Source organism: Aulonocara stuartgranti (assembly GCF_965226115.1).
Source record: "Aulonocara stuartgranti genome assembly, chromosome: 5".
NCBI classification, from domain to species: Eukaryota; Metazoa; Chordata; class Actinopteri; order Cichliformes; family Cichlidae; genus Aulonocara; species Aulonocara stuartgranti.
The window spans coordinates 18645796-18771077 of NC_138943.1; the positions used below are offsets into that span (position 1 = coordinate 18645796).

At 40.1% G+C, this 125282-nt stretch overlaps 7 protein-coding genes and 2 long non-coding RNA genes across 17 annotated transcripts in view; 5 read left to right on the top strand and 4 right to left on the bottom strand.

Annotated features, from left to right (window-relative positions):
- Positions 1-8499, top strand: part of frs3 (fibroblast growth factor receptor substrate 3) — a 16687-nt gene extending 8188 nt beyond the window's left edge. For all 3 annotated transcript variants that reach the window (XM_082533003.1, XM_082533001.1, XM_082533002.1), the window contains exons 4-7: positions 13-199; positions 1306-1467; positions 2859-2980; positions 3063-8499. In XM_082533003.1, the coding sequence (XP_082389129.1) occupies positions 13-199; positions 1306-1467; positions 2859-2980; positions 3063-4367 (1776 nt within the window). In that variant the 3' untranslated portion in view covers positions 4368-8499. The remainder of the gene's footprint in view (positions 1-12; positions 200-1305; positions 1468-2858; positions 2981-3062) is intronic.
- Positions 8500-24310: 15811 nt separating this feature from the next.
- LOC309707124 (sodium- and chloride-dependent GABA transporter 2-like) lies at positions 24311-49929 on the top strand. Of its 3 annotated transcripts, none has more exons than XM_082534256.1 (15): positions 24311-24538; positions 25730-25923; positions 26075-26209; positions 36166-36306; positions 36506-36593; positions 38409-38541; positions 39338-39472; positions 39627-39730; positions 40125-40249; positions 40776-40888; positions 40984-41121; positions 41302-41404; positions 44634-44734; positions 45605-45775; positions 46757-49929. In XM_082534256.1, exons 2-15 carry the CDS (start codon positions 25731-25733, stop codon positions 46904-46906), a joined length of 1830 nt encoding a protein of 609 aa, XP_082390382.1. In that variant the 5' UTR covers positions 24311-24538; position 25730; the 3' UTR covers positions 46907-49929. The 3 variants fall into 3 exon arrangements, with proteins under 3 accessions (XP_082390382.1, XP_082390380.1, XP_082390381.1); XM_082534254.1 differs by lacking the exon at positions 24311-24538 and adding an exon at positions 25056-25353; XM_082534255.1 differs by lacking the exon at positions 24311-24538 and adding an exon at positions 25361-25623.
- Positions 47918-59477, bottom strand: LOC309707130. 3 transcript variants are annotated; one of them, XR_014276921.1, is made up of 4 exons: positions 55284-59477; positions 55007-55062; positions 50207-50485; positions 47918-49639 (listed from the first exon to the last, which is right to left on the bottom strand). It is a non-coding gene; the product is annotated as an uncharacterized lncRNA (long non-coding RNA). The 3 variants fall into 3 exon arrangements; XR_014276922.1 differs by lacking the exons at positions 55007-55062; positions 55284-59477 and adding an exon at positions 51609-51830; XR_014276923.1 differs by lacking the exons at positions 47918-49639; positions 50207-50485 and adding an exon at positions 52768-54490.
- LOC309707127 (sodium- and chloride-dependent GABA transporter 2-like) lies at positions 52194-71004 on the top strand. Of its 2 annotated transcripts, none has more exons than XM_082534260.1 (14): positions 52194-52230; positions 59484-59618; positions 59704-59844; positions 60066-60153; positions 62134-62266; positions 63246-63380; positions 63458-63561; positions 64238-64362; positions 65969-66081; positions 66193-66330; positions 67531-67633; positions 68687-68787; positions 68927-69097; positions 69183-71004. In XM_082534260.1, the coding sequence occupies exons 2-14, from the start codon at positions 59585-59587 to the stop codon at positions 69273-69275; spliced, it is 1479 nt and encodes a 492-aa protein (XP_082390386.1). In that variant the 5' UTR covers positions 52194-52230; positions 59484-59584; the 3' UTR covers positions 69276-71004. The 2 variants fall into 2 exon arrangements, with proteins under 2 accessions (XP_082390386.1, XP_082390385.1); XM_082534259.1 differs by lacking the exon at positions 52194-52230 and adding an exon at positions 52260-52759.
- Positions 71005-71415: 411 nt separating this feature from the next.
- ppil1 (peptidylprolyl isomerase (cyclophilin)-like 1) lies at positions 71416-74430 on the bottom strand. Its single transcript, XM_082534261.1, has 4 exons — positions 74209-74430; positions 73836-73990; positions 72007-72075; positions 71416-71686 (listed from the first exon to the last, which is right to left on the bottom strand). Exons 1-4 carry the CDS (start codon positions 74262-74264, stop codon positions 71466-71468), a joined length of 501 nt encoding a protein of 166 aa, XP_082390387.1. The 5' UTR covers positions 74265-74430; the 3' UTR covers positions 71416-71465.
- Positions 74431-74905: 475 nt separating this feature from the next.
- LOC309707131 lies at positions 74906-89665 on the bottom strand. Its single transcript, XR_014276924.1, has 3 exons — positions 89495-89665; positions 84944-84997; positions 74906-74921 (listed from the first exon to the last, which is right to left on the bottom strand). It is a non-coding gene; the product is annotated as an uncharacterized lncRNA (long non-coding RNA).
- LOC309707125 (sodium- and chloride-dependent GABA transporter 2-like) lies at positions 83851-97513 on the top strand. Its single transcript, XM_082534257.1, has 14 exons — positions 83851-84430; positions 89447-89581; positions 89665-89805; positions 90009-90096; positions 91943-92075; positions 93618-93752; positions 93847-93950; positions 94460-94584; positions 94801-94913; positions 94999-95136; positions 95351-95453; positions 95741-95841; positions 95935-96105; positions 96447-97513. Exons 1-14 carry the CDS (start codon positions 84256-84258, stop codon positions 96540-96542), a joined length of 1758 nt encoding a protein of 585 aa, XP_082390383.1. The 5' UTR covers positions 83851-84255; the 3' UTR covers positions 96543-97513.
- On the bottom strand, positions 87297-89476 carry LOC309707129 (uncharacterized protein). Its single transcript, XM_082534262.1, has 2 exons — positions 89441-89476; positions 87297-88228 (listed from the first exon to the last, which is right to left on the bottom strand). Exons 1-2 carry the CDS (start codon positions 89457-89459, stop codon positions 87885-87887), a joined length of 363 nt encoding a protein of 120 aa, XP_082390388.1. The 5' UTR covers positions 89460-89476; the 3' UTR covers positions 87297-87884.
- A 16858-nt stretch (positions 97514-114371) lies between the features above and the next one.
- On the top strand, positions 114372-121631 carry eno1b (enolase 1b, (alpha)). Of its 2 annotated transcripts, none has more exons than XM_082532445.1 (12): positions 114372-114474; positions 116060-116154; positions 116332-116427; positions 116977-117035; positions 117141-117210; positions 118075-118208; positions 118334-118556; positions 118706-118903; positions 119342-119543; positions 120120-120228; positions 120539-120597; positions 121378-121631. In XM_082532445.1, exons 2-12 carry the CDS (start codon positions 116070-116072, stop codon positions 121445-121447), a joined length of 1305 nt encoding a protein of 434 aa, XP_082388571.1. In that variant the 5' UTR covers positions 114372-114474; positions 116060-116069; the 3' UTR covers positions 121448-121631. The 2 variants fall into 2 exon arrangements, with proteins under 2 accessions (XP_082388571.1, XP_082388570.1); XM_082532444.1 differs by lacking the exon at positions 114372-114474 and adding an exon at positions 115806-115930.
- The last annotated feature ends 3651 nt before the right edge of the window (positions 121632-125282 follow it).

Consider the following 125282-nt stretch of genomic DNA (forward strand, 5'->3'; position numbering starts at 1 on the left):
CGCCTCTGCTAGGTCACAAATGTAGACGATGAGGGCAACGAGCTGGGCTCTGGGATCATGGAGCTCACCCAAACTGAGCTCATTCTTCACACACGTAAGAGGGACGCCATCCGGTGGCCATATCTCTGCCTGCGTCGCTACGGCTATGACTCCAACCTGTTTTCTTTTGAGAGCGGCCGCCGCTGTCAGACCGGGCAGGGTGAGTAACATTTTCTCTGATTTTCTGCTTTGGTTACACGCCTGTAGAGTCGCTGTGGGAGTTGTTGTTGTTGTTTTGTACGTCTTTTTGTACTAACCTAGGTTGTCCTTGTAGTATCTTTAGGTGTGGGCCACTTTGGGTAATTTGAAAGGATTCAAATGTAAGTCATGCAATCTGCTCCAATTCATTGAACACTCATCAAAGGATGACTTGGTGTGTGTGTGTGTGTGTGTGTGTGTGTGTGTGTGTGTGTGTGTGTGTGTGTGGGGGGGTGTTTGTGAAATTAAATACAACTCTTATTTTAAAGGCAGTCAGAGGTGAGCTTGCGTGCTTACATTTGTGGAGAGCAGATTACTGTGTTCAAGAATTAGTTTGAAGAAAATCTGGAGCTTCAGGTGAAAAACAAAGCAGGGAGTTTTGACTTTTTCTCCTCAGCTCTGGACAAGAGCTGTGATGATCTGCGACACAGGAACTCAAATGGGACATAAACTGTTAACCGACGGCTATCCGTCGATGTCCACCCGACAGGAAAAAAATGTCAGTCTTTTGAAGCAAGTGATAGATGAAGTGACCGAAATTAATCCAGAAGTGAAACTGGTATTTTTGCATTGCACCACAAATCATGTGGTGTCATGTAAGTCGGTGCTAAATATTAACTGTAGTTGATGTAACTAAAATAATTAACTTGGTCGGACTTTGGCTTCACTGCTGGTCGAGCACTTCAAGTCCCTGCTGGATTTTTTTTATTCTCCTCTCAAAGAGGAGAAGTTTACCCACATGATGAAACATGCTCAGAAGATGTTGGCTCTCTTTGGATCTACCTTCATATGTGAACAAACATTCTCAGTGAGGAAGTTAAACAAATCCATATACAGAACCTCTCTGTGGCCATTTCCACCTGAGGCACTGAACCTGACTTTAATGCAGTTGTTCAAGTCCCAAAACAAACCAGACTTCTCTCTCAGTGATCGAGAAAAAAGGAACCGACCACCTCTGTAATATGGCCGATGTCTCTTTCAAGTAAGAAGAGACCTTTGTACGTCCTAAACGTGTTGTCATTGTGCTCTGGGTTTTTTTTTTTTTTTTTTTTTTTTTTTTTTAAATAGGAATCTTTGCATTCAAGTGTTCTCGGGCAGAAGAGATCTTTAATCTGCTCCAGGAGCTGATGCAGTGCAACAGCATCAACGTGGTGGAAGAGTCGATGATGATGAGTCGGAGCGGTCACACACCAGAGATGGACATGTCTCGCACACCACAGACACCCAACAGTGAGTCACACAACACCAAACGCGCACACAAACAAAAGGATGCACTTTGAGACTAATTGCAGATGTTAGATGCAGTAATCCGTCGCTAAATTTAGCAGAACTTCTACAAAAAAGGCTTTGCAACTTTATTTTGGAGTGTTTTTCTTAAGCTGATGAGCTATTTTCCCACACACTTTCTCAGAGTGATGAGTCTATCACCATCTTTACTTCTGAATGACTCAGCCTCTTTAGGAAACTCTTTTTATACCAAGTCATGCTACCGAGCTGTTGCCAGTTAACCTATTAAACGGTTTCTTTGAGTCTTTGGTTGCCACTGTTTAAACAGTTCCTGGCATCAAAATGAGATGAAACGGCTGCCTGATAAGTTAAATGCCTAATCAGTGTGTGAGAAATGGAGGTTTCCATGTCACATTCTTCTAAATGACATATTAGACCTTTTCATTCTTGAAATGCTTAATCTTGAACTCATAATTGAAGAAAAGTTGTCAGTTTCTGGAGGAAAAACAAATGAGCCTCTTTTCCCCATTAGGAGTTTTATGAGACGCCTTTCAGGTTATGAAGTTTGCCCCAGTTTTGTCATATTTGTTTACAGTCTCTGCTACTTTAGTGAGAGGCAGGTAGCCTGTCCAGGGCCTAATAGCAAAGTGGAACGCTTACTGAGGAGCCTTTAGGTTAAAGAGCCCAAGATTTCCATTCAAAATCAGTGAACACCAAAACAGAGCCAGAAGAGAGTCAGTGTTGAGCAGTCATGTTGCTCATTAACGGTTGCATGTGTTAAAGAAGACAACAGTTTGGCAACAGGTTCACTATTTGAAGGTAAAATAGTTTCTACTGCCCCCAAGTGGCGACAACATCAATTGCTTCAGGTTTAACCAACAAATGCGTAGTGACATCTCATCTCATTTCACACTTTGAAGCGTAACACAGCCAGAAAGACTTGCTTTCATTATTACATTTACATTACTGTATTAGGAAAAGACACTACCATGTCAGCTAACTGAACCTCTGTAAATGCACTTCAAGCATTCCTTCAAGCACTTCAAATGGTCCTAAAAATGGATATCACTGTTATCCTCTTTGGCTGGAGGATAAAACAAAAAAAAACAAAACATGAAAAATCAAAACATTGTCATATTTTATTTTTGATTGTGAAAGTGCTGCTGGTCTTAAAAGGTTTGCTTTGGTGAAGTTCCTTCTTCTTTGGTGATATGTTATTCTTGTTGATATAATCCCTTTTTAATGTTGTGGGTTTTTTTTGTTTTTTGTTTGTTTGTTTTTTTATGTATCCACTGATTTACTGCAAAAAGGATTTTAAATAACACTTTAACATTTAATACTTTACGTGACAGCCTCACTTGATTTATTTATTTATTTTTCTTTACCTGTACCAGCTCCAGCATTTCCTATCCAGGCTTTTCCCAATGGATACCCTGGTTATCCAATCAGAGGAGATTCCTCTCAACCATCGATTGCTGATGATCATGGACATAGCCTCATGGGTTTGGAAGACCAGGTGAGACCTCTGAGTGCGCTTTTAACTGGACTTTAGCTGTGCTGTTTCGCCAATGTAACAAAGTCTTTATTTTCTCTTACAGACCCACACCTATGTAAATACTGTGAGCATGGAGGGGGATCTTTCCATGCGTCATTGTGTGCACTCTCTACCTGAGGTACGGCCTAGCACTTTTCCTGAAACAACACGGGGAGCCATGCCTGTAGGGGGCCAAGGAAATCCGCAGTCCAACCTGCGGTGCTGTCCCCTCGAGGAGCATAAAGATCCTCAGGTGTTCCTACAGACGTCCTCGCAGGAGGTCAAATTCATGCTGGGTCCCACTCCAGCGCAACGGCATCTGCTGGAGAGAGAGAGGGAGAGGCACGGGCACAATCCTCACAACCTTCAGCCAGTAGAGGGCGCAGCAAGCTCAGAGACGGAAGGAGACGAGCCCTCTATGCACCTGTGCAACTCTCACTCCTACCACCATTTCCATCATCACATGCACCGGCACCTGGGCCATGAGCACCAGGAGGGCTGCCAGAGTGGCGAGCTCACGTACGAGAATATCAACGGCCTGCGAAGTGGCCGTAAGCAGCGTCTGAGTCCCAGCAGCGTGTCGCAATCCGTAGGTTCAAGCAGCAGTAGCAGCACCGGGGACAGTCATTCTCACTCCCTCTTACACGGTCACGGGCCGACATCGCTACCCCCGCAGGGGTACTCCTGTGAGAGGGGCATGGGTGGAGCTCATCGTCGGACAGCTCTGCTTAACTACGAGAACTTACCCTCTCTGCCGCCGGTGTGGGAGTACAGCGCTCTCCAGCGGGATGATGAGCAGGAAGAGGAAGACGATGACCAGGATGATGAGGAATATGAAGAAGAAGAGGAAGATTTTGATGAGTACGAATTCTCAGAAGGCCCCGGGACACCCAATGGTTACCATCAAGACGGCCGGGGCATACACAGAGACGCCCTGCAGAACTATGTCAACACAGAGCAGGTTCAGCCTCCCCGGCTTCGACACGCCTGCCCCCCGCATCCACGGCCGTGTCACCCAGACAGAGGGGGGCGAATATTTAGCTTTGATTTCCGCAGACGATCGAGGTCAGGGGTTGGAGGTTGTGAGCACAGCCACATGCCTCCTTCGCGGCAGCTGAATTACATCCAGGTGGACCTGGAAGGAGAGCCTCCCTGCCAAGCCCTCAGCAGCGGGGGTGCCCAGACCCAGCCACAGCACCAGCGCCTACCACCCAAAAAATGTGGTCCGCAGGCACCCCGGCGCAGCGAATGCTACGCAGTCATTGACCTAAAGAAGACCGCTGCCATGTCCAACCTGCAGAAAGCTCTGCCCAGGGATGATGGGACTTCCAGAAAGACTCGCCACAACAGCACAGACCTGCCTCTGTAAATGGTGTTCGAACTGAGAAGGAGCAATGAAGACAGATGAAGGCTTATCCTCATCTTAGCACACTGGACCCTTCACTGTCATCCATCCATTCAACTGTCGGGCTGATCAGTACAGTACAGGTACCTAATTAGAAACTTACTGAAACCTAACTGTGCATATACAAGCAAAAGAGAAATCTCTGAGGAGAATTTGCCATTTTATTTTGTGTTGTCAGATATTTGGTGTAAAGCTCTCTGGAGAAATCTGCATTTTTTTTGTTGCAGATAATTGCTGGATATTTGAATATTATTATATCTAACCATAAAGTCACATATGTGTATGTAAAATATATGTATATTTGACTTTTGGCTTAGTTTGGTCGAGAGTTTAGCAGAGAGTTATACGTAGAAGCAGTCGTTGCCATAATGTTTTAGTGCAAATCTTTTAAAACCATCCACACTCATAAATGTTGTTGCTCCTATCATATAGTTTGCCAAACACTTTGAGTGTCAGAGTTATGAACCTCATCTCCGAAATTATGTTGTTAGCATGAAGGATGGTAATGGTTCCTCCCAGATACTGGTCAATGTTCATACCTCATCAAAAGCACTTAAATCTAATGTTGTGGCTAGTAGAAGAGACCATTATTTGTTACTATATGCCTATAGAGCATTTTGCACACAATCCTATGGAATTGTATTTCATCTTTTTTTTTTTTTTTTTTTTCCCTTTTTTAAGGAGTTATTTAGTTCAGTCCTAGCTTAAAAAAATGATGGCTTAAACAAATCGAAGAGAATGTGATATTTGAAGAAATATACTAAACTAAATGATGGTGAAAGTAGCACACATGCATTAAATGAGCTTTAGCTCCCTCCTGTCAACATGCAGCAATTGAAAAAGTAGCATATCAACTTTGATCACACCTCCTGCTTATCATCTCAAACCTGCAGGAGGTTCACGCTTGTCACGTTGCACTTTTGACCCTGGGCCGCTGAAACGCTCTTTGTCACCACTCCCGCGCCACTGGAGCCACAGGTTGTGTCCTTTTACCAAAAACAGGGGTTCAAATATTTCCCGGAGATAATAATGTAGATAGTTTATTTAAATGTTCTTGAAAGAGATGCTGATAACCTCAAATCGTGGCATTAAGCTATAACCTCACACAAAATGTTGTCAGTTATCAGGTACGGATGTTCTGTTTGAAAAGGGTTGTCGCAAAATCATCCACTGAAGATTTTTGTGAGAGAAATTGTCAACCAATTAACAGATATTTATTTATTTATTTATTTATTTATTTCACTTTAATTTATTCTCTCTCTCTCTTTTTTTGTTTTGTTTTGTTTTCCACGTGACGACCAGCGTTTTGTAGTCCAGTTGGTAATATGGAGACCAAAGTTTCACCTCAGATTACCACTGGACACTGATGTATTACTGTTATAACTGTGCTTAATTATATTTTAAACAAAAGAAAGACTGTATTTATATTTTAAGTGCCAAAACTTAATTCCAAACTGTACGATGAATAAAATCAAATGTGCCATTTGGGTTGGTAGAAATCTATAGGACAGAAAGGCATAAGAGGAGAACAGTCAGAAGACAAAAAGGAAAAAAGAAAATCCTGCTTTTTAAGGATAACACAAGCTAAAATAATAAAATCTGCACATTCCACCTCATCCACATCGACAGCCATTTCGAAGGGGCATATAAGAATGGTAATCTTGTGGTCTGATAATCACTGTTAGGGTGGTTTTTATGCTGCTACTTGTACATACTGACAGTAGCCCATGTAAGCTACATGAAAAAAAATGTGATGTCAGATCCTTATCATATCGTTGATAGAAGTAGCATTGTTGTGTTCTCCTGAGATTTTTTGTTTTGTTTTGTTTTCTCAGAGCTGTAGAAATGTCACGTACCATTTAATTGAATGTTTTATTTGACCAATATTTCATGTAATCGAGATTGTTTTCTGATTAACTAACTGTCTGGTATGGGGAGAGTTAATGGAAGCACACAGATCTCTTTCTTTGTTCTGCTTTTTTTTTTTTTTTTTTTTTTTTTTAAATGAGCGTTCACATCAGGGTGATGTTTTCAGCCTATAAAGGAAGGCCAGATGTTCTATGTTTACACATGTGCGGGCCTTCAGATGCAGATGTATTGTGGCATTAAGCTGAAGTTGGTCTTTTTTTTTTTTTTTTTTTTTTTTTTTTTCCACGCATTTTTCTAAGCATTTCCATTAAATGAGACAAATGTATTTTTTTAACATCTGTGCATGAATTGAAGTATTCAAGCTGAGTGGAAACAACCTTTTAAAATGTGTTAAGAATAAACAGAGCCCAACCAATTTATTGTTGTGCAGATGTTATCGGACGATATTAGCTGTTTGCTGATATATTAGTGTTAGGGTTTATAATTTTCAATAAATAAAAATTAAAAAGGTAGAGAAGAGACAAAAAAAAACACCCTTCAACCATGCTGTTGATGTTGCATGGTTTGTCCAACAGAGGGCACTCAACAGCAACAAAACAACCAGCTGATCCAAACAGAGTTGGCCAGAGTGTAAAGTCATAAATAAATAACAAGAAAAAAAAATGCTGGGTAATTCTTTTTGTTTAATGTGCCTGAAAGAGAGAAAACAAAATAAATGTTTATATTGCAGTATTGGATATTAGTATCTTAAAAATTTGTAAGGACTCTTATGTGCTTACGTGAAGCTGAAACCTAAAACCTAAATTCTTCTGTTCCCTGAAACTATATATTATCATATTTCAATTCCCACTTCAGATATTTTCCTCAAATAGAAAAACAAAACAGAAATAAAAACTTGTGTGAACCATTATAGATGTAAAATTTTGAATTATTGCTCAAATATTGTTGTACTACTGTTACTTTCAAGATAAAGTAGTAAATGTTCAGATTTTCTAAAATTTGATAATATGTAACCAGCAAGTTTTTTTGTTTTTTTATAAAAATATTTTTGCCCTAATTACTTATTTAAAATCTTCAGATAATTAGTTAAAAGATGGCTACCAATATAAAAAAAATCTGCTACTAATGTTTTATTTTAAGTGATCAAAAGGATTTTACAACAACAAATGTTATCTATCATTTTTTTTAACAATCCATTTAAAACTACAAACATTAAACCTGAAACTGTGAAACTCTCAAATGATTGACAAAGCAGTTAATCAGCTTTCATTGTAGTAAAATAAGTGTAACTTAGCTTCCTAACTTTACATAAAAGTTGCTTGTTGTTTTTGATTTTGTTCTTTGACAAAAAAACACGTTAACTCTCCTATTTATAAAGGGGGGGGAAAAAAAAAAGACCAACTTGTAGCTGCCGTTTTTGCTAGATTTGTGAGGACATTGTTGTGATACATCAGAGGGATGTTTACATTTTTTGCAATAATATGTAATTCATTGTTTTGCCAATCCAAATTGGACCAATATTTGAAGATTATTGAAATGTATAGTCTAAAGAAGTGTGGTCTTAATGTATTTAATCATGTTTGTCTATGAATCTTATTATTTGAGATACAATGTTCATTTGTCAGCCTCAGTAGAGTGAATTTAACTTTAAAAAGAAAAATGTTTTCTTGACTGTCAGTTAGCTCAACATGAACAGTGCCATATATTATGTTACCATTGCCAATACTTCAGAGTTTATTGCATTACATTTTTCAAAGCTGTGGTGATGTATCATAAACGACTCCGTAAGTCAATCATTCATTTTCTCAGAATAATGTTACGTGTGGTTTTATAGGTGTTATAAAATTCTGCACCATTACCGTGATTGCCACTGTTTATTGATTAATAATCAATGACGTTTAAGTAATTGTTTTTCAAATCATTCAGCTTCAAAATACTCGCTGCTGAGGTCAAACGAACTCGGGGGCCATAAGATAACGGCACCCACCTCATTACTCACTGTGATTGGCCTGGTGCCGATGCTATCTCAAGCATTTACTTTTCATAAACTTTAGTATTTATGCCTAAGGCATGATTCACACAGGTGTCTATGAGGTTGTCAGTGTGGTGTGGTTGTTTCTGCTTGTGCAATCTGCAGGGCAAGTGGCAACGAGTCCTCCCATTAGGTTCCCCAAAACAGCATTTATTTGAAGGGGTTGTTTTAAAATAAAAGTCAAAATAAAAATAATATATATTCTTTGTGTTTACTGTGAAAGCGTAATTGCATACCTTATCCATTAAAAAATAAAAAAATAAAATCTTGTTGTGCCTTGCATTTTCAAGCTGAAGAAATATCTTTACTGCCATTGATTGTAGCATCCTGATGGAGAAAAGAAAGTCAGCACCTCTTGAAGGTTTGGAGACAGAAAGCAAAATAGCCTTTTAGTCTTTTGTGTTGTACTTTGTAGTCAATCCTGATGGTCAATCACTGTATTTTTTTTTTCCCTCTTTATTTTTCTTAAATGAAGTTTGTTAAAAGAGAAGTTTGGCATTTTCGGAAAAATGAATATTTGCTTTCTTACTAAGAGTTAGATTGATGCCACAGACACTTATGTGATGTGAAAGATGTAGACATAGGTTTGTGAAGCCCTGGTTTGAAGCCTCAATTTTAGCATGTCATCTGCTGCCATGATGGGTTTTTTTATTTGGCACATTTTGAACAGAGGGTGACATGCTAATTTATCAGCTAACGCTGGCAATCTTGGGTAACTTGGAGAGCACATTGGTGTTAAGTAACATAACACTAAAATACTAAAAGAAAATTAAAAAAAAATAGAATTTCATTTTGTTTTTGTTTTTTTTAAATACTATTTTACTGTTTAATTATTTGAAAAAGCATAGGGGAAGGCTAGTAGACAGCTAATGCTAGCAGCCACTTGTGTTGGTAGGCTAACTACCTTTTAAAATGCTGTTATAAAAATATTCATAACTCACCACTTTAGAGTTGTTATGAAGTGATAAATTGATTCATTTTTATTTTATTTTAGTTTACACGGTTTAAAAATGCTTATTTATCCTGAATGACTTGCCAGTTCAGCAGCTTTATATGTGTTAAAATGATAAGGTTTATCATGCTCCCACCTAGCTTAGCTCAACTTGACTTAGAGACTGAAAAGCATCCTATCTTTATTTGCAGGCGCTCTGCTTGTCAAAGTCCTGCTCAGCTGATTTTGTGTTTTTAAAGCCAAATGAATATAAAAATGGACGTTCAGGAGCAAAGAGGAGTACTGTCAGTGAAGTTAAGCTATCTAGAATGACTACTGTACATAAGAAGCATACTGTGGTAGTATTATGAATCGTTTCTGTCTGACAAAATGTTTAAGTTTGAAACACGTGGATAAAATGTCTATTTTTAATCTTTTCTGAAGGTGTCATTATAGTTGAAGAAAAGAGACATACGCTTGATTAATTTCTGAGACTTCTCGGAGAAATCCAGTTTGCCAGCTCAAGTTTGGGTATTAAAATGTGAATTCACATTATTAACAGCATTGTTAAATTTTTTTATTTTATTTTAATTTGATTATTTTATTTGTTAAGCACTGTAGTTAAAATAGAAATTGCCGAGGCTCAGAGGTGTTGCTTGGCAGATTCCACTACCTTTGGACTTAAACAGGGCAGCTGCTTCAAGTAGCTGACAATCTTCACGCTGAACTAGCAGTCTGCAAGTGGCAGCTTTATATTTACTGTAAAGACATGAGATTGGTGGTGTTCTCATCCAACTCTTGAAGGCAGATAAAGCATTTTTCCTAAAAATGTGGGACCATTCTTTTAAGTTGTTGAAATTGAATCTGAATATTTCAGAGTTTTTATTTGAGCCAACTTGAGACGCACAGTGATTTGTAAAAGTCTGAGCAGTGAAAAAGCCAAACTCAGTATGACTGGAAAGGTGTGAATCATGACTAGTGTGTTGTGCAGCATGCATCGTCGATTATAAGTAAAGATTATTGTCTTTGTCATCTAACCGTCAGGTGACTGATTTCCCATCAGCTGCAGCTTCTGTAGGTATAGCTGAATGAGGAAATAAAACATCATTTTTGTTGTTTGTTTGTTTTTTTAATTTTTTTTTTTTTTTTGGGGGGGGGGGGTTGTATATGAATCATGTGTTGGGTTTAAAGAATACAGTGGGAACAGAAAGGCCAGCAGTTATACATCACATCGTCTTCATCAGTGCTTTCCATGAATATTCATAAAAATGGCATATTGTAACACCTCAACTTCTCGTTCATGCTACAAGATCTTTGTCAAAAATATAGAAAAGCATCAGAAAACTGTAATATCATTATTGTTATTATTATTATTGTGTATTTTTATTTTTATTTTAAATCTGGTTTGTTTTCGTCCGGGTGTAATTGCCACCGGGGGTGATGTACATGTACGGGTCTGAGCTGTACATTTTTTTTTGTGACTGATTTGTGTATTTACATACAGTTTGGGCTAACTTTGTGACTATTATATGAATTTATGAATTGAATGAGTGCCAAATATGCTTGAGCATGACAAAATCTGGGACCTGCAAGGAGCTGCAGGCACTCTGACTCATCAGAGTGATGCCTGAGTGACTCACTGCTGTTGTAGACTCTCCTTGAGTTTTGAATGCACAGCTGAAGGTTTAATCATGCTTAATATTTTTTATGAAAATGAGGGGGGGGACTTCTTTATGTTTTGGTCTCAGTTTGAAAAACTTTCTTCAGATATTTGTTGTACGTTTCTGTGTCCAATCATGGCTTATTAATGAGTATGCAGTGATGGTCTTATCATGCTGCCATTAGAGGTTATTATAAAAAGCTTCATTTGTTGAGATGTCAAAAAAGTCATTTTGGGTCATTTTCATTCTTAAATCATTCCACACAGAGACGCGTTGTATGTTATCTAAACTCCTCTTCATCCCAAAAATAAGGTGAGCCTGACATCTGGTGAATTTTACCCTGAATTTTATCAAATATAGAGTGTGGATTTGTCCAAAATGTAAAAGTAAATGTAATTCTAATAATAAAATGAAGCTATGGAAAAAAACAAACAAACAAAAAAAACTCCGCTGTGCACTAAATGGTGTCTGTTTTTTCTTCATGTCGACATATCAGTAGCAAAGCTTTTTCCCCTCCAGGATCATGTGCCTCGTTGTTCTTACATTATGGCATTTACTGAATTTTTTTTTTTTTTTTACAATCAGAGTTTAAGAATTAAAGAAAAGTGGGGAAGATGTGATTAACGTCATAAGAAACCTGATAACTTTAAGAAGAGAAAAGCTTTGTTCCACAAGCATGTGAAACTGTCCTTATGAAATGCCTGTAATACAATACCCAAAGCGCTGCATTGAAGATCATTCATCCTTAGGCACGGAAGCTAAGAGGTGAGCTGACAGGAATGCCTTTAGTCAACGGAGATGAGTGATGTTAAATGTATGAAGGCCATCTCAAGCAGAACGAGTAGCTCAATGTCCTGCACAAGAGGATTTATTTACTCTTCAAATTGTGGATTAACCAACAATGAAATAGTGATTTTTATTCCAGATTTATTTTTGCAGCTCAATATTAACATCTTTTAAGCACTTCTCTCTCTGTGCTGGTAATTATATGTACAGAGAACGTGGTTCATGTGAGCATTCGATTTACACCAAAATGTAAATATATTCTTTAAAGCCTTGTGTTCATATAATTGTCTGGTTATTCTATCAGAAAGTAACAAAGCACCACTTTACTGGGAGGCTCGGTGGCTTTAGCTAAAGTGATTAATAAGAGAACATCAGTAGATGTACAATGGCCTTTCACTGTGTCTTGAAACTCATGCTGCTGCTTGTTGCTTGGGTGTCTGATTTCTATGTGAGCATAGAACCTGAAATACCAGAAATGTAATTGGCTGTCTGTGATTTCACTAGAAACACTTGAGCTCATCATTGAACAACAGCCAGAGGGATTGTTTCACATGCATTCAAACCTGCAAGCAGCAACTGTGCATTTAAAGGTCGAAGACACAAAGTTTGGTGGATTTATACAGGAGTTACTGCATACCAGCCATACACACACTCATTTTTAGCAGCAGGGGAATTTCACACCTCACAGTGTGCACCTGTCTTCCATTGTATGAAAATAGCAGTCACAATCCCCCACTCAAATCCTAAATGCAGTGCTCTGGTGACTATTTATTATTTGTCATAGTAAATGAGCCCTGCACTAGTTGGATTAAAACAACACTTTTTTTTCCCCCCTGGTGGTCCTCCTTGGGTCCTCGTACTCTGGGCCCTCTGGATGTCTGGGACCTGGATCTCCTCCATACCTGCTTCATGTCCTAGGGGACGGGGCTATGGCTCCCCACACTCACTAGCAGATCATTACATGGAGAAACCTTTTGAATACAAGTGTGCTGATCCACACAGGTGTTCACAGACACAAACTACAGCTTTCTTGGCTGCTGCCTCAAAGCACATTGTGCCCTGTCGATCTTGCGTGCTGCACAGTAACATGTAATATTTAGTATCTACTTTTATCTCTCCTGTTAGCTAGTTTATTGTGAAGGTGTTATATTTATAATGTTGCTCTTTTTTTGTTTGTTTTTCTTTTTTTTCTTCCCCTCTTTCTCACCATCTCTTCCCCCCTCTATTTTTTTCTCTTCCTCTTTCTTTCATTCTTTCTCCCTGTCCTATCCCCCAGTCATGTCTGTCCCGTCTGTAACAACCGAAAATCAAATCAAATAAATACATAATTATAATAAAGGTCAATCAAATGGACCAATATGGCAAGGCCATGATAATCCAGTTGGTAAAGTAAATCCGCTTGGCATCTTTCTTGGCCTTCAGACAACAATTCTGATGGCTAAACTGTCCTGTTTGGACAGGCAAAAAACAAACAAACCAAAAACACTTTCAGCCTTCATCTTCACGTGCATCTCAGCATGCAACTAGTTAGCCCACTGTTGCAGTAGATTCATAGGTATCCATCACTCCTGTGGTAGCTTTTGCTATGACTTGCTCCTTCTGTTCCTGTCAGTTGTGCCAGAAAAAAATGGAACAAATTAACTGACTGTTGAATGACACAGAAAGATAAGCAAAATGTGCTTAAACTGAACTTAATTTTATAGACTGTCTTTAAGCATGTCATCAACTACAGCAATGTAAAGGGCAAATTGTAAATGATCTGTTGACAGACTAACTATAAGTAGCTGAAAACTGCACCAATTACAGCACTGTTACTGGTATATCAGTTGCAAGAAACTTATGGTTATGTAGACCATAAATGGACATTGCATTCTCAGTAAAAGCAATAATGTGAACATAAACCTGTATCCAGTATATTAAAAATGTGACACATTTGTGCTGTAAATACAGCTGCATTCCTCATTTAACATTTATAATCCCCAACTTCCCCATATCTGGAGTAAATGATTTACTATGAAGAAAGTTAAACATATATAAGAAGTGTAGATGACTCTTTTGATGTAAAATAACTAACCTGTGTTTATGAGATAAGAGCTGCTTCCTTCTTGTTTAAAGCCTTAGGGCTTAAAAAGGGTTACCATTTCCTATAGAAATAATACAGTCATCAAAAACATTTCATTCAGTCCTTTCATTCAGTTGCTTGAAGAACCACTGTTAGCAGCAATAACTTGAAGTAATTTTCTGTATGACTTCATCAGTCTTTCATATCATTGGGGAGGAATTTTGGCTAGTTGTTTTTAGAGCATAGCTGCAGTTCATTGAGACTGGAGGCCATGCATTTATTCACAGCTCACGTAAAGGCCTACTGATATCTGGACTACAGCAGCACATCCCTCCACCACCGTGCTTGACTGCTGGTTTGTCTGTGCTAATATGTTTGGTTTTCACTTAACACGGTGCTGTGCATTATGGCTATAATTGTTATGTCTTTTTCTAATGTGATGGACTGTACTAAGTTGTAGTTCTTGTTTCAGCTACTTCTGTGATGTTTGCATGGTCTGACCCCTTAGTAAAATTTGCTTGGAACATCTGTCCCAGGGAAGACTGGCAGCTCTCTCACATGTTTCCCTGTTGTTTTCACTGTAGAATGATGGACTTCACATTTTTGGAAATGGCCTTATACGTCTAACCAGATTGGTGGGCAGCAGCAATTGTTTCTCTAAGATTATTGTTGATGTCTTTCCTCCTTGGGATTGTGTTAACACACACCTGAATCCTCCAGGCCAACAAACTGCCAGAGCTTCTGCTTTTATAAAGGCGCTCACTCTTGATGATGATCAGTTAATCAACTGGATTTGATTAGCAGCACCTGGCTGCTTATTACACTTGTAATTCCTATGGAAGCATTAAGGATGCACTTAGTTTTTCACAGGACTACATAGTCTTGTGAAAACTTTCTTGTTCACATAACTGTGTAAAGTCTAGTGACACCCTTTTCATTGCGTGTATGCATTTTGAGGTTAATGAAGAGTGATGCTGCACACATTATCCTTGTTCGCCTTTACACCTGTACCTGAGGAGTCATGTTAAAGTTAAGTAGTCGGTCTTTTTCATGTGTGTAATTTGCTCTTTCGCTCTCTGTCAGCGTGAATGATTAAGGCTGATCTGCTCACAATTTCTTTTTGGCTTAAAGAAAAATAAAGCCAAGGATGTTTTCTCTTTTCTGCGTTTGATGTGTTGTTGTGAACCGAGATAAGAAACGACGTGGAATCATTACCAAACCTCTGCTGTACAATTAAATAACTAAATAAAATTAGGAACACTCAAAAGTAACTAACTAAAAGCATGGACAACTTCAAAAGTGAGAACTAAGTGGAATGACCTTAGTGCTGCGTTCGATACTGTTGACCATAATATCCTATTAGAGCGATTAGAACTTGCTGCAGGTATTACAGGTACTGCGCTGCAGTGGTTTGTATCATATCTATCTAATAGACTCCAATTTGTACATGTAAATGGAGAGTCCTCTTCACACACTAAGGTCAGTTATGGAGTTCCACAGGGTTCAGTGCTAGGACCAATTCTGTTTACATTATACATGCTTCCCTTAGGCAGCATCATTAGAAGACATAGCATACATTTTCACTGCTATGCAGATGACACACAGCTCTATCTATCCATAAAACCAGATAACACACACCAATTAGTTAAACTGCAGGAATGTCTTAAAGACATAAAGACCTGGATGGCCGCTAACTTTCTGATTCTTAATTCAGATAAAACTGAGGTTATTGTACTCGGCCCTGAAAAGCTTAGAAATATGGTATCTAAGCAGATTCTTACTCTGGATGGCATTACCTTGGCCTCCAGTAACGCTGTGAGGAACCTTGGAGTCATTTTTGACCAGGATATGTTCTTCAACGCACATATTAAACAAATATGTAAGACTGCTTTCTTCCATTTGCGCAACATCTCTAAAATTAGAAATATCCTGTCTCAGAGTGACGCTGAAAAACTAGTTCATGCATTCATTACTTCCAGGCTGGACTACTGTAATTCATTATTATCAGGATGTCCAAAAAACTCACTGAAAAGTCTTCAGCTAATCCAAAATTCTGCAGCTGACAGGGACTAGAAAGAGAGAGCAGATTTCTCCTGTTTTGGCTTCCCTTCATTGGCTCCCTGTTAAGTCCAGAATTGAATTCAAAATCCTGCTCCTCACATACAAGGTCTTAAATAATCAGGCCCCATCTTATCTTAATGGCCTTATACTACCATATCACCCCATTCACTCTCGCACTGCAGGCCTGCTGGCCTACTTGTTGTTCCTAGAGTATTTAAAAGTAGAATGGGAGGGAGAGTCTTCAGTTTTCAGGCCCCTCTTCTGTGGAACCAGCTTCCAGTTTGGATTCGGGAGACAGACACTATCTCTACTCTTAAGATTAGGCTTAAAACTTTTCCTTTCTGCTAAAGCATATAGTTAGGGCTGGACCAGGTGACCCTGAATCCTCCCTTAGTTATGCTGCAATAGGCATAGGCTGCCGGGGGATTCCCATGATGCATTGAGTTTTTCCTTTCCAGTCACCTTTCTCACTCACTATGTGTTAATAGACCTCTCTGCATTGAATCATATCCGTTATTAACCTCTGTCTCTCTTCCACAGCATGTCTTTCATCCTGTCTTCCTTCTCTCACCCCAACCGGTCGCAGCGGATGGCCGCCCCTCCCTGAGCCTGGTTTCTGCCGGAGGGTTCTTCCTGTTAAAAGGGAGTTTTTCCTTCCCACTGTCGCCAAAGTGCTTGCTCATAGGGGGTCATATGATTGTTGGGGTTTTCTCTGTACCTATTATTGTGCGATCTACTGTACAATATAAAGCGCCTTGAGGCGACTTTTGTTGTGATTTGGCGCTATAGAAATAAAATTGAATTGAATTGAATTGAATTGAATGTATGGATGCATTACATGTGAACCTGTATTTATGGCTGTAGATTTCCATGGCAGTAAGTTGAGCTGATCATCTAGTGGCAGATGCTTACTAGTAACATAACCTGTGTGTACTGTTGCTAGCTAGGTTTGTGCTGCTAGTTGACAGGTCAGAGTTCCTAGAAACACTTTTTCTGCCCTTCGCTTCATGCACTCTAATATGTTTTCATTTTAAAACAGGTAACATGCATTCAGCTCTGTCTGTACTCTGCCATTCTGGGAACTCTCTTTAAGGTGGGACTCAGACATTCACATTTTCTTTCCAAATGAGAGTTTTGCAAATTAGGCATAATATGAGCTAGTGCCAGTCTAACCTTCAATTTAGCCACTGGTCAATCCAACAGTCCACATCGATTTGTTATCATATTGGGTAACCAGAGGGTAACACAAGCTTACAGTTTATCTCGCGATGGCCTCCATATATTTTCCGACAGTGGAACGATTCTAACTGAAAGGCTGTAAGACAAAAATGTGAGACCAAGGGTGTAGATTTGGTTTTGGCATTGGTGGGGACGGATGATTCAACCTTTGAACCCTGCCCTGTTTCTTTTTTTTCCTTTTGTCTTTGTTTCTTGATAAAAAAAAAAAAAAGGAGAAATATACTTGCCCTCATATGCAGTTCTACATGCTTTTAAACCATTTAAAATCACAATTCATAGTTTTACATTTGAATTATATAATGTTAAATTATTATTAAACAAATGACTGACTAAGTATTTTAGGCTTTAGTTTACTTCAGCCATATTCCATATAAATCAGGTATCATACAAACATAAAAATAGCTTCAAATACATTCATGACAATAAAAGAATATGACTTTAACCCTCTACAGCATAGCGTTGCCCTGAGGCAACAAACCACATTTTCATGCCTTACATGGCCCTTCAAAAAAAAAAAAACTTTTTTTTTTCAAATAATGCTACCAGACACATCTCTTTCCAATAAAATGATGAGTTGAAGGTGGTGTGACTTTCATTTTGGTGGGGGAGGACCCCTTTCTGCAAGCTGCACTACATGAGGGACATCTCCATTAGGAGGCAAGAAAAATATCACTACTTTACATGTTTATAGTGAAATAAATGTATATTAAAAAATACTTGTATGTGCATGAATATGTTAAGAAGCATATTTGATTGTTTGTTCTACTTTTGTAAATTTATTTAGACAGTAAAACTGTTAATTTTCATTCGTTGCCTCAAGGCAACACTGCGCAGTTAGCCCAAAAATTTTCAGGCATTACCGGGAGTGCAGAATTATTAGGCAAGTTGTATTTTTGAGGAATAATTTTATTATTGAACAACAACCATGTTCTCAATGAACCCAAAAAACTCATTAATATCAAAGCTGAATGTTTTTGGAAGTAGTTTTTAGTTAGTTTTTAGTTTTAGCTATTTTAGGGGGATATCTGTGTGTGCAGGTGACTATTACTGTGCATAATTATTAGGCAACTTAACAAAAAACAAATATATACCCATTTCAATTATTTATTTTTACCAGTGAAACCAATATAACATCTCCACATTCACAAATATACATTTCTGACATTCAAAAACAAAACAAAAACAAATCAGCGACCAATATAGCCACCTTTCTTTGCAAGGACACTCAAAAGCCTGCCATCCATGGATTCTGTCAGTGTTTTGATCTGTTCACCATCAACATTGCGTGCAGCAGCAACCACAGCCTCCCAGACACTGTTCAGAGAGGTGTACTGTTTTCCCTCCTTGTAAAGCTCACATTTGATGATGGACCACAGGTTCTCAATGGGGTTCAGATCAGGTGAACAAGGAGGCCATGTCATTAGTTTTTCTTCTTTTATACCCTTTCTTGCCAGCCACGCTGTGGAGTACTTGGATGCGTGTGATGGAGCATTGTCCTGCATGAAAATCATGTTTTTCTTGAAGGATGCATACTTCTTCCTGTACCACTGCTTGAAGAAGGTGTCTTCCAGGAACTGGCAGTAGGACTGGGAGTTGAGCTTGACTCCATCCTCAACCCGAAAAGGCCCCACAAGCTCATCTTTGATGATACCAGCCCAAACCAGTACTCCACCTCCACCTTGCTGGCGTCTGAGTCGGACTGGAGCTCTCTGCCCTTTACCAATCCAGCCACGGGCCCATCCATCTGGCACATCAAGACTCACTCTCATTTCATCAGTCCATAAAACCTTAGAAAAATCAGTCTTGAGATATTTCTTGGCCCAGTCTTGACGTTTCAGCTTGTGTGTCTTGTTCAGTGGTGGTCGTCTTTCAGCCTTTCTTACCTTGGCCATGTCTCTGAGTATTGCACACCTTGTGCTTTTGGGCACTCCAGTGAGGTTGCAGCTCTGAAATATGGCCAAACTGGTGGCAAGTGGCATCTTGGCAGCTGCACGCTTGACTTTTCTCAGTTCATGGGCAGTTATTTTGCGCCTTGGTTTTTCCACACGCTTCTTGCGATGCTGTTGACTATTTTGAATGAAACGCTTGATTGTTCGATGATCACGCTTCAGAAGCTTTGCAATTGTGAGACTGCTGCATCCCTCTGCAAGATATCTCACTATTTTTGACTTTTCTGAGCCTGTCAAGTCCTTCTTTTGACCCATTTTGCCAAAGGAAAGGAAGTTGCCTAATAATTATGCACACCTGATATAGGGTGTTGATGTCATTAGACCACACCCCTTCTCATTACAGAGATGCACATCGCCTAATATGCTTAATTGGTAGTAGGCTTTCGAGCCTATACAGCTTGGAGTAAGACAACATGCATGAAGAGGATGATGTGGACAAAATACTCATTTGCCTAATAATTCTGCACTCCCTGTATAATGCATTTGCATATGAGTGTAGAGATGTGTTTGTGTGCATTTATATGATCATAGTCAATGTTTTATACTTTACAATCTACTCATAATTACAGGACATGGATGTAAATACCTTTTATGGAAGGAAACCAAGGGAATGTGCACTTTCTGTCCTCAGAAATGAGGACAGTGAGCTTTCAGGGAGTGACATTGAAGTAGAGGAGTGGATCCCTGAATGAGGTTTGGGGGGATACTTAGGAGCTCAGGGGTCAGTTGGTAAAGTAACTGTGTCTGTGTGTGTGTTAGTGCCCACATAGCAAGCAGGTCTGGCCAGGATCTGGTATCAAGTCGGCACTGCTGGCCGACTTCTGGCATGATAAGACGTATGTCATCAGGCCTGGCATAGATGGCACTGTCTATGTGATGGCATGCCATATCTGGCTTGATTGTGGCTTGGTTTATGTGGCCCAGGCCTACAGAAAAGAGGTCTGGCATCAAGCTGGCACTTCTGACTGACTGGTGTTTTGGCAGAGTGTATGCCAACCAGATGTGTGCCAGGTCTGGCAATGACGCCACTGTTTATGCGATGGCATAGTAGTAGTAGTATTTATTTATTGTCATTGTCAAGAACAATGAAATTGCGTTTGGGGCTTCCATACAACCCAAAAAAAGAAGAAAATAATAAATACCCCTTAAAACCCAAGTGTACATATTTAACCCAGTGTGACTCCAATGCAATAAGACAATCCTTAGCAATAATGTTCGTAGAAATTCAGACAAAGACCTGAGAAACATGACAAAATACAACAATGCAACCCATTCAATATTATTGTACTGTGAGATATGATATCAGATATGATAGTTATCTATTTAAGAAAGAGGGGGGGGGGGGGGGCAGGAGGGGGAAGAGAATAAAGATATGATGCACCAATGCAGACCAGTTCATTGCTATTAAGAAGTTGGATATGGTTATTGTCCGTGAGAGGGGGGCAGAGAGTTCAGGAGCCTCACAGCCTGTGGATACAGGCTGTTGGCCAGTCTGGATGTTCTGGCCTGTATAGACCTGTACCTTCTCCCTGAGGGCAGCAGATGGAAAAGGTGGCGCGCAGGGTGATGTTGGTCCCGCAGGATACTGTGCACCCTCCTCAGACAGCGAGTGGGGAAGATATTACTGATCTCTGGCAGACTTGTTCCAATAATTCTGCCAGCTTCTTTCACCACCCGCTGGAGTGCTTGCTGATCGGCCTTGGTGCAGTTGGGGAACCACACTAGAAATCCATACGTCAGAACGCTGCTGATGGCACAGTTGTAGAAGTTCAACATCAGAGATCTGGGAATGTGTGCGCTCCGCAGTCTCCTCAGGTAGTAGAGGCGCTGTTGGGCCTTCCGTGCAACTGAGGTGATATGGTTGCCCCAGGACAGGTCCTCGGTCACAGTTACCCCCAAGAATTTAAAACTGCTCACCCTCTCCACCGCCTCACTGCCAATGAAGAGAGGCAGATGGTTGTTATGACCCCTCTTCCGGAAATCTACAAGGATCTCCTTGGTCTTTTTGGTGTTTAAGACCAAGTTATTGTCGTGGCACCATGACTCTAGTTGTTGCACCTCTGTCCTATAGTTTGTCTCATCATTGTTGGATATAAGTCCGAGCATGCTGAGCATGTCCGAGATATGGCATGCTATATCTCAGGTGGCAGAGCAGGTTACAAACTGATAGGAAGGTTAGTGGTTCGATCCTGGCTCCTCCAGTCTGCATGTCAAGAGTGTGAATGTGTATGAATGTAGTTAGGAAGCACTCTGTTAAGCAAAAGTGGGTGAATGTGGCATGTTGTATAGAGCAGTTTGAGCAATCTGGGAGAGTAGAAAAGCGCTATATAAAAATCAGTCCATTCACTGTCTGAACAGAGTTTCGGCATGTTACTTTTGCACTGTTTTGCATGTTCTGCCACATGTTGTTATTGCATGGCTTGATTAAGGTACACATTAGGCTGACATCTGGGGCCAGAGCTGAAACCGTTCTGGGCCAGCACAGGGCCAGCAGTGTGTCTACAACTGGCCCGTGACTGCGCATCACCTACAGATGGCCCACATACTGCAATGAATGACGGCCCTTTGGTGGCCCAGATCAGGTTTGCCAGAGGTAATCCACACATGGGCCAGCACAGGACCACCAGTGTGTCTGAAACTGGCCTTGTGCTGGCCCATGTGTAGGCCACCTCTGGCAAACTAGGTCTGGGCCACCAAAGGGCCGTCATTCTTTGCGTGCACAATGTGTGTGTGTGTGTGTGTGTGTGTGTGTGTGTGTGTGTGTGTGTGTGTGTGTGTGCATGCGCGTGCATGGGGTTAGGGTCAAATGTTGGATGTATTTTGGTGTTTTATTGTTCTTTTTTTTTTTGGTGTTTTATTGTTCTGTGAAATGTTTGCATTGTTTATTTGTTGTTTATTTATTTGTTCATCCTTGTTGTACTAATACAACTTATTATAGCATAACTTGGCATTTTACTACCCTTGTCGCACAGTGTTGCCTTGAAGCAACAAACCAATATCTGTTTGGGGGGGGCAGGGTGTCAAATTTTATGATTGATATATTATTAGGGACCCTAAAGCTCCCCCAAAATAGGGAGAAATATTTTTTTCCCAAAAAATTAACAACATTAGTTCAGTTATAGTACACCAACATCTCTAACATATTAGCACTAAGGGAACACTGAATGACCTGGTGGTTTTTGTCCATAAAACTACTCATCTAAGATTACCACAAAATATCTCTCAGCAAAATTATGCAACATTTTAGTCACTATTGCCCCGATCAAATCAGTGAGCTGGGATTTTTAATTCTAAACATGAACTACTGTTACAGCAACAGACATGGACTACATGTCCATGGGGCGATCATGGCTCAAGAGTTGGGAGTTTGCCTTGTAATCGGAAGGTTGCCGGTTCGAACCCCGGCTTGGACAGTCTCGGTCGTGTGTCCTTGGGCAAGACACTTCACCCGTTGCCTACTGGTGGTGGTCAGAGGGCCCGGTGGCGCCAGTGTCCGGCAGCCTCGCCTCTGTCAGTGCGCCCCAGGGTGGCTGTGGCTACAACCCAGTGTGTGAATGTGTGTGTGAATGGGTGGATGACTGGATATGTCAAGCGCTTTGGGGTCCTTAGGGACTAGAAAAGCGCTATATAAATAAAGGCCATTTACCATTTACCAGGCCATGTCCCACACAACAACTCAACGTCCTCTATGTGAAGGAGCCAAACACATGCCTTCTCCTCTCGTTAACTGAGATAAACTGCTGGCATATTTGTTTTACATCTATACTGTCCAATGTCTCCTGGTGGACATGGCATACAGCAGCATTGTTTAATCTCATTTGAGTCATTGTTGACCTTACCCATCTTTTTAGTCTTCTGAGAGCACTGAAGCTTCTTTCAGCCTCAGTACATGCGTTTTATCCTCAGATTACAATTATTATTCTATGCTTGATGTGCCTCACCTTTGGCCCTGGCTCTTCCCCTCTGACTGCACTAGGACATATTGCTACCTGATAAAATAACACATTGATTTGTGCCATATAAAAAGTGAGACATGTCAATTCAGATTCTTTGTCAAATATACACTAATGAATCAATTTACATCAGCAGCCTAACAGTTGTCATGATAATAAATACTAGTTAATCTATAGCACCAAATCATCAGTCAGTCACCTGTGACCTCGCCTCTTCACCTCTGTCTGAGCTACAACATGGCAGAGCTGCCTCTGTCAGCTGATGAATAACAGTGAGACATTCCACATACATGCAGTCACACATGTGCTTCAAATACAGTAATGAACCATCAAGTCATCATCCAATTTCACCTGTGATCTTGTATCACCATTACTCTCTATCACCTGACAAATAGGACATACATCAGTAATGTTTGTAGGGTGAGTGCATTTTTAAAACAATTTGTGCAAACTGCACTCCAAGGTGGAATATTTGCACAATCATGACTACCTCATGATATTTTGTCTCAAAAATTAACCCTATGAATATGTCAGTGCCATTAGGATGAAATTATTGTGCCACCAACATTTTAATGTTAGACATATAATTTTAACAGCCTCTGTAAACTAATATCCGGGCTTGCTCGAGGCTGCCGTTTTCTCTGACAGTTTCAATCAAAATTAGAAATGCTACTCTGGGAGACTGAGAGAACTAATAGTGCTGCCTGTTGTGCAGTTAGTTTCCGAAATACTTTTTTATATCCAGGTTCTTCCTTTGTGCTGCCGTCCTCCTCTCCTCCTTGCAGGTCCTGGCAGCGCAGGCTTGCAGCTGCTAAAACTAAACAGAGCTCCCTGAAAGGCACAGCCAATCACATTGGCCATATCTATCACATGACGTAGGACTCCAGTAGAGAACGTAATTTAACTCTTTCTGCACCGCTGGGTGAATGAGACGTCGACAGATGTTTGTTTTTTTTTTCTTTTTATCGGGTTTGTTTTTCTTTACTCGAAGAAATCAAATTATTGGTGGGGACAATTCAATATTCGCTGGATATTGGTGGGGACATGTCCCTTCCGTCCATGCCAAATCTACGCCCTTGTGTGAGACTGACTGTTCAGTAATGTGCACATCATTTAAAGCAACCTTTGTTACAACTTGATTTACAATATTGCCATTTAAAGATGAAATAACAACACAGTTATTAATATGTACAGAAGTCTGAATAAGAGTATTTTTATTACATTTACTAACATATTTTTAATATAAATGAAATGCAGCACTTATAATGATAATGGATTGGATTTATATAGCGCTTTTCAAGGCACCCAAAGCGCTTTACAATGCCATTATTCATTCACTCTCACATTCACACACTGGTGGAGGCAGCTACAGTTGTAGCCACAGCTGCCCTGGGGCAGACTGACAGAAGCGAGGCTGCCATATCGCGCCATCGGCCCCTCTGGCCAACACCAGTAGGTGGTAGGGTAAAGTGTCTTGCACAAGGACACAACGACCAGGACAGAGAGCCCGGGGATCGAACCGGCGACCTTCCGGTTACAGATACGATACCAAAGTTGATGATTACAGCAACTAGAAGACGGAAGTAAATAGTGTAAAAAACAAATATTTATCAGTAGCAATATCAGCAATGTCAGTCTGCCCCAGGGCAGCTGTGGCTACAACTGTAGCTGCCTCCACCAGTGTGTGAATGTGAGAGTGAATGAATAGTGGAATTGTAAAAGCGCTTTGAGGGTTTCGAAAAGCGCTATATAAATGCAATCCATTATTATTATCAATATCAATGTAGTAAATTATTCACAGAAAACATATTCAGCGATCAGAGCTCAGAGAAATACATTCAGAAAGGAAATTTAAGCAGCTGCACGTGTACAGATGTGAAGCAGAACTTGCATCTAATTATAGACACCACGCAATAACACGAGGTGCACGCTATACGTTCAGTCATTCCCACCGCATGGCTGTTTGCATGCAGAAATGTTTATATTGCTTTCATGTGATGTATGAACCACTGCTACAAATCCTCCAGCTGGCAGCTCAGTGAGGTCTCTTTACAGCACATGACATTAACAGAGACGGCTTAGCTGCTTTGCTTTAGTTATTAGCCAAAGTGCTAATCTTATACACTCGAGGTCTTCCTGTCTGAGTGGAAAAATACAGCAGGGAAGTGGCATTAAATCGGATCTTTGTCACAGCCAAACCTCTTTTTTTTCTAATGCGTAACGTGCAGAGCAATAATTGGGTCAGAGGAGTTAAAGCAAACCACGGTTACTTTGTTTCTCACTTTGGCTCTGTTCATGACATGTTTGCTGTGTAGAGCTCTCGCAGTGTAAGCGGCTGAGAGGAATACTGATCAGTTTTCTGGGGCTGGAAAGGGGCTCTTGGGGGCGGGAGTTTGATGATGGAGAGGTAGGTGTTCACCGCGTTTTTCTTTTGCGCTTTACGCTTTAACGCCAAAAAATGCGGCAGCACTCTGTCGCCAGTTCAATTCCCGATTATCCTACGAGCTTAAGTTCAACGAATGAATAAATTAAGCTTATAAGCAATGCCAAATAATCAGCTGAGAAGTTCTGAATGTGTGCAATAAAACCCCCAGAGCTCTCTGTCAGTGTGAATGAGAGCTTTAAAGGTTTGACAGCAGTTGTCCTATAAGTGTGGAGGAAGTGGAATGACATTGGTGTGAGGGTTTTCTTATTGTTTTTAAAAAACAAAACAAAAAAAAAAACAAGAAAAACAAACAAACGAACAAAACCAATACAACTTAATTTGCTACTGATTTTCTCAGCATGCCGAGGGAATTTCTTAAAGGAAGCAGCCTGGACGTGCCCGGACAAGAAAAAGGTCTCATGAAGAAGACTCAGTTGCTCGACCGCGGCCAGTGGGCGAGCAAGTTGGAGTTTTTACTGGCTGTAGCAGGAACATTGGTTGGCCTGGGAAACCTTTGGAGGTTTCCCTACTTGTGCTACAAAAATGGGGGAGGTATGCAGATCAAACATATATCCCCTCTGCTTTTCTGTCATTCTCTCAAAATTGTTGATATGTGAACATGAAGGGTAATGCTTGAAGAGATTTGCCCCAAGCGAAATCTTGTGGCATATTTCTGTAATGATCCTCGTGTTTCTACTCTCAGGTGCATTTCTTATTCCCTACGTCCTGTTTCTGCTTGCTTGTGGCATCCCAATGTTCCTCCTGGAAACAGCTATGGGACAGTTCACATCTCAGGGATGTATTACCTGCTGGAGGCACTTCTGCCCCTTGTTTGAAGGTCAGTGTATAAAAAAAGCTGAAATATGTAAGTGAGAGTTGATACTGTGTGAAAACATGCCCTCTTTACCAACAGTTGAATTGTCCTTTAGTTTCACATAAAAAAAAATGCACATTACTTTTTGGGAATTGCATGTTAAATAAATTTCCGTGAAAAACAATAACTCAAATAATAGGTTTTATTTTTTGGAGTGATGTATGGTTATGTATGAAACCATGAAGTAAGCGCAAAAAAGTTTTTTAGCTTTACTTAACTTTGTTCAGAGCACAAGTGTGAGTAATGTGTTGTATCTTACAGTGTCGAGACTGTCGTGCTGTCTCATCTACTGCACTGGTTCGTGTGTTCTTTGACAGATCTGACATATCTGACTGACACAGAACATTTCCCTGAGAAAAAAAACATCAAGGTCGAGATTATACGTTCTTCAGAGAATTGCAAAATAACTTGTTGACTTAAGAAAAAAGAAATCAGTTATGTTCACTGCCAAAAAGAAAAGCTTCTCATGTCTAGGGAAGGGTATTGATAAGATTTTCATGATTCCGATTCCATTTTCGATTCTGTTTGACGATTCGATTCTTTATCAATTCTCTTATCGATTCTTTTTTTTAAAAAAAAGGAGAACACTAAGGTCGATTAGCTTAGAACTTTGTTTTATATCTTCTCTTTGAACAAGATAGAAATTTAGGAGTAACATGGCCTTACAAACCCAGCAGTGAGATCTTAAGAGATCCACAGCCTACGGCTCTTCAATGGGGTGTCACAGGGTCCCCAGGAAAAAAAATTGTAAATGTAAAATAATAAAATAAATATTCTTCTGTAGCAATAACAAAGTATAACATAAATTATTCTGCAGCAATTACACAAGAATATCCAGTAATGTCCCTGCCTACAATTAAACACATTCACTTACCAAAAATCGAGGGCATCTGCTTTGGCAAATGGGTGCAAGCCTTTTACCACAAACTTAGTCACTGCTCGGTGACATTCGTCTATCCTGGCCTGAAAGGAAACGCTAACGGTAGACTGCAGCGAGAACTGCCAGCATCTGAGCCAGACTCTGTCTGTCTCTCTCATCATGGTCACCTAAATGCACAGTAATGGCAGGTTTTGTAATAAGGCAGATCGCGCTAACATAATATGCACTGTTGTTGATTATTTACCTGCCGCATTAACGGGAGAGGACGTGCTGCTGGGTTGAGATTCACGAGTCCGGAGTGGAATTAAAAACACGACATTCATTTAAGCTTATCGCGTGTTTTTTGCATATTCGTAGTGTTTCCTCCCTTAAATGAAATATCTACTTTGCAAGTATTGCAAGTTGCCCCGTTGTCATCCGTTCTTGTAAAGTATAACCAAACTTTTGAGTGTTTGAGCCTCTTAGGTACCATGTTTCGATACCCATCCCTACTCATGTCTGTCCCCAGCACATACAGTGCAAAAGTATTCGGCCCCCTTGAACTTTCCCACATTTTGTCACATTACAGCCACAAACATGAATCAATTTTATTGCAATTCCACGTGAAAGACCAATACAAAGTGGTGTACACGTGAGAAGTGGAATGAAAATCATGCATGATTCCAAACATTTTTTACAAATAAATAACTGCAAAGTGGGGTGTGTGTAATTATTCAGCCCCCTTTGGTCTGAGTGCAGTTAGTTGCCCATAGACATTGCCTGATGAGTGCTAATGACTAAATAGAGTGCACCTGTGTGTAATCTAATGTCAGTACAAATACAGCTGCTCTGTGACGGCCTCACAGGTTGTCTAAGAGAATATTGGGAGCAACGACACCATGAAGTCCAAAGAACACACCAGACAGGTCAGGGATAAAGTTATTGAGAAATTTAAAGCAGGCTTAGGCTACAAAAAGATTTCCCAAGCCTTGAACATCCCACGGAGCACTGTTCAAGCGATCATTCAGAAATGGGAGGAGTATGGAACAACTGTAAACCTACCGAGACAAGGCTGTCCACCTAGGAAGAAAACCCCTTGGAGTCTGCAAAAGACTTGAGACTGGGGCGGAGGTTCACCTTCCAGCAGGATGACGACACTAAACATAAAGCCAGGGCAACAATGGAAGGATTTAAAACAAAACATATCCATGTGTTAGAATGGCCCAGTCAAAGTCCAGATCTAAATCCAATCGAGAATCTGTGGCAAGATCTGAAAACTGCTGTTCACAAACGCTGTCCATCTAATCTGACTGAGCTGGAGCTGTTTTGCAAAGAAGAATGGGCAAAGATTTCAGTCTCTAGATGTGCAACGCTGGTAGAGACAAACCCTAAAAGACTGGCAGCTGTAATTGCAGCAAAAGGTGGTTCTACAAAGTATTGACTCAAGGAGCTGAATAATTACGCACACCCCACTTTTCAGTTATTTATTTGAAAAAAATGTTTGGAATCAAGCATGATTTTCGTTCCACTTCTCACGTGTACACCACTTTGTATTTGTCTTTCACGTGGACTTCCAATAAAACTGATTCATGTTTGTGGCTGTAATGTGACAAAATGTGGGAAAGTTCAAGGGGGCCGAATACTTTTGCACTGTATGTGCTGGGGACAGACATGAGTAGGGATGGGTATCGAAACATGGTACCTAAGAGGCTCAAACACTCAAAAGTTTGGTTATACTTTACAAGAACGGATGACAACGGGGCAACTTGCAATACTTGCAAAGTAGATATTTCATTTAAGGGAGGAAACACTACGAATATGCAAAAAACACGCGATAAGCTTAAATGAATGTCGTGTTTTTAATTCCACTCCGGACTCGTGAATCTCAACCCAGCAGCACGTCCTCTCCCGTTAATGCGGCAGGTAAATAATCAACAACAGTGCATATTATGTTAGCGCGATCTGCCTTATTACAAAACCTGCCATTACTGTGCATTTAGGTGACCATGATGAGAGAGACAGACAGAGTCTGGCTCAGATGCTGGCAGTTCTCGCTGCAGTCTACCGGTAGCGTTTCCTTTCAGGCCAGGATAGACGAATGTCACCGAGCAGTGACTAAGTTTGTGGTAAAAGGCTTGCACCCATTTGCCAAAGCAGAAAAGAAAACTGCCTGTGACTCCTGAAAACCTGATGGATGTTGTGTACAAGTCCACGTGATCCACATGACACATTTTGCAACTCAGAGGAGAGGTGCAGACTTTGGGGCGGAGCCAGGCATTGCTTCCGTCTTTTTAACCACTCTTATAGATTTCTTAACCTTTTATTTGCTGTAACTCCTGCTGGTTGGATACGGTTTAAAGATTAGTCATTACAAGGCATGTTTGTGGAGGATTGGCTCTTCCCATAGTTTTAGCACTGTTTTGACATTGCCCTTACTGAGGTTGTAGTGGAAAACCACCTAGATTCATTGTGACGATAGCATCTACAGTAGATGGTCAATAGTACATAGGGGTGGGTTTTTATAATCGATTCATCGATTAAAATCGATTCTGGCTTGGATAACGTAAAATCGATTCATTAAAATCCTGAATCGATTTTTTAATATAAATTTATTTTGTCCGAAATGCCAGAATCTCTGGTGACATCTCACAAAATTTCAAGAACCACCAAACAGTAAATGAGAGCAGGTACAGGGATTCTGCACATAGACTTAAACACACAGCGCGACCCGCGGATCAGAATCAGTTAGATGTCGCCTTTCTCACAGTCGGGGCTGAAAGCCGACAGCTCGCTGATCCGGGTCCGCGCTTTGTGTTCACGCCCTTTATGCGCTGATTCTAAAGCTGTTAGTTTGATCTCTCTCCAAACAATATTGACCGAATCAGCAGCAAAAGAAGATCCAAACGCTTCACATAAACATCGTCATGAATTCACTCTTTTACTGTTTTGCTTCCATTGCGATGCGCAGCTCTCTCTCTCTCCCTCTCTCCCTCCCCCTCTCTCCCCCCCTCTCTCGAACAGTTTCGCTTTCTTCATTATTCGCTTGCTTGTTATGCACAAGTCTACTGTTGTTTACAGCGCTGTCGGCCGCTGTTTTTTCCCCTTTTACATTCTTCCGAAAAGAAAACCTCATTTCTGCTGTTCAATACTGAACAAATTGAAACTTTTTAAAATTATTCAAAATGCAAAATGCTTAGCCATGTCTCTAATAAAACCGCTGTAACGTCAGAGGTAATGTTGATTAATTAATGGTTTTCTTTCGTTTTTGATGTACTGCAGAATATTTTTATAAAATCCCAGGCCAGGAAAATCACCTACATGTTTTTCTGTGTTTTATCTTCAGCTACTTTGACACAAAGGCATCTGCTGTGATGCTCACACCTTGGATAAAGTCTTGAGAGTGTCAGCTTCCTTTTTATAGATACAAAAATATGTAAATGTCCTGATCTGAATTATATCTCTGACTGTCAAAATTTCCCAGATTTAAATCGAATCGAATCGAATTAAATCGAATCGTGGATCGAATCGATTCGGGACCTTGTGAATCGGAATTGAATCGATTCTAGAAATCAGTGACGATACCCAGCCCTAAAGTACACATTAGGACATAAATATATATAACAAGATATGTGAACATGGGAAAGTGTTTGATTTTTGCTTGTTGTTATATTACTGTCATGATTGTTTGTGCATGCTTTACATCATGACATGTATCCATATACAGTATGCTTTATATATTTAAAATATCTTTTTGTTTTCCTCTTTTATCCCGCTGTAAAGCACTCTGAATTACCTTGTGTCTGACTAGTGCCATACAAATCAAGTTGACTTGATTTATGAAGCCGACTCACACCCCTTCCATTCATAAATATGGCAGAGATGTTGAAACACTTTTTTTTTTTTAAAAAGGAAGTCAGTTCTACCACGCAGAGGTGTCAATATTCCCTGAAGGGCAAGTTTAACCCTAGCGTAAAATTCTCACAGACGTGAGAAAGTCTCTCACGCCTGGATTTGGGGATCCTCTGCCATTCCTCCTTGCAGATCCTCTCCAGTTCTGTCAGGTTGGATGGTAAATGTTGGTGAACAGCCATTTTTAGGTCTCCAGAGATGCTCAATTGGATTCAAGTCAGGGCTCTGGCTGGGCCATTCAAGAATAGTCACAGAGTTGTTGTGAAGCCACTCCTTCGTTATTTTAGCTGTGTGCTTAGAGTCATTGACTGGTTACAAGGTAAACCTTGGGCCCAGTCTGAGGTCCTGAGCACTCGGGAGAAGGTTTTTGTCCAGGATATTCCTGTACTTGGCAGCATTCATCTTTCCCTCGATTGCAACCAGTCGTCCTGTCCCTGCAGCTTTTTTTTTTTTTTTTTTAGCAAACTCCATGGTGGCTTTCATGTGTCTTGCACTGAGGAGAGGCTTCCAGCGGGCCACTCTGCTATACAGCCCCGACTGGTGGAGGGCTGCAGTGATGGTTGACTTTTTACAACTTTCTCCCATCTCCCAACTGCATCTCTGGAACTCAGCCACAGTGATCTTTGGGTTCTTTTTACCTCTCTCACCAAGGCTCTTGTCCCCCGATAGCTCAGTTTGGCCGGACGGCCAGTTCTATGAAGGGTTCTGGTCATTCCAAACATCTTCTGTTTAGAACTGATGAAGCTTCTCGGATGAGAGGTGAAACGTCTTCATGCAACTTAAAGAAGTCCAGACGCTTTTCTTTGCAAGCTCCTTTGACTACGATGACCTGGATGACTGAGAACCTTCACAGACATCTTCTGTTTAAAGATTATGGAGGCCCCTATAGTCTTAGGAACCTTAAATGCAGCAGAATTTTTTTTGTAACCTTAGGTAGCTCTGTGCCACAATTCTGTCTCTAAGCTCTTCAGGCAGTTCCTTTGACCTCATGATTCTCATTTGCTCTAATATGCATTATGAGCTTTAAGGTCTTATATAGACAGGTGTGTGGCTTTCCTAAGTTCAATCAGTATAATCAATCAAATGAAGGTGTAGAACCATCTCAAGGACGATCAGACAAAATGGAAACACCTGAGTTAAATGAATAAGTATCACAGCAAAGGGTCTGAATACTTTGGACCATGTGATATTTCAGTTTTTCTTTTTTAATAAATCTGCAAAAATGTCAACAACTCTGTGTTTTTCTGTCAGTATGGGGTTCTGTGTGTACATTATTGAGGAAAAAATTAACTTAAATTATTTTAGCACATGGCTGCAATAAAACAAAGAGTGAAGAACTTAAGTGGGCCTGAATACTCTCCGTACCCACTGTACATCTGTAATGGCCTTAAAAAACAAGAATTGGGTAAACAAGTTTGAATTTATTCAGAATTTTCTGTAATCTACACAGGGTTATAAGTATGCATGCAGACACAAATATATTTCTACACTATCATTTAAATACTTCCATAAGTAGGGCTAAAGGCAAGGCATATTAGAGTAACTTCTTGTTATGTAAAAGTGTGAAAGCGCATTAAGTTAATTGCATTGGATGCCAAAATGTCAAAGCAAAAATGTCTGCTGCTGTATTTTAAGAAAACATATAAATTTTTAGTCAAAACAGTGAAATTTGTTTTATATGACAAAATAATATATAGTCCAAAATAAGTATTTGGCTTGCTATTTTCCGCCAGCAAAGTTTGCAGTTGCCAATTTGGAAGTGTGTCATGTGATTCAAGTCAAAGCCCTGGGACATTTTTCTTTGTATCTCTGGTATATGGAATATGTTTGTGGAAACAAATGACACCTGATCTTTCAGCTGAGCTTCTCTGCACTTACACTTGCTTTCAACTGACATATTCTAATATAATTTATATTTAAGTCACTTAATCTTATAAGCAGTGAACCCGTGATGGAAGCTAGGGGATAATGAACTATTGCTAATTGCTAATAAGAGACTGCAAGAAGCATTCCTTTAATCTGAAGTTCATAGAGATGTCCCCAGTAGAGTGCCGTGAAGTATAGTTTATTGCTTTAACAACTGGCATGTTCCACGAGGATTCATGTGAATTTGTTAGAGGAGAATATTTCATTATTTCATTAATATATTTCAATATATTAGCTTCTTATCCCCGAACAGCCACCAAACATCTGCTTTACCAACAGTATGGTTTAAAAACCAGTGCACTTCACATGCATCAGTGTCAGTAACCCAAGTTCCAGCTTCCATTAGCCCTTGTGAAGCAGGTGTAGTTTCCGGGATATGGTTCTACATCACGAGGGACCTGCAGGAAACAGATAGTGGTGAGTGTGACAATTAGTATCATAAGTGATTGAAGAGTTTTGGAACGGCAGTAAAACATCTCAGAACTGATGGACTATTATTACTGTCCAGTTTAAAAGGCACCCTCCTAAGCAATTGGAGACTTTAGACTGTGGGGCTGTCCAAAACATTCAGTCTAGCCATACATTTTTGTCTGATCATCATGTGGCCATTGTAGCCTTACTGCTTGGAGGTCCTGCACTAACCTCCATCTTTGTGATAGGGATGCTTTCTTTACAGGAAACAGGTGTATTTCCAGTTTAACCTGGTAACATATGCTTTCAAAGAGGGAGAGTACTGTACGCCTGGGTGTCTCTTTTCTTCAGCCCAATCCCTTGTTTCCTCAAATCTTGTTACAAAGGCTTCTAAATCCTGCCACCTCTCAGTTTTCCTTTTCGCTAATGACACGTTAGGAGCTTCAAATCCTCTGTACTGGCCTTTTTCTTCAGGGCCTAATTTACAGGCCACCACTATGCTCCCTTCCAATATAAAGCTGTGAGGAATAAAGGGGCACTTTGGGTTTGAAGAAGTTTCTGCTCATAAGCTGCATCTGAGCCCGGGTCGTCTTTGTAAGACATGGTGCAGTGTATGCCTATTGTGTTTTGGATGTCTGTGTAAGGTCCTGCTCTGCGTCGTGTCATGTCATGCAACTGTGGTGTCACACTGCTGGGGCCACTTGGTACTATGTCCAAACTATACCAGTACCTGGGTGTTTTTGGTGAGAAATGTACAAATGTATCTGTACCATTTTTGTTCATCCTGTCCACCTTGGTCCCATTAACCCAGGTAATACGGAGTTCACCTGAGCAACTGGTCCGTGGTCCGGTGGATTTTGTTGTCACTGTGAGATTTTCCCCTTTGTCTCAACTGGAGACACTGGTCAGTCACACACAAACCATTTTAAATAGCTAGTCTTTTTTCCAATTTATTTTTATTTTATGGTTATTTATTATTATTATTATTAACATGCACAAGCCCTCAAGTGCCTGACTCCTAGTAATAGGCCTACTTTATTTTCCACTTGAGGTTCCGTGTTAGTGGCCCAGACCGCTTGCTCCCAATTCAAGTTGCTCCTCTGGTTCATGGATCTTGTCACACTTCTAGTTGCCTCTGCTCCCGGCCTCTATGTCCTCAAACGGTGTTTTTAACAACACTGGGGGGGGGGGAGATCTTTGATTGTAAGGAATCCCAGACACCCCTGTGCTTGGTCTCGGTCGCGTTCCCGAGGCGAGTGGGGTAGATGGATCTGACTCGAAGGACCAAACTGTCAGAATAAAACTAAACAAAAATAAGGAAAAGTCAAGAACTGGAGCGTTTGTTCTTGCAAGGGACCAAAAGCATCGCTTTTGCATCGCACAAGGTTTCATGCAAGGGGTCGAAGGGGGAAGTCCCCAGTGAGCTTTTTATTAAACTTTGTTAATCCGACCCTCCTTTGCCTTAAGACTGTCACACAATAACATTTTTCCTTCTACAGGCTTCTCACGAGGACAGTTATGAGTGTGTGTACTGTAATGAGCAGATAACTTTTTTTAAAAAAAACTGGGCATACATCCAATCACTAAGCGCACTGAGTTTATCCTTCAGTATCATACAGCTCATACTAATTAGAAAACACTGCATAGGATATTTTTTCCAAAATGGAGCCTCAATTTATATGAACAAATTGGAGTCTATTAGACAGATATGATTCAAACCACTGCAGCGCAGTGCCTTTAATACCCACAGCATTCTCTAATCACAGTAATAAAATGTTATGGTTAACAGTATCAAATGCTGCACTGAGGTCAATGACAAGCACTGAGATGAGTCCACTGTCAGAGGCAATAAGAAGATCATTTGAAACCTTCACTAAGGCTGTTTCTGTGCTGTGATGGGCTCTGAAACCTGACTGAAACTCTTCAGATAAACCATTCCTCTGCAGATGATCTGTTAGCTGTTTGACAACTACTCTTTCAAGGATTTTTGAGATAAAAAGAAAGTTGGAAATAGGCCTTACCTAGGATGACTACTGCCAGCTTGAAGGCATGTGGTACATAGCTGGTAAATAGATTTAGGCTCATCATATTTAAGATTGAAACATTGACACACATTAATGGCAGGAGGAATGGGGTCTAAAAGACACGTCGATGGTTTGGAGGAAGTAATTACTGAAGTTAACTCGGAAAGATCAATTGAAGAAAAAGACTCCATCAATGGCACTGAAGGTAGCTGTAGATAACGTTACATATGTGAGATGATTATGAGTCGTTTTTTTCCTAACGGTTAAAATTTAATTTGTGAAGAAGTTCATGAAGTCATTACTAGTGAACGTTAAAGGAATGGTTGGCTTAACAGTGCTCTGACTTTTTGTCAGCCTGGCTACAGCGCTGAAGAGAAACATAAGGTGGTTTCTATTTCCTTCAATCCGTGATAATAGTAAGATGTCCTAGTTTTCTGAAGGGCTCTTTTTTTTTTTTTTTTACATGCAGTGGGCATTCAGTCAGACCTTCTCTTGGTTGGTTCTAACACATTTTTTAAACAACAATGCATTGTGTAGTGAATTAGCTTTCCCAGACTGTCACCACCTCTCTGTCCCTCTTACTTTGGACTGATGTTAGCACCATTATTTTCAAAATAATTTCCAACAGCTACTTTCCAGATAGTTCTGTGAAACTCTCTTGCAGGGCAGGTTTAAAAAAACAAACAAAAGTACATTAAATGTTTTGGATGCCATTGAAATTTACTCCATATGCTGCAGTATAATTTAATTGCCTTTTTATAATATATACTGACTCCACTTTATCTTCTCAGGTATTGGATATGCAACCCAGGTAGTGATTGCATATGCTGCTGTTTCATACATTGTGATCCAGGCATGGGCTTTCTTCTACCTCTTTTCATCCTTCAGTGCTGAGATTCCATGGGCTAGCTGCAGGAATTCCTGGAATACAGGTAGCTATTCAAAGCGAAGGAAGATTTCACTGTGGTCATTCTTTATTTCAGAGTTATTGACATGGTGATCTAGATGATTTGGGGAATCTCACATGACAGTGAGGTCATTTTGTGCTTGACAAATGTGTAGTCTCTAATATCTCTTTTATCAAACATAGATTAATCTTTGTTGACATGGCTCTGCTTTTTTCTTTGTCAGAGTCTTGTTTTGAATTTGATAAAGCAAATGCGTCATCCAACTGGACAGCAGCTGCAAACGCAACAACACCAGCAACAGAATTCTGGGAGTAAGTGTAAATGACATGTGTCTGACCTCGGTAGATGGATTTACCTCTGGAGCTTTTGCCGAACACTGAAGCCATCAGTCCCTAAATTTCAACAACATATATTTGAGTTATTGGAAAGCAGCATTTCCATACTGGTTAACCAATAGCTGCTCATTATTTCTCAATAGTTATCAGAGTAAGCAATCTGTATACACATGGTAACCACACTACATAATCAGTCCAAATACAATTTCCTGATTGTTAATCTGGAACATCCATCTTTTTAGCTCTCATTGTCTTTAGATGTGTTCTTGTAATCTGGTACAGATGTAAGATCCTTTTTGGGATGGATGCTGATAATTGGCGATAATACCATCAAGTCATTTTTGTGTTGGATTATTCAGATACTGATTAGGTCACATCGTGTTTAGTCATAACACGCGGCTGTACACAGCTGTACGCTCATCTGGCCCAGTCTCGATTCTCAGTGTTGATAAAAATTATGAACTTGCCAAATATCAAATTATGTAACTGCTTGAAATATCACTTTGTACCACATACAGCATACCACCTTTGTGCTATTGGATGATTTTAATCATGATACTGTTGGTCACGATTATGGAAGGAGTGGTCCTATTGATATAGTCAATATTAAGAAGGTATGATTGGTACCTTCTTATCACCATGTATGTCATAAATGTACTGACATCAGTAATGTGATCAGTGGCATGCTGATACTTTTGTGGCCAAGATTACTACTAATCATATACTCACAACAGTCCTGAACTTAAACACTTGGCGCTGAATGAGTTTAAGTTGCCCCTGATATGACTGGTTACAGCCAACTAGTGACTTCACACATTAAAATGCAGCAAATCTCTATGTATCAGTTTGTTCACAAACTCCTCTTACATGGTCATAAGTTATGCAACCAAACTTGGCTGCTAAAAGTTCTTATCTATTTTACATATTATGATTCATCATGTTGCCTAGTAACCACCAAACAACACAATGCAAAATGAGTCATTTACAGTGATTATAACACCTTATCATTTTAACTCCATGACAGTAACATGTCATTTACTGAATATAATAAAAGTATAATCATTTCTGATTCCTTTTCATCTGTGGTGTTTACTGTATAAGTATTACACTGTATCATTTGATACATTAATTGATTAAATCAAGGTTCCAGTATTTGGGATTTTACAGTATTGTGCAAATGTCTTGAGCCACCCCTCATTGTTTATATTTTTCCAAGTTGCCAGATTTTATTGTAGTTTATTTTATTTTATTTTTTTTATTTTTTAAGTGCTCAATAGTTTTGAAAGTGAAAGTCTGAAAGTCTTTCGAAGTGTTTCTTTGTTGCTTCTTTGTTGCTGTGTTACTAACTACTAAACACTGTCATCAATCATTTAGGTGTAGAAAAAGCACCTAACTCTGAAATGATATCTTTAGGCACTTTGTGACTAGCAGCCTGTCACAAAAATACACTTTTGTTGGAATTAGACAAGTGGATAAAAGAAGACGTATCAGAACTAAAAGACTATCTGTAGAATTGCATTCTAAATAAATACCTTGAACATATTTTAGGTAATGAGATTTGAATCCACTGAATTTGTTGAAATTATGTGCATTTTATATCTATATAGATAAATAAGGGAGGTTAGTGTCTGGCTGATGGGCAACTACATAACTGACTTTCTGGTTTATTGTAAATAAATATTGTAACATTTGCATTGTGTCAACTCTGTTATCACTTATAGTAGTTGTGAAAAAAGTTCTTTTGCGCCCAAATGGCTTTTGTTTTAACAAATAATATGGGTTTCTTTTCAGGAGAAGAGTACTGGGTATATCTCAAGGGATTGAGGAGATTGGTAGCCTGAGGTGGGATTTGGCCTTGTGTCTCTTACTGGCATGGATCATTTGTTACTTCTGTGTTTGGAAAGGAGTGAAGTCCACTGGAAAGGTAGAGAAACATCTTTAAAATATGATTTATTAGTCTACATTTAGAAAATAAGTTCTGTAAACACAGTTTATACATCTACTATCACATCTGCGGTACCTTTTGAAGTAATATTGCAAGAATACATTTGTGAACCCTTGGAAAATACCAGGATTGTTTTAATTGGTCACTGAAAAGAAAATTATCAGAGTCACATCCAAGGTCTGGTTGCTGAAAGTTTAATCGTCTCATATAAATTTGTTGGTGGGAACATATACTTCAATCAAAAGAACCTTCATAGGACCTTAGAAGGACAATACAGAAATACATACAAGCTGGAGTTTATCAGGATGTAACAAGGCAAAAGTTCAGGACTGTTGGTACTCTCCCTGGGAGTGGCTTCCTGTGTAGATTACACTACTGCAGTAGTGTAATCTACACATCTCTTTTAGAATTGCACATGTGCAATTCTAAAAGAGATGAGTAAGAACCTAAGGTAACAGCAACCCCCTCTTAAGTTTCAAAGATCACATGGTTCCAGTATTGCTTAATGTTCTGTGAACAGCTCAAACTAAATCTGAACTCTTTGGGAGGAGGCACAGGGATGTATTTGGAGGAAGAGGAGTTACACCTAAATGCAGACAGCAGTCATGTCTCATTTTGCAAGCAAAAAAAGAGAGACAATACTATGGCACAAATGAGGAATGTATTGTCTGAAATATGTTTAGATGGAAAATGTTTTCTTACACCAAAGAACATCAAACTTTACACTGTCCCTGTGATATCTGCTTTGAACCATGCATTTCCTTCTTGTTGACAGGTAGTTTACTTTACGGCCACTTTTCCCTACGTGATGTTGGTGGTTCTGTTAGCTCGTGGACTCACTTTACCAGGAGCCATAAACGGCTTAGCTTTTTACCTGTATCCTGACCCCACAAGGTTGGTGGACCCTCAAGTAAGTAATAAGATCAAAACAATGTGTCAATACCAAGAAAAGCTGCAAGCTTGCACGCTACCCACGGAAGCCTAAATACTAAAATACCTACATTTTACACAATGAATATCATCATTTAGTGATGAGTAAACTAATATCTGTGTGTTGGCATCAGGTTTGGATGGACGCGGGTGCACAAGTCCTTTTCTCCTTTGGGATTTGTCAGGGGAGTTTGACGGCTCTGGGCAGTTACAATAAGTATAACAATGATTGTTACAAGTGAGTACGCTCCCCCGCCCATGTTCTTAAATTAAAAAAAATATGCTCAAAAATTCTAGTAATCTTATTGTTATGACAAGATAAAACTGCACTAAACAGATGTTTTCAACGTTATTTAATCCCTGGCCACTTAGTTTTAAAATAGCCAGCAGGGAGCACCAAAGTGATACTTTCATAAAACTGCACAGGCTTTCTTAATAACATGCAGACTGTAAATAAAAAAAGTTTACATAATGCTCAAATCCTGTACAACTTTTTTCTTCTCACTTAATATCTTGGGCAGCAAGGTACTTTTTTTTTCATATTTCAACATTTTAAACAGCTGCTTTTGCTTTAAGTGTGTTTCTTGTTTTGCTCTTTGTTGAATGCTGTGTGTTTTCTTCTGTCTCCACAGAGACACATTTGTTCTGTGTTTGGTTAACGGAGGATCCAGTTTTGTTGCAGGGTTTGCAATCTTTTCTGTTCTGGGATTTATGTCCTACGAACAAGGACTGCCAATATCAGAAGTGGCAGCTTCTGGTAGGGCAGTCATTACACAACTTCTGTTATATTTAATGAAGTCATTACACTGTCAGTGGGTTTTATTAATCCACTTTAAAATACCCCCCCCCCCCCCCCCAAAAAAAAAAACAAAAACCAACCAATCAACCAAACAAAAAAAAAACCCCAACCAAAATCAAGGCAAAACAAAGCAATGCTAAATGGAAAAGCTGGGCCTGTGTTTTTACTTGGCATGGAAATGGCTTTAATTTAATTTTGGAGACAAAATTCCTGTATTAGCTTCTCTTAGCTAAGCACGGCTAATACAGTAATTCCCCGCCTTTAATCCTGAACAATCCTCCTGACCTTAAACTCCTTCCAATGAAATAAATGAATGCTATCAGGTCATTATGCCTAACAGTAGGATGTTGCAAGAATTTGTGAGTCCAGATTTAAAACATTTAGAGTGCTGTAACTAAAATATAAATTGGGAGAAGGCTGCAGTAAGCAGTTTTATCCAAAAATATTTAAGTTGCCATCAATGACTGAAAATATTTCTGAACAGGACCTGGCTTGGCATTTATTGCCTATCCGCGCGCGGTAGCCATGATGCCTTTACCTCAATTATGGGCTATATGTTTCTTCATCATGGTCATCTTGTTGGGGGCAGATACACAGGTTTGCTTTAAGCCAATAGAAATCCTGTTTATTTTTCACCACTGTACATGTTTGGTTCTTAGTAAATGTGTTTGATTTGTCTGCGTCTCTTGCAGTTTGTGAGTTTGGAGTGTTTGATGACCTCAGTGACGGATATGTTCCCCAATGTGTTTCGAAGAGCTTATCGTCGAGAATTGCTGCTGCTCTGCCTCTGCTCTGTTTGCTTTTTTCTCGGCCTCCTCCTCGTCACCGAGGTGAGAGCTCTGATTAACTTTCCCACAAGTCTTTACACTACCCTCAGTAGGGTGTAAAAATGGACCAGTGCTCATTACTCTTAACTTACTTCTTTCTAGGCAAAACTGAATTTGTATGCATGCATTTGTTGTCTTTATCTTTGATTAGCTATACCAATTAACCTCTCTGTCTTCCTGCAGGGCGGCTTGTATTTCCTTCAACTCTTTGATCATTATGTGTGTAGTGGAAACAATCTTCTCCTTCTTTCTGTGTGTCAGTCGATAGCGATTGGATGGATATATGGTGAGTCATTAAAATCCGAGAGTCAAATCCTTGCATGTTTGCACAGATCTGGCTAAGAAAGCTGATTCAAATCCTGCTAATCCCACATTAATTGAAAATACACTTAAGACTGCTTTTATTGAGTCGCTTATTACTAAAAGGCCAAAATTTAGGCTTACTATATAGGCGTTCATTCCAGCTATTCTGAATCTTGCTCAGCTGGGGTCACAAGAATAAGCCGTGTCTTGTGGGTACTGGCTCAGCACCACTTTACCAGCAGCTTCACTTTTTAAACACTTTCTATTGAGGTGGAGTTTTCCCTTCAGGCCCAGTCCAACAGCACAATTATGTGAAGTTAGTGTTAAAAAAAAGCTCTCAAATTAGTTAGAGGTTAAAATTATGACCACTAACTACTGCATTCTTCCAGAGGCTCATCTAATATTTCCTATATCTCCCTCTTGCTAACTAAGGAATTCGTTAAATCAGTGGTTCTCAAATTGTGAAACAGAGTGACAGGTGGGGTTCTCACCTTTTGTTTATGTACTCATGTTGAAATGTTGTTGTTGATGCTTTGCTCTTTTCATTTTTAGCTTTTTTAGCAAATGTTTGGACATTTGCCTTGTGAAAAAAACTGCTTGTATTTACTGCCACTGGCTGAAACATAACCTGAAGGCATAATGGATCCATCCTACTGCTTAACAGCTGACATGTGTTGTGGCTAGAAAGTTCTGCTTTAACTTCATGTACCCATAGGACTTTCTCCGTTTAGCCTAATTTAGATATACAAACTTGCAAACCTCTGATGCTGAATTTAGTGTCGATTATGCATAAAAGTCTTGTGGTTTGGCAGGTGTTGCTAGAGGTTAGGTTTTCTTTCACACATCAACTTCCTTTTAACTACCATTTGTTAATAGTGTTGCAAACTAAAGATACCTGGAAATCCGTCCTATAGCTTTTTCCTACTTTCCTTGCATCATTTGTCTTAATATTAAAAATACTAAGGAGCTACTTAGATGAGCCAGTGGCTGCTGATTGATTGGCTGATGTGGAACTTGTAACCTTGGTAATCATCTGAGAGATCAAGCTAAGCTTGCCTAAACCTTTGCATGGTTTGGTTAGCTCTAAAATTGTACAAGATGTGTACAGTGTGCCCGTTATTTACTAGAAGCAATGGCCTGAAACATTTCTATTCATGTGATGGAAGAAACTGATGCTTAAAGATAATGTGCGGGATAGTGCTGAGGTTATTTAGACTGGAGAAGATGTGGTCATATTTTGTATGTTCAAAAAAATTAATATGCAGACCTTCATTTTACTGTTTTTCTTTGTGCTTTAACTAAATGTGTCATTTTCAAATGCATTTAGTGTTCCTTATGTGTGTACTTTGTGGCACCAAATCAGCTGAAAGTAGTGATTCTTTGAATGTGAATGAACGCAAACGATCTAAAGAACACTAAACATTCAACTATAACAACACATCTGCAATGCATGAACAAAGCTTTATGGACCGCCTCACAGTGTTTCCTGGTTAGGATGAGAAAAACATTTGGTGTGTGAAGCGGTGATGTCAGCTGATATCTTCATTCATATCTAAGTGTAAATATTGTTATTAAACTCTTTGTGAGACGGTGATGCTCAACTAGGACCGAACCACTGGCACCACGGTGTCAATAATCATAATGTGTCAGATAAATTGGCAAATACTGATTGCACGACTGTTAAAAATCAATTGTCATCTACTGACATCGTACAGCTATCTTATTTAGGAACAGTGATGGGAATAACGGCGTTACAAGTAACGGCGTTTCTAATGGCATTACTTTTTTCAGTAACGAGTAATCTAACTAACGGTAATCACGGTCACTGTCTTGCACAACACCTGGAGCTAAGGAGGCAAAACAATCGCATGAGTGCTGCTGTTTGACTGAGGAAGAATAAAGTAGTCGTGGTAAGCCAATCACATGACCACTTCAACATGACAAAGCAACAAGGTGATATATACCAGTTTTTAAATTGTGTTGATAGGCCACGTAAAACCAGAGTCATGATAAACAATATATAGGCGGCGTTTTTTCCTCAATAGTTTTGTCACGTTTACTGTCTAAGGACAGCGCTAGCAAGCACTCTCTGCTTATGAGCAAAACAAACAAACAAACAAACAAACAAACAAACAAACAAACAGGGGAAGTTTTAGGAGTGATGGTGAGAGAGAGAGAGAGAGAGAGAGAGAGAGAGAGACAGCAGAAAAAGAGAGAGAGCGAGTTTTGAGACGTGAGAGATTTGTGAATTTAGCGTGTTTGGAGTGTGTAGTTAATGTGTTGTCTTGTGTAGTTAGTGTGTAGTGTTGTGGATAGTTTTGTGTCGTGTGTCAGAACAATGAGGCGACTGCTGTCTCCAGGTAGAAAAAGGAGTGAAACACCTGCTGCTGTCAGGCCTGCAGGTATCAGGCTGTGATGTTCTCCTTTATAGTGGACAGAAATTATTGTTTTGGAGTGGCACAAATAATTTGTGTGGCATCTTATTGAATGCAGAACAGCTGATTGTTCTGTAAATAGTTTGAAATGGTTATTTAAAAAATCAAGGTAAAAGGTAAATGGATGCAAATAACTTTGTTTGCAAAACTTGTGCATAGGATTTTAAAATTGACAATTTATATTTGCATTTAAAGTTATGAAATATGATTCATTAAACATGTTTGTGGTTGTTACAGTACAAATATAACTTTTCTACTCTGATTTTATGTTGTTTGTCTGATTTTAGATCAATTGTGTTAATACAGTATGTCAAAATGAAAAGATGACTGTAAATTCAGACAGGTGAGGTTGTGCTGAAAAGAATGAGACCAAACAAGGCAAAGTAAATCGTTTTTAAAGGTGAAATGTGGAGGGAAAATCAAAAGTAGTTAAAAATGGCCAATTATACCCTGGACCCCAGAGGGTTAAACATTTTTTTTAAAGTAACACAATAGTTACTTTCAAGTAATTAATTACTTTTAGAATATTGTAACTCAGTTACTAACTCAGTTAGTTTTTTTGAAGAAGTAGCTAGTAACTATAATTAATTACTCTTTTAAAGTAACTTGTCCAACACTGTTTAGGAATGACTTTCACTGTTTTGGTTGACTTTGTAGAAAGCATTTTATGATTCTATTCATTAATAACTCTTATGATTTTATTATTATTTTATCAGTCCTGGTAAAATTTATAGTGATAATTCTAACCTTGTTATTAACTTCTCATGTTTTGCTCAGGTGCTGATCGTCTTTATGACAACATTGAAGACATGATAGGTTATCGTCCCTGGCCTCTAATGAAGCATTGTTGGCTTTACGTTACCCCTGCTGTGTGTCTAGTGAGTGAAACAGAGTTCCTAAGAACACAAGTAGTCTAATTTATTCATGAAAACTTGTGGACTCTTTTTGTGATAAAGCACCAAACAACAATTGAAAGCTAAAACTTCCTCTTCTAGTTCAGGAAATAGTTTGAGGTGAGGAATGAACAAGATGCAAGTGAATAAAGAAGAGAAAAAAGTGTCCATAACCTTCCAGTGTCATTGTGGCATATGACTCTGTGATAAACTGTGCAGGGTGCACCCTGCTGGTGATACACTAAAACTAGTATGAGACAGTTATACGAATATGGTGGCGAGAGATAGGAAAAGTGGGGGGAAAAAAGAGAAAATCTACTATAGTTTATTTCATTATTAATTATTGTGTGTGTTTGTTTTCATTTATTTCAGGATTATTTTTTAGAGACAGTTCACAAAAACAGTCATCTCAAGATGTATTTTATTGCATAATGCAAGGACCCTACATTATCACACTATGAACAGCCAGCAAGGCAAAGCAGAAACTAAAGGACTTGTAGACAAATGTCAATGAGCATCGTGCCAGATAAATAAGTCAGCAGGGAAAACAGGGGTTTGGAGGGAAAGTGACACCAGCATCTGCAAGCAAGATGTTTCTTGACCAAAAATCAAATTCTTTAATAACTTATTTTAGATTTGCTGACAATGAAGGAACAATGAATCCACAGAAAATATTCCCAGATGAAGAGAACACAAATCAAAAGTATCCATATACATTTAGAGTAACTGTAGATAACCTATACTTAGCAACCTATACTCATTGTACTTTCCCTGGTGATGATAAAGATTTTTCTAAAACTGAATTTCTTTTAAAATTTCAAAACTTCATTGTTGTGTTGTTTGTGTTTCTTTCAGGGTACTTTTGTCTTTTCAATTGTGAAATATAAGCCTCTCAAGTTCAACAAAACCTACGTCTATCCGACCTGGGCGTACGCTTTGGGCTGGTTTCTTGGACTGTTCTGTGTTCTTCTAGTTCCTCTGTGGATCATCTTTAAAGTTACTACAATGAAAGGGACAATTTGGCAGGTATGCACTCAGTAAAGAAAACAGGAGCACCACCGAAACACCATTAAGCTCCCAGGTGATCTTGTTACTAATTCAGTTCAGTTTAGTGTTAAATGTTTTTCCACCATGACAAGTGCAGTCAGGCTAAGGTAGTGTGGCGGATGGATCAAAACAGTGTCCATGCTTGGATTCAGCAGTGCTGTGTGCATGTCTCCTCTTGTTACTGGTGCCGAACAAAATATTTTAAAAATCTAAAACTATATGAGCTTTTTAATCTGCCAACACATCAGAATGTTCTTTTCTTTAACTAACAGCCCAACACATTCAAGAGCATTAAACCTTACAATTCTGTAGTTTAAAGTAAAAGCTTTTCACATCAGTGTCCTTAAAGTTGCAGCCTCTCTGACACAAGTTATTAACACAGACAGTTCAGCAACTCATCTTAGGCCAAAAACATTAGCAAAGCTGGGCACCAGACAACAAAATACTTCCTGATGGATTACCTTAAACTTTAATATGCTTTTGCTGCCAGAAAAGCCAAAAGGCCGTCATTAGATTGGACTGGCTGAAAGGTCACTGAGTTAAAAAAAAAATGCTCCAGTGTCGTTCAGATAAGATATCCATCTGGAAACATGTAAGAATAATGAAAAATCAGGGGCTCAGTAAAGTTATCCCCTACATCCTGTGTGGGGGCATTAATATCTGTACTAAATCCCATCACAATCCATCTAATAGTTATTAAAACATTTCCATTAGAAGTCCTGAGTTCATTCTGGTGTTAGAGGAACAGTCAGCAGATCAAGTAGAAGACTCCCGGCCATCATCCTGTCTGTTAAACTGTAAACTTGTTCATTTTCAAAATTCGTAGAACAAACAAATTAGCAGTAATCTAATCAATAGTGAGGGACACTGGGGAAGCTGTAATAGGTGTTTGGTCATTTCTGCACATTTTGAAAAGTTATGATTTATTGCAAATGGACTGAACTGATCGTCTTTCCACAGAACCTCAGGCAGCTGTGCATCCCGCAGAGCCTGACGCACAGAAAAGCAAAGCAGCCCGAGCAGTGCCCTTTAAACCCAGACATTACTCTTACTCCTGTTGCCAACGAATACAAGGGAAGAGGTGGAGCTGAGATGGAGATGCAAGTCTGAAAACCATAACATTTTTATAAATTTTTCAGATGTAATGTTTTTATTTTATTTTAAACTCAAGGTTTTGTAAAGGAAATACTGATAAGATCATTAATTCCGAAGACTTCTAGCAGAGTTCAGAGGCAGGTCGAGTTTTGAGAGACCGTGTAGACTAGTGACTAGCGAGGTAACTTTATTCCCCGCTACATTTTTTGTCTTGCTAGCAGCAATCAGTTTCAAATCATTCCAGTGTTTGGTTGGCTCTTATTTAGCACCACAATCCTCAAACAAAAGCACTTGAGCCTTGTAGTTGACTTTCACATTAGATTGCCACAAACACTGCCACAATTTCTGCTGATTGATAGAATTCATAACGGTAACTGTGTTGAAATGTACTTTTAATAATGTGGCAATAATATTGATAAGCCTATTAATGTAGGCAGCTGGAAAAAGTTTTTCTAAATTTTCTCCTGCATCTATGCTGAATCTGTCTTACACTGCCTGGTCAAAAAAAGAAAGAAAGAAAAGCAACCACCCGTATTTAAATAAGCAAGCTGGTAAGAGAATGATGGTGAACCATCATCTTGGGGAAAAAGGATGAAATTTTTTCATCTTGGGAAAAAAGTTTTATGAAGCTAACAGCATTTCCACATTGTTAAGACAGTACAAGTTGTGTGGCTTTAGGAAAACTACTTATCAGTGGTCAGCTGACTACCGCTGATGTACTGAATTGCCATCAATGTGGTTTTTTTTCTCATGATTCTGAGAAGACAAATCGAGGATTCAGCAACTCTGAAAGATTAGATTAGATGAAACTTTATTAATCCCTCGGGTGGGTTCCTCTGGGAAATTCAGTTTCCAGTAGTGCAGCACCGACAGAAGTTGCATGTTACAATAAAGGGGATTGAGAGTATGGATGTGAGCATATGTAACACGTGGCGACACTAAAGCGGTCGCACTAAAAAGAAAGATTCTTTAAAATACAAGGGGGAGCAAGAGAGTCAGATACCACGGGCACAGAGAGGAAGCAGGTCTGATCAGAAACAGTTTATTACTAGGCCAGGGAGCACAAATAAAAACACCCTTAAAATGCACATAATAAAATGTTGTCAATCTACTAAAACTAAATAAAACAATTCTAAAACCCGTAAAACTACCATTTTCTACATTCACCAAACCCCCCCCCCCGGTATAATTATGCCACATGTTCATTATGGGTCCATCAGCAGGCCAGGAATTCCTTCTTTAGAGCAGAGTCCACGCCAGCCTCGTCTTCGGCAGACAAGAAAGAGCCTCCCATCTTCTTGTCCTTCCGCTGGCCCATCACTTCCCAGCCCGGCTTGTGTTCTGCACCCGAATCCATCATGCGACCACCGCCACAGCTCCCCTTGCATCGGTGTCCTGTAAAATAACAAATAGGGGCCAGAACAATGGTCCCAGAAGCGGCCCTGGCTCATGGCCATGGCAACCCTCTCCCAATCCAGCGGCACCCAGTAAACAACAGTAGAGACCCTACTCACAAATGCAGGCAGAGGTAAACCTCTGCCCTGCTGCCAATCACACGCGTTGTCTCTTACTGTTGCCGTTCCATGAGGTCAGGACTGGGTTGCCGCGTCACGCTGGCCATCTCGCATTAACCTTCCAGTCTGGGGCCTCTCTCCTTCAGTGCTCAGCTAGCCTGTTTTTAAAAGGTCTTTACACAGCTGATAGGCCACCTCTGGACACACCCCTGCCTCAGCAGGTGGTCCCTATCAGCTAATTTGTCCCATGTGCAGCCAGTCTACAGTGGATAAAAACCATGTCACATAAAACACTAAAAACCATGCAATAGAAACAGAATAAAACCATGCAAATAAAACGACACTCATAAATAAACACTAAAAATCAGAATAAAAACAATATACAAGATAAATACAAATTTCCACTGTGTGACACATAAATATACCAAATATGCACATATACACATATATAAATACAGAATATATAATATGGATGAATAGGAATACCAGTGGATTGCACATTTGAGTGAGTATATTGCACAGTGATTATTGCACAGTCAAATATAAGAAAAAATATTGCAAATATTGCACAGAGTTGTTTGTGGAACACGAGACAACATTTTCACACATGAATCAGCTGACACAATACAAGATCTTAGTGAAAAATTTGTGCAATTCTTGCCTAAGATTATGAAACGATACCATGGGAATTTGCGTTGTCATCAAAATTTGAAGCAATTCTAATAAAACATTTGAGTTGTTCTTGTTTTTTTGACTTGGCAGTGTAAAATTTTTAATGGCCTTTTTTATTGTTGTTGTTGTTGTTGAAAGTGTTACTTGCTCCCTTTGAAAGAAATATATTAATGTAATATTCTTGTGCCAAAAGTTCCCTTTCGATATGAAGGCAACTCAACACTGAGTTGACTCGCCAACATCTCAGTTGCCTTCGTAGTGTCATATACCACAAACACCACTCAAGATGAGTTTGGGTTTGTTTAGTTTTTTAAATGACCACAGGGAAAATTAGTTAAACCACTTCGTAGTACAGCCCTCAGGTCTCTGCAACATGCACAATAAGCAATAATGTGTCACTGTGAGGCATAGAGCAATAACACACTTTTGAGATAACAAGGTTTGTGAAGTTTGCCAACACTTTTTTTCAGTAAAGGATAAAGGATTACAGCCTGTCACCTTGTTCAAGGATCAGAAGATGCAAATTATCACCGTCCACTGTGACCTCAGATTATTACACAATCTGAAAAAAAACACAAACAAAAAAATCAAGTTGCAGCTGATGTGTGTGTGGATACAGTGAGCTCAACATATATTTTATACACTGACATGGTTTCTGTTATTTTAGCTGTGTGGGTAGGAAGATTTTATGTTACGTACAGTTATGAATTTGATGTAGACATGGTTTTAGAGATTTAATGTGGGGGTTGGACAAAAATATTGCTTTAATCATTTACAAATTCTTGCAATAATTATATGTTGTCCGTCATCTTGAGGGGCTCAATTATAATTGCACTAAAGCCATTTCATTGATATGTGTGTGCTTTGTCTTTTCTTTCTTTTAAGTATATTAATTCTTCATACATCAAGCAGGTAAATGTTTGAGGGGTGTTCAGAAGGTGGCATTTGCATTTTAAGCTGCTGCTGAAAATTTACAACATGCAGTCAAAGATGCTACCAGTGAAAATGAATGAGTGATTTTTACATTGTTAAAACATTAGAAAGTCATTAAAGAGACAGTGAGAACATTAGAAGGTCAAATTCAGAGAAAAGAGAGAAAACAGTGGTGAGGTCTGCAAGATAGACCTACACATCCATGGAAGAGGATGGTTTCTGTGGCTGAAGAAGACTTTCCAGGAGCTGGGCATGTGATTGTCCAAGTCTATCGTAAAGATAAGTGGCTGCAAAGTGCAGTGGTTTACACATTCACTTGATGATTGAAAGGTTCCAGGTTTGAATCCAGCCAGAGACACAAATCCCTTCAGGGTTTGTCTGGTGTGAAACTTTCCCACATCAAACATGCTGAGGATCCTGCTGTGGTGAACCCTTGTCACAATGGAGTAGCCAAAAGTAGTTTCTTCTTATTGTTCTGACATAAAAAGAAGATAAAAGCTGGTTAAAACTAGAGATGGCACGATACCACTTTTTTATGTCTGATACCGATACCGATATCATAAATTTGGATATCTGCTGATACCAATATGAATCTGATATAGTGTGTTTTTTAATCAATAAAACTTTTTTTTAATATCTTGCTGCATTTTGTATAAGTTCATACTCAAGTTTAAATAAACAACAACACTAAAGCTATTCTGTTATACCTGTATGTAAAAAAATACACTGCACCCAAAATATTTCATAGTTCAGCAACACTGATCAATCTAATAAAGTTAAACCTACTCCATCCTTCCTATTCTGGTATTTTAAAGAGTACTTAGCCGAAATATTAAGCAACCTAACTAATAGGGTTGCAAACTCCCAGCAAAAGAAAACAGGGAACCACCACCCACCCTCCACCTCATGATGCTTAATCGATGTAATCAACTTTAATTTGATGCAGTGTGGAAAAAAAATGCACAGAATTAAATTATTTTTCAAGAATAATTAAATAGATTCAACATCTTTCTTCAACAGAATTGCAGACTGCACAGATGGTATCTTCCCAAAGGAAAAAGTATTATAGCTTACTAGGGTATATTAGACTTAACAGTTACTATATACAGTAATGGACTTCTATACATTTTACATCAGATTAAAACTTTGGGTGTAAGATTCAGATAATTATTTATTAAAAGCTAGACATTTTAAATGAGAATAAGAAAGAAAAGTATGTCTTTGTGCCCCCTTTTCCCTGTTAATGCCCTATCGGGGCATTAACAGTGGACATGCATATTAGATTGTTTTTTAGTGAAATATAATCCCTCCAGAAAGGCAGGAAAAGCCCGGAAACTTACGTTAAAACTAAATATGTTCCCTAAAACGGGGACAGAGCTACAGACCCATGACAGCCTTACACAGGTAGCCAGCAGCTATGACCAGCACTACTTGTGGAGTTAATAAAAGGACAGGTAATGTTTGTCGCGCTGTTGCACACACAGCACGCTCGTTTGTTTCAGTTCGTCAGTTGCAACAAGACAGCTTACCAACGTGTACGTAATAAGCTAATACTCCTGTGTGCTACACACTACAGTGCACGCTGTACACCTACTTACTGGGTTTGTCGCATCAGTCTGTGTCTCTGAGTTAATTTGTGTTTCTCCTACAGCTCCGGACCGCAAAAAATGCGCGTGCTCTTTGTGAGCTCGTTCCCGGCTCGTAACCAGCGCGTTCTGCCGTCGAGGGCGATCATTGGTTAAATGTGATCATGTGACTGATGCAAGCCAGATCCTTTTATTTAGCAAAACTATGATTAATAGTTAAATATTATTGTTGAGGGGCACAGACAGGACTCCGCACGCACACACACATAAAAAAAATAATAAATAAATAAAAAAAATTTAAAAGTTGCCTCAACAAAAGGGCACTTTGGGCACTCATCAGGAAAGGGGCGGGTGCTCAAGCCCCTCTAGCCCCCCCCTCTGCACGTCCCTGTATATATATATATATATATATATATATATATATATATATATATATATATATATATATATATATATATATATATACTATGTGTGTATGTATGGATGATCATTTAAGAAAGAAAACGATGTGTGTGTGTGTGTGTGTGTGTGTGTGTGTGTGTGTGTGTGTGTGTGTTTCTTTCTTTTCCCGCAGGACAGATACCGAGCATGCCCACACCCACGGAACACCTGTGGGCGTAACGGATTTTGACAGGTAAGCACGTTTCTTCACCGTCATGCTCGCACTGTCCCTATAGGCTGTTGGTCATGTTATAACATCTGCACGCACCGCGAATTGCTACATGTTGGAAGAATTCTATCAGAACAAAAAACAAAACAAAACAAAAAACAATTAAGGAGGGAGCTGGACTTCACTGACTAGTCGGCTGCTGGCCCGACAGTCTTGCAAAGCTCGGTTTGTGGCCTCACAGTCGGACAGTTAGGAAACAATTGGGTAACATTTAGGTAAGCTCGTGCACATCTGCATGACACGGTCCCCAGCCCGTCACTCCAGAAACTCGGGGACTTGTGTCAGTTTTACCATTAGGTAAGCTCTCTGCACAGCAGCATGGCAGACTCTCTGTGCAGACTCTTCCATTCCTCCACAAAGACCACTTCAAAAACTGTAGAAGAGCGTGGCAAGTGGGGCAGCAAAAAGGAGTCCATCCTGTCTGTGGCCGGTGCTATTATTGGACTTGGCAACGTGTGGAGATTTCCATATCTTTGCTACAAGAATGGCGGGGGTGAGTATTTCTGTTATTCTCCCCCTTACTTAACCAAAGTGCAGTGCGATGTCTGAACCTCCGAAACTCTTTGTTCCCATAATAAAAAACAGAGAGAGAGAGAGAGAGAGAGAAGAAACAGAATGACCAGTAGACTATTGTTTTATTAATCGCAGATGACTTTTTCTTGGTTGGGGGAGGGTCTAATTAGAGGATGAAAAACATATTAAATGGTTGATAAGCAGCTTAGTTTTCATCCCCGTTTCCTTCTGTCCCACAGGTTATTGAAAAAAAAAATACATTGCCAGATTTATTCTGTTTTTTTATTACAAAGAAAGTTGCTTTCGCCTTTTTTTCTAGCCTAATTTGAATTTTACTGATTAATCTGCAGAGTTTTAGGCGCATGACAGAAGCAAACAACAAAAAGTGCGCTGGATCAATGCAACAGTGTTTTGGAACAGGGCAGCAAGTTTACCAATCAGAACAAGTTACAAAGTAAACGCCATGTGATGATCTCAGTGTAATAAGGAGTAAAGTAAGTAAAACATCCCGAAAGTCGTTATATTAGTAAATGTTTACACGAGAAGCAGTCGGTTAAACCATCGTAACAAATGCCACTGGTATATGAAGCTGGACTAGAAAACAAGCTCAAGAACCGCCTTTCAGTCAAAGCGCAGGGCGTGGAGCCGAAGTCAGCGTGGTTTTCACGAGCCAGTCTCAGCGGAGACTACACACCTGTTACGTAACGCAGTACCAAACCGCTGCGGTGCGCAGAAAGTCCCACAGTGCATACTTTTCGCATACGGAGCTTATTATCACCACTACTGGCGCACATCCCAGGACTGCTCCTCACCAGAAAACAGTCTGTCCACACGGATGCACAGACCGTGGAGCTGCTCGTTATAGTGTCGTTAGTTATACCAGGGGCGATTCCAGGATCAGAGCTTTGGGGGTGCTGAGCACCCAGAGAGTTGCCCAGCCAGGCAAGATAAACCTGTCTCTGTCAGTCCCTGCATCCTTAAATGTTGTCCCGACTCCCGAGTTCTCTCTGACTGTCACTTTGGTGCATTTAAACCCCTGTTCCTCCCTGTCCTCATTGTCTGTTGTCTTCGTCTCCGTTATCAGTCATCATAATTTTACCATCTCTGTGCAAGTCTGCAAATTTCTTTATTAAATCATACGATTCTTAAATTCATCAAGTCTCTCTGTGCCTGTGTCCTCGTCACAAAACATGACATCACTGTTTTGTACATTTTAACACAATTTAATCCCCACAGTTGTGAAAGAAAAGCAAAACACTTTGCCTGTAACAAAACCATCAAATCTGATAAAGGTTATTTAAATGCTGCAAAAGAAGAATGGATTGGAATAGAAAAAAATACATATCCCAACCTTAATTACTCGGGGAGAATAATGAGTGATGCTCATAGTGAGTAAAAAGTAAACTGAGTGCATTTTATGGACAGAGATTCACTTTTATTGTGTATGTATAATATAATACAGATACATTAAAAAAACACTCCCAAAACAGAATAAATTATTACAAATAAATTATTACAAAATATTAATAAAAACTATAAAAATGGAGGCAACTTTGCCTGTGGTAGAATGTATACAATGACAACAAATCTTTATTGCAGATACTAATTTTACTAATTTAATAATAATAACTTTGTGTTGTAAGATTTATGATGTTCATGCTTTCATAGTGGTACTTAGGAGAGCTTGACATTTTTTCTCAGGTGGTACACACTGTAAGAAGTTTGAGAAACACTGATAAGTGTATGTGTGCTTTTGGAAAACATTTAAAGCTGCTGTACAGAATCTTTGAAACAAGATTAAAACATTTTTAGAATATAAACAGAGCATCTGCTTCTCTTTACAGCTCCTCACTCCACCAGGGCTGTTTGGCACTTTCTGATAGTGTGCAAATGTGATGTACGTACTGCGGCAGTCATACAGGCAACTGGACGGTCGAAAAGTTGGCCTACCTATTACTGTCTGAGGTTTTAGTAGAGTTGTGGCTGAACCACATAAAAATATATCATTAATTTTAATCTCCCCAATCAATTATAATGTTATGTTGGAATGTTGTTAAAGAGGGACAAAAATGTTTCAACCCAGTTTGTTTTGCAGATTCTGTATAGCAGCTTTAATATAGGGAGAACACAACTTCCAGATTGTGTGAGTAAAATCAGTTTTTTTTTCCTCTTTGTCAGTTTAACAGTTTCTGTTGTGCCTGTCACTGTTCCCTGTCTGTTTTCTTACCTGGTTCTTCCTGACCTTGTACTTTCTCTCCCCTCTTTCCTCTCTCCCTCTTTGGACTGACAATCATACACAAATAGATTGTATTCAATTAGATGAAAAATTACATTAATATGAAAAAAATTCTATTAAGATCACTAACAAAAAGTCCTCTCTCAGTCTACTTTCAACCAAAAGGCAAATAACTAAACCACATGAACATCTAATAAAAGATATAAACATTGAAACACTGATCCAACATTATTCTTGATTGATGGATCATTTGATTTTACACTTTTACCTGAATGTGGCTCCTTTTTTTGAAAAAACCTCCTTATATCCATTATGAACCTGGCTGTCTCTCTGTACACAAACACACACTCACACAACAGGAGTTATAAGGTTAATGGGCATTCAGTCAGTTAGCTAGTTAGTATCCATTTCAAAGAGGACAGTGGTAACCAACAGTAGGCTGCAGACAATTTAAAGTTTTAGATTTTAAATAGGCTGTATACATTTCAATGGGAGCAACAGGACGATCAAAAGTTGCTGAATTTACTACAGAGAAGGACGGATTGTAAGGTAGCAAACATTGTTGGAAAACACGTTTTCAACACTGCAGGTTACCTGGTGTAATGCTTTTCAGCTAAAAAGAAACATGGTCTGACTCCTACCTAACTAAGAGTAACTGAAGGTTAAACGCAGCTAACATGTCCTTTTTAAGTCAGGCACTTACACCCCCACTCCGCTGCGTCTCAGCCACCATGCTCTGGCAGCAAGAGCCCTAGAGCCAGAGTAGGGGAGAGGCGAGCTGGAACAAACCATTTTGGGAGGGGGGTTATCTATACTTTTGTTGTTAAAATTTTATGTCTCAAACAAGTACAGTACTGTATACTTTTTATATTTTTAGTAGTGTGTCACACAAACAGCGAATGTTCTAAAAAAAAAGTAAGAAATCTTTGGGGGTGCTTTGATTCATTTTGGGGGTGCTGAAGCGCCCCCCAAAAATGGGCTAAAATCGCCCCTGAGTTATACACAGTAGTGGTTTTAGATACGGGCGACACGGGCGGTTCCCGGGGCGGCATCGTGGTGGGGGGCGGCATCACGGGCATCGGCAAAAAAAAATGCTCGTACTCATGCTGCCCCAACGTCAGCCAGGGAATGGCATAGGCACCGATCGGTTTTCTATCGCCCATTTGCTGGGTGTAAGGGCGCCCTCCGTTTGCCAGGTGCGCCTGCTGCTTGCGGCACAGGGAGGAGAGGGCGGGGCGGTAGGGGATTCTCTGGCTGGAGCAGCATCTAATAATAATCAACTCACAAAATAAAAACAAAATAAAAATAAACCAACAAACACGAAAACACCAGACATTATGATACAGAGTCAAAGGAGCTTGCAAAGAAAAGCGTCTGGACTTCTTTAAGTTATTATGATACAGACTTATAATTTGCACCGATGTTTTTTCGAAATTCTGTACACGAAAAGTGAGCGCGAGAGCCCTCGGTGCGCCTGCTCGCTGCTGAAGCCAAAGTAAACTTTATTCTCATCTCCGCTACATACAGTCCAGTATATAGAGAGACGACGAGGCTCCAGTTACAGCAGTGCAAGTAAACAAACAATATATATAAGAAGAGTAAGAAAATAAATATACACTTTAGGACTCGGGGTAAAGGGATCAATAACAATTTAAAATTTAAAATTTACAGTTTGATGATTTAAAGTCTCACACACAACCCGTCGAAAGGAGAGGGGGCCCGGCTGCTTCCAAATAGAGCACATTTCATTTATAATGTTGTAAATCCAAGCCCATTATCTATTCATGATATGAATCCTGGGTTGTGTGAAATCTCAGAAATGCACCCTAGACAAAGTGAATCTGTGAACTAAGGTGTTGGTCTATTAGGTTATGTTGTGGTGATCCTCGAGTTGAGGGATGGGTGTTCATACTGGAGTGCAAAATGAAAACCAATGGAAGATGGACAAGAAAAGTTCAAAGCCATCAGGTGCTCAGTTTAGAAAAAAGAGAAAAGAAGAGGAGAAACAAGCAAAAGATGCAGGTATGCAGATAATGGCAGGTCATCCTGAAACAATCGGAATCAGAATACTTTATTAATCCCTAAGGAAATTATGTGGGTTACAGTTGCTGCAAGAAGAAATGGTAAAAATAGCAACAGTAACAGACTAAACTCCAAACAATACATTATGTTACAGATTTTAATATTAATTAGTCCTTGTCAATTGTTGATTTGTCCTGTTCTCATTGTATGACGAATTATGATGGCTGTTTGGTGGCTATTTGCATACTATGCATACTCTCTCTCTCTTCACATGTGTGTGTGTGTGTACAACAGATTTATGTGGGTAAATGAAACAAAATTTGTCATCAGAGGATGAAAGATGAAGAGCTTTGGCAGTATTTTCTAAACCAGCGGTCCCCAACCTTTTTTGCGCCACGGACCGGTTTATGCCCAACAATATTTTCATGGACCGGCCTTTGAGGTGTCGCGGATAAATACAACAAAATAAAACTAGTACCGGTACCGAAAAAAAGAAAATTTATTCATAACACACGTGAAAAGACCCAGGAAAACCAAGTAAACGATGAAAACGATAACAAAATAACGCTGAAAACCGATAAAACCCCTGAAAACTATACATTTCACACCTGAGCCTCAACTCTTGCGGCCCGGTACCAAACGACTCACGGACCGGTCCGAGGCCTGGGGGTTGGGGACCGCTGTTATGTATGTATGTATGTCAATTTTAATGAGATTTATAACAAGAAGAGGAGCGATTTGGCACCAAAAACAGGTTCTGTGCCTCGACAGCTGCAAATATTAATCTCAAAGAGGGTTAAAGGCCACATTTACCAGCAAGTTTACTTCAGCTGCCAGAAAGGTGTGAAAGAATGTGTTCTTTGACACTTCAGTAAATTACTTACAGCTCTTTCTGCTGCCTTCCCTCCAGAAATACATGATACTTTCAGATTTCAACATGTAAGCTAAATCAAACCCAGCCTGTCCCGTCTCAGGAACAGGAGCTGCAGCCCAGGAGTCTTGACTTTGCCTTTTTTTAAAATGTTAAATAAAGCCAGGTTGGCAGAGTACAAATTTGTTAAACTGGACACTTTAGAACAGGATCTCAAGAGCGACTGGGTTTCTAAATCTACCCGCAAGCTTGACTTGCTGTATCACCTTTGTTTACTTGTTATACCTAAAAAATGTTGAAGAGTTTAAATTTTTAGAGGTTACCTTAGGTTTCACCCTTACATTAAGAAATCAAGCCTAACACAAGTGGTGTTTCAAATAGATCCCACAGGTGTATCTGCTAAAAAATCTCAGCCTCAAGGTCAGGGGTCAGAAGTCAAGTTTTCTAAAAATCTTGTGGATATGATAACTCAAGAAGGAAGTTACCTAACATTTTGAAATCGATACCACAAGTGCATTTACTAAAAATCTCCAACGAGTTCGAATCTCAGTGACCTTGAACTAAAGGTTAGAGGTTAGAGGTCAAGTAGTGATACCACAGGTGCATCTATTAGCAGGCTGTGCCACAGCCAGTATTTTAATTGTTGTATAATTCTGTATGTCTGATTAACACTTTGATACATTTTGCATAATTTTCCATTTGTCAGCATGTGTATCTGTTACGGTTTGGAGGAGGACTCAAGCACAGGACTCCGGTTCTGATGCTCACAAGAAGGATTTATTTACAAGTCACCAGGTGTATATACAAGAATGTGCGGGGGGGTGTTATATACAGCTGAGTGGGGGGAGAAGGGGTCTCCAGGGAAGTCCAAGGGAAAGCACGCGTTCTTCAGAATATCCACTCACACGATCACAGGCTCACACTCCGACACTGCCACACGGGAATCACACGGGGAAAAATCCAGGAAGCTCTGTAGACAGGGAGACAGGGTTAAGAACGACGCACAGAGGAAAACACTCTTAACTAAACTTGTTGTAGCTTGACTTCACTAACGCGTGGTAGACAACGATCCAGCGACGAACAGCAGTCACCTCCTGGCTTAAATGCTGCTCCAGGTGTCTCATCTCCCGAGGGCGTGGGCTGAGGGCGTGAACCCACAGTGAGTTCTGCCCCGGCGAGAGAGAAGAGGAAGAGAGAGAGAGAAACAGAGAGGGCTGATCAGCGTGCAGCTGATCCGCCTGGCCGTGACAGTATCTGTAGGTATGCATGTATGTATGTGTGCTTGCACATGCATGTAGGTGTGAGTCTTGGCGTGTCTCTGCTGATAGACTTTATAAATCCGTCTCTCTGGACAGCAAATGGAATTGAGCTAACAGCTGAATCAGATAAAGAGCATTGATCCCCTTGTGTGATTCATTAAACAGTTAAACTGAAAGATACTATTTTGCTTGGTTATCAGGAGGATATAATGTCGTTACTGTATTTCATCCCTGTTATTTTAACTGTTAACATTTGCTGCCCTCAAAGCAGAGCCAATCCATATGTTGTTTACTGTTTATTTTTTCCTACCTCTAGGTGCTTTCTTAATTCCTTATGTCCTGTTCCTTGTGACCTGTGGCATACCTCTATTTGTGCTGGAGACGGCACTGGGCCAGTACACCAGTCAGGGGGGGATCATGTGCTGGAGGAAGGTCTGCCCCTTGTTTGAAGGTGAGCTAACCACTGGGATTGTGGTGAAGCAGATCAATGAAGAAAAACTGAGGGAATGCAATGTTAACAGTTATGTTGTTTCCAGGCATGGGATACACCAGCCAAATGATCATTTTCTATGGAAGTATCAGCTATATTGTGATTTTAGCCTGGGCTTTTCTCTACTTGTTCTCTTCCTTCTCTGGAGAGTTGCCATGGGCCACCTGTAATAACACCTGGAACACGGGTAAATTCAATTTTCTGTCCCACATATACATCAACAAATTACTGACTTAATTGGTAAATGAATTGGAAGTATGTAAAGATTTGATTGAAATGTTAATATGCAAATATTCACACAACTATACATTTATGAAATACTAAAGCTAATGTTCACAATATTTAATGCAGTATTCACTTGTTGATGTGTCAGCAGAGCGTGTTTAACAAGATTTTGATACATTTCAGATCGTTGTGTAGAAATTAACAACTACAATACTACTGCCAACTGGACATCACCTGTGAATGCATCATCTTCTGTTTTAGAGTTTTGGCAGTAAGTCACAAATCAGAGATAATTTGTTAACAATCCTCAATATTGTTTCAAAATGTATGTAAATTCAGATACGTATATTACATGCATTACATGGCTGTTAGCATTAATGGTAATTAATGGTAATTTATCATGTAGTTTGGAGGGCTTCACATTCACTATATTAAGTAGACCTAGTTAGTACAAGGGTAGATCCATTTTTTTTGCCTTCAGAACTCCCTTAATTCTTTATACCATAGATTGAACAAGGTGCTGGAAACATTTCTCAGAAATTTGCACCACATCCCAAAGGTGCTGTATTGAATTGAGATCTGGGTACTGTGGAGGCCAGAGGGGTACTCAATGTCATATTCAAGAAACTATTTTGAGGTAATTAGAGCTTTGTGACATGGTGCATTATCCTGCTGGAAGCAGCCATCAGAAAACGGGCACATTGCGATCATAAAGGGATGGACATGATTAGCAACAAAAGTCAGACAGGCTGCAGTATTTGAACATCGCTCAATTCATGTTGTTTACGTCAGTTCATGTTGTTTACCATCTGAATGTGTGAGCAAAAATCAAAGCTCATCAAATCAGGCAAAACTTTTCTAGTCTTCAGTTGACCGACTCTGGTGAACTTACTGGAACTATAGCCTCAGTTTCCTGTTTGTAGGTGTTTGGAGTGGCACCCAGTATGGTCTTCTGCTGCTCTCCATCTGCTTTCATGTTTGATGCATTTTGTATTCAGATATGGTCTTCTGCACGCCTTGGTTATAACAACTAGTAATTAGGGTTACCAATTAGCGGTATTGGGGTATTGGCCTTGTTGATGACCTCTGGCATCAGCAAGCTAATGGTTTTCTTTGACCATTAGCTATAAACTGTGGATGGTGGCATAATCCCAGTAGATTAGCGGTTTCTAAAATACTCGAGCTACAACTGGCTTATCTGTAATCATGTTCAGAGTCATGTAATTCGCACTTCTTTCTCTTGTTGATGATCACTTTAAAGTTCAGCAGGTTGTTTTGACCACATCTAAGTGCATGAATGCACCGACTTGCTGCTATCCTGCTGGCTGATTAGATATTTACATTAATACAGTTGTACCTAATAAAGTGGCCAATGAGAGTAAGTGTCATTAATTATTGTTTTTCTCTGGCTTTAATTGCTATGATAAGGGACTATGATAACAGATCTTTTTTGCAAAACACTTATTTGCTACTATTTGATGAGTACTATAATAAGTATCATTTGATACTCATTATAGTATTCTGTGTATACTGACATATACTTTATAACACCAGTATAGTTTTTAAAGAATTTTACTTGACTTTTTAAAATGAGAAGTACAAATCTAGAGGAAATTATAGGTTAGGAGTAGTATGAAATGTCATGTGTCTGTTAAGCAGGGTTAAACTGTTATGACACATTTAGAATGTGTAGAACACCAAAACTAAATTAAAAATCTTACAGAAATATCCCACATTTTGATAAATGTTTAGTGTGAAGATGCTTTAGATACAAGTAGTAGGGTCTGTTACTTCTTTTGACATTTTGCTGTCAGTGTGTAGAGATCTACAAACTGTTAAACTGATGTCTCAGTCACTTTTTTGATGTTGCTCTGTTAGGGTGGAACGTAGTTGCCCCTGGCATTAAACACTTAATTTGACCATAATAACTGAAAACACCCATGTACTGAAGGTGTGAAGGGCTTTTAATTGCATGTTGAAGCTTGTGTCATTCTAAATAGTTTCATGAGCTTTAACTTCAACAGACCTTTCATGCCGAACCCAGTGACTTGTCAATCTATATGTAAGTACTTAAGTAGTCCACTGTGTAAGTATGCTGACATCAGTTTTCTAGCCACACTCACTGAATCTTCATTTTTAAAGTCTTTGTGAATTAACTAGATTCAAATTTTTACAAAAGAGTAGGTTTTACCCGACTACATACATTGGTTTAAAAGACCTTTCCATACACTGATAGTACGTCTTCTTTCAGGCGTCGGGTGTTGAATATATCCAGCGGCATAGAGAACTTGGGAACCATACAGTGGGACCTTTCTCTGTGCCATCTTCTAGCCTGGGTCATCTGCTACTTTTGTGTTTGGAAGGGAGTAAGATCCACGGGAAAGGTAACACTAAAAGGAAAAATGTTGAGTCGCATTTTATACCCTCAGCAGTTTTCAGCAGTTGTCACTGGCTTTCAGGTTCTTCAGGGAATCATTCAGATTCATTTCATGTTGCACAGTGTCTTTGTAGCTGTTGCCAATTTTATTGTGAAAATCTAATTTTCATTTATTTGGAGTTTTCTAGAGATAGACAGATGTTTTGCATACTTTCTAATCTGGATTTGTAAACTTTTAGGCACACCTGTTTCCTCAATTTCCCTTCACGACCTTTGTATATCCGTTAGTTGTGTAAGCATGAAATTACATCACCTACTGACATAAAATGCGGTTAAGTTGTTGTGTAGTGAGGCGAGATGATCAGTGGCTGCTGTTATAAAAATCCCAAATTGTTTCGGTACTGAGCTCAAATTACTTACTTGCTACTACTTGTTCTCAGAGTGATTAAGGTGTGGTGTGAAGAAAAATGAAATGATCAGAACTCCCAGACGTCCACTGCTTTTTTTCCCCCTTCAGGCTGCCGCCATGGCAGTCGTTCAGTCTCACATTTGCACATGCCTGGCTATCATACAGTATATTCGAACCACACCACAACACATAACAGCCGAAGTTGGCACAAAAGAGGGTTATGAAAGCAAGTTTTGCAACTGTTATGGACAATACAGCCTCCTTTTAATAAACAAAGGAAAATATAGCAATATTATATTCTTGTACTTCTTTATGTTATTTCTTGGTCTAATGTGTCGCACATGATTTAAATTCTGGTCATGGAAGTCGCAGTTAAATAAGAATGGTATTATGCATTTGGTGTTACCTCCAAAGACCAAATGCAAATATTCACACAACTGTGAATATTGTTCACAGTTGTGTGACTTGTTGAATAATATCTTGATGCTGACATTAACAGCATGGCCTCATCATAGCGTGTGGTCATAAACAAGTAATCCTTAATTTAAAACCTAATTTATTTTTTATATATATACAGGCAACATATTTCACAGCCACGTTCCCCTTTGTCCTGTTAATCATGCTGTTTGTCAGAGGAATGACCCTTCCTGGAGCCTTCCATGGTATCAAGTACTACTTGTATCCCAATCCTGAACGGCTCGCTGACCCACTGGTATGATTCAGCCTCATTTCTTAATCGTGTCAGACATTTCTGCAGCGGTGTTTATGAACTAATAACTTGGTTTACAGGTCTGGATGGATGCTGGAACACAAATATTTTATTCTTATGCCATATGTTTGGGATGCCTAACTACACTTGGGAGCTACAACAAGTACAACAATAACTGTTACAGGTGAGCTCCTCACGAAGATGTGACAAACATTTTAGTTTGTATGTCAGTGGCTGTCTCCAAATACTTTGCCACTAAATGTGTTTACAGCAGCTTTCTTACTTTCTGAAAGGCTTTAGCACTGGTCTAAGTAAATAACACATCAAGAAAACACATACTTGAAAATGATTTTGATTACAGCCCTTGTAATATGTGCATCCATTACCCCTTCTATTTTTATTAACCTTTAAGCACAGGTAGACATTCAGTCACCGTACAAAGCACTTTTCTATCTTACTAACCTCTTAAAGCACTTTAGACTACAGATCACATTTTAATCACACATTCATGTAGTGCTTTATTCCATGCACTTTATTATTTATGTATTCTATGGGCAGACTCCAGTAAAACCATACTGGATTACTGGCGACCGCAGTCCTTGTTTTTTGCTCTCAAGGAGATCCCTGAGAATCTGTAGCAGCTGTAGAACTGGTTTATAAACATCTGCACTGAACTCACTAAGGCTGCAAAGAAAAGCAATCTGTGCCGAGAAGCACCTTGTTAACTGAATTAGCACCTCAAGCACTACCGCAAACAGAATATTAACCAGTGGGTAACAATGAAAGTGTTTCCCACAGCCCATTATCTTTTTGTTGTCTTAAAGAAAATAGTGACATTATGCTTTCTTTCTGATTTGCAGAGACTCCTTTTATCTTTGTTTGTTGAACAGCGCGACCAGCTTCATGTCAGGCTTTGCCATTTTCTCAGTTCTGGGTTACATGTCGCAAAAGCAGGGTGTCGACATTGCTACAGTCGCTGAGTCAGGTACGGATGTCAGTCTGAAAAGTATTTGAGTCTGGCTTTTTTTTTTTTTTTACCTCATCCATTATGCAAAAAATAAAGACAGATTAACATGAAAGCTTGTGATTTAGTTTCAAAGTTGATCCAAGTACAACTCTGGACACAAGAATTTTTAAAAGAGCTTCTTTAACACTGCAAGCAGATTAGTTCTTTCACACAACACATGCATCAAATTGAAAAAAGAGGAAAATGTCATCTAAATGTTCTCAAGATAATATCATGAACTCAGCTGGATCCAGCAGCTCAGTTCATGGAAGCAGTTTTCAGCCTTGGTCGAGGTGTATGAGCTCTTATTTTTCATTTTTATAGTTAGGATTTTTAGACTTAAATTTTAAAATTATCCACAAGCATACAGGATCAGCTCTGGCACTACTGACTTTGACAATATAAGGCATGATGCTGGGGAATTTTCACAAGCATGGAATGATTGTCCCTTATTTCCCAAGACTTGGAGCAGCTTGTGCTTGTAATACTGAAATGTCTGTACTCCATGCTGTGTAGTGTGTGCTCAACTACTGCCAACCAAAATTGAGTAAGAATGCCACCCAGGGTTTCTGTAGTCAATAACAACCCCAACACATGAATGCAGCACACATTTTATTATCAGATGGTCTGTCAGTCAATATCATAGAGCAATATTTGTATTTTTGACCATCAGGCTGTTCTATTTAGCAGTAGCAATAATTAGTTATTGTTAATATTTCTTCCCTCACACCCAACTGGTCACAGCAGATAGCCGCCCCTCCCCTGAGTCTGCTTCTGCCGAAAGTTTCTTATCATAAAAAGGACGTTTTTCCTTCCCACTGTTGCCAAAGCGCTTGCTCATAGAGGGTCAAATGATCGTTGTAGTTTTTTTCCTTTTTTCTCTGTATTATTGTTGAGTCTTTACTTTAAAATATTAAGTGCCTTAAGGACACTGTTGGAAACATAAACCTAATGCATCTATCTTTCCCGGCTGTTGTTTTGAACTACTATGTACAAAAAAACACTACTATTATGGAAAATGTTGTTTTCCATTAACTACAACCTGCTTTCTGGAGGCATATTGCATCCCTCAAGGGACTATGCATGCCTTTTCTATCTACATAAAGTACACCGTCTTTCAAGGTTTTACATTTCAGTAAATTTAAAAAAGGCAGAAGCAGTGTATGAAAAACTAAGTGGACTGAATGTTTTATTAGCTTGTGGAACCATCTTTAGCAGGAATAACTGAAGCAGTTGTTTTCTGCATTACTTTATCGGTTTCTCGCATCATTCTGGAGGAATCGTAGCGCTCCCTGCTTCTTAAAACATAGCTTCTCTTCACTGAGGTTTACGGACATTCATTTATTCGCAGCTCTCTTAAGGTAGCCACACAGCATTTCTGACTTCTTAATTTCAGCTTGAATTTAGGCCTATTTAAATGTATATAAGAAATCAGCACCTTACTGGTAATTCATTTTCTATTCCTACCATTTAACATGTTTCAGATTTATTTGATCCAATCTGCATTTCCTTAACAATTGTACAACTCCGTAATGATCATAAAGTTGTCATTTAGAGACACTTTGGCATCTGTTTCACTTTGTAGGTCCAGGCCTTGTTTTCATAGTCTACCCACAAGCTGTGACCCTGCTGCCTTGGCCTCAGGTCTGGTCTGTGTGCTTCTTTGCCATGATCATCTTGTTAGGAATAGATGGTCAGGTGAGTTGCAGTTTTTTTTTATATCTCCTAAGAAAATGTAATGCAGTATTGTTTTTTTTTTCTTCTGGTTAACTTACCTCGACACTAACCTGTCCTTGTGTAATTCTCAAGTTTGCAGGTCTTGAAAGCATCATGACCTCTTTGACAGATGTCTTCCCCTCCCATTTAAGGAAAGGATATCACAGAGAGCTTTATCTGATGCTGATCTGTGCGCTTTGCTATCTGTTTGGCCTGTTATTGGTGTCACAGGTGAGATGTTTAAAAACAGCATAATTATTATAACTTTCATGCCTGAAATTCATTTCATAAAAGTTGGAACAGTGGCAATGCAAGACTGGAAAAATGTAGTGCTACAAAAAAATGATGGTTGTGTAAATCTGAATATTTAATGGCATCTGCTTTTATATGGATCTTGTTCAGTGTTTTTGTAAATGCCCCAGGCTTGGTGGGCTTGGTATCACGGGTATAACAAAATGGAAATCAAAACAAGGGAAGCACAAAAATCACATGTCTGCATGTGCTCAGGGGAGTCTGGGTGTCCTGCGAGGACACTTCAGGTGTATGTGGTACTGGGCCCGTTGCTGTGGACTTTTAGTTCCTTCACAACAATAGTGAAACCCCGCTTTGAATTAATAGCAATGTCAGGTTTGGTGGGTGTTGAATTCCCTTTGTTTCTGATTCTGTTCAAAATTCTTATTAATACATTTGTGTGAGACATAATGGACTCATGATCACAACCTTGCTTTTTGTGTATGATGTGATCCTTCAGGCTTCATCAAGTGGCAGTTTGCTGGCAAATGGGGAGCAGCAATGATGAGAATTACCACCTTGAAGTCTGATTGGATTGGAATGCCTGCTCCAAGTTGGTTGGCATTGCTGCCACATGTAGAAAAGTTCAAGTACCTCAGGGTCTTGAGTGGGGAGAGTGGTAGGAACAGTGACAGGGATGTTCATAGCCTCACTTATAACCACGAGCTATGGGTTGTGGTCAAAAGGACAAGATTGGAAATAATTAGCAAAAATGGATGTACGTTGAAGGGCATCTGGGACTTAGGCTTACAGTTACAGAGCAGTTTGGTCAATTTGTAGGCAAGGTGTTTTTAGAAGGGTTAGGAAGGATGGCCCAGGCAGGACACAACAGAGTGATGGGGGTGTGGGAATCTCATCAACCCAGACCGGAGTGGAGAAGCGGCTGTCTTTCAAAACTGCAGCAAATGGTTTCTTCAGTTCACAAAGAGCATATTAACCTAATTAACCTAATTTATTGGTAAACATGCCCCTGTCTGGAGATTTATGAAATTTGTTGATGAGATTTTGTCCTAATGCTTCTTTTAGTATAATATAGAGTTCACTTTGCTTTCTAAGTTTGTAGGATATCAAAGTTGTTGATATACTAGATAATAAGTGTGAATAGCTTCAAGATTAACATGATGAATGTTTTAATTTTAGGCTGGTGCATACATTCTGCAGATCTTCGATCACTATGTTTGCAGCGGTCCTACTCTGCTGCTGATGGCAATTTTCCAGTCAGTTACGATTGGATGGATTTATGGTAAGACAAAATTATTATTGTTATAAAAGTCTTTGGTTTGTATGTCTTTTTATAGTGACGTCCTAATAGCTGTCCACTATTATTACCAAAATATATCTTGTAAATCTCTATACATGCTGTATATACATACACATGTAGGGCTGGATTTACAGCACAAAGCATTTTTGGTAATTTAAAAGCAACTGTCAGGACCTGCTAAAGAGGCACAGTATCAACTGAAAGATGGGGATGCAGGTTTTTTTGCTATTGAACTTATTGCATCTTATCGTATCTGCAGAAATCTTGAAATGTACTGAATTTAATGCAGACAAAAGCAGGTCTGTTTTCATACCTGATGCAGTGTTTTTTGGAAGATATTTGCGACATGTTATTATTTGCATAATCAGCACGAGTGGATAGCTGAATGGTGTGAGTCCCCAAGCCCCCCACACCCAGCCCTGTATCTTTTTTTCTTATATTTATCTTTCAAGGAGTCAGATTATCTTATTATATTTTTTAAGTTGTCTTGAATAATACTCCAGGCTTTCTGAAGGTATTTCAAGGTTTTTCTTTGGACGTTGGCTGTTTTCACTTATTGTCAGTCCAGTTCTTGTACCGGCCCATTTTCAGAGGAATGTTTTATTTTGTTTGTTAAACACATAACTCAAGGGATGAACTAGTGTTGTGTCTACAAATAAAATACAAGCAAATAACTGATTTTATATTGTATCTTCAGGCAAAAACATAATTTATTCCCTTTTCTTTGGTTGATTTTATGACAAAATAGCATAAAGTAGTATTTTTGTACCAACAAGGTGATTCTCAAAGACCTATTAGCTGAAAACCTGGCATATATTAGCATGGTATGCAGTGTGTCCTTAAAATAATTTGAGGAACCTGAACAATTGACAAAGACCTCCTCCTTAAAGGAAGCTGAGAGTTTACAGCCCATATTCACTGTATAACTCATTTGAAAAAGCGGTCATTGTAAAAACCTTAAAAATATAATTTTGTTGTGGGGAAATATTAAAAGTTAAACACAAGTTTCTTTCTAGTAAACTGTCTCTGTTCTAGGTGCCGATCGCTTCTACACCAACATTGAGGACATGATTGGATACAGACCTCTGTCACTGATCAAGTACTGCTGGCTCTATGCCACCCCTCTCATTTGCAGTGTAAGTTTCTAAAGCAGCTTCTGTAAACAGTTTATCAGTATGCTCTATTCTCATAAGATAAGATGAGATAAGCTTTATTAGTCCCACATATGGGAAATTCATCCCATAATGTTTATTATTTATATGTTTTCTTTTGAAGGGAACACTTATATTTTTGCTCCTGAGGTACACCCCTCTGAAGTTCAACAACACATACATGTATCCTTGGTGGGCTTACTGCATTGGCTGGTTCCTCGCGCTGTCGTCACTTTCTATGGTCCCAGTCACTATGATCTACAAACTGGCCAAAGGAAGAGGGAGTCTCTGGCAGGTCAGTGATGTTGTTAGTGTCGGCTGTTAGTGATAATAACTGATAATACCTGATAATAACTGACAATATTAATTCCTTTACCAAGCGTCTGAAGACCAGCTCCCAGCCTGCAAGTGATCTTCGAGGAATGGAAAAGGAAATGATAAATGTCCATGATTCACTACGTGCCCCAAAATAACTGTTCAGCCTTATTCACTGAAATGCAAATCTTTAAATGTACCTTTTAATTTGCGTTTTAAATAATACTTAAGGTGTGGGTCCTCTATTATGCACATATATGGTGGCTGGTATTAATATTTTTTATAAGGTGAAAGGGTCTATCTGAAGCACGAAATGTCTGAATATCTGTTAGAGGCTGAATGTATAAAATACTACACTGATATGGAGCCTCTGATATGACTTTAATTTGCATTTCAAATACCTCAAACCCTAACAATAACATTTTTACGTGACTTTTTACTTTAAACTCACTACGAACACACAGACGTTGAGATTGAAAAGAAACTTACAATTATTATTTATAGACCAACACAGTGAATAGAGATTTTAAAACTAGTGCTGTCGGCGTTAAATCTTGTTAGAATGACGTTAACACCATAACCGCATTAACGCAGCAAATTTCCGTTAACGCGCATCGCCATGGTGACAACGCGCCGTGCAGCCCCTCGCACCGTGACAAGTTTTTTTTTCTTTTTTAGAAACATAAAAGCAAGGTCTTTTAGTGTTTAAAAGTATTGAGCTGAAAACACATATTCACAGTTTAACACGTTTTTATGATGATCACTTTTTTAATGATTTCCTACATCAACTGCTACTTCTGTTGTGTTTTTGTGATGTTTCATGGAAATCTGGGTTATTTTAACACAACGTTTTTATATATTCATACAAATTGAAAAGTAAAAGGCTGTTTTTCTGTTCCTCTCTCAGTCAGAACCTGTTTTAAAAACTATATCTATCATCATTCTGGCATTAAGTTCTAAATACTTAAATAACATGGGGACCTGCGTAGAAACACCTTCATAACATTTAAAATGAAAAAGATTAGCTTCACTAAGCTTGTAGCTTTATTTTGGTTACAGCTACAACATACAAGATACAAAATGCTTTATAACATACGCATGAAAAATAAAAACTTACATTTCATAGAACAAAGGTCAACATTGCTACATGCTGACATGCTAAGTAATGCCAAGGATCGCACATCAAGTTTTCAGTGTTCTGAACCTTTTTTATGTTTATATTCCTATAGTTTTTTGGCTGAAATACACTGAATGTAAGCAACAGAGGTCAGTTTTGTTTTTGTTTTTTACTTCAGACTCCTTTAGTGCCCCCTCCTTTTTTAATTACCTGGAACTGAGGAGTAACTATGAAATTGTGTCCTTTGGAAAGATTTCTCCTTGACGTTTTCTGGTATGTGTTTCATGTTGCTTGTGCTACACACACATATCAGGAAACACTAGGCCTAACGATCCGTATGTATTTTAAGCATTCAGAGTATATTTCATGATATTCTTTTTTTTATCAACATGTATAATAAACCAAATAAATATTGCTCTTCAAGTCTGTCAAAAAGTGGTTAATGTTTGCTCCTTACATTTATAACTGAACTCCTACTTTTACTTTAAGGTGCATTGTATTTTCTTGGATTATTGTATTGGTTACAAGACTTTTTAAATGTGTCTTGATATTTGACCTTGAATTTGTATAATAAAATACTTTGGGGAATAATTTAGCTTTCACTGTGAAAGCTTTTCTGTAATTTAAGTGAATGTGTTGAGAGAGTGTGACAGATACAGACTCTATGGTGCAGGCCAATCCATGACTGATCAGTTTCCATTGTGTCTTTGGAGCATTGACAGATCGTTTGGGCTTGTTGTCATGCTAGAAAATAAAACTGTTGCCAATCACATGCTTTCTAGATGGCATTGCATGGTGGATGACAATCTGATGGCACCTTTCTGTGTTCATAATTACATTAATTTGAAAAAATCCCAAACAACTGGCTGAAATTCAGCTCCTCCAACATGCTTTACAGATGTTTGTAGACACTCGTTGTGTCTTTCCGGAGCTTTCATTTTACAGATACGCAGTAATCAATATTTGATTGATGCTGCTCGTCATTTAATTGCTCTCGTGGTTTTATTCTTGTTCCTTGCGGAGTTAAAACTTATAACCAATACACATTGTAATAATCAATTTGGCTTTAAAACGGAATTTGTTTTGATAGTGATAACTAAGTAGGAATGTCTAATAGTTTGGTGGATTAATATTGTCTACAGGTTATTTGCACAGCTGAAGAAAACACATTTTACTTACATTAAAAAGATATTTATTTAAAAAAAAGCAACCAAACAAACAAAAGTTTCATTTAACTGGATACATTTGCTCTGAGAATTTTGATATCATCAGCTGGACGATCTTGGCTGTTCGTCTCCACCATCCCAATCCGGTTCAGCACTCCCATTCCCTGACACACTCTTCCAAAAATACTGTGCTTTCCATCTAACCACTGAGTGGGTGCGAGGGTGAGGAAGAACTGACTGCCATTGGTGTCCGGCCCCGCGTTGGCCATCGCTAGAATACCAGCACCTAACAGGCACAGAGACATAATGAGAAATTATAAATGTCCTCACTATCAGTTATCACACAGGTATTTATCGGGATCACTGGACTCAGTTTATTCAGCTGTGAACTAAAGAAATGTTTCAAAAACACCAGAAACCTTTACAAGTTATTGGTATACATGAACTCTACTGAAGATTTGAATCTAAAAATAACGCGTCCATATGTGAACATGTGCATACAAATACCAGATTAAGACATCAGTACTGACACACACAAATGATTTGAGGGATTTGCTCCAGAGCCTGTCTTTATAAGCCTATAAAAGCTTCTTCTACGTGCATTACCTGTGAATTTTAGTTCTGGGCGTAGTTCATCCTCAAACTGTTTGCCAAAAATGGAGGCACCACCTCGACCTGTTTGGAAAACAAACATTACAAGTGGCGCATTGGATGAGTTTTCTGAAGACCATGAACATGTGAAATTAATCAGACAGTAGTGACAGGGCCACTTTATTAGGTATACATATAACTACTCATTAATCTAAAAACCTAATCACATAGCAGTAACTGTAGACGTGTTCAAGACGACAATAAAGTTTAAACTGAGCATCAGAATGCAGAAGAAAGGTGATTTAAGTGACTTTGAACTTAGCAGGAGTACTTCAAAATTGCTGATCACGCAACCATCTCCAGGGTTTACAGTCTGTAAAAGAGAAAATTCTCTGGGCAAAAATGCCTCGTTGATGCCAGAGGTCAGATAAGAACGGACAGACCTCTTTAAGTGATATGAAGCCAACAGTAATTCAAATAACAACAACCAAGGTATGCAGAACACAGCGTATTGAAGTGTGAAGCAGACGGGATACAGCAGATCACACTGCGTGCCACTCCTGTTAGTTAAAAACATGAAACTGAGGCTACAATTCACACAGCTGGTGTTAATGGTGTGGGAGATATTTTGTTGGCACACGTTGGGCCCCTTAGTACCAGGTGAACATCTTTCAACAGTCAAAGCCTGCCTGACTATTATTGCTGACCATGCCCATCGCTTTATAGCCACAGTGTTACCCATATTCTGATGGCTGCTTCCAGTAGGATAATGCACCTTGTCACAAAACTCAGATAGCCTGAAATTGGCTTGATTTACATTACAACGAGATCACTGTGCTCAAATACAGCACCTTGTTATACAATATTTGAAATTAACAAAACAAACCCCCCCACACACACACACACACACACACTATAGTTTCAGAAATACTTGTGGGTTTTTCTTGTTTGTTTGTTTTTTTGTACTACTTCAACACTAAAGTGGCCCTCACATGAGATGACCGTGCCTGCAGTGGCCCACAGCTCATTCAAGTTTGAGACCCCTGAAATACAGCATCATTGATGAAAGTTGAGCTTCAATAGTAGATGTCCAGCGGACAAAGCTGAATGTTTCCAACATCTTGTTCAACGTGTGCCATGAAGAATTAAGGCAGTTCTTTAGGCAAAAGGGGCTCCAACCAAGTATTAGCAAGGTGTGCCTAATAAAGTGGCTGATTAGTATGTATAAAAGAGGATTCAATATTAAGAAAATTACATATTTTTCTTGGAAAAATACAGACATGCTTTTGATGGCAAAGAAAAAGAACAACTGTAAAATATACAGTATTATAAGCATCTGTAAATATTATTTGCATATGCAAACACACCGTTTAATGAAGTTCTGTATTAACAAACAAAGCATCTGGTTAAAAGTCATGTGAATCACCTGAACACTGGATCTATATTAAGAGTTCTGACTGATTATAAAACTACGAGCATTAATATGCTGCTTCAACAGCCCTCATGATTCCATATAAGAATTTTGGAACCTGGCTGGTTTACAGCCAAATGAGCGGGAATGTAATATTGGGCAGCATCAACACCAAAACTTCATTTATGGAGTTTGCTTTGTGCACAGTCATAAAACAGTCATGTCAGTGTATTAGGGGAGGGGGAAAAAACACAACACATTGTAAATTGGAACAATACGAAAGACATCTACATTTACTTAGCTTCATGTTAAAGTGACTGACATGTTTAGTAATCTAGACACCCTTAAGTAGCATTTAGCCTACTCAAATCATGAACCTGTTACCCTAACATGTGGACAGTGGTATTCAAACACTTATCTGTGACGAACCCACCTGTTCCTGTGGGATCTCCTCCCTGCACCATGAAGTCTTTGATGATCCGGTGAAACTTGGTGTTGTTGTAGTAGCCTCTTCTGGACAGCTCTGCGAAGTTCTTGCAGGTCTTTGGTGCATGGTTCCAGTACAGCTCCACCACAACAGTCCCCATCCTGCAACGCACGGCCAGTTAGCATGTCTTTAGCGGCTCTGAATAACAAAGGCTGTCTCTTAAACTAGGTTTTAGCGGAAACGTGCTATGCTTCATGCGGTTTGTTAAAAAGATTGTGAAAAAATAAAATATGCAAAATTTATTAACGCAACAGACACCAACACTTCAGGTTCCTCAAAGCTAGCTGAGTTAGCATCCAGTGTTTCATTGGGGACTTACGTCGTCTCCAAAGCCACTGTGGGAGGCTGCCATGTGTCCGGAGGAATCCCCGACATTATCACCTCAAACCGTAAGCTACAACAGTTGTGAAAAAATGTTTCGTTAAACTTAAGTTCTAATAAGTAGCCAGGAATTTCTTAGCCCAGTGAATTCATTCAACACATTTCAAAAGGAGTTTCTTCTTCTGTGGTTTGCCGAGCATTTCCTTTGAATGTTAGAGAAAGGCTGCCATCTGCTGGACGAACTAAATGATACCACCCCTTTTTTTATTGTGTTGCTTACGTTTAGCATTCTTTACCAGCATCAGCTTCTCAGAAGTTCAGATTAACAGACGACTTTTTAACAGTGTTGTTACTAAGAATAAACTGAAAAACTACATTACAAACCACATTTCACTGTCATTTACGCTTTACTTTGTAAGAAAGAAAAAGGACCCTGTCTTAAAGTTTGGTTATCTGGAAATACATTTTGTCTTGATAATGTAGTTAAAGAGATTTCTAAATATGTATGATATAGTAAATACATTTAGCAAAAGAAATTCATATCATTATCATCCCCTGTAGTAGTAATAATAGCAGCAGTAGTTTATGTCATTACTAATAAAGTGCTTCCAAGGTGCAGTAACACATGTATCTTATGCAACTGAAGGATCCCTGGTAAGATTGTAAGAAGAGACGCAGAGCCAGCCTCAAGGGGTGCTGATCCAACCGAGCCTGAAAAGGGAAAAGAACAAAGACATCATTTAAAAACTGGGGGAGAGGGTATGTGTGGTGTGTGTGTGTGTGTGTGTGTGTGTGTGTGTGTGTGTGTGTGTGTGTGTGTGTGTGTATTGCTACGTAGTATCTTAACTGGACAGAGACCTCTGATGTTGCGCCTGGAATCTGCTGGACCCACTCTCCTAGTTTGCAGCTTACAGCTCCTAATGCTAAATAAGCAGCTGGAAAATGTAGTGGCAACATGAGAAGTGAGCTGCAGGTGCTAGACAGACGTCACGTCTGTCTAGCACAGCATGCCTACAGCAAGTCTACACTGTTCAGCTACAGCATAAGCTGCTTACATATGAATCCCAGATTTTTGTTTAATGACTTCGGTTGAAGCTGAAAAGATTTTATTTGTCGTATATGTCATATTAATTTAACTTAAATGTCTTGATAGATAAAAATTACCAAATTACATCATTGTCCAAAAATTATACTGACATTACTCTGCATTTGTAGTTATCACTTGTTTCACTTTAATAAAATGTTGTCTTTTAAACTCAGATTTGATCCCATCATCTCTCCCGTTTAAGCTTTTTAAGCTTTATGGAGGTGAGAGGACAGACACATGGACAGACGTGTGGACAGTCTGTCCTGCCTCTTTTCTGAAGAAATCTCTGCCTCTGAATCAACATCTTATGTCCTTCGGTGCATTTTTATTTCTGGAAGTATTCTTAAAAGCATTGTAATACATGTTCTGGTTCATGATGTCAAAGCAGGATTTGAATTGAAGGTCTTCCTTAACCAGCTTTGAGTTTACTCTCCCATTCATCCCAGGCTTGTTGATGATGGTCACTGGGTGATTCTAGCACCCCTTGTTGACCCTGTCTAAAACTGCTCCTCAACAGGAGAAAATACAAAATAATCATAAAAGTTAGGCTGCCTGCTCCACCAGGAAGGTCACGAACACAAACAAAGGGAGAAATGTTATTACTTGCACAGAGAAATGTCAACATAGCACCATAATTCATGAATTGTGGTTGGGTTTCAAACAAGCTTCATTGGCCTTCTTCCCACCGTTCATTTGATACTGGACTGCCCAGTTCTTCCACCCAAGCCTCTCTGTGATGACTGGTATTTACTGGCACCATAAAAGCAGTGCTAAAGAGCAAGAGTTCAAATACTTCGAATGTGGCTGTGAGAGAAGTTGTCATGGTATCTGCTTGCCCATCTTTTCCATCTGTTTCCCCCCTTCCATGGCTCTCTCTCTCTCTGCCTCCTCTATCTCTCATTAATTTCCTGTGTTCCCTAGAGGTGTCACTACCTGCAGGTTTCCCCTGGTTCCCTGGCTGGCACATCTGATTGTAACTCACTGTTCACTCACTTGGACTATTTAAGGATGAACTCTTTTACTCGCTCTCCATCAGATCTTTTGTCAATTGGAGTATTGTTCAGGCTCTCTAGTGTAGCTAGCTTTGCTTTCCATGTGACTTACCCTTTATCTCGATGTGCTTCTTGTGAATCAGAGAACATGTCCAGTCTGGTTTACATATCTAACCGCTCTACAACAGTGTCATTCAAAGATATTCCCTTTACCTGTGAAACATCCACAGCACATTCTCTGTGTCTCCTGCTTTAGAGGTCGCCAGAGCTATAAAACCTCTCCAGAAGTAAATGGTGACAGGTAGGATATACTGACTTGAGGGAAGTAAAGAAAATGGGGCAAAGGAAAGTGGTATCTAATGTGGGACTGATGGAAAGAGGTAAACTTATTATCAATGTACCGATATCCAATACAGGAAAACATTTATCTCCAGTTCAGAAACAATTATTGCTGGTATGAATATGTCAAGTATATTATAGGGTGTTATCCTGGCACTTCAGTACACCCTTCACATAGCTTTTTTTCAGTAGTAAAAGGCCTTTACTGACCAAGTCAAGGCCTGTGCACACTGTCAAACATCACCTTGGAGTGAGTGAAACCCTTATAAAGGAGTAAGCTCCACTGCTTTACTTCCTCCAGTCAACTGGCCCACTTTACTTAAAAATACTCTCAGTGCATCTTGTGTTTGCTTCTCATGTCTGGCCATTGTTCCCTGTGTGTCTTCTCCTTCCCATCTTTAAAGTCTCTCCAAAGAAACAGTTCTCACAACTGGACGTCTTTGGACCCACAACATCCTTCAGTGTTAATGCTATTGGCTCCTTCAAGTTATGCCAGTTTTCGTCAGTGGTCACAAATATCTATTAGCTCTCAAACTTATTACCTCCACTGAAGTAGTCATGTGATTGGTTCACTTTGTCTGCTTGCTTGTTTCTTGGTTTGTTAGTTACAAAGGATTGCTGAAAAAAGTTATGGACCAATTTGTATTAAAAATTTTACCTGAGTTTCAATTAATCAGAAAGATTAACTTTTGGAATCGACCCAGATATGTGAACATATCATATTTGTGAACATATCATATTTGTGAACAGATATGTTCACAAATATGTACAGAAAAGATTTTTTTTAAAGGTTTGGCAGCAAGAACTCCAATCAAGCTTTTACATGACTGCGAAGGAATATTGACCCACTCTTCTCCTTTTGAGCATGAACAGTCCCGTTTAAGGTCCAGACGATGCATCTCACCCTGATTTAAGTAAAGAATTTGACTAAGACACTCCAAAATATTCATTTTTTTAAGGCATTCACATGTGGGCTTGCATAGCCAAACTGCACTTGAGCTTCAGGGGATGAATTGATAGACATTCTCTTTCAAGATTTTCTGGTAGAAAGCAAAATTCAACAAGTCCAGTCGTGAAATTTCCTCATTACTAAATATTCTACAATCAGCTGTTAGTGGTATTATAACAAAGTGGGACAAGAGGGAATGTCTCTGCACTCTAGAGCAGTGGAGATGTGGTCTCTGGAGTGACGAATCACACGTCTCCATCTGGCAGTTGACCACCCCAGAGCCTGGACTTCAACAATATTGAAGCAGCGTGGGATCATGTTGACAGATAACAGAACAAAAGGCAGCCAACATTCAAAGAAGAGCTTTGAATGTCTTTCAAGAAGCCTGGAGAACTATTCCTAAAGACTACTTAAAGAAATTATAAGAAGGTCTGCCTAAGAGAATTCAGACCGTGTTGAAGAATAAAGCTGAAAATATTGATTTTCAAGCTCAAACCCTGTTTTTGCCTCACATGTTCGCATGTTTTAATTAACTGCTACACCTATTACCAATGCCCTAGCAAAACATAAAGAGATGACGAGCAGCTCAAGACTTTTGCACCACACTGTACTTGTTTTTCATATGATACATACTATGTTTTTGATTTCTATTTGATATTGTTAATATTAAGAGTTCTAATTGTTCTTTTTGTTAACTAAGCATTAACTACGCATCAAATCTGTCATGGTCCTGGGTCGGTGACCCAGCGCTTTTAGTTTGTTATCATTTTCATGATGATGATTGTTTTAGTTCTGTGTTATATTCGGTCTGCCTCTGAGTCTGCGTCTGGATCTGTCTGTCTATGGTGTCACCCCATCTGTTTGTGAAGCTGTCTGTTTAGATCTGTGTCTTGTTTGGTTCCCCGTGTCTGAGTTTCCTGTTTTATTGTGAAGGTCTGTCTGATGTGAGTGTGTTCAGTTTACATTTCCCCTGTCCCGTCAGTTCTGATTTCTCCCAGCTGTGTTGCCCTCCTGTCCCTCATCCCCTGATTACTGGTGTGTATTTAAGCCCTGTGTGTTCTCCTGCCTGTTGTCGGCTTGTCTGCACTCATCCGTGTATTTCTGCGTATCGCTGCATTCCATGGTGTCCTGTCTCTGCGTCCCTCTGCCCCGCACCCCCTTTGTACGGTCTCAGGTTTGCTATTTAGTTTCTCCCAGTTTAGGTTTCCATTTGTAAAGTACTCATACCTCGTTGCCTGTTTTTGTCACCACCACCTTTGTAAATAAAACATCACTCAGTTTGCTGCATCTTGGGTCCTCCTTTTCCTCCACACCACACGGCTCCCTCCGCCAGCCGTGACAGTACGAGCCGACCAACATGGACCCAGCAGCATCCGCACCTTCCCAGGAGTTTCGGGAGGAATTAATTGACACTGTTTCAAGGTTGGTCAACTTGTGGCTCGAGCACGAGGGGGAAGGGTTTCACCGCGCGGTAGAAGCCAGGATACAGCAGCTAATCTCTGCCCACTCCTGGCTGCTGGACTCGCTTCACCCGCTAGCACAAGACTTCCTCCTTCATGAGCTGCACCTTCGCCCTCCAGCCGCTACCGCTTCCCAACCCAGCCCGGCGGTGAAGGTTTTGCCCGGCCCGCCGGAGGTTTTGCCCGGCCCGCCGGAGGTTTTGCCCGGGAGGAAGCGACGATCGCGCCGTCGGCGCGTCACCCCACAGCCGGAGATTAGGACTTCGGAACTGCCGGCTGTGGTGAGTGAGAAGGACCCTTTTTCTGTTTTGGACTGTGTGACTGTTTGTTCCGGGGCTGTGTTTTTTGAGTCAGCTGCCCCGCCGGTAGCTCAGTTAGCTGCCCAGCAGCCACTAGCTCAGTTAGCCGCTCAGTCGCCACCTCCATCACATTCAGCCTCACTACCCATAGCCCAGTTACAGTCACAGTCAGATTCATTAGACACTATGTTACAGTCCATAGCCCAGTCAATAGCTCAGTTGGTAGAGTCCATCCAACCCAAAAAGCACTGTTTTTCACCTGTTCATGTCCAGCAGAGAGACACGCCACATAACGCAGTAATCAGTCCCCAACAGCTGGCCAGTACAGAGACTGTGACGCACTCCAGGGCCTCCCCAGGGGCTGGGTTCCAGCCCCCAGGGGCTGGGTTCCAGCCCCCAGCCGACTCTGGACCCCTGGAGGTCAAGAAGCCAGCTGAGGACTGCATCCGGCTGTCGCTGCCTGAGCTGAGTCACTGCTCTGTGCAGCCGCAGTCCGCTTTGTGTTCGCCAGAGGCCCGTGCGCCTGCTGGTTCTGTTGCGTTCCTGCCAGAGGCCCGTGCGCCTGCTGGTTCTGTTGCGTTCCTGCCAGAGGCCCGTGCGCCTGCTGGTTCTGTTGCGTTCCTGCCAGAGGCCCGTGCGCCTGCTGGTTTTGTCCCGTGTGTTCCAGGGGCCCCTGTGCCCACTGGTCCTGAGACTGTTCTCGCTGGAGGGCCCGAGGAGCCCGTCCAGCCTCCCGCCTCGTCAGCTGGAGGGCCCGAGGAGCCCGTCCAGCCTCCTTCCGCTTCCTCGTCAGCTGGGGGCCCGAGGAGCCCGTCCAGCCTCAAGTGCCGTCTGCTGGAGGGCCCGAGGAGCCCACCCAGCACATCCTCACACCTGCTGACGGTCCTGGAGGACCCAGCCAGCACATCCTCACACCTGCTGACGGTCCTGGAGGACCCAGCCAGCACATCTCCACATCACCTCCTGCAGCATCGCTGCCGTCAGGTTTTGCAGCCGTCCCGCTGCCGTCATCCACGCCTGGTCCGGCCTCCGTGTCTTCATCCTCGCCTGGTCCGGCCTCCGCTTCAACCTCAGTCTCGCCTGGTCCGGCCTCCGCTTCAACCTCAGTCTCGCCTGGTCCGGCCTCCGCTTCAACCTCAGTCTCGCCTGGTCCGGCCTCCGCTTCAACCTCAGTCTCGCCTGGTCCGGCCTCCGCTTCAACCTCAGTCTCGCCTGGTCCAGCATCAGCATCGCCTGGTCCAGCATCAGCATCCTCATCAGCATCGCCTGGTCCAGCTACTGCTTCACCTACGCCGTCGCCTGGACCAGCCTCCGCATCGGCTTCAGCCTCGCCTGGACCAGCCTCCGCATCGGCTTCAGCCTCGTCTGGTCCAACCTCCGCTTCGCCTGGGGCTGCAGGGGCCACGCAGCCTTCGGGTCCCCTACTACCACCTTCACATCGTCGGTCGTCTGCCAGGCCGCTTGTTGGGCATCATCACCACCGTGGCCGCCCTCCGGACTTCTGTTGCCACCCCCGCCTGCTGCGTGGACGACCTCCTACACGCCGCCGTTGCCGTCCGCACGGTCGGCCCCCTGAACTGTTTCCCCGTCGCCGCCGTTGCTGTCCGCACGGTCGGCCGCCTGAACGGTTTCCCCGTCGCCGCCACTGCCTTCCGCATGGTCGGCCCCCGGAGATGAACTATTCTAGGCTCCTGAGTTGTCAGCCTCCGGGCCGGCCTCCTGAACTATATTTTGGGACCCTGTTCGGGGACTCCAGTGTGTGTTGTTTGGTCAATTCTTTTGGGTCACTGGAGTTTTTTTTGTTTGGTGTTGGTCCCTCCGTCCTGGTCCCCCGCCGCCCGCCCTGGGTTGGTCGTCTGTTTTTGTTTTGGGCTGTCTGGGGCCAGCCCTTGCGGGGGGGGTACTGTCATGGTCCTGGGTCGGTGACCCAGCGCTTTTAGTTTGTTATCATTTTCATGATTGTTTTAGTTCTGTGTTATATTCGGTCTGCCTCTGAGTCTGCATCTGGATCTGTCTGTCTATGGTGTCACCCCATCTGTTTGTGAAGCTGTCTGTTTAGATCTGTGTCTTGTTTGGTTCCCCGTGTCTGAGTTTCCTGTTTTATTGTGAAGGTCTGTCTGATGTGAGTGTGTTCAGTTTACATTTCCCCTGTCCCGTCAGTTCTGATTTCTCCCAGCTGTGTTGCCCTCCTGTCCCTCATCCCCTGATTACTGGTGTGTGTTCTCCTGCCTGTTGTCGGCTCGTCTGCACTCATCCGTGTATTTCTGCGTATCTCTGCATTCCATGGTGTCCTGTCTCTGCGTCCCTCTGCCCCGCACCCCCTTTGTACGGTCTCAGGTTTGCTATTTAGTTTCTCCCAGTTTAGGTTTCCATTTGTAAAGTACTCATACCTCGTTGCCTGTTTTTGTCACCACCACCTTTGTAAATAAAACATCACTCGTATCATCAGTTTGCTGCATCTTGGGTCCTCCTTTTCCTCCACACCACACGGCTCCCTCCGCCAGCCGTGACAAAATCGATACAACAGTCACCTTGAGGTGACTGTTGTTTTCATTTAGCGCTATATAAATACAATTGAACTGAATTTAAATTATGCATGCAGGATTTTTATTTGTAAAGGAATATTTTAACTTTGTGGTATCAAAACTTTTATTTTCTGAATACTTGTTTCACTGCTTAATCAAAGAGAATTTGCCAAAAGGAGCAAAGCACTTGTGGGAAAGCTGAAGAGCCAACACTGGCAGCGAAGGAAGAAAGTATCAGTCTCCACTCAGAGAGAGGTATCAAAGATCCTGAGGTGCCCCCTGCTGTGACTTTGAAATAGTGAGATGCTCATAAATAGTCCTTGATGAGAAGAAATGATGGAAATGAATACGAGTAATTTAGTTACTAGATACTTGGAGGCAACATAATACTAGGACAAGTTAGGAGGGAAGTAGAAGAAAACATAGATATAAAGTGATACATGAAATAGAAAACATTAACAGCTGAAAAATCAAAGTCATATATTTCATTTCCTAAACATAGACAATTTAGTTTATCCAAAAAGTTAAAAGTAAATAAGTTTATTTTTGTTGTGTTTGCTCAGCATGTGTCACAGTAAGAAGAACAGGAACCTTTTAACATTAACCTCATCAAAATCAACTCCTGCAGATATGGTGACAAATGGTTGAGTTTAACTTTATTATCACAATAGAATACATATCCATCAATTAATCTGAAATTGAGAAAACCAGTCCTGTTAAAGATACCACATCACTAAAGTTTATTGCACCAGGTCTGCTACCTGTTGCAGAAACTGCAAAAGGACATCATCAAAATAGAGCCAAATTCAAAAAGTGCTGTGCATCCTGAGCACAAACACACTGTGAGGAATAACAGCTACACCATTAAAGTTCACCAACCTACCTGAGTGAGTGAGCTTATACAGACACTCACATGTAGAAAGAAAATTTATCCCCAAGTGAAATATTACTTCTACAAATCCTTACTAAAGATTGATTTCTCTACATAGAACAAGAACTTATGTTCCTCACAACTTTCTACACGCCTGTGTACCATTTGGATTCAACTGTGCACTGGAAACTTTTCTAGCACATAATTATGGGCACATTCTGATGTGAGAGTGATGTTTAGAGTGTTTATAAATAATGTGAGCTCAAGGTTCACTTTATCAAGAATGAGCAGAAATGTTTCAGGCAGCCAGGAGAACCCTGAGAACAACTCTGAATGACTGTGTAAAGATGCTCTGCTACCTAGTTTTGAAGTTAATTTTCTTACTGGACATATTTCTGTTTCTATGTCAGCTCATCTATCCAGATGAGGCTAAAGCAACTCTCTCCAGATTCAGATAAGAAAGACTACACTAAGACTATAGAAATGTCATCTTAAAGGGCATTGTGGGTCATTTAGTGGGCAAAACCTGAGGCCTGCTTTAAAAATATATATTTTACATGACATGCTTACTGACCAGTGTGAAGCTGAATCCCACTAAGGTTGCTTCTACCCACTTGCAAGGAAGCTTTTGTCACATATGGTCACGTGAAAATAAAGTTTTCACCAGACTTTATGTAGCCCTGTGAAAAAGTGAGTGTGTCTTTACTGCTTGCACAGGAAATAAGATGCTAATTAATTACAAACTGCACATCTGGAAAGGCACAGAGCTGAAAGGTCTATACATTATTTAGAGCAACTTATGCTCCCCTCAACGATCTTTTTTGAAGTAGGCCTTGCATATTTCTTTAAGACAATGCTAAACCGCATGCTGCAGTGTGTACACTACAGTATAGCTTCACAGTAGAAGAGTCCCAAATTTCCCTCTAAAAATAAAATATCTATAAGTCTTCATTATTAAGAAGACAACATGGTGCTTAGGCATTTAGCTGATGGAACGAAATGTACACAGCACAGCACACAGAAAACGGCATCTAATGAGGCTTTAGAAATTCTTGGCCTCCTGGCAAAGACTCTCTTGGGGGCTTCAGTATTAAGTATTGGAAATTCCCTGCATGATACTTGTTTTATTACACAAAACTGTAATAATGTATAACAATATACATGAATGCAAGAAGACTGAGAGGAGGCTAATCTCTGTTTTTAACTTGGTTAAACTATCACTATTACTGTAGTTGTTAGTCATTTATAGGTGGTTTGAGACAGTGAACCCTGCTTTCTAAGCCTTCAATACCATGCTCAAAAGGAGATTAGTCACACGTGCTTCTCTCTCCTGTTTGTCGGCTATATGCTGGGAAATTACTTTGGGGTATAAATCTAGAGGTCCCCCTTGTGGCCGTGCAGGTCATCAATTAGATAAGCATTAGGTAACCCAATACAAATCTACATAAGACAGTCCCCAGCCAGTCAATCCAGACACTCAAGAGTCTTTGCCAGTACTACCATTAGACCACTTGCTCAGCAGTATGGCAGACTCTCTGTGCAGGCTGTTTCATCTCCCCACAAAGAGCACTTCAAAAACTGTTGAAGAGCGTGGCAAGTGGGGCAGCAAAAAGGAGTTCATCCTGTCTGTGGCCGGTGCTATTATTGGACTAGGCAATGTGTGGAGATTTCCATATCTTTGCTACAAGAATGGTGGAGGTAAGTATTTCTATTCATTATTCTTAATTAATAAAAGTGTAGTATTATGGTTGATCATAGTGGGGGTTTTTTCTTAAGGAATTAAGAAGATATGTTTTTATTATTCACCAAAGCACAATTATGGGCTTTAATTAGATATTTATTTTCACTGCCAAATACGTTCATTCAAAGTTTTGTTAAAAGCTGCAAATGATTAAAACTGTCCAATGTGAAGTGTATCTGCTATCCATCTGTGTCTCTGTCTGCCTGTTGATTAAGGATTTGACAGGTTACAAAAGGCTATAAAAATAACAGTCTGTGTCCATGCCAAAAATCACAATCAGATTCTTTGCTGAAGCCCTTTAAGTTCAGCATTGCTCCACTTGAATGAAAAATATCTAGCTGTGATGGTGCTAAACTGGAAACAAACTGGACATCGTAAACATTTCACGTGGCAGATTTTGATGATAACGTTCCAAAAATGAACGAATGAAATCAAACGAACAAAAGACAGATGAAATATTATTGACTTACCTCTTAGGGATGGAAATGTTCATTTGAAAGTTGGTGATTTGCCCCTTCTTTGACCTTAAATGAGGACAGATATGTCAGAGGCATTTCAAACAAATAAACTTCAGGCCTAACGACTATTTTCAGCCATAGCAAAATGATGATATTATTTAAATGTTCTAGCTTTTATCCTTGAGAAATTGACAATCTGCTCATAGACATTATCAGCCGTTGTTCCAATTTGATTAAGTGTCCCCATAACAAGTGATAAATTCAGGGTTCTTATTTCCCATCCTTTTTTTTTTCTTACTGAGAAAAGCCCTATGTCACAGAAGAATCACACATAGTCGTTCAAGGTAACACTTATTTGACAATGGAAGAAAGTGAACTGCACCAGAAAGAATCATCCTGCATCCTGCTTGGCAACAGCAATAAAAAATACTTGTGGCTTTATTAGCTTACCTCATAAAAAATAGCTGAACAATTGAATTATGTAAATATGAGTATATCTAAGCTATCAGCTAACAGAGATATCTCAAAGGTGTCTGTCTTTTTCTAAATCATCCTATTTTAGACCACACACTATTACATACTATAACAGCATCATCCTGAAACCTGACCTGGTTTCTACTGTTGTACTTATAAACATCTCCCTGCAGTTATAAAAAATCTGAATCTCAGAAATAATAATGTAAAGACTGATGCTGCAGCAGATTCTGTAACCGTGTATAATTTTTTACATTCTGCTGGCTTCAGTCGTTTGTCAGTGTTCCTAATCCACATGAATAGTTCCTTTATCTTGATGTGTCATGGACAGGACACTGTAAGTGGCTGGGTATAGCTTTTGATAGTTAAGTTAAGCACCCCTACTGATTTAGTCATATTGTTTACTGTAACATTGTTCAATGTAAGAAGATTGGAAATTTAAATACTTTGCATAAAATCAACACAAAATGACGTCAGATTGTGCAGAAAAAAACTTATAATTTATAGTCATCTCATTAAAAGTGCATTGCAAAAAGATATCTCAAGATAGGTCCTCTAGGTGTTTTAATGAACTAGATGCAAATTTCTTTTTTTTAAAAAGATTGTTTTTGGGGCCTTTTGGACTTTACTAAATAAAACAATTAAGATAGATAACAAAATGAGGAGAGAGAAAGGGAAGACATGAAGCAAAGGGCAGCAGGTCCGGCTTAAAGCTGGGCCGCTGCACCACCGTATTTTACACCTTAGGCTTTGAACCTTTCCTAAAGTACATAGACTATAAAATATATTTATATTCAGACAAATTGCCTTCAACTGTGTCCTCTGTGTGAAAATTCAGTCAGAGATAGTTACAGTAATATTCACTTGTGTGTAACTGTGTGGTGTGGAATTGCCACAGGTTTTGGGGATGATCACACAGGAATTAACGATATTAAAGAAGTGGTTTGATATAAATAAATTATCATTGAATCTAGATAAAACCAAATTTATGTTGTTTGGAAACCAAAAGAAAAACATCGAAGTAGAAATATGTGTTGACAATGTATATTTAGAAAGAGTAAATGAAATAAAATTTCTTGGGGTGATCATTGACCACAAGCTCTGTTGGAAGCCACACATTACTTATGTTCGGGGGAAATTGGCACGGGGCATTGCCGTCCTGGGGAAAGCAAAGCATATGTTGGATCAGAAAGCACTGCACATTTTATACTGTGCTTTACTACTGCCATATATGAGCTACTGTGTAGAGGTCTGGGGAAACACATACAAAAGTAACACACAAACAATAACTATAATACAGAAAAGGGCCATTAGATTAATAAATAATGTAGGGTACAGGGACCATACAAATGCACTCTTTGTCAAAATGCAAGCTATTAAATTCCAAGACTTGGTGAAGCTTAAAACAGCGCTAATAATGTATAAAGTAAGAAATAAATTGCTTCCCAAAGAAATCTGTAAATTGTTCATAGAAAGAGAAGGTGGGTATAACTTAAGAGGGAAATGGAATTTAAAAATACAAAGTGCTAGAACAACTTTAAGAACTATGTCAATCTCAATTGCAGGAGTTAAATTATGGAACAGTCTAACAGAAGAAATAAAAGACAGTAAAAACATAAAACAGTTTAAAGTAAAATATAAAAACCTAATTTTAAATAAGTATAAGAATGAAGAAAACGGGGTTAACCCAGGACGGTAATGTTGCTGGTAATGGTGTTGCGGTTCTTTTTTTGTTTTTTTGTTTTGGTTTGTTTGTTTTTCCATAACTTGTGTATCTGCAAATATACACATTCTGTATTTTTCATATGAAAGAAACTATACTGTGGTGGGGCTTGCTAATTTCTTTTGTTGATTTATGTATGTTTTGTTTTGCTTTACTTCATATGTTTCATATGTTTCATATGTTGTTTGTTTAATTTAAGACAAAAAAAATTTAAATGAATGAGAGGTAAAACTTGAGGGGGTAGGGACAAATAAGTAAATACTTCAGCCTACTCCTTTTCAAACAAATAATCCATCCATCCATCCGTCTTCATCCGCTTTATCCGAGGCCGGGTCGCGGGGGCAGCAGCCTAAGCAAAGAGGCCCAGACCTCCCTCTCCCCAGCCACCTCCTCCAGCTTATCCGGGGGAATACCAAGGCGTTCCCAGGCCAGCCGAGAGATATAATCTCTCAAGCATGTCCTGGGTCTGCCCCGGGGCCTCCTCCCGGTGGGACATACCTGGAACACCTCACCCAGGAGGCGCCCAGGGGGCATCCTTGTCAGATGCTCGAACCACCTCAGCTGGCTCCTTTCGATGTGGAGCAGCAGCTGCTCTACTCTGAGCCCCTCCCGGATGGCTGAACTTCTCACCCTATCTCTAAGGGAGAGGCCAGCCACCCTTCGGAGGAAGCTCATTTCTGCCGCTTGTATCCGCGATCTCGTTCTTTCGGTCACTACCCACAGCTCGTGGCCATAGGTGAGGGTAGGGACGTAGATCTACCGGTAAATTGAGAGCTTCGCTTTTACACTCAGCTCCCTCTTCACCACGACGGACCGGTGCAGGGTCCGCATTACTGCAGCTGCAGCCCCAATCCGTCTGTCGATCTCCGGCTCCCTTCTCCCATCACTCGCGAACAAGACCCCGAGATACTTGAACTCCTCCACTTGGGGCAGGAACTCATCCCCGACCCGGAGTGGGCACTCCACCCTTTTCCGGCTGAGAACCATGGCCTCAGATTTGGAGGTGCTGATCCTCATTCCCGCTGCTTCACACTCGGCTGCGAACCGTTCCAGTGCGAGCTGGAGGCCCTCACCCGATGAAGCCAACAGAACCACATCATCTGCAAAAATCAGAGATGAGATTCTGAGGCCACCAAAGCGAAAGCCCTCCGCCACTTGGCTGCGCCTAGAAATCCTGTCCATAAAAATTATGAACAGCACCGGAGACAAAGGGCAGCCCTGGCAGAGCCCATCACCCACAGGGAACGAGTCCGACTTATTGCCGGCAATGCGAACCAAGCTCTTGCAACTGTTGTATAGGGATCGAATGGCCCGTAGCAATGGGCCAGACACCCCATACTCCCGCAACACCTCCCACAGGACACCCCGAGGGACACGGTCGAATGCCTTCTCCAAGTCCACAAAACACATGTAGACTGGTTGGGCAAACTCCCATGCACCCTCAAGTATCCTTGAGAGGATAAAGAGCTGGTCCAGTCAAACAAATAATGGAATGATATTTTGTAATGATTGTGAAGGCACATGTTTGAAATGTTTGAAATAAAAATGAACTGAACTGAACTGAACTGAACTAACTGTGTGTAACTGTGTGTCACTGCGGATACAAGTGAGACATCCATTCTAGCCAATCAGAAAAGTCTACTTCCATTAACAAAAAACAAACCATTTGTGGTGTACCCCAAGGTTCCCTCATGGGCCCAGTTCTTTTCAGTTCACTCATAATACCTTTATAGTCTACTAACTACAGATATGACATGTTTCTGTAGCTGCATTTTTCTCTCATGCATTCAGAAACTTGGGTGACCACAATGCCCGCCCACCCGCCTACTAGCCCACCCCCACCGACCAGCCTACACGGCAGGGTGATGAAAAACCCCCATCAGCCTTTTACAGCTGAGTACTAAAAACCCTTTTAGGAGACTTTTGTTCCACTTAGCACGCACCGCATGCTTAACAAAGAAGATAATGTTTGGCACTTAAATTCAATGACAGACATGGTACAGGATGTCTAGTTCACAAAACGTTATAATCAGTGGTTACTTGATGATGAAGGGGTCATAAATAATCTGAAACACTTTCCCTCCTGTTCTAAAATCACCCACAACAACTTTTCCTCACTGAGAATGGCTGAGTGACTAAGGTGTGGCATGGAAAATAACAGATATGACATGTTTCTGTAGCTGCATTTTTCTCTCATGATTCAAAAGTATATCCTAGCATTGCCCAAGTAAGTACTTATTGTCTTGAAAGATGAACATGAATATTTTTGCAATATAGTATACCAGTCATGTGCTAATGTAGTTTGTTGTCACCTGCAGGCGCATTCTTCATCCCTTACATCCTATTCCTTCTCACTTGTGGCATACCTCTATTTGTGCTGGAGACGGCACTGGGCCAGTACACTAGTCAGGGAGGAATCATGTGCTGGAGGAAGGTCTGCCCCTTGTTTGAAGGTGAGCTAACCACTGGAATTGTGGTGAAGCAGATCAATGAAGAAGAAGTAAGAGAATGCAATGCTAACAGTTGTTGTTTCCAGGCATGGGATATGCAAGCCAAATGATCATTTTCTACGGAGGCATCAGCTATATTGTGATTTTAGCCTGGGCTTTTCTCTACTTATTTTCTTCCTTCTCTGGAGAGTTGCCATGGGCCACCTGTAATAACACATGGAATACAAGTAAATACATATGTTGCTATTATACTTTTATCTGCCTTTGCATACACCAAAAAATCAGTGGCCTTAAAAATAGTATGGATAATGTTAATGTCACTTCATTGTGTTTCTAAATGTGACATCTCGCTTAAGCAATTTAACTGACATAAATAAAATTCAAGCCTTTGAAGATTTGTCATCTTTAACTGTGTTTTAATCTATTTCAGATCGTTGTGTGGTAATAAACAACTACAATGCCACCCTCAACTGGACTTTACCTGTAAATTCATCATCTTCTGTTGTAGAATTTTGGCAGTGAGTTATCATGAGTTTTTTTAATAAAACTTCATTTGAAAGCTCAGCTATAGGTATACTATACTAAAGATAAAAGCTCTGCATGTCGATGCCACAGCCACATCAGATCTTTGTTTTTCCACACTGCTTTCGTGTGTTTCTTTGCATGTGCTATGATAAATTTGCCAGTTTTATCATGTAGTTTGTAAGGGTGCAACGATACTCGTATCGATATTGAACCGTTCAATACATTGCTTTCGGTTCGGTATGCATATGTATCGAACAATACAACATTTTTAATTTATTTTATCAACTTTTCTTCTGACGATGCTGTCTGTGTTGAGCGCTCAGTGGATCTGCGTTCGACTACTCCGCCTAGGCTGCACTGTCCAGCGCAGATCCACTGAGCGCAGCACAAGCTAGCAAGACAGAAGCTAAGCTCCTTGCAACATGGCAAATTGAACCTCCCCCACCCTCATTCAGATCTGGCTTTTGGAACTGTTTTGTTCTTCATGTGAAGTATGACCCTGAAGGTAAGCGCGTCATGGACAAAAGTAAAACAGTATGTTTGATGTGCCACGCAGTGCTCAATTACATTGGTGGGAACTAGTGTGTTAGCGCAGTTAGCTCGTTAACGTGTTGACACCGTCCAGCCCCACGCACGGGGCGATCCGTGGTAGCTCGTTAACGGAGATTTGCTGTGTTGTGGCGTTAACGTCATTTCAGATTAACGCTGACAGCACTAGTGGGAACACAACGAATATGACTGCACATTTACGCCGACATCATTCTAGTGCAAAGACAAGTGGAAGCAGACAAAACAACAAGCATGCATGCTACAAACTTTACCAGAGTCATTTAGACAGCCGTTAGCACATGATTCTCCTTATGGGGACCTGATATGTTTAATATGCTGCTGAGAATATAGCCCAGAAGAAGCGTGTAGTATAGCTTTTATTTTGGAAAGAGCCATTTCTCTGTAATAAACTCTCTTTTCCAAAGATGAGTGATTTCTCTATCAGATAGATTATTTTTTTTATTACTTTGTTGTTTCAGCAACATTAAATTTAAAAACTGTACTTTTGAGTTAAAATATATATTTATAATTTTAATAAATGACAAATTAAAAAAGAATGAACATTTTTTTTGTATCGAAAAAATATAGAACCGTGACACCAAAGTATCGAACTGAACCGAACCGAGAATTTTGTGTATTGTTGCACCCCTAGTAGTTTGGTGAGTCCCCTTAGCGCCACACAGATGTCTGATTGCTCCTAACTGAAAACACCTTCAAACACAACGTGAAAACAAAGAAATTACCTAATCTGCACTATTATGAAGTTTTATTCAGATCTTCTGCCTTATCTGAGAGACTCATATTTCCTGAGCAAGACAGTTCACGTGTAACAGCATATGCTGTAGCATCTGTCAGCATAGCTCCCCCTCAGCACTGAGATGGGATCAATCAACCAGAATAATTGAAAACACCTGTGTACTAAAGGTGTGAAGTGATTTTAATTGCACATTCAAGCATATATCATTCTGAATAGTTTAATGAGCTTCAACTTCATCAGGTCTTTCATGTTGGCCCCAGTGACTTGTCAATCAAATATGTAACTAATAATATTTTTTCTGATATAAATGTTCCTGGGTATTGGATTTTCAACATGCAAACTCACGCAATGCTCACATGTTGCCCATTTTTGTAGCCCTCTCCAAACTCACACATATGTGTAGGTAATGACAGTAATGGTAAAAAAAAATTAAAATCTTAACTAGTAACTACAGTCCAAAGATGAAGTTTTACACAACAACACATACTGCTTTAAAAGGCCATTCATCTAACTAACACTGCGTCATCTTTCAGGCGTCGGGTGTTGAACATATCCACTGGCATAGAGGCCTTGGGAAACATTCAGTGGGAACTTTCTCTGTGCCTTCTTCTAGCCTGGGTCATCTGCTACTTTTGTGTCTGGAAGGGAGTTAAATCCACAGGAAAGGTAACACTAAAATGACAAATGTGTGTCCGAGATTTGTAGTAGATACACCACTATTATCAATTTGAAGCTCCTACTTAGCTTTATTATTGAGTTATTGCATTCAGAAACTTGGGTGACCACAATGCCCGCCCACCCGCCTACTAGCCCACCCCCACCGACCAGCCTACACGGCAGGGTGATGAAAAACCCCCATCAGCCTTTTACAGCTGAGTACTAAAAACCCTTTTAGGAGACTTTTGTTCCACTTAGCACGCACCGCATGCTTAACAAAGAAGATAATGTTTGGCACTTAAATTCAATGACAGACATGGTACAGGATGTCTAGTTCACAAAACGTTATAATCAGTGGTTACTTGATGATGAAGGGGTCATAAATAATCTGAAACACTTTCCCTCCTGTTCTAAAATCACCCACAACAACTTTTCCTCACTGAGAATGGCTGAGTGACTAAGGTGTGGCATGGAAAATAACAGACCAGAACTCCCAGACAGCCACAGTTTTTTTTTTTTGGGGCTGCTGCCAAGCCAATAGTTCAGTGTTACGTGTGCTTAGCTTTCAAAGCAGACCAACACATAACAGTGTTGTCATGCAGTTGTGGTTGTGTCAGACCTGCAGCCACATGCAATCAGATTGTTGGACTCAGTATTAAAGAAATTACTGGTGATTAGTTAAAATAGGAAGCAGCCGCACTGAAGCCACCCAAGGCACAATTCTAGTTTGGTTAAATTTAGATGTTAAGATATCAACAAATTTCCCACGTATGGGACTAATAAAGGATTATCTCTTATCTGAGATACTTAAAAAAAAAAGTTTGGTTAAACTACTTTGTAAAGAAAAAAGCAGGCCCCTTTTTCACATAAACTACAAAAACAAAAAATAACTCCCGTATACATGGGAAAAAAAACACGTTGTGATGTAACATATTCAGTCTACATAACCCAAAGGTTTGTTTTGTCTAGACCGATAAAAAAAAGTAACTGAACAATTTGAATCTTTCAAATATAAACTTAAAGCAGCCACGAGCAAGCTAATGTCAAATACGGTTGCGAGTTTAATTTCATATAGAAAGCAACAGTTTGACGAAACGTTATGAAACACGCGAAGACTCTCGTGTGCCTCGTTCAGTGGATAGGCATGACTCATGTGAGGCTTGTGATTTGTGAGAAAGTGAATTGGAAGTGCTGACTGGGAAATCTCTCTGTGGGAGAGACGTGTGCAATAGATCCCAGCTGTCTCTGCCATATAATTACCTACTGTAGCGTGTAGTAACTTATTTTCTTCCTAAATCACTGGAGTTAATTGAATTAATCCACTGGTGCCTTTTTTCCTGAAGTGATACAGTTAGAAAATTCAAGATTGTAAAAACAATAAATAAAGATAGTCTTATTAAGTAACATTGATGGATTGGTGAAAATTTTTTAAAAAGGTTTGCACAGCCAAAATCACAGCATTGTCACAACATATCCCCTTGCAAATGTTACCATGCCCTCTATTGTTAGTTATGGTGTACTTTTTGTATTGCCCGTTTTATTTTTTTACAGGCTACATATTTCACAGCCACATTCCCCCTCATCACATTAGCTGTGCTGTTTGTCAGAGGAATAACCCTTCCCGGAGCTTTCCATGGGATCAAATACTACTTGTATCCGAATCCGGCACGGCTTGCTGACCCACAGGTATTATTTAGTCTATTTTCTTTTGATTTTTGTGCCACGATAACAGCATTTAGTAGCAGCATTTTTGGAAAAATAATCTTCTGTTGGTTTACAGGTCTGGATGGATGCTGGAACACAAATATTTTATTCTTATGCCATATGTTTGGGATGCCTGACTACACTTGGAAGCTACAACAAGTACAACAATAACTGTTATAGGTGACTACCTGATGAAGATCTAATTTGATGGTTTAAATCACAATTTGTAATTATGTCCTACTATAGCTGCTAATTCCTAATGCTAAAGAATTATCAGTTAATAAGACTTGTGTAAAAGATTCAAAATCTTAATTAAATTTTTTCATTACAAGTGTCGAACCCTTACTATGAGTCAATGTAACTTTAACCTGCACCCAAACAAAAGAATTTAATAGCACTGACCAACACTGTTGTGATAATGCAGGAACAACACAAAATGTGAGATACAGCATGAAGAAGAATTAAATTCACATCAGCACAACTTCCATAAATATGACACACACCCCAAACACACACACACAAAAACCCCAAACATAAGTGTGCATCAGGATAGGCAAAGAACAGAAGACACACACACAGAGAGAGACATTTTTGGAGGTTTTAGTAATTTCTTGTTATCACAGTGTCAGTCCTTGTTGTACGTTACCGATTCACAAATAAAGACAGGAAGCTTTGTTTCTGATTTGCAGAGACTCCTTCTATCTTTGCTTGTTGAACAGTGGGACCAGCTTCGTATCAGGCTTTGCGATCTTCTCAGTTTTGGGCTACATGTCACAAAAACAGGGTGTGGACATTGCTACAGTTGCTGAATCAGGTGAGGCTGCACACCTGCTTGGTTAGATTTCAGACTGGCATGTGTTTTTTTTTTCTCTAAAGTTACGGATTGTTAATTGAAAAATAATCTTTTTCCTCATGACAATTATTAAGCCTGGAACCTTCTAAATGTTAAAATGCATTAAACATTTCTCCGTAAACCGAAGACACTGTGGCACTCTGACATGATTTACTTGTTCTTGGTTTCACTCTGTAGGTCCAGGACTTGTCTTCATAGTTTACCCACAAGCTGTGACCCTGCTGCCATGGCCTCAGGTCTGGTCTGTGTGCTTTTTCACCATGATCATCTTACTGGGAATAGATGGCCAGGTCAGCTTCAGTCTTTCCTATGTCTTGTAAAAAATCTCTTGCTTAACTTATCTTGACACTAACCTGTCTTTGTGTTACTCTCCAGTTTGCAGGTCTCGAGAGCATCATGACCTCGTTAACAGATGTGTACCCAGCCCAGATACGAAAAGGATACCGCAGAGAGCTTTATCTGATGCTGATCTGTGCGCTCTGCTATATGTTTGGTCTGTTATTAGTGTCAGAGGTGAGCTGTCAGAAGCACATTTATTGTTGGTCAAATGTAATCAGTTTACTGTGTAAAATTTTTTTCCAGCATGGTCAAATGACACAAAATACACAGTAGGTACACTCCTAAAATGTGTTTTTGTTTCCATTAAATCAACAGGATTTTGAGTTGTTTGCAGTAATACTTTTTTTTAAATAAATCAAATCCACTGTATTCGCTGCTTTCATTTTAGGCTGGCGCATACATTCTGCAGATCTTTGATCACTATGTATGCAGTGGGCCCACTCTTGTTCTGATGGCAATTTTCCAGTCAGTGATTATTGGATGGATCTATGGTATGTTATAAATGTCAGTGGTACAATTGTTTATATATATATATATATATATATATGGAAACCAAAGAGAAACGGAGGTTCACACCCTTCAATGTGCAGACATGGAAAGACATGTAAGTGGAGGAGGCAGCAACAGCAAGCTCCTTGTGCAGGAAAGAGTACGCATTGTTGCGCTTATAGTTGCTGCAAATTGGAAATTAGCAGCAACTGTGAACATGCTAACCCAGGTAAAAATAGCCCTAGCTTCTTTTTTGTTTACAATAATTAAATAAATACTTCTGTCCTAGGTGCTCAACGCTTCTGTGACAACATTGAGGACATGATTGGTTACAAACCTCTGTCACTAATCAAGTACTGCTGGCTGTATGCCACTCCTCTTATGTGCAGTGTAAGCATCTGAAGCAGTCTGACTAAATAGTTTATCGATATTGTATAATTTCCATCTTTCACTGATTATTATTGACGATGATTTCCTTTAAAGGGAACCCTTGTGTTTTTGCTGATAAGTTACACACCACTGAAATTCAACAACACCTACGTGTATCCTTGGTGGGCTTACTGGATTGGCTGGTTCCTCGCCATGTCGTCTCTTTCTATGATCCCAGTCACTATGATCTACAAACTGGCCAAAGGTAGAGGGAGTCTCTGGCAGGTCAGTGATGTTACTAGTGGCAGCTTTGTATTTGAATAACTAACTGTGATGTTCATCGGCGTAACTTTGTTCTGAACATTGGAGGGGTCAAGATCTCTCTCTAAATAAATAAATAAATAAATCTGGGTAAATTCCCAGATGATTAAACATGCAACTATTTTGCTGGTAATACCTGAAATGAGTAAAGAAAATCAACAGCCTATCTATGAAAGGTCATTCATAATTGTATTGGAGAGGTTATATTGGTCGGGTCTGATTATTGGAGGGTAATAACCCCCTTAACCCCCCTGGAAATTATGCCCCTGGTGATATTCATTGACAATCTTAATGCCTTTTTCCAGCGTCTTAAGACCAGCTCCCGCCCAGCAGATGATCTTCCAGTGATGGCAGAGGTGACAGCAAAAGAAAGGGCGAGCTTCACTGCATGTCCACGATAATGGAGCAAATGACCATATTTTTAAAAAATCCAAACTTTAAGAGCAACTTTAATTTTTTTATTTCAAAAATATGTAGAGTAGCTTGTTTACTGCATGGTTTTATATGGTGGGTCATTTTTAGAACAGCAAATTGTTTTAACACAAAAAGACCAGCTTGACAGATCAAAGATCTAAAATAAGCTTGTTTTTTTTTTTTATTAAATTGTGTTGAAATTCACTGCCATCATTGCTATATTCAACTCTAAGCTAAAAGGACAAAGTGGTACAGAACGACAAAGTTCCTCTGGCATTAACATCAGCACAAAAGCTGTGTCCTAGGAGCTACATGGCATGGCTTTTCTGTAAGTGTAATATGTAGGTGGTGCAGTACTTTTATCCATAAAGATTATCATCATATTATCAGCATTCCAAATTCTCATTTGTGTTTTTCACTGGGAGGAAAAAATAGCATTTTTTTTACTACATATAAATTTAAATGAATATACAGTACCTCTTTTACAGTTGTCATAGGTGTAATGATGCTTCCTGCTTGAATTTATACAATAATTCTACAATATCTTATAAGCTAGTTTTACTTTGTTATTTTTTAGGGGTAAGTATTTTCTTGGATTAAAGTAGTATTAAGAGCTTTTTTATTTTACTTCTATATTTACGCATGGATTTACATTTCTATTAAGAACTCTAGAACAGCTATAAACATAATGGGTTTGGGTCACTGACTATGTGCACCATGACAGCATGACAGGTAAATTTCTGTGGCTAACATTTATTCAGGGTCTAATTCATGTATTTTTATTAAATATAATACACCAAATATGTATATCCTCCACAAAGGTATTAGGACTTGCTTGAATCTGTAACACAATTTTTTTTAATGCTTTAATTCAGAGTTTTCCTTTTTTCTAAAGTATTTTTGTACTGATTAAGGGTTTTTATTCAACATGTGACTTTAAATTTGTATAATAAAATAATTTTGGGGGTAATTTTGCTTCTTTGCTTTTATTTTGCATGGAAAAAAAATTACTACAAAAAACGACCACCTGCCATTCTTGTTAAACCCATTCACAGCGTATATAGCCTGTACAGTGACTTTGTATCTGTCACAGTCTGGCTGAGGCAGACTGTATATGTTGTGAAAAAGGACTTGAATGCAGACCGAAACACAATGTGAAATGTGATGTGGATTAACAGAAAACGAGCAGTTTATTATCGCTGGCAAAATAAATACAAACGAAGGGCATGGGTGAACTAAATAATAACCTGAACTGGGTGAACTAAAATGAAACATGAAAAACCCTTAAACATGGAGAACTGGCGTGGCTACCCGGTGACACGATGTGGACTAGCAGTCGACCTGACAAGGAATGACTGAAAACACACGGACTAAATACACACAAGAGGCTAATGAGGGAAGTGGGAACACATGGGGAAAACAGCTGACACACATGAACACAACGAAGTCACAGGGGAAGTGTAAAACTAAACACACTGAACATAGAAACACAAGACCTCTTCAAAATAAAACAGGAAACATAATGGGACGCAGACATGACAATAAATAGTGAGGGGAACATAAATACAGGGGTAGAAAAAACAAAGTGAATCTAAATAAACAAATGAACTTAAGCAAACCATAAACATCAAAATAAACTAAAACTCAAAACGCTGGGTTAAAAGACCCAGGATCGTGACAGTGTCACTTAGAATAGAATAGAATAGAATAGAATAGAATAGAATAGAATAGCCTTTATTGTCATTGTACAGAGTACAACGAAATTGGAGTGCCACTCCCTTGGTGCAAGTTTCAATAATAAATATAAATGTAAAATATAAAAAGTACAAAAAAACAATCGTAAGTACTCAAACAATAGTATGTACAATATATACAGGATAGCAGCATTAATATAATGACAGTATGAATAGCAGCATAATACAATGACAGTGACGGTATGGAATAGGTTCAATTGTTTTTGTGCTTATTTACTACGGTGATAGCTCTGGGAAAGAAGCTATCCCTGAATCTGTTTGTCCTGGTTTTATGTGACCTGTACCGTCGGCCTGACGGTAATAGTTCAAACAGTTGGTTGCTGGGGTGAGAGTAGTCCTTGATGATATTGCCAGCTCTGCTGAAGTACCTTATATACTTTGCTGTGTTACAGCTACAATTATAGTCACTTAAAGCCAGTTTTCAGAACACAGAGCATGTTATGAAGTCCAAAAAAACTTGCAGAGCATTTAATATTGCCCTGGAAGAAGCCAGGAGCCGTGGGGATTTTTTAGGCTTGACTGTCTGACAGAACTATAACAGACCCAACAAAAAAACCTTTGGTAAGGCAGTAGAACAACAAACATGTTGAATTCATGGACTGAAAATATTTTTAGTAAAATATGAAAAATTATTCGTTTTCTATTTTTTTCATTAAATCTCTAATACATTAAAGTGTGCAACCAGTGGACTATATGATACTTTCCAGTGTAATCTTACCTGAATTTTGCAAAAATGTTTTTTTTTTTTATTAAACTGTCTACAACGTGCAGCCCCTCAGTTTATCCACTGTCTGAAACAAATTTGTTTTGGTTTTTTACAGTAGCTTCTCTCAAGTTAAGGTCAACCTTCCCTTAAACTGCCTTACTGACTGCCGCGCACACACAAATACTTTTAAACAGCCGTTGAGCAAGACTTCTGTACTGACAGAACTGCTGTATGTAGCTAAGTTAATCATTTTAAAGAGGTGCTGAATCCATGCAACAAATGTGGTTTCAAAGGATGAAATGGCTGCTGAAATGAGGTCTCACTTCTCGCTTGTGAAGTGATCTCGGCTGACTGTAACAGATTAGTTTGTAAATCCATCAGATAACCTTTGTGAAAGTTAAAAACTATCCCTCTGAATTCTGTGGGAAAAAAGAAAAAAAGTAGAATCCATTATAGTGCACTATTGGACTGATTGTATTTCCAGATACAATATTTTGTGTTTCATCAAAATGGGGCAGCATGGCTGTGTGCTGTTTATTTTTGATCCTTTATTATATTTATTTATTTTTTAAGTCTTTCAGCTGCTCCCTTGGCACAAGTAGCCCTGCATATTTGTCTTACACCAGATGACCATCCCAGCCATGCAACACAAATTTGATTTATGTCTCCTGCTGGAATTGAACCAGCAACCTTTGTTTGCTTGGTAAATATGTAAACAGCTACACAGCTACTGTTTCACTTCAAGTTTTACTGAAAGATGACCTAATTTCCTTTGAACTGTTTCACTGTAGATTTTGATTGGCTGTATTAGATGGAAATACTTGAGGAAATTAAAAAAGCAAGAATTATAATATTGCTTTATAATAATTATAATATAATGGGGCTTCATCTGAAGATTATCTGTACAAGATGGGAAAATTGTGAAATGTTTTGCAAAACAGGTGCACTATTTAGATAAAGGTATTAGGCCACACCTCCTGATCTTTCAGTTCAGGTGTTGGCCCATTCTGTTGTTGCAGGTCTATGGAAATCAAGCACCTATCCATGCAATCTGCCTTTATTCATTTTTGTAAAAGAATAGGTCTCTAAAGAGCAAGGTTGCAACAAGTCAGCCATGAACAACTGAAGTGGTGTTATTACAAAGTTTAACAGTTTATGAACCACAGCAAATAACCCATGAAGTGACAGACCATGTATGGGCATGTGCTGAGACGCACAGTGCCTAAAAGGATGTAAATATGTAAAAATTGTGTATGTTTCTGTTTTGTGTCTTGTGTACTGTTTGTTTTAATATGTGTCTTTCTTGCAGCTGTTACATCCAAATTTTCCCTTGTGGGACATTTAAAGGATTATTCTATTATTCTATTACCTTGGCCTCCAGTAACACTGTGAGGAACCCTGGAGTCATTTTTGACCAGGATATGTTCTTCAATGCACATATTAAACAAATATGTAGGACTGCTTTTTCCATTTAAGTAACTTCTCTAAAATTAGAAATATCCAGTCTCAGAGTGATGCTGAAAAACTAGTTCATCCATTCATTACTTCCAGGCTGGACTACTGTAATTCATTATTATCAGGATGTCCTAAAAACTCCCTGAAAAGCCTTCAGTTAATCCAAAATGCTGCAGCAAGAGTGCAAGAAAGAGAGAGATTTCTCCTGTATTGACTTCCTTTCATTGGCTCCCTGTTAAATCCAGAATTGAATTCAAAATCCTGCTCCTCAAGTCTTAAATAATCAGGCCCCATCTTATCTTAATGGCCTTATACTACCATATCGCCCCATTCACTCTCACACTGCAGGCCTACTTGTTGTTCCTAGAGTATTTAAAAGTAGAATGGGAGGGAGAGTCTTCAGTTTACAGGCCCCTCTTCTGTGGAACCAGCTTCCAGTTTGGATTCGGGAGACAGACACTAGCTCTACTTTTAAGATCAGGCTTAAAACTTTCCTTTTTGCTAAAGCATATAGTTAGGGCTGGACCAGGTGATCCTGAATCCTCCCTTAGTTATGCTGCAATAGATGTAGGCTGCCGGGGGACTCCCATGATGCATTGAGTTTTTCTTCTTCAGTCACCTTTCTGACTAAACATGTGTTAATAGACCTCTCTGCTGAATCATACTTGTTATTAATCTCTGTCTCTCTTCCACAGCATGTCTTTATCCTGTCTTCCTTCTCTCACCCCAACCGGTCCCAGCAGATGGCCCCGCCCCTCCCTGAGCCTGGTTCTGCCTGAGGTTTCTTCCTGTTAAAAGGGAGTTTTTCCTTCCCACTGTCGCCAAAGTGCTTGCTCATAGGGGGTCATATGATTGTTGGGCTTTTCTCTGTATGTATTATTGTAGGGTTTACCATATACAATACAATATAAAGTGCCTTGAGGCGACTGTTGTTGTGATTTGGCGCTATAGAAATAAAATTGAATTGAATTGAATTGAAAAGTTGTCATCGGTCTGCTGACACAATAACAGCCGTGCTTGAAACTTCCTACAGCATTAACATCAGCACAAAAACTGTGCACCGGGACCTTCATGGCATGGGTTTCCATTTTTGTCCATGTAGTGTATGTGATTAAATTCACTTACAGCTTCATTTAAACATTTTATGAAAAAACGTGTGATTGTGTTTCAGTTTTGTCTGGGTTTTTTTCCCCTGAAATATTAAAGGTTTCCTTCTGTTGCTAAGTTTTACACCTGAGGTTCGCTGTAGTTGTCAATTGCAAAATTAACTGCACAGCACACAATACAAAAACCATTCCCCATACTTCCTCTATGAAAGCCTATGCATGTTAACGGAGGTCCATATTGACAGAGCTGTGAGTTAACACCAGTGTTGGTCAAGTTACTCGAAAAAGTATTCAGTAATTAGATTACTTCCCCAAAAAAGTAATCCCGTTACTTTACTGATTACTTATTTTCAAAAGTAATTAATTACTTAGTTACTTAGTTACTTTTTAAAAACACGATTTACAACCTGAATAGGTGATAAAGTGATAGATCTTTCAGCCCAATTCTACTTTTTCTGCATAATCCATCATACAAAATGTAATCAAATGGAAAAGTTTTTTTTTTTTAAACTTGTTTTATCAGTTTTAATCTTTTAACTTTATGCATCAACCAAAAATTAAATTATATGCAACATTCTCTGACTGGAAGAAATTAGTTTAACATTTAAACCTATTTTCTGCACATTCCAGCACATAAAATAAATTATTTTTTGTGTTTACACTCTTTCAAAGAGATGCAAGTAAAACACAGCAGAAAATAAATAAAATCAAAGACTAGCGGTCCTGTTGCTCTATTTTCACCTGTAAAGCAGGAGTGGGGTAGGTGGAGGTGTGCAAGTTTCTCTGTGAATTTCCCGTTACGTCGTTGCGCACTCGGAGCTTGTTTAGGGGGTTTTTTTCGTTGTAAAAAGAAGTTTTCTTCCCACGCACAACGGACGCTAATGTTTTTGTCACTTTTTATGGAATCAAACTCAAAGTAAGGCCAGTACTTCCACGCTTTAAACGCTGCACGCTCATACTCTCTCCTGCACTCGATATATTATCCATTGTTGATCTGCACACAGCTGTTGTCACAAATGTCGCACTTGCTTATGTCACTGTCATGAGACATTCTGGCAAAAAAATCACGGTTTTAGTAACGCAGTAACGCAGCATTCCTACGGGAAAGTAACGGTAATCTAATTACCATTTTTTGCAATAGTAATCCCTTACTTTACTTGTTACTTGAAAAAAGTAATCAGATTACAGTAACTGCCCATCTCTGGTTAACACTGATGTTAGTTACTCAAGTTCAACATTAAATACCAAAATTCTGACTGACTGATCACAGACCTATGGGCTGCAGTATCTTCCTCCCTCAGCCTACACTTATCTGGGGGGCTTTCTACAAGACTTGGGAATTTGGCTGCAAGGATTTGCTGACATGCAGCCAAACAAGGAGTATGAGGTTGAATACTGATGTTTAGGAGCATGCTGGTGTTCCAGTTTATCCAAAAGATGTTGCTGGGGTTGTGTCAAGACTTTATGCAAGCACTTTCTTCTGCACCAGAACAGTGACACTTGTTATCTTGGATTGAAACCTGGAATGTAAGGGTATATTGTATAAAACACCAGTAATTCTCAGTTTTATTATATTGTAAAAGGAACATTGTGATCTGCAACTAAGGGTTTAAAAAAAGAAGAAGAAATAAAGCCAAAAGACTGAATGCTGGTTTAGCTCACTGGGTTGAGTAAACCAGCACCCAGTATGAGGCACCCCTGGAATTTCATCCAACAGCTATCCTGTTGCAATAAAGGCTAAAAACCCAAAGAATATATATAAGAAGGTTGAAGACAGAAAAAGTTGAAGACAAAAGCTACTGTCCCTGGCTGCCATGTGTCTTGAGGTATCAAAGTGGATAGAGACCTTAAGCATCCTCAGTAATTCTGTCTGCAAAAGAAAGTGCCTCACTGACCACGTGATATATCACACACCATGCCACCCTGATCCAAACAAGGATGGTGGAGACAATATAATGAACAAATATAAAAATACGATGCTCTACAGTAAGGACTAAAAGTATAAACGTTTGGGGGTTTTTTTGTGTTAAATCACTTATTACATTTTGTAATATATATATATATATATATTGGTCCAACTACCGACCAATAACCTGCCTCAGTACTACATGGAAGCTCCTGTCAGGCATCATATCGGCTAAGATGAACAGGCACATGGGTCAATACATGAGCGGGACACAGAAAGGAATTGGCAAGAATACCAGAGGTGCAAAACACCAGCTACTGGTAGACAGAACAATCAGCCGAGACTGCAAGACCAGACTGACCAACCTGTGCACTGCCTGGATTGATTACAAGAAGGCCTATGACTCAATGCCCCACAGCTGGATACTGGAATGCCTAGAATTGTACAAGATCAATGGGACCCTAAGAGCCTTCATCAGGAACTCAATGGGGATGTGGCGTACAACACTAGAGGCCAACTCCAAGCCCATAGCACAAGTTACCATCAAGTGCGGGATCTACCAAGGAGATGCTCTGTCCCCACTGCTGTTCTGCATAGGCCTGAACCCCCTCAGTGAGATCATTAACAAGACTGGCTACGGATACCGACTACGGAACGGAGCAGTTGTCAGCCACCTCCTGTACATGGATGACATCAAGCTGTATGCCAAGAGTGAACGAGACATCGATTCACTGATCCACACTACCAGGCTATACAGCAATGACATTGGAATGTCGTTCGGACTGGAGAAGTGTAGTCGGATGGTAACAAAGAGAGGGAAGGTAGTCAGAACTGAGGGGATTGAACTACCAGAAGGCAACATTGCAGACATAGAGGACAGTTACAAGTACCTGGGGATCCAGCAGGCAAATGGGAACCATGAAGAGGCCGCTAGAAAGGCTGCAACCACCAAGTACCTGCAGAGGGTCAGGCAAGTCCTGAGGAGTCAGCTGAATGGTAAGAACAAGATCCGGGCCATCAACACGTACGCCCTGCCCGTGATCAGGTACCCTGCTGGGGTAATAGGCTGGCCAAAGGAGGAGATAGAAGCCACTGACATAAAGACAAGAAAGCTCCTTACCATGCATGGAGGGTTTCACCCCAAGTCCAGCACCCTGAGGCTGTACGCTAAGCGGAAGGAAGGGGGCCGGGGACTGGTGAGTGTCAGCACCACAGTCCAGGATGAGACAAGGAACATCCAAGAATACATTGGGAAGATGGCCCCAACTGACCGAGTGCTCAGTGAATACCTCAGGCAGCAGAAACCCAAGAAAGAGGAGGGAGACGAGGAACCATCATGGAAGGACAGGCCCCTGCACGGTATGTACCACCGGCAGATAGAGGAGGTGGCTGATATCCAGAAATCCTACCAGTGGCTGGACAAAGCTGGACTGAAAGACAGCACAGAGGCACTAATCATGGCAGCACAAGAACAAGCTCTGAGTACAAGATCCATAGAGGCTGGGGTCTATCACACCAGGCAAGACCCCAGGTGCAGGCTGTGTAAAGATGCCCCAGAGACAATCCAGCACATAACAGCAGGGTGCAAGATGCTAGCAGGCAAGGCATACATGGAACGCCATAACCAAGTGGCCGGCATAGTGTACAGGAACATCTGTGCCGAGTATAACCTAGAAGTCCCGAGGTCAAAATGGGAGATGCCCCCAAGGGTGGTGGAGAATGACCGAGCTAAGATCCTGTGGGACTTCCAGATACAGACGGACAAAATGGTGGTGGCTAACCAACCGGACATAGTGGTGGTAGACAAACAGAAGAAGACGGCCGTAGTGATCGATGTAGCGGTTCCGAATGACAGCAATATCAGGAAGAAGGAACACGAGAAGCTGGAGAAATACCAAGGGCTCAGAGAAGAGCTCGAGAGGATGTGGAGGGTGAAGGTAACGGTGGTCCCCGTGGTAATCGGAGCACTAGGTGCGGTGACTCCCAAGCTAGGCGAGTGGCTCCAGCAGATCCCGGGAATAACATCGGAGATCTCTGTCCAGAAGAGCGCAGTCCTGGGAACAGCTAAGATACTGCGCAGGACCCTCAAGCTCCCAGGCCTCTGGTAGAGGACCCGAGCTTGAAGGATAAACCGCCCGCAGGGGCGCGCTGGGTGTTTTTTTATATATATATATATATATATATATATATATATATATATATATATATATATATATATATATATATTCCTTTTAAATCACTGAGAAAGCATTTAAAAAACATACTAGAAACATACTGGCACAAGAAAGATTAAGATTACCAGCTGATAAAGATGATATTCGTCATTCCACATTTCATTTTTTCAAATGTAGCATACGGTTGTTCTTGTTTGCTGGTGATGGTGCAATAAAGAAGAAGAAGAAGCTGGGATAGATTTAAAAATCTCAGAAGGCAGGGTCAATTTACAGTGGGGCAAAAAAGTATTTAGTCAGCCACCGATTGTGCAAGTTCCCCCACTTAAAATGATGACAGAGGTCAGTAATTTGCACCAGATGTACACTTCAACTGTGAGAGACAGAATGTGAAAAAAAAATCCATGAATCCACATGATAGGATTTGTAAAGAATTTATTCGTAAATCAGGGTGGAAAATAAGTATTTGGTCACCTCAAACAAGGAAAATCTCTGGCTCTCACAGACCTGTAACGTCTTCTGTAAGAAGCTTTTCTGTCCCCCACTCGTTACCTGTATGAATGGCACCTGTTTGAACTCATCATCTGTATAAAAGACACCTGTCCACAGCCTCAAACAGTCAGACTCCAAACTCCGCCATGGCCAAGACCAAAGAGCTTTCGAAGGACACCAGGAAAAGTATTGTAGACCTGCACCAGACTGGGAAGAGTGAATCTACAATAGGCAAGCAGCTTGGTGTGAAAAAATCAACTGTGGGAGCAATCATCAGAAAATGGAAGACATACAAGACCACTGATAATCTCCCTCGATCTGGGGCTCCACAAAAGATCTCATCCCGTGGGGTCAAAATGATCATGAGAACGGTGAGCAAAGATCCCAGAACCACACGGGGGGACCTGGTGAATGACCTGCAGAGAGCTGGGACCAAAGTAACAAAGGTCACCATCAGTAACACACTACAACGGCAGGGAATCAAATCCCGCAGTGCCAGACGTGTTCCGATGCTGAAGCCAGTGCATGTCCAGGCCCGTCTGAAGTTTGCCAGAGAGCACATGGATGATACAGCAGAGGATTGGGAGAATGTCATGTGGTCAGATGAAACCAAAGTAGAACTTTTTGGTATAAAGTCAACTCGTCGTGTTTGGAGGAAGAAGAATACGGAGTTGCATCCCAAGAACACCATACCTACTGTGAAGCATGGGGGTGGAAACATCATGCTATGGGGCTGTTTTTCTGCCAAGGGGACAGGACGACTGATCCGTGTTAAGGACAGAATGAATGGGGCCATGTATCGTGAGATTTTGAGCCAAAACCTCCTTCCATCAGTGAGAACTTTGAAGATGAAACGAGGCTGGGTCTTCCAACATGACAATGATCCAAAACACACCGCCCGGGCAACAAAGGAGTGGCTCCGTAAGAAGCATTTGAAAGTCCTGGAGTGGCCTAGCCAGTCTCCAGACCTCAACCCCATAGAAAATCTGTGGCGCGAGTTGAAAGTCTGTGTTGCTCGGCGACAGCCCCAAAACATCACTGCTCTCGAGAAGATCTGCATGGAGGAATGGGCCAAAATACCAGCTACTGTGTGTGCAAACCTGGTAAAGACCTATAGTAAACGTTTGACCTCTGTTATTGCCAACAAAGGTTATGTTACAAAGTATTGAGTTGTATTTTTGTTATTGACCAAATACTTATTTTCCACCCTGATTTACGAATAAATTCTTTACAAATCCTATCATGTGGATTCATGGATTTTTTTTCACATTCTGTCTCTCACAGTTGAAGTGTACCTCTGGTGCAAATTACTGACCTCTGTCATCATTTTAAGTGGGGGAACTTGCACAATCGGTGGCTGACTAAATACTTTTTTGCCCCACTGTAGATGTACAAAAAGAAAAGCTGCTAGGGGAAACCTAGAGTCTAACTGGATTAGGATGCAAAAGCAGCTAAGACCCAAGTTCAAGTCCCAGCCAGCCAGCCAGCCAGCTGGGCCTTTGCCACATGCCATTCCTCTGCTGTCTTTGCCAGCGTTTCCTGTCCGTCTTTAAAAACAAAAAACTGACTGCCATTATCAAGTATTGTGAAATCTTATAAAGAAAATGCAGATTGTTTTGTCAAAAAGGGAACAGGAAACATGACAAATTTACTAGTGTAAGATCCCACATGTTATGTTTTCCGATCACAAGATTATGAGTGCTAGGTAAGAACAGCAGAGCCAAAAGTGCTTAAATGAAACTTGATATGAAAGCCTGAGGGTGCGGCATCAAGGGCATGATGCGCAAAAGTTTCATTACACAAAAGAAGATGAACGAATAAGTAACCCGTCATTTGATCAGATTTGGGGAGAGTCTGAAATAACAACAAAAACAGATCACTAAGTGGGATCGTATGAAATTATTATCAGGATGTCCTAAAAACTCCCTGAAAAGCCTTCAGTTAATCCAAAATGCTGCAGCAAGAGTGCAAGAAAGAGAGAGATTTCTCCTGTATTGACTTCCTTTCATTGGCTCCCTGTTAAATCCAGAATTGAATTCAAAATCCTGCTCCTCAAGTCTTAAATAATCAGGCCCCATCTTATCTTAATGGCCTTATACTACCATATCGCCCCATTCACTCTCGCACTGCAGGCCTACTTGTTGTTCCTAGAGTATTTAAAAGTAGAATGGGAGGGAGAGTCTTCAGTTTTCAGGCCCCTCTTCTGTGGAACCAGCTTCCAGTTTGGATTCGGGAGACAGACACTAGCTCTACTTTTAAGATCAGGCTTAAAACTTTCCTTTTTGCTAAAGCATATAGTTAGGGCTGGACCAGGTGATCCTGAATCCTCCCTTAGTTATGCTGCAATAGATGTAGGCTGCCGGGGGACTCCCATGATGCATTGAGTTTTTCTTCTTCAGTCACCTTTCTGACTAAACATGTGTTAATAGACCTCTCTGCTGAATCATACTTGTTATTAATCTCTGTCTCTCTTCCACAGCATGTCTTTATCCTGTCTTCCTTCTCTCACCCCAACCGGTCCCAGCAGATGGCCCCGCCCCTCCCTGAGCCTGGTTCTGCCGGAGGTTTCTTCCTGTTAAAAGGGAGTTTTTCCTTCCCACTGTCGCCAAAGTGCTTGCTCATAGGGGGTCATATGATTGTTGGGCTTTTCTCTGTATGTATTATTGTAGGGTTTACCATATACAATACAATATAAAGTGCCTTGAGGCGACTGTTGTTGTGATTTGGCGCTATAGAAATAAAATTGAATTGAATTGAATTGAAAAGTTGTCATCGGTCTGCTGACACAATAACAGCCGTGCTTGAAACTTCCTACAGCATTAACATCAGCACAAAAACTGTGCACCGGGACCTTCATGGCATGGGTTTCCATTTTTGTCCATGTAGTGTATGTGATTAAATTCACTTACAGCTTCATTTAAACATTTTATGAAAAAACGTGTGATTGTGTTTCAGTTTTGTCTGGGTTTTTTTCCCCTGAAATATTAAAGGTTTCCTTCTGTTGCTAAGTTTTACACCTGAGGTTCGCTGTAGTTGTCAATTGCAAAATTAACTGCACAGCACACAATACAAAAACCATTCCCCATACTTCCTCTATGAAAGCCTATGCATGTTAACGGAGGTCCATATTGACAGAGCTGTGAGTTAACACCAGTGTTGGTCAAGTTACTCGAAAAAGTATTCAGTAATTAGATTACTTCCCCAAAAAAGTAATCCCGTTACTTTACTGATTACTTATTTTCAAAAGTAATTAATTACTTAGTTACTTAGTTACTTTTTAAAAACACGATTTACAACCTGAATAGGTGATAAAGTGATAGATCTTTCAGCCCAATTCTACTTTTTCTGCATAATCCATCATACAAAATGTAATCAAATGGAAAAGGTTTTTTTTTTAAACTTGTTTTATCAGTTTTAATCTTTTAACTTTATGCATCAACCAAAAATTAAATTATATGCAACATTCTCTGACTGGAAGAAATTAGTTTAACATTTAAACCTATTTTCTGCACATTCCAGCACATAAAATAAATTATTTTTTGTGTTTACACTCTTTCAAAGAGATGCAAGTAAAACACAGCAGAAAATAAATAAAATCAAAGACTAGCGGTCCTGTTGCTCTATTTTCACCTGTAAAGCAGGAGTGGGGTAGGTGGAGGTGTGCAAGTTTCTCTGTGAATTTCCCGTTACGTCGTTGCGCACTCGGAGCTTGTTTAGGGGTTTTTTTTCGTTGTAAAAAGAAGTTTTCTTCCCACGCACAACGGACGCTAATGTTTTTGTCACTTTTTATGGAATCAAACTCAAAGTAAGGCCAGTACTTCCACGCTTTAAACGCTGCACGCTCATACTCTCTCCTGCACTCGATATATTATCCATTGTTGATCTGCACACAGCTGTTGTCACAAATGTCGCACTTGCTTATGTCACTGTCATGAGACATTCTGGCAAAAAAATCACGGTTTTAGTAACGCAGTAACGCAGCGTTCCTACGGGAAAGTAACGGTAATCTAATTACCATTTTTTGCAATAGTAATCCCTTACTTTACTTGTTACTTGAAAAAAGTAATCAGATTACAGTAACTGCCCATCTCTGGTTAACACTGATGTTAGTTACTCAAGTTCAACATTAAATACCAAAATTCTGACTGACTGATCACAGACCTATGGGCTGCAGTATCTTCCTCCCTCAGCCTACACTTATCTGGGGGGCTTTCTACAAGACTTGGGAATTTGGCTGCAAGGATTTGCTGACATGCAGCCAAACAAGGAGTATGAGGTTGAATACTGATGTTTAGGAGCATGCTGGTGTTCCAGTTTATCCAAAAGATGTTGCTGGGGTTGTGTCAAGACTTTATGCAAGCACTTTCTTCTGCACCAGAACAGTGACACTTGTTATCTTGGATTGAAACCTGGAATGTAAGGGTATATTGTATAAAACACCAGTAATTCTCAGTTTTATTATATTGTAAAAGGAACATTGTGATCTGCAACTTACTATAAGGGTTTAAAAAAAGAAGAAGAAATAAAGCCAAAAGACTGAATGCTGGTTTAGCTCACTGGGTTGAGTAAACCAGCACCCAGTATGAGGCACCCCTGGAATTTCTTCCAACAGCTATCCTGTTGCAATAAAGGCTAAAAACCCAAAGAATATATATAAGAAGGTTGAAGACAGAAAAAGTTGAAGACAAAGGCTACTGTCCCTGGCTGCCATGTGTCTTGAGGTATCAAAGTGGATAGAGACCTTAAGCATCCTCAGTAATTCTGTCTGCAAAAGAAAGTGCCTCACTGACCACGTGATATATCACACACCATGCCACCCTGATCCAAACAAGGATGGTGGAGACAATATAATGAACAAATATAAAAATACGATGCTCTACAGTAAGGACTAAAAGTATAAACGTTTGGGGTTTTTTTTGTGTTAAATCACTTATTACATTTTGTAATATATATATATATACATATACATATATATATATATATATATATATATATATATATATATATATATATATATATATATATATATATATATATATATATATATATATATTCCTTTTAAATCACTGAGAAAGCATTTAAAAAACATACTAGAAACATACTGGCACAAGAAAGATTAAGATTACCAGCTGATAAAGATGATATTCGTCATTCCACATTTCATTTTTTCAAATGTAGCATACGGTTGTTCTTGTTTGCTGGTGATGGTGCAATAAAGAAGAAGAAGAAGCTGGGATAGATTTAAAAATCTCAGAAGGCAGGGTCAATTTACAGTGGGGCAAAAAAGTATTTAGTCAGCCACCGATTGTGCAAGTTCCCCCACTTAAAATGATGACAGAGGTCAGTAATTTGCACCAGATGTACACTTCAACTGTGAGAGACAGAATGTGAAAAAAAAATCCATGAATCCACATGATAGGATTTGTAAAGAATTTATTCGTAAATTAGGGTGGAAAATAAGTATTTGGTCACCTCAAACAAGGAAAATCTCTGGCTCTCACAGACCTGTAACGTCTTCTGTAAGAAGCTTTTCTGTCCCCCACTCGTTACCTGTATGAATGGCACCTGTTTGAACTCATCATCTGTATAAAAGACACCTGTCCACAGCCTCAAACAGTCAGACTCCAAACTCCGCCATGGCCAAGACCAAAGAGCTTTCGAAGGACACCAGGAAAAGTATTGTAGACCTGCACCAGACTGGGAAGAGTGAATCTACAATAGGCAAGCAGCTTGGTGTGAAAAAATCAACTGTGGGAGCAATCATCAGAAAATGGAAGACATACAAGACCACTGATAATCTCCCTCGATCTGGGGCTCCACACAAGATCTCATCCCGTGGGGTCAAAATGATCATGAGAACGGTGAGCAAAGATCCCAGAACCACACGGGGGGACCTGGTGAATGACCTGCAGAGAGCTGGGACCAAAGTAACAAAGGTCACCATCAGTAACACACTACAACGGCAGGGAATCAAATCCCGCAGTGCCAGACGTGTTCCGCTGCTGAAGCCAGTGCATGTCCAGGCCCGTCTGAAGTTTGCCAGAGAGCACATGGATGATACAGCAGAGGATTGGGAGAATGTCATGTGGTCAGATGAAACCAAAGTAGAACTTTTTGGTATAAACTCAACTCGTCGTGTTTGGAGGAAGAAGAATACGGAGTTGCATCCCAAGAACACCATACCTACTGTGAAGCATGGGGGTGGAAACATCATGCTATGGGGCTGTTTTTCTGCCAAGGGGACAGGACGACTGATCCGTGTTAAGGACAGAATGAACTGGGCCATGTATCGTGAGATTTTGAGCCAAAACCTCCTTCCATCAGTGAGAACTTTGAAGATGAAACGAGGCTGGGTCTTCCAACATGACAATGATCCAAAACACACCGCCCGGGCAACAAAGGAGTGGCTCCGTAAGAAGCATTTGAAAGTCCTGGAGTGGCCTAGCCAGTCTCCAGACCTCAACCCCATAGAAAATCTGTGGCGGGAGTTGAAAGTCTGTGTTGCTCGGCGACAGCCCCAAAACATCACTGCTCTCGAGAAGATCTGCATGGAGGAATGGGCCAAAATACCAGCTACTGTGTGTGCAAACCTGGTAAAGACCTATAGTAAACGTTTGACCTCTGTTATTGCCAACAAAGGTTATGTTACAAAGTATTGAGTTGTATTTTTGTTATTGACCAAATACTTATTTTCCACCCTGATTTACGAATAAATTCTTTACAAATCCTACCATGTGGATTCATGGATTTTTTTTCACATTCTGTCTCTCACAGTTGAAATGTACCTCTGGTGCAAATTACTGACCTCTGTCATCATTTTAAGTGGGGGAACTTGCACAATCGGTGGCTGACTAAATACTTTTTTGCCCCACTGTAGATGTACAAAAAGAAAAGCTGCTAGGGGAAACCTAGAGTCTAACTGGATTAGGATGCAAAAGCAGCTAAGACCCCAGTTCAAGTCCCAGCCAGCCAGCCAGCCAGCTGGGCCTTTGCCACATGCCATTCCTCTGCTGTCTTTGCCAGCGTTTCCTGTCCGTCTTTAAAAACAAAAAACTGACTGCCATTATCAAGTATTGTGAAATCTTATAAAGAAAATGCAGATTGTTTTGTCAAAAAGGGAACAGGAAACATGACAGATTTACTAGTGTAAGATCCCACATGTTATGTTTTCCGATCACAAGATTATGAGTGCTAGGTAAGAACAGCAGAGCCAAAAGTGCTTAAATGAAACTTGATATGAAAGCCTGAGGGTGCGGCATCAAGGGCATGATGCGCAAAAGTGTCATTACACAAAAGAAGATGAACGAATAAGTAACCCGTCATTTGATCAGATTTGGGGAGAGTCTGAAATAACAACAAAAACAGATCACTAAGTGGGATCGTATGAAATACAGATGAGTGCATAACAGCTTTGCACAAAAAGGCCACTCCCATCAGGGTAGATTCATTACATGACAGGATAAAGCAGCTTACTCTCAGAATCTTGTTTTGATTTGCAGTTACTCTTCTGTCAAAGCAGAGAACTGGACCCAAGCATCCCAGAAAAATGTGTCCTACTGCATGAACAAACTGCCACATCCCTTTTTTAGGGTCAAAGGTTAAGATTTTTCCTTTATTTTGTCACTCATCGATAAGTGTGATAATAATATTTTTTAGATCACATCATTTTGTAACATTTTAAAGAAACATGTATTTTTTTAAAATACATAAAAGCCTGTTTAAATTGCAACTATATGTAAACAGTAAATGGTAAATGGACTGGTTCTTATATAGAACTTTTCTACCCTGATAGAGAACTCAAACAATACGCCTCATTCACCCATTCAGACACACTGATACAAGCAGTTTGTATGCGTTTGTATCCAAAAGTCGGGTGGCGCAAATGCAAGAAATGGCACTTAAATTATGGAATTATGTTGTTTAAAATTTACAGATCTATTATATTGCTTACCATAACAAATGATGAATTGACTTCTTTAACCAGAAATTACATTTAAAAACAACAACAATGATAACAATTTGACAACAATTTAGACTGAAAATTTCAAATTTGGATTCATTGCTCCATAAAACTTGTTGCAACTGATTTTCAGTCCAGATAGATAGAATGGTTCCTGTTAAAAGTCTGCAACACAGACATTTTTACCTACAAGATTTACACAGGCTACTGTAGAAGCTGATGGGGTTGTAGTTCACATTGGAAACTGTAGGGGCAGCAGCACGCACATAGGCGCTATTCTTCTTCTTCGTCTCTTCTCGCTCCCACTGTACCCGGTAGTTTTTCTCTTGCTCTCCCACAGACTCAAAGTTTTCTGCATCTGTTGTCAAGGTAATTATTTCTGGGCCACGGTTAATTAATGTAATTGGCCGTTTTGGTAGGTTTTGTTTAATAGTTCGTTTTCTCTGTAAAGTTTAGCTAGCTGATATTTGTCAACCATCCCCATCAGCAGCGCTGCTGCTACGATCGAGGTCCGTATATTAAAAAAAAAAAAGTCATTCATACACTCTGCGTTTAGTTTACATTTATGTGTTTATCTTTAACTGAGGGTTTGTATCTTCCCATTCAACCACCTTTACTTGCTCAGTTTTTAATTCCACAATGCCAACTTTTAAGCTTAACCTCAGATTTCCTTGAGTATGTGTCCCTTTACAATCATTATATTTTGCATTAATAGAAGTCATGTAAGAAAAGATGTTAAAATGTAAAAGATTTATATATTCATGCTAATTAAATATCAATATTCTTTGCCAAAAAAGATCAAATATAGTGTTTATAGCTTTTTAAAAAATATTTCTCTATAAAATGGTTGCAGTGATTTATTTGGAGCATGCTTGGACACACGGTACATAAGGTAAAAACGGCTTTGTGCAATTCTAATGAGCTTGAAAGTCAATATTTGGTATGACCACCTTTATTCTTCATTATTTTTCATGAAGTCTGCAGAGGTTCTCAGTCATCCAGGTCATGGAGCAGTTTATTAAGCAAATCAGATAATGCAAATCCATTATGAAGTCTTTATCAGACCCTGCTGGATAAGCCTTTAGATCGATGCTTTATGCTTCAATGAATGAATTTTCAAGCCTCAGAGCATGATTTTGAAATTCTGCTACACTTTTGAAATTGCATATTCCTGAAGACATTGCGGCAGATATTTGACTTACAAAGATTTAAGTGTGTCTCTAGATATTGCTATTTGAAGATGAGTCCACAAAAAACAACTTAAAAACCCATCTCATCAGGAATAACTGGCAGTGGCAGATCAGTGGGCATAGATACCCTGTTATCCTAAGGCACAGACAGCAAGAACGGAGGACTTCTCAGAGTTGCCGCTTCTGTTCCTACTAAGAGAATTGGATAATATTGGGGAGCTAAAACAGAAATTGCTGTTTCTCTAATGTTTTGTTGTTGTTTTTCTTTACTGAGTTTCTAGTAATCCTCATTATGTTTTGGCTTATTTATCTGTTAAGCAAATGGAAAAGATTACTGAACACGTCTATGTGGGTAGTATTGGCACAAAAAAGGAGTCAGTGTAATCACGATAGCATTGTTACTCTTCATGAAAACCTTGAAGTCCCTCACGTTTTTCTGCATCAACACAAACAAACTGTAACTCAAGCTCAACCTTGCTGTGACAGACGCAACCATTTCCAGCTGCCATGTGATTAATCAGATGAGGAGGCCTAATCCAATTAGGATACTAGCATGCATGTTGGCGCTTTTAAGCTTGCAGCTAGGTCAGGATATTTTTGTTTGAGAGCTTCGCAGAGGGGAGAGAGTGAAAGAGGTACGGGAGACACGTTTTAATAATTCAAATAGAAACGTATATATTATTTTTTGTTGTATGTTTATTACATTTACAACAGCTTTAATTTTTTGTCCGATATTAACAAGTGCAGCTCTGTTTCTTCTCAAGGTCCTGCACCATGTCCATCGTTAAGATCCACGCCAGAGAGATCTTCGACTCTCGTGGAAACCCCACGGTAGAGGTTGACCTTTACACTGACAAGGGTAGGCCTAAATGTGCCTTCTGGGCCAGTTTTTGTTTTTTGTAGTTAAAATAGTGTTCATTACCTAAATTGTCCTTATGATGTGGTTATCTATGCACGTTTTGTTTTGTTTGTTTTATTATTATTTAGACATTTTTTATTCTTCTGTCATGCTTCCGTTTGCATGTACCTTTCCCAGGCTTGTTTAGGGCCGCTGTACCAAGCGGGGCATCTACAGGAATCTATGAAGCCTTGGAGCTCAGGGACAACGACAAGTCTCGCTACCTTGGGAAAGGTTTGTACATATTTCCTTTATTTAATTTCATGAAATTGTTGAAACATGTTTGGGTTTTTTTTTTTGGTTTTTAATAAAGAAGCTTTATTACTTAAAGTATAATTCATTTTTTAAGAAAAATACTTTAAATATTGACTTCTTTTTTGTATTTCTTTTTTGTCTTTCTATGAGTTATCACAACTCACCATTCTCTCTCTCTTGTTCTCTTTGCCAGATATGAAAGGGTTAGTGAGTTTCCATTGCCTGTCCTTCTAATTTAAAATAAAAATGTGTCCATCTAATAGTCGATCAGTGTGCATGGTGGGCTGTCTGTAAAGCATGCTGTCATTTCAGTATTGATGATTTGCATGTTGATTTTAAAATAGCTGCTAAAACACTGACTATGGGGAAATAACAGAGTTAATTACGCAAACATCTCTTTCTTTGTGTCAAAGTATGAATTTTAGAATCAAAAGTTGCACGTTCTGCTAAATCTATGGCTTTAATATTGAGATTGCAAGGGTTGCCCATAATATTTTGATAAAATAATCTCTAATGTGTCCTTCACAGGAGTCTCACAGGCTGTAGAGCACATTAATTCAACCATTGCTCCTGCACTTGTTGGCCAAGTAAGATCATTTAGTGTCTGCATTTTCTAATATGTATGCTAAGTAACCTTTGGAAGGGTTTCCATCGATGATGAAATGCTAATGTGAAGCTTACTGTCTGCTCAGGATGTGTCTGTGGTTGAGCAAGAGAGAATTGACCAGATGATGATTGACCTGGATGGCACAGAGAACAAATGTAAGTGACAGAAGCATCTGTACTATTATGTACACTACAGCATAGTCTTCATAAATGTCTGCTTGATGACAGATTTCTCATACCTTTAATGGTGATGTTAAACAAATGAAGCATCTAATCAGCAGAATTGCAAAACTGTTCCAATGAGAACAGTTTTGTTTTCTTCTAGTTACACTAAAAGGTTTTCAAATGCTGTGTTTAAGATGGAGTAGTGAGTGAATGTGCAGTCTTTGTCCCCTCAGTCCAAAATTACATTAAAAAGAACCTTTTATTTTAACCTGTTATCAGTCGAGTTTAAAGAAAGGTGCCCATAAAAGGTTAATGCAACAGCGGTTTAAGACCTTTGCAAATGACCACTGGATAGGAGGATTATGTAGCGAGCATAGAATAGAATGGAAATATCCTTTATTGTCCCCCACTGAGGAAAATTCAGTAATGGTAGGTTTATTCTTCCCCTCATGCATCGTGTTATAGCTGCGACACAGAAACTGGAAATCATCCTTCTCCCGATGTCACCAGATGCTCCGCAACACTTATTAAAATGTAGTATACCCATCTTATGATGTCCTCTGCTCTGGCTACTGGCATCCTGCAGTCCTAGGGGCTAGGGAAAGGAACTCGGGGTGTGAACCCAGCAACAATTACAAAAAAAACTGAGTATGTTATATATATTGCACCTTTAAAGATGATTGTCATTAAGCGTTTACAGTCAAATTAGATCCATTTATTTCAATGTGAGACGAATCAAGGTGGTTCAACCTGATTTTTTTTATTTATTACTAATGCAATATTATTACATTTAAAATAATTATATACATTATGTTTTTTTTTGTTTTTGTTTTTTTGTTCATTTACAACTAACAGCCAAGTTTGGAGCAAACGCCATCCTAGGTGTGTCTCTGGCTGTTTGCAAAGCTGGTGCAGCAGAGAAAGAAGTCCCCTTGTATCGCCATATTGCTGACCTCGCAGAAAACCCAGAGGTCATCTTGCCTGTGCCGGTGAGACTTTGCTTATCTGATGGCACGCATAAATTTGCTGGCCTGTCTTCATTCAGTTGACCTTTCAGTAAACCTCTTATTATAATTCTAACATGCCTTATTTTTCCATTCTCTGCATTCATCAGGCCTTCAATGTGATCAACGGCGGCTCTCATGCAGGCAACAAGCTTGCCATGCAGGAGTTCATGATCCTGCCCATCGGGGCTAGCACCTTCAAAGAAGCCATGCGCATTGGAGCCGAGGTTTACCACAATCTCAAGAGTGTCATCAAGACGAAATATGGCCAGGATGCCACTAATGTGGGTGACGAAGGTGGCTTTGCTCCAAATATTCTGGAAAATCAGGAAGGTAAACATTTGTGCTAAGGATGTATTTCTGTTGTGTCTTATTAAATATATAATGTCGTGTAAAAGAAGTTACACACAAGTTATACGAGAATATTCCTTCAGTAACAAATAATGAACATGTTTGTTCATATGTGATGTTTAACCTTGCAGCTCTGGAGTTGCTGAAGGAGGCCATTGCTAAAGCAGGGTACACAGATGAGGTTGTGATTGGCATGGATGTAGCAGCATCTGAATTCTACAGGGATGGAAAATATGACCTGGATTTCAAGTCACCTGATGACCCGAGTCGTTACATCACACCCGACGAGTTGGCTGATCTCTACATGAGCTTCGTGAAGGATTATCCAGGTAAAATCCCGAAACTGTCTGTTTTTTGCAAATAATCCGAGTTGTAAGTAGTCATTTTAAAGTAAGCAAAGTTTTTGCTTCTATAATTAGCACAACAGTTTTCAGATGAACTCAAATAATTAGTTTTTTTTCCTAATGATCAGTTAAATGTGGATTTGATACATTTGCATTGACTGAATGTGCCATTTGTATACAGCAGCAATGGTTGCTGGACGTTGGCCTCTTTATTACTACTTAAAAATTCCAATAAAATCAATTAACTTAATAACTTAAAGCTACATTTCCAATATTCCTCTATTGAATGTAATTGCAGAAGTGCAACAATCAGATTGTGTTGTTGGTGTTTCTTGTCTTGTAGGACTTCTTTTAATAAGTCTTGGACTTATTAGGTTTTAAAGTATCACAAGTCATAGTAATGTTGTTTAACTGTCCTTCCAGTGGTGTCCATTGAGGATCCATTTGACCAGGATGACTGGGCAGCCTGGACCAACTTCACTGGCAGCACAGACATCCAGGTTGTTGGCGATGATCTGACTGTGACTAACCCTAATCGCATCAGCAAGGCTGTGGAGGAGAAGGCCTGCAACTGTCTGCTGCTTAAAGTCAATCAGATTGGCACAGTTACAGAATCCATGAGGGCGTAAGTGAACCTTTGAAACTCATACAAATGTTTATATAAGTATTAGATTTTAAGGTGTGGGTGACGTGACTGTAATGTTACTTGAGTTGAGGACAGCTTTATATGTTATTTTACAAAAAACTTTTCGCTTCATTTTGCGTGAAATACGTATCATGATCACTTTGTCGGTACAGCAAAGTATAGAAAATAATTTCTTTGTTTAAGTAGGACAGGCTTTCGTGACCTGGTTCTATGGGTTTCTCTCTCTCTTCAGCATACATGTGTTTATGCCCTTGGTTACTATAAGTAACTGTAAGTACTGTAAGTGTAATCAAATCTTCCCAACATGTTTCCTTTCATGGAAACCCTAAAAGTCTTGCCCAAATATCCCAACTAAGCTTTAATCTGGTGACAGTGCTGATGATGCTACAAGCTAATGCTAACCAGAGCAATCGAATGATAACGTCATTGGTAGACCTTAAAATGCAAAGAAGAGAGGAGGGAAGAAGAAAGTGAAAAGAGTGAGAAAAGAATCATGAATTGTTGGAATTGCATCATCCATGTAGAATTTAAGGAAAATCTCGTTGCTCTCCGCAGGTGTAAGATGGCCCAGCAGAACGGCTGGGGTGTGATGGTGAGCCATCGCTCTGGTGAAACTGAAGACGCCTTCATTGCAGATTTGGTGGTCGGCTTATGCACCGGACAGGTAATACTTGATGTAAAGGTTTGACTTTTTAGAACATAAAATGAAACTTGTTTGTCTAGAATCCAAATGCCTTATTGTATCTGTGAGAAGGGGATTAGTGTTCCTAAACTGGATGTGGATTTTAGATAGATGATGTGCTTGCAGTGTATAGAAAAAAGCACTGTATGAATGTATGGTTAAATCTGACTTTAAAGCACTTTGAGAAGAGTAGAAAAGCAGTATATAAATGAAAGTCTATCCTAATTATAATAATACAACTTGAACACATGTATTATAAATGCTAAAATAAACAATGCTTTGACACACTCAGATCAAGACCGGAGCTCCTTGCCGCTCTGAGCGTTTGGCCAAATACAACCAGATTCTCAGGTGAGCTTTACTCAACTCACAAGTTTTATCATGCTTCTCTGAAATGAGCATAAAAAGTGTAAAACATGAACAAGTGCTTTAACCTCCTGAGACCCGAACTCTTTCATGGCATGCATTTTTAATTCCTTTTTGCTATTTGAGTTGTTTGGGACCTGATTAATGTAAAAACAAAGGATTATGTGTTTGTTTTTCATTTGTTTTTACCTGATTTTTGTTTCTGAGAAAAATGAGATCCACATATGAGGACATTTGCTTTAAATTTTGATAGAACAGTGGCAGTATAATGTCCTTGTAAGTGGATTTCAGGCCCTTGTAGAGCAAAATGTAGTATTTTGGTCTAGAAAACCCAAAATATGATGTCCACATATGTGGGTCCTAGGAGGTTAAGCCTGGATTCTATCTTAAGGCCAGCAGGTGGCGCTAGTTGTGGTTGCAAAAAATATTTCTGCTCCTATAGAAGTCTATGGGAAAATGGCTTTAGTGTGTTTACAGAAGTCAGTGTTTTGACCTCTATAAACATCTTTCTGCTGAGTTTATGCATTCAGTCACTTGTCTTGGGTCGTTATTTGTGATATGAACCAGCACACTCACTGGCCAATGAGCATGCAGCTTAAAAGTGAGACCCACCCATCGTCATCACAACGGCTTTTTGCAGTCAAGATGGCAACAGTAAATTTAAAAGTTAATTGAAAGTAAATTTTGTATCAAATGTTAAGTGTGATGAAAAGACCTCTTACTAAATTAAAGAGCAGAACTAATTTTGAATCTCTCTCACTACAGAATTGAAGAGGATTTGGGAGACAAGGCTCGCTTTGCTGGAAAAAACTTCAGAAAACCAGTGATGGAGTGAAGACTTTACAAATATGTGCATGCACACAAATGCACAGTAACTTGTTTGCTAATAAATGAAAATACATTTCGGCAATAAGGATAAATGTAGAACTACTCGCATAAAACCTGCTGTAATACTGAATAGAGAACTACCTGAAACTACTTGAACTCTGACGCTACAATAAAGTTTTCTTCCATCTTAAGTTTCTCTCTTTTTGTGGAGTAAAATAATTATTGAAATCTGTTGGAGTTGACACAATACATTGTGATTATTTCTTTTTATTGTGCATATGTTACATATTTTACTCTGATACAATTTTTAAGATGTCTAAACAATGTGATCTTCATAGTATCTTTCCAGATGTTTGGCTTGTACACAGTTTTTTTTTTTGTTTTTTTTTTGGGGGGGGGGGTCAGCAGTTAAATTAAAGACAATGAAGCTATTTGGAAAATGAGATGACTCTACCTCTAAATAAGGGGGCCTGCTGACAACATTCAAATCTATTTCCAATTATCTTTTGACCTGCCAGCTTCATTGAATCGTTTGTCTGACTGCTTGAAAGAGGTCACAGAGTGGCTGTCTGCCAATTCTCTCATTTTAAATGAGAAGAAAACTGAGATTATGGTGTTTGATAGTCACAGTCCACGAGATCAGCTAGCTGCCCGATTTGGTCCCTTTGCTTGCTTTCTTACAGACACTGTAAGTAATCTGTGTTTGCCTGGATAGTTCATTTAAGCTGGATAAACAGGTTTCCTCTGTGGTTAAATCTGGCTTCTTCCAATTGCGCCAAATTTCAAAGGTCAAACGTTTAATACCGTACAAAGACCTTGAAAAACGTATCCATGCCTTTGTGACCTCCAGATTAGATTATTGTAACTCGCTCACCTCCAATGATAACATCCCGCCAGATGCGGATGCGCAGGCAGCTCAGTGCGCACTCGCGGAGCAGATACTGCACATGGAGCGGACATTCCCGGACTCTCTCATTATTGCTCTTGGGGACTTTAACAAAGCCAATCTGAGCCATGAGCTTCCCAAATACAAGCAGTATATTAAATGCCCAACCAGAGAGGAGAGGACATTAGACCACTGCTACAGCACGATCAGCGGGGCCTATCGTGCGGTGCCCCGCGCTTCACTCGGACTTTCTGACCACGTCATGATCCACCTAATCCCCGCGTACAGACAGAAGGTGAAGCTCTCCAAACCTGTCGTGAGGACCAAAAAACTGGAGCAACGAGGCTGTGGAGAAGCTTCGCACGTGTTTGGAGTCTACAGACTGGGACACAATGAAGGCTGCTTCTAACAGCTTGGACGAGTTTACGGACACTGTCACCTCCTATATCCACTTCTGTGAGGACAGCATTGTGCCATCACACACCAGGGTGAGTTATAACAATGACAAACCCTGGTTTACTCCTAAACTCAAAAAGCTGTGGCTGGAAAAGAGAAAGGAGTTCAGAAGCGGAGACAGGGACTGCTACAGAGAGGCCAAGTACAGGTTCACTAAAGAAGTGGACGTTGCTAAACATCAGCACTCTGAGAAGATGCAGCAGCAGATCTCAGAGAATGACTCGGCCTCTGTGTGGAAAGGTTTTAGGAATATCACCAACTACAAGCCTAAAACCCCCCACTCCACTGATGACTTGCTCTTAGCCAACACCCTCAACGACTTTTACTGCCGTTTTGACGAGCCATCAGGCAGCCTTCACACCTCCAACGACCCCAACAATAGAGACACTTTGGACACTCATTCCCCCACCTCTCCCCCCTCCATAGAGCCATCACCACCTTCAATCACTTCACCTGCAACACCCCCCTCCTCACCCCACACAAAAGAGGATTTCACACCACCTCCTCCCACCACAACTCTTCATATTCATGAAGAAGGTGTGAGGAAGCAGTTTAAGAGTCTGAATGCTCAGAAAGCTCCCGGCCCAGACGGTGTGTCTCCTGCCACCCTCAGACACTGTGCAAACGAGCTGGCCCCAGTGTTTTCTGCATTTTCAACTCCTCACTGCAGGCATATCATGTGCCTGCCTGCTTCAAGTCCTCTACCATAATCCCTGTCCCCAAGAAACCTAGGATCACTGGACTAAATGACTACAGGCCCGTGGCTCTGACATCTGTGGTCATGAAGTCTTTTGAGCGCCTAGTTCTCTCCTACCTCAAGACCCTCACGGCCCCCCTCCTGGACCCCCTGCAGTTTGCATACAGAGCCAACAGGTCTGTAGATGACGCCATCAACATGGCCCTACACTTCATCCTGCAGCATCTGGACTCCCCAGGAACCTACGCCAGGATCCTGTTTGTGGACTTCAGTTCTACCTTCAATACCATCCTTCCAGACCATCTCCGAGACAAGCTTTCCCAGATGAATGTGCCTGATCCCATCTGCCGGTGGATCACTGACTTCCTGACGGACAGGAAGCAGCATGTGAGGCTGGGAAAGAATGTCTCGGACTCCCGGACCATCAGCACCGGCTCCCCTCAGGGCTGTGTTCTTTCTCCCCTGCTCTTCTCCCTGTACACCAACTGCTGCACCTCCACCCACCAGTCTGTCAAGCTAATCAAGTTTGCAGATGACACCACCGTTATTGGACTCATCTCGGACGGGGATGAGTCTGCCTACAGGAGGGAGGTTGAACGTCTGGTGTCCTGGTGCAGCCATAACAACCTGGTGCTGAATGCCCAGAAGACAGTGGAGATTGTTGTGGACTTCAGGAAGCACACAGCCCCACTCCCCCCCATCATCCTGACTGACACCCCCATCACCTCTGTGGACTCATTCCGCTTCCTGGGTACCACCATCACCCAGGACCTGAAGTGGGAGCCCACCATCACCTCCGTCATTAAGAAAGCCCAGCAGAGGATGTACTTCCTGAAGAAATTCAACCTGCCAACACGGACGATGATGCAATTCTACACCGCAATCATCGAGTCCATCCTCACCTCCTCCATCACCGTGTGGTACGCTGGAGCCACTATCAGGGACAAACAGAGACTGCAGCGTGTTGTGCGCTCTGCTGAGAAGGTGATTGGCTGCAGCCTCCCATCTCTGCAGGACCTGTACACCTCCAGGACACTGGGGCGTGCAGCTCGGATCTCAGCTGACCCTTCTCACCCTGGACACAGTCTGTTTGACCTGCTCCCCTCAGGCAGGAGGCTCCGGTCCATTCGCACCAGAACCTCTCGCCATAAGAACAGTTTCTTCCCCTCTGCTGTTGGACACATGAACAATAACCATATGACTGTCCCCGCCACTAACACATGACCCTACGCTGTGTTCACTGCATCATTCCATGTTTGGCACTGATCACCACCTGCACTCATGTATATATCATGTATATATCTATCTATCTACTTAGCACTTTTAATTCTTATTCTCATTTTTATTTTCATGTCTATTTAAGCTTAATTTATAACAGTATTTATAACAGTATGTTTGCACTGAAGCACCGCAGCATTTTCCTAATGTTGTAAACCCGCTCAACATTTGGCAATAAAACCCTTTCTGATTCTGATTCTGATGTTCAGAATACAGCGGCATTTTTGCCTCCATTGCTCCAGTGCTCTCTGACTTACATTGGCTGCCTATTAAATTTCGTATTGATTTTAAAGTTGTGCTGCTTACTTTCAAATGCCTAAACAACCTTGCCCCTGACTATCTCACCGACCTCCTCAGTCTCTATACTCCCGGCTATTCTTTACGATCATCTGGTCAGTTACCTCTGGCCCAGCCCAGGCACCGTCTGAAGACTAGGGGTGATCGTGCCTTTGCCTCTGTAGCACCAAAGCTCTGGAATAGTCTTCCTGCTACTGTTCGTCCCTCTGACTCCATTCAATCCTTTAA

Bases quoted from the DNA above. Each gene is read 5' to 3' on its own strand.
- LOC309707124 (XM_082534254.1), top strand. The intron at 36,594-38,408 runs GTAAGTGTAAAT...GTTTCTTTTCAG, and splicing joins CCAGCAACAGAATTCTGGGA to GAGAAGAGTACTGGGTATAT. The intron at 40,250-40,775 runs GTAGGGCAGTCA...ATTTCTGAACAG, and splicing joins ATCAGAAGTGGCAGCTTCTG to GACCTGGCTTGGCATTTATT.
- LOC309707127 (XM_082534259.1), top strand. From the start codon at position 52,585: ATGGCAGACTCTCTGTGCAGACTCTTCCATTCCTCCACAAAGACCACT. The intron at 52,760-59,483 runs GTGAGTATTTCT...TCCTACCTCTAG, and splicing joins TTGCTACAAGAATGGCGGGG to GTGCTTTCTTAATTCCTTAT. The intron at 59,845-60,065 runs GTAAATTCAATT...GATACATTTCAG, and splicing joins TAATAACACCTGGAACACGG to ATCGTTGTGTAGAAATTAAC.
- ppil1 (XM_082534261.1), bottom strand. From the start codon at position 74,264: ATGTCGGGGATTCCTCCGGACACATGGCAGCCTCCCACAGTGGCTTTG. The intron at 73,991-74,208 runs GTAAGTCCCCAA...CGTGCGTTGCAG, and splicing joins ACAGTGGCTTTGGAGACGAC to GATGGGGACTGTTGTGGTGG. The intron at 72,076-73,835 runs GTGGGTTCGTCA...TTTTCCAAACAG, and splicing joins AGGAGATCCCACAGGAACAG to GTCGAGGTGGTGCCTCCATT.
- LOC309707125 (XM_082534257.1), top strand. From the start codon at position 84,256: ATGGCAGACTCTCTGTGCAGGCTGTTTCATCTCCCCACAAAGAGCACT. The intron at 93,951-94,459 runs GTGACTACCTGA...TCTGATTTGCAG, and splicing joins TACAACAATAACTGTTATAG to AGACTCCTTCTATCTTTGCT. The intron at 96,106-96,446 runs GTCAGTGATGTT...GCCTTTTTCCAG, and splicing joins GTAGAGGGAGTCTCTGGCAG to CGTCTTAAGACCAGCTCCCG.
- eno1b (XM_082532445.1), top strand. From the start codon at position 116,070: ATGTCCATCGTTAAGATCCACGCCAGAGAGATCTTCGACTCTCGTGGA. The intron at 117,211-118,074 runs GTAAGTGACAGA...TACAACTAACAG, and splicing joins GGATGGCACAGAGAACAAAT to CCAAGTTTGGAGCAAACGCC. The intron at 118,904-119,341 runs GTAAAATCCCGA...CTGTCCTTCCAG, and splicing joins CTTCGTGAAGGATTATCCAG to TGGTGTCCATTGAGGATCCA.